Below are 144,179 nucleotides of genomic sequence, written 5' to 3'. Positions count from 1 at the left end.
TTACTGTCCTTATACTGGGGACAACACCAGCATGCATAGGACTGCCCTTACAGCAGGAACACCACCACCAGTATATACGTGTGACTGTGCTTACAAGAGGAACAACAACACTGGATGCACAGGACTGTCCTTACAACAGGAACAGTACCACCAGCAAGCACAGAACCCTTCTTACAACAGGAACACTACCAACAGAATGGACAAAACTCACCATACATCTAAAATGATACTAGCGTCATGTACAGAACTGTTATTATGGTGATTTTGTTAACCTTATGCATAGGCCACAGATTTTTTTCCTGAGTAAATTTCAGTCTTCATTCGTGACTATTGTGCTCCAGATTGATAATTTATCATGAAGAATTGTTGGTGATTTCAGCTTCAGTGGAAGAATGTTGCAGACAAGGGTTCAAGTCCTGAACAATTTTCAAGAATGACTTTTATCATAAGTCCCTTTTAATTCCTTGCTGGAACTTTACATTGCTAGAATAGATTGGAACTTTCAAGAACACAGCTCAGGACTGTGTAACACTGCAATTTCCTCATGGACCAAGACCTTGGTATCTCAGTGTCAACAAAAGCAGCTTCAGGGGAAGGTCAGTTATGCAACCCTTTGTGATGACATAGCAAGGCTCCAGGCCATGAATGGAACTCTTTGGGTGAATCAAGTTTTCCTGCAGAAAGCATAGATCATTCAGCAGCACTTCCCCAGGAACTTATTAAATACTTGGTTTATTTGACTGATGTAGAGAACATCCAAAAAACAATACCTTGGAAACCTTCATGGACTTTTCTCATTATGTAGATGGGTGCAGTGAATCAAGGATGAGGCTTTCATTCTTTTGACAGTCATGTGGGTGCAAGCCCTTGAATGAAGGTAGTCCTTATGGTTTTTCATCTCTGAACATCTTGAGGCTATGGTGTAGAAATTTACTCTGGGTGTACAATACTGTGGCTGCCTGCTTCCTAATGAACAAATGTTTGTGCAGATCCCTTGCAAATCTTGTAGAGTTAGTGGAAAAGATGTTTTCCTTGGTAAAGTCCAAAAGTCGTTCTCTCCGAGGCTCTTATCTGTAAGGGTATGCAGTGTTTCGGAAGATGCCCTACAGAGATCACATTCAGTATCAACAGAAATGTATGTTGGGAAGGAGGCTTTCACATTGGATTTTTTCTTTAGGAATGACACCTTAGATAGGTCTCTCTGCTGCCAGAACCAGTACATTATTGCCAACACATTATCTTCAGTTTTAGACACAGGGCAGTTGGAACAGACACTGTATCCTCAGATTGAAATTATTAGCAGGAGATTTATCTTTGTGTTGGTACATCTTCTGGGAAAAGGTCTTTTCACACGAGTTGATTTTTGGGGTTTAGGAACTCAGAGTGGAACAAACAATCTTAGTGTGAAAGACTCCTCCACTTATGCCATATACCTTGGTTAATGCCAAGATTTTTCTAGATCACCTTGGCTTTTTGTGTTGGGCAATCTTTTCATGGATTTTTTCAAATGCTATTACAGGCAAAGGTTTGGAGAATTCCAAATAGATGACTTTTTACAAGATATTTGACCTGCTCAAAGACTACTATTTGGTCTTGAAACACTCTTTAGTCCCTTTGTAAGGATCTGTTGTCTCCAGTGTGATTGAAGCCTTGTCTGTGGAGTTCTTCGTTAGCTTTTTCATAACAAGGTTAAGGCTACTAATGCTATTGCTTAAAATTTTAGTGCTTTTCTAGGACCCACTTATCAGGTATTTGGTATTAACTTGACAGGACCTGTTTAGGATAAATATCCCAATATATATATATATATATATATATATATATATATATATATTTTTTTTTTTTTTTTTTTTTTTTTTTTTCTTTTTTTTTTTTTTGTCGCTGTCTCCCGCGTTTGCGAGGTAGCGCAAGGAAACAGACGAAAGAAATGGCCCAACCCACCCCCATACAACATGCATATACATACGTCCACACACGCAAATATACATACCTACACAGCTTGCCATGGTTTACCCCAGACGCTTCACATGCCCTGATTCAATCCACTGACAGCACGTCAACCCCGGTATACCACATCGATCCAATTCACTCTATTCCTTGCCCTCCTTTCACCCTCCTGCATATTCAGACCCCAATCACACAAAATCTTTTTCACTCCATCTTTCCACCTCCAATTTGGTCTCCCTCTTCTCCTCGTTCCCTCCACCTCCGACACATATATCCTCTTGGTCAATCTTTCCTCACTCATTCTCTCCATGTGCCCAAACCATTTCAAAACACCCTCTTCTGCTCTCTTAACCACGCTCTTTTTATTTCCACATATCTCTCTTACCCTGACGTTACTTACTCGATCAAACCACCTCACACCACACATTGTCCTTAAACATCTCATTTCCAGCACATCCATCCTCCTGCGCACAACTCTATCCATAGCCAACGCCTCGCAACCATACAACATTGTTGGAACCACTATTCCTTCAAACATACCCATTTTTGCTTTCCGAGATAATGTTCTCGACTTCCACACATTCTTCAAGGCTCCCAGGATTTTCGCCCCCTCCCCCACCCTATGATCCACTTCCGCTTCCATGGTTCCATCCGCTGCCAGATCCACTCCCAGATATCTAAAACACTTTACTTCCTCCAGTTTTTCTCCATTCAAACTTTCCTCCCAATTGACTTGACCCTCAACCCTACTGTACCTAGTAACCTTGCTCTTATTCACATTTACTCTTAACTTTCTTCTTTCACACACTTTACCAAACTCAGTCACCAGCTTCTGCAGTTTCTCACATGAATCAGCCACCAGTGCTGTATCATCAGCGAACAACAACTGACTCGCTTCCCAAGCTCTCTCATCCACAACAGACTTCATACTTGCCCCTCTTTCCAAAACTCTTGCATTCACCTCCCTAACAACCCCATCCATAAACAAATTAAACAACCATGGAGACATCACACACCCCTGCCACAAACCTACATTCACTGAGAACCAATCACTTTCCTCTCTTCCTACACGCACACATGCCTTACATCCTCGATAAAAACTTTTCACTGCTTCTAACAACTTGCCTCCCACACTATATATTCTTAATACCTTCCACAGAGCATCTCTATCCACTCTATCATATGCCTTCTCCAGATCCATAAATGCTACATACAAATCCATTTGCTTTTCTAAGTATTTCTCACATACATTCTTCAAAGCAAACACCTGATCCACACATCCTCTACCACTTCTGAAACCACACTGCTCTTCCCCAATCTGATGCTCTGTACATGCCTTCACCCTCTCAATCAATACCCTCCCATATAATTTACCAGGAATACTCAACAAACTTAAATTTGAGCACTCACTCTTATCCCCTTTGCCTTTGTACAATGGCACTATGCACGCATTCCACCAATCCTCAGGCACCTCACCATGAGTCATACATACATTAAATAACCTTACCAACCAGTCAATAATACAGTCACCCCCTTTTTTAATAAATTCCACTGCAATACCATCCAAACCTGCTGCCTTGCCGGCTTTCATCTTCCGCAAAGCTTTTACTACCTCTTCTCTATTTACCAAATCATTTTCCCTAACCCTCTCACTGTGCACACCACCTCGACCAAAACACCCTATATCTGCCACTCTATCATCAAACACATTCAACAAACCTTCAAAATACTCACTCCATCTCCTTCTCACATCACCACTACTTGTTATCACCTCCCCATTTGCGCCCTTCACTGAAGTTCCCATTTGCTCCCTTGTCTTACGCACTTTATTTACCTCCTTCCAGAACATCTTTTTATTCTCCCTAAAATTTAATGATACTCTCTCATTATATTTATATATTATATATATATTTTGCAGGAGACAGCGACAAAGCAAAAAAAAAAAAATGTATATATATATTTTGTTTTTTGCTCTGGCTTTTTGAAACTCCTGGATGGGTTTAGAAACTGTTTATTGGCTTAACATGAGAAACTGCTGTAGTGCACATTGATGTGAAAGAGGTGGGTTCTTCCTAAGCCTTCAATAGAAACCTTTTGTTGGAAGTAAGGGTGTTTGACACTCATCTCCCACCTTTGTCAGCACTGTGGCCTAGATCTGCCTAGTGTGACTTTGGGGATTCCTTCTTCAGGAAAGACAGATTCTAGTGGGCCTCCAGATCACCATTGGTGGTTTTCATTTTTAATTTTGATAAACTCTCCTCTTTTATGTAGATATGCTCACATGCTCAAAGGACAGACTTCAGATGACAGAGATGTTGGTTTTGAAGGTCAAAAACTTTTCTCTTCAAGGCAGTTGTCTGAGAGTTTGCTTTTTTTATGGTTTTCTTCCCCTGTCTTTTCAAAAACCATCTCTGTAACACTTTTTGGTTGATATAGTTCATCACTTTCTAAGCTTTTTGTGGCTAAAAGTGCATTAGTCAATAATATTATCTCTGTGGCACAATCTCAGATTGGCTGAAGGCAGGCCAACTTACTGCAACCATAGTTGGGTGGATGGCAAAGAGTGAGGAAGGCTGTTGCTTCCTAACCAGAAGCACTGTTATGTATAAGGTCTTGATTTTTTTATTATTTTTATTATTCCTAAGGATATTCAAGGAAATTTCTCATGCTTTGGAACACCACTGATAGATAAGAGGTTTTTAAGTTTGTGGAACTCTCTCTTTTTTCATTTTTCTTGTCCTTTTTTTCCCATGATTAGACTTTTTGGACCTGCAGTTACTTTTGTTGTTCTAAATGTAGCATATCTTTTAATATTATTTTCATTGATATTATATTTGTAAGTTTGAATTGCTTTGATCCTGAAGTGTAACTGACAAAAATAGCTGCCTGTGGGCATGACAATTATGGAAGTACAATATTACCATTGAAATCAAAAAGTGCTATAAATATTATTTGAGAAGTAAGTGTGAATATCTGGAGTCCAAAATTTTTTAAGATGTTAATTAGATTTATTAGAACAGAGGGTGCTTGTTGAAGAAATTTAAACAAGGCGTGGATACATATCTACAAAGTGTGTCTGGCCATCCAAGATATTTTGCATATTTAGGCATATTGTCCCTGGCCTGAAAACATTTGATTGAGCAAAGATGCATTTACAGCATGCTCCCAAACCAATTGGTAGGATTATAAGAGCCTGCAGAATTAGTGTAAGCCACTGTATATATGTATAAGCCGGATTCTACAGTTAATTTCTTTTTTCAGGTATTTAGTAATCTCTAGTTTAATTATTTCCTCTAACTTGTATTATTTGTTCATTTGTAGGCAAGATGTGTGGAGGCGGTGTGGTGAGCGCTCGAGGTCCCCGCCCCCCTCAGCAGCTGCTGCCGCGCCCGCTGTGCCTCCGTCGCCGCCGCCGCCGCCCCCAGTAACCCCCACCATCATGACCACTGCCTGAACCCACTTCTCCCATACCCTCACATCACTACCCTTAGCTTGCTTTCCCACTAATTCACTCCTCCTCACAGTAATACCTTGCTATCCCACAACTACTTTTGTATAAAATTTCTGTAGTTTATAACTTTCCTTTTAATAAAGAGGCTCAGGATTCACCCGTTTCCTTTCTTTGTCATTATTACTAAAAGGAATCTTACTGGAATCGAACTTTTATTTTCCTAGCTCTGTCTGCATTTCCTCATGATTCCTTCAGCTGGAATCTGTTGAGAAGGTCTTGCTACAAAGTTAATGTAGCAGTTCCGTGTATATCAGACCCATCTGTGGTTCTGTTATACAGTGGACTCCTTCTCCATCGCTGCCAAAAGGACACCTCTCGTCTAGAGCCTGTGTTGATGTGGCTCTAGATTGAGAAGTTTTCTTCGTCATTCACTATGCGCCAAGTATAAACATCAGTAACATTTTCTTTTTGCTTATTTGCATTTTAATTTTCATATTTCTGAGCCACTTGTATCTAAATTTCCTTTTCATTATCTCCTTCTCTATTTCTCTAATTTGTTAATTTGCTGTACTGCTAGTTACCCTTTTTCTACACAAACTAACATCTCGATAACGACATGAAAACGACTGATATTCTCCAATCAACTGAAGTGTTTAAGGTTAGTTAGTTTATGGATTTTGTGTACTTTGAAAATTCCTTTTTTATTCTTAGACTAATGTCTTTTTATTATACACAGTATTCTGTTTGCTCACTATTTGTCATACTAAGGACTTTGACATTGTTTTAAATAGCTAATAGGAAATTGAGTTTCTGTGAGTGGTATATACTCTCATAAGGGGATAGGGGATTAAGAATACTTCCTACGTATTCCCTGCGTGTCGTAGAAGGCGACTAAAAGGGGAGGGAGCGGGGGGCTGGAAATCCTCCCCTCTCGTTTTTTTTTAATTTTCCAAAAGAAAGAACAGAGGGGGCCAGGTGAGGATATTCCAAAAAAGGCCCAGTCCTCTGTTCCTAACGCTACCTCGCTAATGCGGGAAATGGCGAATAGTTTAAAAGAAAGAAAAGAAGTACTTTGATAAGCAATGAAAGGTTTTTATCAAGGATGTAAGGCATGTGTATGACTAGGAATAGAGGAAAGTGAGTGGTTCACAGTGAATGTCGGTTTGCAGCATGGTTGCATGATGTCTCCATGGTTGTTTGATATGTTTATGGATGGGGTTGTTAGGGAGGTGAATCCAAGAGTTTTGGAGAGAGGGGCAAGTATGCAGTCTGTTGTGAATGAGAGGGCTTGGGAAGTGAGTCAGTTGTTTGCTGGTGATACAGCGCTGGTGGCTGATTCATGTGAGAAACTGCAGAAGCTGGAGACTGAGTTTGGTAAAGTGTGTGAAAGAAGAAAGTTGGGAGTAAATTTGAATAAGAGCAAGGTTATTGGGTACAGTAGGGTTGAGGGACAAGTCAAATGGGAGGCAAGTTTGAATGGAGAAAAACTGGTGGAAGTGAAGTGTTTTAGATGTCTGGAAGTGGATTTAACAGTGGATGGAACCATGGAAGTGGAAGTGAGTCACAGGGTGGGGGAGGGGGCAAAGGTTCTGGGAGCGTTGAAGAATGTGTGGAAGGCGAGAACATTATCTCGGATAGCAAAAATGGGAATGATTGAAGAAATAGTGGTTCCAACAATGTTATATGGTTGCGAGGCGCGGGCTATAGATAGGGTTGTGCGGAGGAGAGTGGCTGTGTTGGAAATGAGATGTTTGAGGACAGTGTGTGGTTTGATCGAGTAAGTAATGAAAGGGTAAGAGAGATGTGTGGTAATGAAAAGTGTGGGTGAGAGAGCAGAAGAGGGTGTATTGAAATGGTTTGGTCACATGGAGAGAATGAATGAGGAAAGATTGACAAAGAGGATATATATATGTCAGAGGTGGAGGGAGTGAGGAGAAGTGGGAGACCAAATTGGAGGTGGAAGGATGGAGTGAAAAAGATCTTGAGCAATCAGGGCCTGAACATGCAGGAGGGTGAAAGGCGTGCAAGGAATAGAGTGAATTGGAACGATGCAGTATACCAAGATCGACGTGCTGTCAATGGATTGAACCAGGGCATGTGAAGTGTCTGGGGTAAACCATGGAAAGTTTTGTGGGGCCTGGATGTGGAGAGGGAGCTGTGGTTTTGGTGCATTACACATGACAGCTAGAGACTGAGTGTGAACGAATGTGTCCTTTGTTGTCTTTTCCTTGCGCTACCTCCTGTGCATGCCGAATGAGGGGGATCCCACTTCATGTGTGGTGGGGTGGCAACGGGAATGGCTGAAGGCAGCAAGTATGAATATGTACTTGTGTATATATGTATTTTGTCTGTGTATGTATATGTATGTATACATTGAAATGTATAGGTATGTATCTGTGCATATGTGGGCGTGTATGAATATATATGTGTATGTGGGTGGGTTGGGCCATTCTTTCGTCTGTCTCCTTGCGCTACCTCACTAATGCGGGAGACAGTGACAAAGTATGATGAAAAAAGAATTTTTTTTATTATTATTATAGTTTGTCGCTTTCTCCCGTGTTAACGAGGTAGCGCAAGGAAACAGACGAAAGAATGGCCCACCCCACGCACATATACATGCCTATACATTTCAACGTATACATATACATATATACACATGTACATAATTCATACTTGCTGCCTTTATTCATTCCCATCGCCACCCCACCACACATGAAAAGACAACCCCCTCCCCCTGCATGCGCGCGAGGTAGCGCTAGGAAAAGACAATAAAGGCCACATTTGTTCACACTCAGTCTCTAGCTGTCACGTATAATGCACCAAAACCACAGCTCCCTTTCCACATCCAGGCCCCACAAAACTTTCCGTGGTTTACCCCAGATGCTTCACATGCCCTGGTTCAATCCATTGACAGCACGTCGACCCCGGTATACTACATTGTTCCAATTCACTCTATTCCTTGCATGCCTTTCACCCTCCTGCATGTTCAGGCCCTGATCCCTCAAAATCTTTTTCACTCCATCCTTCCACCTCCAGTTTAATCTCCCACTTCTCCTCGTTCCCTCCACCTCTGACACATATATCCTCTTTATCAATCTTTCCTCATTTATTTTCTCCATATGACCAAACCATTTCAATGCCCCCTCTTCTGCTCTCTCAACCACACTCTTTTTATTACCTCACATCTACCTAACCCTTTCATTACTTACTCGATTACACCACATATTGTCCTCAAACATCTCATTTCCAATACATCCACCCTCCTCCACACAACCCTATTTATAGCCTACTTCTCGCATCCGTATAACATTGTTGGAACCACTATTCCTTTAAACATACCCATTTTTGCTGTCCGAGATAATGTTCTCGCCTTCCACACATTCTTCCACGCTCCCAGAACTTTCGCCCCCTCCCCCACCCTATGATTTACTTCTGCTTCCATTGTTCCATCCGCTGCCAAATCCACTCCCAGATATCTAAAACACTTTACTTCCTCCAGTTTTTCTCCATTCAAACCTACCTCCCAATTGACTGGTCCCTCAACCCTACTGTACCCAATAACCTTGCTCTTATTCACATTTACTCTTAGCTTTCCTCTTTCACACACTTTAACAGACTCAGTCACCAGCGCTGTATCATCAGCAAACAACAACTGACACTTCCCAAACCCTCTCATTCACAACAGACTGCATACTTGCCCCTCTCTCCAAAACTCTTGGATTCACCTCCCTAACAACCCCATCCATAGACAAATTAAACAACCATGGAGACATCATGCACCCCTGCTGCAAACCGACATTCACTGAGAACCAATCACTTTCCCATCTTCCTTCTCGTACACATGCCTTACATCCTCGATAAAAACTTTTCACTGCTTCTAGCAACTTGCCTCCCACACCATATACTCTTAATACCTTCCACAGAGCCTCTCTATCAACTCTATCATATGCCTTCTCCAGATCCATAAATGCTACATACAAATCCATTTGTTTTTCTAAGTATTTTTCACATACATTCTTCAAAGCAAACACCTGATCCACACATCCTCTACCACTTCTGTGTGTGTCTTGGTGGCTCATGAAAAGGAGCATGATAGGGCAGCACCACTCTTAAACCTTTAGCAAGAATCCTGTTTCTGAAACTTCAGGTAGTATATTAGTATTTCATCTAAAAATTAACGTACTTCTGGTAGTATCTATAACATTCTCAGGGTTCAGGTTAATTCAGGCTTTGGAATTTTTCTCCCATTTTGTGTCACTTGTATAGCATGGTAGACATAAGATCTCTTTGTCCTTCAGTATGATATGTGTATCACTGGAGGTCATAGTTCAACCATGAAAGTCTAAAGCAGATGCTTATTAACTTAAAACATATGTTACCCCCTTCCAAAAAAAGGAAAAAGATAATTGCTGGAGATCCTTACTCATGTTGGATTTTCCTTGGTCTAAAGGTATGACACAGAAGTTAACCTTTAAATTAACCTTTTTCATATATTGAAAAGCCTAAATCAGGTAATCAGTAAATTTCAAAGACTGAGAATTGATTCAGATAATGGATGTAGGGAGGTAGAAAAATTTAAAGAAAGGATTTAAGAAATATTGAAAGATTAGTATAGGGTTTGTAAAATCCATTTATTTAAAATTTTGATTTACCTGATAATTGATTAATTGTTGAAAATTTTCATTCATATATATTATCTGATGTGTCATCTTTTTTATTTTGCATCAACAACAATAACAGTTGTTATGAAGCTTGTACGGTGTGAGTGGCCGCCATCACTGGTGGTGGAGTGGTTGTGTGGGGAATTGGAGGAACGTGGAATCCCAGGCCCCACATATGCACACACCCTCCTGTCCCTACTCCACCACCACTACTGCCCCCACCCTGCTCCCACAACTCCCATCTCCGCTACCACCTGCTCTGGCAACGCTAGTGGCCGTTATCACCATCCACTCTCTCGTCGCCACCTGGATGACTTTGACTTGCGTGATTTGGACTTGGATGACCTACTAGGTCACACTACTCACCCAGACGCTGATCTTCCTGATCTGTCATCCTTCACCCCACAGCAGGTATAATGAAACTTTATATTTTTCTTTGTCCTATATGATCTGGAATTTCTCGTATAGATAGTGCATGCAACCTTAGTGTAAATGTCTTTTGTCACCTATATGATCATGAAGTATGAAATACTTTACACAAATGTATAGTATTATCTTGATGCTTGTAACTGGGGCATCAGTGGCCAAGAAATCTTGTAGACAGAACATATGTTAACATATTTATGTATGTGTATGTGAGTAGATGGGCCATTCTTATGTTTCCTGGCACCGATTAAGTGTAATGAATATAAATACTTATATGTGTGTACTTAGCAAAAGCCTGAACTGTCTGGCACATTAGATATTTGTAGTTGGCTGTTCCTATCATCAACAGCAGTCCCACCCGTGTAAGATCCTAGAAAATTCTTTAACCCTGTAAGTATGTCTCCATATGTTTTACGGGGAAAGGATGGAGCAGGTACACTTACATTGTGAATTTTCCTGCCAACATTATAATAGGCTGGTACTTTGTGTAGGCAATATAAATGCTATATGTCATTAACAATGCTGTTTGCCATGAAGGGAAAATTTTATGTGCATGCCTCAGACCCAGAACAATGTTTTTCTTATCAAACATAGCACCTGTCTCTCTTTTCTTTTCTTCCCGTTTCATTCAGAGCCAGAACATGTAGGTTGTTCTCATCTAATGTAGCACCTTAAATTTCCTATGGATGCTCAAACGCCCTAACCTGTGCCTTTGAGGACATATCCTTTCTTGGCTCTTTCTTCTGTTCCAGTTAATGGAATTTGAAATTATGAGAGGGAAGAGTTTGTGTCCTGCTCATTCCCTTGCCTATCACTGTATATGACTCATAGGAGACATAATTATTATGAAATTCATTCATGTTTAAAAAAGATTTGTTCTTAAGAGAAAAGGAACCCCATCCACAGTATGAGGAACCAGCATTACAGTAGTATAATTATCATCATCTCATTACTAGAGAGCACATCAGCCCAAATTGATATATGTTTCATGCCATGGTGTTTGAGTTTGCTGTGTCATTCATAGAATTTATTTTTTTATGATGACCCCAGGACCCCTTTCAAAAAGTGTTCGTGTTTCCTTGGAACCCTTTTTGTAGGGGTTTCTGCAGCTCTACAGCTGCACTACGCTTTTTAGCAGAGACAGCATAGACACACACACACACACAATCCCTCTCTCTCTCTCTCCTCTCCTCTCCTCTCCTCTCCTCTCCTCTCCTCTCTCTCTCTCTCTCTCTCTCTCTCTCTCTCTCTCTCTCTCTCTCTCTCTCTCTCTTGCAAAAGGTGACTTTTCACTCATCATGCATCCTCAAGCAGGCGGCAGAATTAAGCAGCACTGTATTCCTAGACGAAATCATCAAAGATGTATTTATAGATTAGAATGTGATATTGTGTGCTTTGGCAATCATTTTAAAAGGTTTTGGCATTGGATTGGACTAATTCATTTTCATGTTTGAGTGATATCACATATCTTTCATAGTTTTATCCCGTTGATATGTGTTATAAACCACTTGTTGTAAATGCTGTGAGTGAAGTATACCATTTTGATCTATTCTGTACATAATCACTCCTTTAGATTCTTCCTGACATCATCTTGCATCCTGACTGATTTGATACCAGTTGAAATGAGAAGTAGTGTTGTATATGTTGAATCTTCCAAGTGGATTCTTTACCGTGAAGGTAATTTTTTTGCAAATTCTTGACAAGATATTCCTGTGTTATTTTTCTTTCTTAATCTCAATGTATAGATAAGCTTTGTGTGAAAGGTAAATGTTTTAACTAGGTGTAATTAGCACTGGATGGTAGTTAGACTATCCTTATTAATGTATGTTATAAGTTTCATGTATCTTGTAGCGTGGAGGAAGTCGTCGTGCTCGTAAACGCCACAAGGTTCGCCAAAAACACCGTATACTGACCTCAGAGGAACTGCAGAAGGTGGCTGCTCTCCAGTGCCTCATGTCTGCTTCTGATGAGGTAAAGCTATTAGGATGTAAAGCTGATGACAGAGAATGTCTGTGCTGGGTTATTTTTCTGTGAAGTGATCGTAGACTTGGCATCTGATTCAGTTTCTGAAACTTTGCAGTACAGGGTTGTCAAGTGTGCAATCTCTGAAAGCATTTTTGAATTTGCCAAGAAGGTATGTCTTAAAAGAGCATTTAACTGATTATTTTGGTTATTTTCATTATTGGCAGCGCTATGACTTGGAGAGCCTGGTGGAAGAACTTTGTTCTCGTTTGAAAACTGCTGCTGAGAATGAGCACTGTAACATTACTAACAGTACTCCTGCTTGTGGCAACAAGGACAAGTCAGTTGCATTGAATGCTGTTTCCCAGGAGAGCAATATTGATACAGATGAGTATGCATCTTCATCTACACCAGAGGAACAGGCTGAAAAGTAAGACTAATGCTTTCATAATCACGATTTCTAGAGTTTATTAAGGTGTTTTGAGGTATTTTAGAAAGGTTTTTCATATATCCATAAACTATTGTAGATTGATTTGTGCATAGTCTCCCATGCCATATTAAGTACTCTATGCATTTAAGAGTTAGAAAACTTAGCTGGATTGTCGAGATATTTTCTTGAAGACCTTCATTTTGGAGTAATTGCCTCTTCAGTTTTGCAATCTGTTATTAGAGAAATAGGTATATGTGTGAACAGAATTAGGGTTGCATCTGCAAATGAAGTAAGTAATCTGTATAAGACAAAAAGGAGAAAGATGGGAAATGGCAAGCTTCGTTGATTAGCATGGAGTGTGAGAATATATATTTTCATGACACTCACTGTAGCTCTTGTGTGAATTTCACTTATGGTATGAATTAAGTTTAGATCATGTATTCTTTGCATACTGTATATTGTCATAATTATCGTGTCTTAATCCTTTACTTAATTCATGTGCTTTAAGCTCATTTCTTGTTGCTTATTATTTAGGCAGATTGCTTTTTCTTCAGATACTATGCAGCCTTTCCACCTCTAAGTGGGTCTTCCAAGGAAAACTGCTTTTGTGCAAAACCATGGAAGTCAGGAGATGCTCTCTGTTCATGTGTCTGGGAGGGCCAGAAGTCCTCAATTTTCGCACATAACGAAGCCATCCAAACCAATTCCACCAAGATGCCTCGAACCCACCGTAAGAAGTGCCGTGAAAAGGAGAAAAAGGAAATAGAAGCAAAATTTGATGGGATTGTTAGTCATGAAGGGTCCCGACGACATCATGTTTCATTTACATGGCATGCCGCCCTAAAACATAAAGAAGCAAAGCTGAATGAAAGCTATGACACTGACAGTGCCTCAGAGCCTGAAAGAGGTGTAGAGAGACGACGTAAAAAATTTATGGGTCCTCTGTTAGATGAGGATATTGGAGAAGGATACATAGGTGATACCAGCTCACGTGAAAGCTCTGAAGACCGGGATAAAAGTGATGATTTAGAGAAGTCCAGAGATGACAAGCTTGGTAAGACCTCAGGGTCTTTGGGTTTAGAAAAGGAAAAGATGAGCCAAGAGGAGTGGGAATGTATGGGAGATTTACTCCTAGGAGCTAGTGACAATGAGGGCAATAGTTTGCAGGGAGGAGGAGGTAGCCGACTTTTTGAACGTGGGAGCACCTCTGGTGGCACAAGTGGTTCCAGTAGCGATGTTGAGACCCAGGAGGCTGAAAGTGTGAGGCAGTTGGAGCGGAAAATCTCAGACACAGTGGCTCAGGTATGGGGTCAGGCAGGGGAACCTCTTTGCTATGGTCGAGGGGAACATGTATGGGATCCTCCAGCTGTTGAGGAAATGGCTCTGTATACCACTATTTGGGGCTTTAATATTCCAGAGCAGCATGAGAATCATGATTCTATCTCCATAGAGCATAGCCATGGCAACAAAGTCATCCAGGAGCCTGTGATACCCACTAATGATGGATGGCATCAAAATCACACATGGCGTGCTTTTAATCCCATAACAGAAGAGGCTGCTCTCTTGTGCAGCATTTCGAGTCGAAGTCCTCATGATAACTTGAAAGAAAACTCTCTTAAAGATGCAAATACCCTTCTTCATTTGCATAACAGCTTAGAGAAGTCCATATGGTCAGACTGCAATGCTAATGATATTTCTGCTAATGAGGGTACACTTCCTCTCTGCATGGATGACCAGATCGGTAATTCTTTGGAATCTTATAAAGAAGAGGAAGGAAAATGCCACACCACAGAAGAATTAGAGAACAAATTATGTGAGTCATTCTTGCAAATGGGAATTGAAAATTTATGGGAAAGTACACTAGGTCTTGAAAGTGTTTTTGCAGAACTTAGTATAAGTAATAGTAATTTAGATTATGTTTCAGAAAACAATAGTTTTGAAGAAGTAGTACATGATAGTCATACAGATTCAGAGCATGAGAAAATGATGGCCCTTGTAGAAGATGTTTGTAAGAGCTATGAGTCTCAAGAAGAGGCTGCTCCGGACACTTCAGCCGTAAAACAAATGCCATCTGGACCTCGTGGTCCCCAAGCTGACCTTCGCCATACAGAAAATAGTGGTTTTTCAATGGTCATTCCTCGTGGTAAAAGTGTAGAACCGATTCCATCCCTGGAGCAACTTCCTGAAAGTTTGCTCTTAAGTTCAGGAAGTAATAGTGCAAGTCATATTGGAGTTTTTGAGAATATTGATGCACTTCCTCCAGCCCAGGAGGAGGAGAATTTATTAACATCTCCACGTACACACTTTAGACCTATTCGCCAAGACAGTATAGGAAGCATGGCAGATGATCACTATGAGGATGGCACTATGTTCATTGTGAATTCTGAACGTCCCGATTTGCCATTCCAGCGTACAAGTAGTGGGGCATTGTTTCTTGAAAGTGACCTTTTAGAAGGGTCACCTAAAAAGTATATGGTGTACAAGGAACCAGCTCCCAAGGTGATACAAGTGGAAGAAGAAAAAGAGGTTGCTGCTCATGAAAGTTATACAGCCATTGCATTGATCCCAAAGTTCAAAGTTGTTAACAATGAAAAATTTTGTCAGACTGAAGAGGAAAGTTTGACAGGGGGGTTACAATCTTTACGTATTAATGTGGAGAAGTTGGCTCCATATGGAAAGCTATGTCTTACAGACCGTTTTGTATGTAAGGAAGAAGAACAAGAACCAGATGTTTTTGAATTTCAACAGCAAGATTTTCCAGACAGCAGTAATTTGGCAAGCATATGGAAGAGTGGACTTCAACCCTCAGAACCAACATACTCAAGAAACATTTGGCAGATTCAGGTGGAACAAGATAGGGAAGATGGTTGGCCTCACTTAGGTGAACTAGAGGGTGGAGGAATTCCAGGAGGTGCTTGGCTTGAAAGAGAAGGGGAAGGAGCCACAGGATGGAGCAGTGAAGGACACTTTGAACCTCCTCCTGATGAGTCAAATATTAGTCGGAAGTCAGAGGCTGTTGTTATCCCTACGTCTCTAGCGTCACTCTGGCATCAAAGCAGTTCCCCATCCTCTCCAACCATCCCTGCAACCATGCCTAGTCTTCATGCTCTCTGGACTGGCTTAACTGCATGTGCCACTGAAGAATCAGACCTTGACACAAGCAGGGCCAACATGTACATTATTACCAACCCAACAACTCATATACCTGGTAAATTCCATGATAATTGTCACTTGATGTCTGCATTAAACGAATTAGGCCCATGGAAGCACATAGATAGTGTGGAAAAATCAGGAAACAGTAGAAAAGAACAGATTTGGTCTGAAAATTCTCTGTTAAGCAATCAGCAGAACCTGCACTCTGATGACATTCAGAAAAGGTATGGAAATTATATGCTGTTACTAATTAACACATTACTCATAAGACCATATGTTTATGTTACATTCATGTTTATTTCCGAAATCTCTGTGTTTTGGTGTTTGAAATTTATTTATCACTTGTAAACTTTTTTATGTGGCTTATTGCACTAGTGCACTGCAGAAATGTATTTGTCAGATGTAATTTTTGAACTAACTTGTAATATGAAATATGCTCAAAAAGACAGAAAAAACATCATACAGTGATAATTCAGTAAATTTTTTTGCCTCTTTCATATAGGAATGTCACTCTCAGTGCAAATGTAGATGCTCCAGGAGTTTGCACTGAATTGCGGTTGGAGGTGGACCAAGAGGCTGATGAACTCCTGGGAGCTGTTCATGCTCAGACTACTAGTTCTCAGCCTCTGCATCCTGGTGTTCCAGCCTTAGTCTCAGATGGTCACTCACCCAGACCATTGCATGAGCGCCTCAAAAAGTGTTCTTCTGGGAATCCAGTGAGCAAGACTGCAGATTCAAGTATCCCCTTGTGTAAAGCAAAAATTATGGTACATGAAGATACAGAACGGGAGGACCTGGATGATTTAGCACCTGGATGGGAACTGAATGATGGGTTCGAGTGGGGACCTCAGGCTGCTGGTGCTCATGATATGGAGGTAGGAATTTAGTCTTTTATGGAAAAGTTTTTAGGATTTTTATTTCTGTGAATTGTAAGGAGGAATGATACTGATATTTGGTGTTACGACCCTTAACCTTAACCTACCATTAACAAATTGAGAATGTTGAGGTACTGGTGGTGTAGTTACAGTGAAGTCAGGAAAGACAAGACTTATGGATATGTTTCTTGCAAGGAAGAATATGATAGTGAATAAGATGTGAGGTCTTTGAGTGGGTTGAGTAGTGCTTGTTAGATATTGTAATAGTAGTGTGTAGATTATCTTTATGTTTTAAGTGGTTATAACCACGGTGTGTGAAAAGGGGGAGGACAGAAATAGAAAAGTTGAAAACCAAAAAGATAAAAAACCACTGAACTTCACTTCACAATCTTTTTACCATGTGTGTTTTCCTCAATTATATCTCTTTATGTGTTGTTTCACCTCTGACCTTTTAATGTCTGCATTTACCATACAGCCAAACTTGAGCATTATGTGATCACTTTTTTCAGTCTGACTTTACCATATCCTAACATGCCTGCTTTCTAAGAATGCAGGTGTGTTAGCTCCATCCTCAAGCATCATTTTTGTCTTCTGGCTGTATCTTTTTCTTTTCTCCTATTCTTCCTTTGGTTTATTATGTTTGACGATTATTTCGCTGAATTCCACTTTTCTTAAGTATTCTTAGCTTTCCCAAGTACTTCCTGTCTAGACGACTCCAAAGCAAATGAAACCATAACTGGTCACTCCCTTATGTCTTGATTATGTCCACCAGTTTTTCTTCTTTCTTTTATCCTAGAAATGTATCTGGCAGTTCTATAGCCTTGCATAATCTTTTGAATATTTCTTCTTTCTTTCCTAGTCTCTGACTTTAATGAAATTCTCTCTCTCTCTCTCTCTCTCTCTCTCTCTCTCTCTCTCTCTCTCTCTCTCTCTCTTTCTCTCTTAGTTGATAAGCATGGTCAGAAACCCATCATCAACTGATCTATAAACCTCCATGATTGCTCCATCTCAATTTTTTTTTTTTTTTTTTTTTTTTTTCATTTTGCCGCTGTCTCCCGTGTTTGCGAGGTAGCGCAAGGAAACAGACGAAAGAAATGGCCCAACCCACCCCCATACACATGTATATACATACGTCCACACACGCAAATATACATACCTACACAGCTTTCCATGGTTTACCCCAGACGCTTCACATGCCCTGATTCAATCCACTGACAGCACGTCAACCCCGGTATACCACATCGCTCCAATTCACTCTATTCCTTGCCCTCCTTTCACCCTCCTGCATGATCAGGCCCCGATCACACAAAATCTTTTTCACTCCATCTTTCCACCTCCAATTTGGTCTCCCTCTTCTCATTCCCTCCACCTCCGACACATATATCCTCTTGGTCAATCTTTCCTCACTCATTCTCTCCATGTGCCCAAACCATTTCAAAACACCCTCTTCTGCTCTCTCAACCACGCTCTTTTTATTTCCACACATCTCTCTTACCCTTACGTTACTTACTCGATCAAACCACCTCACACCACACATTGTCCTCAAACATCTCATTTCCAGCACATCCATCCTCCTGCGCACCACTCTATCCATAGCCCACGCCTCGCAACCATACAACATTGTTGGAACCACTATTCCTTCAAACATACCCATTTTTTGCTTTCCGAGATAATGTTCTCGACTTCCACACATTCTTCAAGGCTCCCAGAATTTTCGCCCCCTCCCCCATCCTATGATCCACTTCTGCTTCCATGGTTCCATCCGCTGCCAGATATACTCCCAGATATCTAAAACACTTTACTTCCTCCAGTTTTTCTCTATTCAAACTCACCTCCCAATTGACTTGACCCTCAACCCTACTGTACCTAATAACCTTGCTCTTATTCACATTTACTCTTAACTTTCTTCTTTCACACACTTTACCAAACTCAGTCACCAGCTTCTGCAGTTTCTCACATGAATCAGCCACCAGCGCTGTATCATCAGTGAACAACAACTGACTCACTTCCCAAGCTCTCTCATCCCCAACAGACTTCATACTTGCCCCTCTTTCCAAAACTCTTGCATTCACCTCCCTAACAACCCCATCCATAAACAAATTAAACAACCATGGAGACATCACACACCCCTGCCGCAAACCTACATTCACTGAGAACCAATCACTTTCCTCTCTTCCTACACGTACACATGCCTTACATCCTCGATAAAAACTTTTCACTTCTTCTAACAACGTGCCTCCCACACCATATATTCTTAATACCTTCCACAGAGCATCTCTATCAACTCTATCTTATGCCTTCTCCAGATCCATAAATGCTACATACAAATCCATTTGCTTTTCTAAGTATTTCTCACATACATTCTTCAAAGCAAACACCTGATCCACACATCCTCTACCACTTCTGAAACCACACTGCTCTTCCCCAATCTGATGCTCTGTACATGCCTTCACCCTCTCAATCAATACCCTCCCATATAATTTACCAGGAATACTCAACAAACTTATACCTCTAATTTGAGCACTCACTCTTATCCCCTTTGCCTTTGTACAATGGCACTATGCACGCATTCCGCCAATCCTCAGGCACCTCACCATGAGTCATACATACATTAAATAACCTTACCAACCAGTCAACAATACAGTCACCCCCTTTTTTAATAAATTCCACTGCAATACCATCCAAACCTGCTGCCTTGCCGGCTTTCATCTTCCGCAAAGCTTTTACTACCTCTTCTCTGTTTACCAACTCATTTTCCCTAACCCTCTCACTTTGCACACCACCTCGACCAAAACACCCTATATCTGCCACTCTATCATCAAACACATTCAACAAACCTTCAAAATACTCACTCCATCTCCTTCTCACATCACCACTACTTGTTATCACCTCCCCATTTGCGCCCTTCACTGAAGTTCCCATTTGCTCCCTTGTCTTACGCACTTTATTTACCTCCTTCCAGAACATCTTTTTATTCTCCCTAAAATTTAATGATACTCTCTCACCCCAACTCTCATTTGCCCTTTTAGAACATATTATTCTTTGTACAGTTTAACTTAATTTCCTGCATACCTCTGTTACTATGATCCCTGGTCTTTGTCCCTGTACATCAGTCCTCATGCTCATTTTGTGTTAATCAGCTGCTGAAATTGCTCATTCTGTGCCTCCTTGCCCACTTTTGTCTATAGATTCTGTATGTGTGTTAGTCCTTTCCTTTGATTCAGTGTTTACCAGATATTTTTGATTGCAACCCTGAATACAATCTTTTCCTGGCCTGGTGACCCAAAGGGCTGATTTATAATGCACTATGTATGCTACATTATACTATTCATGCATTGTTAACACACACAGGCACAGAGCACATAAGCTGGCACTAATTACAAAAACAAGAAAACAGGCCCTGTTTGTGGGAAATAAGTATGGTTATATGGCCTTGAATGGGGAAATGGTAGCATTTTCCAATTCAGGGTCATACGTATTCTTTTCAAGAACCACATCTTCCCTTTCAAGGCTATGCACTACAGTCTTTCATCCTCTGAACAGACAATGCTTCACATCATTATGTCATTCACAGCTTTACAGGTAAGATACAGGCAAAAACTTACTTTGCTTCTAACGAATGTGATCGCAACCTCCTTCAGTACACCACCGAATCGTCAGACTTGGCTACTTCGCTATGGAGGGACAAGCTTCATGTTCACACTAGGTGACTTGGTGTACCAGTATGAGTAATAAACGTGCCTGATTCAGACATGCGTCAAGTTTTTTTTTTTTTTTTTCTTCATGCATATTCGCCATTTCCCTCATTAGCAAGGTGACGTTAAGAACAGAGGACTAAGCCTTTAAGGGAATACCCTCACTTGGCCTCCTTCTCTGTACTTTCTTTTAGGGGAAAGATAGAAAGTGAGTCAAGGGGAGCAAAGCATCTGGGAGTGATGAAGAATGTATGTACCTCACTTCCCATTGTGTCTTCCATCTTTTCATTTTCAATTCATCCACCCTTGTATGCACATCCTCATCTATAGTCCATGCCTTGTATCCATGTAACATTGTTGGGACTACTATACCTTCAAATGGTATATTTATTAAATAGAGAATTTTTCATATCATTTAATGCAAATCCTTCACAGCAGGCTTAGTTAAGAGACCTCTATATCTTGAATAGGCTCATTTGTAGTTGTTGATGGATGCTTAGGCATAGTGGTGATTAACTGAAGTGGGTAGGATCATAGAAATATATGAGTGGCAAATGATGCGTCCATATTATTTAAATGCAACTAGGGAACTGATGCAGTGGGCAGCATGGCATGAACGGCATTGGTACCCCACAGCGTTTAGCCAGCTGGGCTCACTTTGCCTTGTGAGCAACTGTTTAGAAGAAAAAAACATTTACATCTAAACAAGATTCCAAGTTTCTTCGAGGAAAGCTTATCTATTTCTGTAATGTGGGGTATCCTAGGTAGAGTGGATGTTATTGTAATACCAAGTATGTTCATTGAGCTCATTGGTGTTGAAGGGCTTTGAATGGACCCCATTGAGGTAGGTGTACTGCCAGTGTATGATAACTGGTTCTTTTTACAGGTATGATTTCACCTGTACTAGCAGATTCGAGCTCCCATCTGCTAGGTCCTGTGGAGGGCATTGTTCACTGGTACATCTACTTACTCACCAGACCTGCTATTTTTTCCCCATCATACCTCCCATATTGCCGGCACAACCTTTCCACTCAGCACTAACATGTTTTCTTGAAAATGTATCACACCGACCAGCATTTTCAATTTTGCCAAGGAAATGGATGAATTATTGTAATGGCAACTTTGCATAGGGTTGTCATCATGCATCTTGCAGTTTCCTTGGCATGTTTGCTGACAGAAAACAGATAGGACTGGCTTTCTGTAGTATGTAATAGAGTATAATGGTTTCCAGAAAATATGTCATCCTATCTACCAGCATTTTCTATCCTGACAAGGGAATGGATGAAATTTTGACAGTTGTGTGTGAGGGTTAGGCATCATTCACGTGCAAACTTCCTTTGCGTGTCCACAAACAGAAGACAGGACTACCTTTTTATAGTATAGATATACACCTTAGCACAATGTGTACTTCATTGTTCCTTTGCAGGCATGATTTGGTACCCCTTTAATAAGCACGCTACACATTTGTTATTTACATACAGGAAAAACTTGATGTATATGAATGAATGAACGAATGATTTTTCTGTCACCAGAAATATAAGCAGTATTGTTATGTTAAGTGATTCAATATTCTAAACAAATTGAACTTTCATTATTTGGTATTTTATGTGGAGAGAGAAAATCAGAGCTTAAGTAATTATTTATTTGTATTGTTGTTGTTGTTGTTGTTGGGGGGGGGGTTACAATCAAGGGGCCCCATCTCTTGAACATTCTTTACTATCATTATACTGTTTTGGAGGTTGTTTTACATTCACAGAGCCCATCTCTTGAATATTCTTTACTGTCATACAACTTCTTAGATTTATGTATGGTGCTTCCATTAACAATGTCATCGCTTGCTGTGTTCCATTCAGCCACCACTGTTATACTCAATCAAGGGGCCCCATCTCTTGAATATTCTTTACTGTTATACAACTTCTTAGATTTATGTATGGTGCTTCCATTAATAATGTCGTCGCTTGTTCTGTTCCATTCAGCCACCACTGTTATACTCAATCAAGGGGCCCCATCTCTTGAACATTCTTTACTATCATTATACTGTTTTGGAGGTTGTTTTACATTCACAGAGCCCATCTCTTGAATATTCTTTACTGTCATACAACTTCTTAGATTTGTGTATGGTGCTTCCATTAACAATGTCATTGCTTGTTCTGTTCCATTCAGCCACCACTGTTATACTCAATCAAGGGACCCCATATCTTGAACATTCTTTACTATCATTATACTGTTTTGGAGGTTGTTTTACATTCACAGAGCCCATCTCTTGAATATTCTTTACTGTCATACAACTTTGATTTATGTATGGTGCTTCCATTAACATTGTCATCGCTTGTTCTGTTCCATTCAGCCACCACTGTTATACTCAATCAAGGGGCCCCATCTTTTGAACATTCTTTACTATCATTATACTGTTTTGGAGGTTGTTTTACATTCACACAGCCCATCTCTTGAATATTCTTTACTGTCATACAACTTCTTAGATTTATGTATGGTGCTTCCATTAACAATGTCATCGCTTGTTCTGTTCCATTCAGCCACTACTGCTATACTCTAAAAGGACTTCTTTACACCTTTTTTTGATGAGCTTCTTGCTTGATTTCTTACTATGTCCTCGAGTTTCTCTGTCACTGTATCTCTCAAAGAACTTTTCATTCGTTCCTGTCAATCAATCTGTTTTTAGATAATTAAAGGTTGTGATCAGGTCAGTCTTCTTTCTTCCAGGGTGGGCAGATTTAAAGCCTGTAACTTTTCTCTGTGATTATGCCATCTTAATTCTGGTACCGTCTTTGTTGTCATCCTCTAGACTTTCTCTATTAGCTCTGTGCTCTACTTTAGGTATGGTGACCAGACTTAAGAAGCATGTTCTAGTTTTGGCTTATGTAGGTTATGACAGCTTGCTATTTATTTCCTTTTCCATGCACTTGTAAGCTATTCTGAAATTTGCTAGAAGCCAGTTTGTCTCCTTTACTACTCTTCTATTGTGGGACTCTGGCAACAGTTTATGGACGATGCTGACTCCAAAATCCTTCTCTCGCACACATGTTAACATCACAAGATGTCAGACACATGATCCTTCGCGATTGTTTGAAAAATATGCAACATGTAACAATTACTTTTTGAATGAGTCCACGGTTTATATGATTATGTTGGAGGATCTGAAGGCCAGTACATGGTAACATGAATAGGTAAGTGATGTAGTCAAACATTAGTTGGGAATTAAGATGAAAGCAGGAACCAATACATCAGATCTAGAGCAATCCTTGATGATATCTCAAATTAAGTCTCATGGAGAGGAAAGGATAATGTTTATTTGATAGGTATAGTTTAGAAATTGATACTCAGTTTTGAAGTTTAACTTCAGTTGTTTCTTAATTAAATAGGATGGCCGAGATGGATTGGGTGATGACGAAGATTGTGAAGGTGGAGAGGTATTGATTTATGAGTCTGATGGAACCACTTACACCATTCCTGTGGAATACCTAGATGATTCTCTATATGACCAGATCTTTGGTGCCTCAGATCCCACCACTCAGCGTTTAGGGGGGTCCCTGCCTGACCTTCCCTCTGGCCACCCCACAGCAATAAGGTTTTCAAGTGAACTTGAAGAAGAATGGAAAAGGAGTGGCATTCCGTATAAGGTAGGATGTAAATGAAAACTTGTAAAAGGATGTTAAGTAATGTTTTGAAAGGAGTGGTGATTGGGAATGTATGATTTAAAAAAGATGCGTACATAGAGTATATGTAGGTGAATGGGGTTGAAGGTCAATTGACTTTAAATGAGGGTTTGTTGAGTGAAAGGTCTACAGGGGAGCTGGTTGTGAACATAATGATTGAAGATTTGTTTTGGGCTTAGAAGAGGAATTGGCACGTTTGTGAAAGAAGTAGTGGAAGTGAATGTGCTTTGAAAATGGTGAGTGCAGAAATAGAAGGAGAAATTGAATGAAGAATGGCATTGGATGAGAGTAAGTAAAACTAAGGGAATGGATGGTTAGATGTTGATGGATGGTGAAAGATGGATTAGGATGTGTTTGAGAAAGCACATGGAGTTCAAGAGAATGGTATTAGAGTTGAAAAAGAAGGCAAATAGCATATGGGTAGAGAAAGTATTGTTGAACTTCAGAGGAAATAAGAAAATCTTTGGAGGAGTTTGATAGTTTTAGGAAAACAAATGGATAAATGGGAATGACAGTGAAGAGGGCAGATGTTGAAGTGGTAACAGACAAAGACTCAAAAATAAGATGGAGTCAGTAATATAAAGGACTGCTGATTGTGTCAGATTATAGGGAAGCAAATATGTTATGCTTGGGACAAAGTTGCCTGTGGAGAGTCATGATTCATGGGCTAGTGAAGAGAGAGGAGTTTGGTGGTCTTGCTCATGATGAAGTGTGGTAAACTATCTGGAGAGGATGGGATTGCATTTCATATTTCATTTTTTGAAGAAAGAGGATAGTATTGTGGATTAGATGGTCAGACTGTTTATCGAACGTACTAGCCAAGGTAAGGGTTTTAGTACTGGCAGAGTGCTAAAGTGCTCTTGTATAGAGGTAAGTGGGAGAGAAATAAATGTTTGAAATATAGACATGGGAAATGGAATATTACTTGCCCTCAAACTAAACCCACATTTTACACCAGGTACATTCCCAAACCATTCTGTCCCCTTACCTCCTGAATTATGTCTTTTTCAGGGCAGAGCTCACAGGTACCTGTCATCAAACAGTTATGTTTTCCATACTCTCATCCAGGTTACATCTACACACATTAAAGCATCCCAACTTAAGTTTTTCAGTAGAAACTCTTATTTTTATTCTCCTCATGTTTTCAAAAGATAATAAAAGGATGCGAAGGTTTCAAGCCTCCCCACTGTCACCCCTTTTGACTACTACATTGAATAAGTGAGATTTTTTAGTTGAATTAAAGAACTCTTTGAGTTATGTTTGTTAACTTTGTTCAGGTGCTGCTAGGTGTATATGTGGACATACATTTATGATGTAATTCACTTAGAAAGTGATTTCAGGTTCAGTTGCCACGAAAGCCACGACCAGGACGATGGCTACCCCCATCGCGGCGTCCCTGCACATTCTTCATGGAGGGAAGTTGTCGTCGTAGTGACTGCAAATTCTCACATGACCTGGCATCCATCACCTGCAGGTTCTGGGAAGAGGGCTCTTGCCTCAAAGGCATCACCTGCCCCTTCCTGCACGGCTACCCCCTGTATGTGCCACTAATATCTCACATCCTGCATTGCCTTGCACCTGCTACTTACTTTTCTGTGTAAATCATTGTGTGGAACATTCTGTATCTCCACACCACAGACTACTGGTTCTCGTAATATTTCATGTGGGGCAGCATATTATCCTTTCAAGACACATGTGATCATGACAATGAGAGCTGATCATTTTTGTATATTTCATCTTTTCCTAGGTATATTTATATGCAGTCCTTTCAATTAACTTTGCACTGATTAACCTTTTCTCTCTCATGAACTCTTCATGACAGTGAAATAGTTGCCAGAAAGTTGTGATTTTGGTCTCAAACATGTTTCTATTCAGGGTTGTTAAGAATCGGTTAAAGGAGTTGGTCCTTCCCTTTATGGAGCATTTATTGATCCAATATGTTTGGAGGAGTTCACCTTTTTGAGAGAGTTTAGTCATAAGCAGTTATCTTTATCATCTCATTCCTTCACTTCTTAGCTTGATACCTATTATCTTTATTGCACTCTTGTTTCTTACCAAAGATGTTACTTTTTATTTATGCCCCCAGGGGTTAGCTCCTTGCATGCATCATTCTCTGGCTAGTTCTTGCAGCACCCAGCTGTCCACTTTATTCCACAGATATGTAAGGAATCAAGGATTGGCTGACCCAGTGTCAGTCCCTTTACTTCCTCAGTTTCTAGAACATTTAACCTTAAGTTCTCCTATAGCCTGTTATGCTTATGGGTCATATGTATCAGCACTCAAAGAATGAGTGACCCTCGTGTCAGACATATTTGTATGTGGCACCAGTACCCACATTCTTTCTTTTTTGACGGAGAAAAATTCATTATGCATTCGAACGCAACTTGTTGGCCAATTTGTGAAAACATAATGAAAAGTTGTGCATTCCTGCATACACCTGTGCATGTCCAGGTATTTTTAAAAGTGTACATTATAAGAAGGAAGATTTAAAGTTGAAACAAATTAGGCGATTGGTGTTAAATATATTAAGGCAAAATTAGAATGCCCTTGGAACAATTTTGCAGTAGCAGGTAGATTGTAGTTTCAAAATCAAGACTGTTTCTCCTCTAACTAACTCTACCTTGGATGACTTGAACATAGTCCTTCACTCCATGATGTTCCTCTTACTAATCCTGTGTCCCTCCCTGTAATTTCTTTTCGGACTCTCCAAAAAGCACTTCAGTCTCTGGACACAACCAAGGCTTATAGTCCTGATGGCATCCATTCCCTTGTACTGAAAGAGTGTGTCTCTAAACTTGCACCTGTGATTACTCATCTGTTTTGTTTCTGTTTAAAAGTCAAAACTTTTCCTTCTCCATGGGAGCATGAATTGATACGTCTCATCCCTAAGAAGGATGACCATTCTGACCCCTCTAACTAGTATCCTATTGCTTTGACATCTACCAGTTCCAAAGTCTTTGAATCCCTCCTCAACTCCCATATCCTTAGACACCTCGAATATCACAGTCTTCTTTCTGATCACCAGTATGGCTTCTGTAAGGTGAGATCCACTGGTGATACTCTTTCCTACCTTACTAATGTCTGGTCATTGTCCCTTAAAGGTTTTGGGGGTCATGTGTAGTTGCCCCTGATATATCCAAAGTTTTTGACAGGGTGTGGCATTGGGGTCTGATCTCTTAAACTCACCTCTGTTGGCTTCCCTCCCTCACTTTGCTCCTTCATATGTAGCTTGCTCTCCAATTGATCTATCTCTGTCATTAATGATGCATCAGCCTCCCCCTTTTTCTCCAAGTTTCTGTCATATTCCCTACACTTTTTCTCCTTTTTTTCAATGATTTCCTCTTGTCCAAGTATTCCGGTGCACTCTTATGCTGATGACTCAACATATCATTCATCCACATCCTTCAATTCTGTTCATTCTTCTCTCACTTGATCTACTTCTTCTCTTGACACAGCTTTCTCAGTAAACTCAAATTTGGACAGGATATCTCACCGGGGTCGATGAAATTTGGTTGATTTCAATGCCTCCAAGACCCAGTTTCTACTCATCTCTCTGTTGAAAACAACACAGTTGTAGTCTCTCCTTTGGCAGTTCTATATTTCCAGCTCTTTGACTCAATGAACATACTTGTTATTACTGTAACATCCACTCTTTCTTGGAAACCACACATTACAGGAACACCTAATTCTGCCTCTAAGAGACTTGATGTCCTGTTTAGATGTCAGAACTTCTCTTCTGAACAGTTGCTCTGTTTATACAAAGGATTGATTTGTCCTTGTTTGGAGTACTGCTCTCGCATCTTGGGGTGTGTGTGTGTCTAGGTCTGCTTCCTTTCTTGACAGAGTTGAATCGAAAGTGGTCCGACTTATAAACTGTCCCAGGCTAACTTCCAGACTTGACTCTTTTGCCCTACATTGCAGTGTTGGTTCACTTTCCCCCTTCTGTAGGTATTTCTTTCGTTTCTGCTCCTGAGAGCTGGCTGCTTGTATGCCCCCACCATTAGCTAGACCACCCAATACTTGGCAGGCTTTAGCATCACATGATTACTGTGTGGCCATCAGTAACTCAAGGATGGGCCGTTTTGATAACTGCATTTTTCCTTACATATCAAAGTTTTGAAAATTTCTACCTGCTCATGCATTTCCCAATAACTATGACTGAGCCATTTTGATAACTGCATTTTTCCCTACACATCAAAGCTTTGGAACTCTCTGCCTTCTCATGTTTTTCCCTATAACTATGACCTGGCACATTTTAAAAGATAGTTTTTTTCACTTCCTCCAAAATTTGTAAATACTTTCCATTGTCTTTTCTTTTTCCCCTTCATAATTCTCTTTGTGTTTCAATTAAGGCACGGCCATGATGTGGACTTTTGTCCACGACTAGAGCCTTCAATGTAGAAAAAATCACTGCAGACAAAGATAAGAGAGATTTGTTAATCCATGGTTTTGAAAAAGTCATGGAAGGAAGAAGAAAAAAGATAAGAAGCAATCATAAATTTAATGACCATGAAACTCTTTATATTATGTGAAGGTGGTTATAGAAGAGCAAGAGTTAACTAATAACTTACCTGAAAAAGCAGTAAGATCACTTTAGGTAAAATTATATTACCCTTTTTTTTTTTTAACCCTCTAATATATCCAAATATTTATTTATAGCATCCCATGGTTGTCAGAAAAGTTTTCCCTCTACTGCACCATTCAGGAACGTCCCCATGACCTTTGTTGCTAGATGTGTGCAATGTTTGGTTTCACTAAGCATGTGGCAGATGTTGCCTTCAAAACTCCTCGTTTTGAATTAACTTTATTGCTTTACAGGGGAATTAAACATGTGGGATACAGAATATATTTATAAAGAAATTTTTTTTTTTTTTTTTTTTCATACTATTCGCCATTTCCCGCATTAGCGAGGTAGCATTAAGAACAGAGGACTGGGCCTTTGAGGGAATACCCTCACCTGGCCCAATTCTCTGTTCCTTCTTTTGGAAAATAAAAAAAAATGAGAGGGGAGGATTTCCAGCCCCCCGCTCCCTCCCCTTTTAGTCGCCTTCTACGACACGCAGGGAATACGTGGGAAGTATTCTTAATCCCCTATCCCCAGGGATAATATTTATAAAGAAATACATACATAATTTAGGCTTCTAGTGTCTTCTATCTGCCTATATCTCTGTTGCTCATTCCTCTGGAAACTCTCTCAAGGGGTTGGCCACAGCAAAAGTCTCCATAACTGGTGAACTCCAGTGCCGCTTCTTTGCAGAGGCTCCTACCTAATGTTTTTACCAAGATCTCAACATTTTTCGTCATTTCTTAACTTTTTGAAGCATTATAATTTACTGATATTTTTTTTATGGATTATTGATTCTAGATATTGAATATCCAACTCATGTCAACGCTGGTAAAGGAGTACAAAAGGTCATTTCGATACATGTTTTTTTAGTAGGTAATTGAAACTACATTTTCTTATTTAGAAAATTAGTTGTCACTAATATGGTTTTTAAGGAACAGTAATGCTAGATTTAGAAAATACAGCTGCTTTCAGTATTGAAAAAGTGATACAACAAATTACAAGCCATGTAGACATTTAGATTTTTATGGTGGTTAAACCCTAAAGGACCAAGCCTGAAAATTTAGGGTGTCCCAAAGGACTTTGTATTATCAGAAAATTCAAGAGAATGTTTGTCTTTTCAGGTATTTGGAAATATTAGGTAAAGTTAAAGAAAACAGAAAATGTGCAAAATTTTGCATAATTGTTTCAGTCATTTGATTTTGGGGCATTGTGCAAGCTTTGTTTATCACATGTGATGACTTTTGCTGACTCCTGTATCATTCTCTCTTTTCCACCATCAATGGATGATTGATACATAATGAACTTTTTCTAGTTCTAACAGTCCAACAGCTGTTGAATCATTATTATCACTATGATTAGCCACTAATTGATGTGGGGCATACACCATGGCTGCACCTTCCCTAATCATGTTTTTTGGTTAACGGAGACAACAGGATTCTTCACTTGTGCTAATTCTAGTTGTGTGTGACCTAAGGTATCTCTACATACTGAGAAAATATGTCGTTCAGTTTAGATTACAGTGTAGTTGTTTGTGATGTATGGCATCTATTATATACTGAAATATGTCTTTCAGTTTGAATTACAATGGGAAAAGGCAATTCATTCAAGTACTGCTCAGATATCTAGAGTAAGACACTGTCGTATCTCAATAACTGTCTTGAGGATTTTTTCCCAGTGCTAATTATAGTTGCTTGTGACACGAGGCATCTCTCCAAACAGGGAAAAGTACACCTTCAAATTAGATGAAGCAAGGAAGAGGCAATATGTTCATATATGGTCATGGTCTTTATGCCATAAAACATCTTAGTATGGCTAGGATCCTTTAGGGACTAATCGACTCTAAAAACCAGCCAGAAAATGTATTGCATAGGGAAAGTGTTATGATAGTAACAGTAAGCCTGAAGGAAGAGGCTAGCAGCTGATTCCTTTAGAAGATGAGATAAGCTCCAGGTGTGAGAGGAGCAAGTGGTCCCACACAGTCATGGCAGTATGTAAAGAATGAGCAGAATGCTTTAGAGTACTTGGGAAAATCAGAAAAAGGAGACCTGTTGGTCCATGATTTGGTAATATACTGAAAAGTTCCAACCTTCAGTTAGAAAGTTTTTTGTTTTCTCTGTTTACCTTACTTGATTTTTTGAAGAAAAATTATCTCGGGAAAGTTGGAAATGTTTGCATTAAGTTACATTGTTGAGTACTTTATTTCAGTTTTCAGTTAATTTGTCAGCAAAATCAGATTTTCCTTGACATGTATTGAGTTTTTCCATAGGCAAATTTAAGGTGAGTTCAAAAAGGGAGGCATGCTCTCTCTCTCTCTCTCTCTCTCTCTCTCTCTCTCTCTCTCTCTCTCTCTCTCTCTCTCTCTCTCTCTCTCTCTCTATCTATCTATCTATCTATCTATATATCTATCTATCTTAGAAAGGTTCAGGACCTCATAAAATGTTCAGTCCCCACTACCATTTGAAATTTCCATTGTTTGTCATTTTGGGTCTCTCTTTTTGGCTTTAGTTTATGAGGTGTCTCTTATATTTATCATAATTATGAATGGCTACTCAGGACTGCATTGTTTGGATTGGTTGGCTGATACTAACCCTCATTTTATATTCCCTTAAAATGTATTTACTCTTTTTAGTCTATTAATCTGTTTGGATTCACTTATTCTGGTACCCTCATACAGGAAAGTAAATGGACCACAAGTTGTGGTACATATTCGTAACCTAATCCTATGATGCATGTTGTAATATTATTATGATGTTATGGTAACAGTTCTTGTAGACCTGTGTCAGTGTATGGGCACTCCCTTCATCAACTGCACACTCTCACAGGAAGGATTAAATCACCTCTGCATTCCTATAATTTCATTTTATTACTTATGATTGCATGGTGGTCTTGCTGAAACATATTTTTTTTTAATTTTTTCCTGTCACAGCCATCATGAGAGCATCATATCCAATCTGCTGTGTAAAGCTATTTTTTGATTTTTTGAAGAAAGATGACAGAAAATTCCTTATTTGGCTCCTTGCTCTGTTCATTCTTTTAGAAAGTGAAACAGGAAGGGAAGAATTCCAGACACCTGCTCCTACCTCTCTTGTTGCCTTCTGCAACTTACAAGGAATGTGTTTGCTGTGTCATCAGCAAACAAGAACTGACTCACTTCCAAGTCCCCCTAACCCCCTTCAAACTGCATACTTGCCTCTCTCTCCAAGACCCTTGCATTTGCTTCTCTCACTATCCCTCTCATTCATACTTTTTCTTTTTTTTTCATGCTATTCGCCATTTCCCGCATTAGTGAGGTAGTGTTAAGAATAGAGGACTGAACCTTATCAGGAACATCCTCACTTGGCCCCCTTCTCTACTCCTTCTTTTGGAAAATCAAAAACGAGAGGGGAGGATTTCCAGCCCCCCGCTCCCTCTCTTTTAGTCACCTTCTACAACACGCAGCGAATACGTGGGAAGTATTCTTTCTTCCCTATCCCCAGGGATACCAACAAGTTATTATTACTTTGTTGCTGTCTCCCGCATTAGCGAGGTAGCCCAAGGAAACAGGAAAGAATGGCCCAACCCACCTACATACACATGTATATACATACACGTCCACATGCACATATACATACCTATACATCTCAACGTATATATATATATATATATATATATATATATATATATATATATATATATATTGTTTATGGATGGGGTTGTTAGGGAGGTAAATGCAAGAGTCTTGGAAAGAGGGGCAAGTATGAAGTCTGTTGGGGATGAGAGAGCTTGGGAAGCGAGTCAGTTGTTGTTCGCTGATGATACAGCGCTGGTGGCGGATTCATGTGAGAAACTGCAGAAGCTGGTGACGGAGTTTGGTAAAGTGTGTGGAAGAAGAAAGTTAAGAGTAAATGTGAATAAGAGCAAGGTTATTAGATACAGTAGGGTTGAGGGTCAAGTCAATTGGGAGGTGAGTTTGAATGGAGAAAAACTGGAGGAAGTGAAGTGTTTTAGATATCTGGGAGTGGATCTGTCAGCGGATGGAACCATGGAAGCGGAAGTGGATCATAGGGTGGGGGAGGGGGCGAAAATTTTGGGAGCCTTGAAAAATGTGTGGAAGTCGAGAACATTATCTCGGAAAGCAAAAATGGGTATGTTTGAAGGAATAGTGGTTCCAACAATGTTGTATGGTTGCAAGGCGTGGGCTATGGATAGAGTTGTGCGCAGGAGGATGGAGGTGCTGGAAATGAGATGTTTGAGGACAATGTGTGGTGTGAGGTGGTTTGATCGAGTAAGTAACGTAAGGGTAAGAGAGATGTGTGGAAATAAAAAGAGCGTGGTTGAGAGAGCAGAAGAGGGTGTTTTGAAATGGTTTGGGCACATGGAGAGAATGAGTGAGGAAAGATTGACCAAGAGGATATATGTGTCGGAGGTGGAGGGAACGAGGAGAAGAGGGAGACCAAATTGGAGGTGGAAAGATGGAGTGAAAAGGATTTTGTGTGATCGGGGCCTGAACATGCAGGAGGGTGAAAGGAGGGCAAGGAATAGAGTGAATTGGAGCGATGTGGTATACAGGGGTTGACGTGCTGTCAGTGGATTGAATCAAGGCATGTGAAGCGTCCGGGGTAAACCATGGAAAGCTGTGTAGGTATGTATATTTGCGTGTGTGGACGTGTGTATGTACATGTGTATGGGGGGGTTGGGCCATTTCTTTCGTCTGTTTCCTTGCGCTACCTCGCAGCTGCGGGAGACAGCGACGAGGTATAAAAAAAAAAAATATATATATGTATGTATATATGTATATATATATATATATACACACACACACACAGAAATATATATATATACACATGTAAATAATTCATACTGTCTGCCCTTATTCATTCCTGTCGCCACCCCGCCACACATGAAATGAAAACCCCCTCCCCCCACATGTGCACGAGGTAGCACTAGGAAAAGACAACAAAGGCCACATTCGTTCACACTCAGTCTCTAGCTGTCATGTATAATACACCGAAACCACAGCTCCCTTTCCACATCCAGGCCCCACAAAACTTTCCATGGTTTACCCCAGACTCTTCACATGCCCTGGTTCAATCCATTGACAGCACATCGACCCCGGTATACCACATCGTTCCAATTCACTCTATTCCTTGCACACCTCTCACCCTCCTGCATGTTTAGGCCCCAATCACTCAAAATCTTTTTCACTCCATCTTTCCACCTCCAATTTGGTCTCCCACTTCTCCTTGTTCCCTCCACCTCTGACACATATATCCTCTCTGTCAATCTTTCCTCACTCATTCTCTCCATTTGACCAAACCATTTCAAAACACCCTCTTCTGGTCTCTCAACCACACTCTTTTTATTACCCCACATCTCTCTTACCCTTTCATTACGTACTCGATCAAACCACCTCACACCACATATTGTCCTGGAGATAGGGGAGAAAGAATACTTCCCACACATTCCTCACGTGTCGTAGAAGGAGACTAAAGGGGACGGAAGCGAGGGTTAGAAACCCTACCCTCCTTGTATTTAAAATTTCTAAATGGAGAAACAGATTATTATTATTATTTATTTATTTATTTATTTATTTATTTTGCTTTATCGCTGTCTCCCGCGTTAGCGAGGTAGCGCAAGGAAACAGACAAAAGAATGGCCCAACCCGCCCACATACACATGTATATACATACATGTCCACACACGCACAATATACATACCTATACATCTCAATGTACACTTATATATTACACACACAGACATATACATATATACACATGTACATAATTCATAGTGTCTGCCTTTATTTGTTCCCATCGCCACCTCGCCACACATGGAATAACAACCCCCTCCCCCCTCATGTGTGCGAGGTAGCGCTAGGAAAAACACCAAAGGCCCCATTCGTTCACACTCAGTCTCTAGCTGTCATGTAATAATGCACCGAAACCACAGCTCCCTTTCCACATCCAGGCCCCACACACTTTGCATGGTTTACCCCAGACGCTTCACATGCCCTGGTTCAATCCATTGACAGCACGTCAACCCCGGTATACCACATCATTCCAATTCACTCTATTCCTTGCATGCCTTCCACCCTCCTGCATGTTCAGGCCTTGATCACTCAAAATCTTTTTCACTCCATCTTTCCACCTCCAATTTGGTCTCCCACTTCTCCTCGTTCCCTCCACCTCTGACACATATATCCTCTTGGTCAATCTTTCCCCACTCATTCTCTCCATGTGACCAAACCATTTCAAAACACCCTCTTCTGCTCTCTCAACCACACTCTTTTTATTTCCACACATCTCTCTCACCCTTACATTACTTACTCGATCAAACCACCTCACACCACATATTGTCCTCAAACATCTCATTTCCAGCACATCCACCCTCCTGCGCACAACTCTGTCCATAGCCCACGCCTCGCAACCATACAACATTGTTGGAACCACTATTCCTTCAAACATACCCATTTTTGCTTTCCGAGATTATGTTCTCGACTTCCAAACATTCCTCAAGGCTCCCAGAATTTTCGCCCCCTCCCCCACCCTATGATTCACTTCCGCTTCCATGGTTCCATCCACTGCCAGATCCACTCCCAGATATCTAAAACACTTCACTTCCTCCAGCTTTTCTCCATTCAAACTTACCTCCCAGTTGACTTGACCCTCAACCCTACTGTACCTAATAACCTTGCTCTTATTCACATTTACTCTTAACTTTCTTCTTTCACACACTTTACCAAACTCAGTCACCAGCTTCTGCAGTTTCTTACATGAATCAGCCACCAGTGCTGTATCATCAGCGAATAACAACTGACTCACTTCCCAAGCTCTCTCATCCACAACAGACTGCATACTTGCCCCTCTTTCCAAAGCTCTTGCATTCACCTCCCTAACAACCCCATCCATAAACAAATTAAACAACCATGGAGACATCACACACCCCTGCCGCAAACCTACATTCACTGAGAACCAATCACTTTCCTCTCTTCCTACACGTACACATGCCTTACATCCTCGATAAAAACTTTTCACTGCTTCTAACAACTTGCCTCCCACACCATATATTCTTAATACCTTCCACAGAGCATCTCTATCAACTCTATCATATGCCCTCTCCAGATCCATGAATGCTACATACAAATCCATTTGTTTTTCTAAGTATTTCTCGCATACATTCTTCAAAGCAAACACCTGATCCACACATCCTCTACCACTTCTGAAACCACACTGCTCTTCCCCAATCTGATGCTCTGTACATGCCTTCACCCTCTCAATCAATACCCTCCCATATAATTTACCAGGAATACTCAACAAACTTATACCTCTGTAATTTGAGCACTCACTCTTATCCCCTTTGCCTTTGTACAATGGCACTATGCAAGCATTCCGCCAATCCTCAGGCACCTCACCATGAATCATACATACATTAAATAACCTTACCAACCAGTCAGCAATACAGTCACCCCCTTTTTTAATAAATTCCATAATAGATTATTATTATTATTATTATTATTATTATTATTGTTATTATTATTATTATTATTGTTGTTATTATTATTATACTTGATAGCTGTTTCCCATGTCAGTGTGAGGTAGTGCCAGGAAACAGATGAAGAGTGGCCCATCCACTCATATACACATTATACATAGATGCCCATACATGCACATATTCATATCATATCAACATATACATACACAGACATATACATATATACACATGTACATATTCATGCTTGCTTTCATCCATTCTGTTGCTACCCCACTACACAGGAAATAGCATTCTGTCTATCTCAAAAGATAGTGCCAGGAATAGACACATTCATTCACAGTCAGTCTCAAGCTGTCATGCATTGCACCAAAACCACAACTTCCTAAGCACAACCAGGCCCCACAGTCCTTTACATGGCTTACCCCAGATGCTTCACATGCCCTGGTTCAGTTCACTGACTGCACAGTGACCCCTGTATACCATAAGGGCAAGTGAAGGCTGATACCTCTTCTCTGAAATATGCGGGTAGACTGAGTTCTAACTCCTATACTGAGTTCTCAGGGAATTTATTTCATGTTGATGGGATACTTCCTTGGAGAGAGAGTTTTTTCTTTCTTTTTTTTTAACCTAAGATGTCTTTTAACAGACGACGCCGACGTAATAAGAGTGAAGGAGCAGCCTACAGTGAGGGAGAAAAGCTTGATCATCATAGTTCATCATTTGAGATTGATTCTGAGATGGATTTTCCAACTCTTGGCTCATCCTGTGAAAGCAAGGTTGTATTTTGTTTATCATTTACATTATTACATATGTTTCACTGTTTCATCTCTTTCTTTTGAAGGGATCATAAATTATAACTTAAGAGCGCATTAACAGTAATCAACAATACTGCATAGTCTGACGAACTTTTGAATGTTATTGTGGAAATGAGTTATTTGAGAGAAACTTGTGGTATAAATAAATGGAATGAAGAAAGAAATGGGGAGGTTGTATGACAGATTTGGTATGGCAGTGAATGCATAGGGAATGAATTATGGAGTGGTGGATTGGGTGAAATGTAATACTTTGAGATGGTTAAAGCTTGTGGAAAGAATGCAAAATGGGGAATTTAAAAGGAGAGTGTATGATAGCACAATTAAAGGGGATGGTTTGAGAGGAAAAGTACTGGAGGGAGAGAGATGGTAGAAGAATGCTTGAAATGATATATGCAAAGGAGGCGTGTAAGGACAGGAATACATTGAGGCTCTTGCTGTGGCCACCCCCTTGATAGGAATTCCTGAAGAGAACAGGCATCAGGGATATAGATAAATAATTTCCAGACATATGCAAGATAGATGCTTTTTCTTTTTTCAAACATTGTTCACCATCTTTTGCTTATTGTTCAGTCAGTATTAGTAACTTGGCAGGTTTTTATTTAGTCGCTTTCAGATGAGCACAGAATATGGTTTTGGCACACCCTCAGTTTCCATCTTGCTTTCATTTTTTCACTTCATCATTGTAGCTCTCATTGTTCACCATTGATTATGTATTATTCTTTTGAATGTAGTAATGTGACATTCTTTTATTGTTTTTCATCAGCTTCAGACAAATTTATATGAATGTTTATTTTTCTCATTAATTTTGTAAACTATGAACTACCATGTGTGTGCAAATCATAGTTTCATAAAGATTTATTTTTTAGCTAAATGTAAATGGGATAAGTGTCAACTCAGCTTTGATGAATGCCATTTAATTGGGGGGACCAGTAGTACAAGACATATGCCCCATTCATTGATAAATTTGCAAAGACCTATTTGAATTTTGCTAGAAACTATCATTACTAGTACCCTTAGGAGTAGAAAGAATATAACAGATAAATGTGTGTGTATTAGATAATTTAATATTACTTTTTATCTTTCCAGATGGGTTTTGTGGATGAAAGAAGTTGTATGATATCTAGCATTGGAAGTAACAGTGGTCATCCAACTGCAACTCGAAAGAAAAAACGTAAATTCATCACAATCACAAAAAATGTACTAGGAGAGGTTTGTTACAGAATCATTACAGTAACCTTGTGATTAGCCTTTTTTGGGATCTCTCACATATGCTAGCAGTATTTCTGAGTAAGTTTTTTCAAATATTTATAACTATTTCAAGACATTAACTTGGCACACTGCACATGTGTTTCTTTCTCCAAGACCCTTACTCTCATCTCTCTCAGCACCCCATTTATAAACACATTAAACAGCATTGGTGACATCATGCATTTCAAACATCCCTACTTCAGACCTACCTATACCTCTTGTTTTCTGTCTTGCAAACAGGCTTTACTCTCCATAAAAATTCTTCCACTTCTAGCAGCTTTCCTATCACTTCATCTGTATGTATCTTTTTTCATTCATGTTTGCCATGTCCCACTTCAGTGAGATAGTACCAGGAACAGAAAAGAAGTGGCATTATTTTTTTCACATCCACAGTTTAACTGTCATGTATAATGTATTGAAACCAGAGCCTCCTATCCACAACCAGATCCCATTTACCTTTATTTATATTTACCCCTGGGTCTCTTTCTAGGAGTCCTGGTTTTACCCAGGACTTCCTTCCAAAGGTGCCTACAGCTGAAGGCTGTTGTACTTTAGTAGCAAGGAAATGTAGACTCTTTTGTAGTGAGAATATCTTGTGAAGATATTGTACCCCATGATACATCCTTGCCAAAGGTGAGTTTTCACTCGCTATTTAACCATATGCAGATAGATTCTGGCATTATTGATTAGTTAAGAATTTTAATGTTTATGTTGATCATGGTGAGTTACCTTAGGATTTGTATCATGCCATTGTGTAAAGGCAATGGGGATAAAGGTTAATGTTCAAAGTATGGAAGTATAAGTTTGGTTGTATGGAGAGAACAAATCAGGAGAGGTTGATGAAGAGGTATATGTGCCAGAAGTGGAGGGGACAATTAGAAGACCAAATTGGAGATAAAAGGCTGGAGTGAAAAAGATTTTAAGAGGTCAGGGCTTGAACATAAAGGAGGGTGAAAGGTATGCCTATATAGATAAGAGTGAATTGGAGCGGTGTGGGATACAGGGGCAACGTACTACTAGTGGACCAAATCAAGGCATATAAAGCAGTCTGAGACCTCATAAATGTCTGTGGGGTCTTGTTTTGGATATAGGGCTGTGGTTTTGGTGCCTTACATATGACAATTAGAAAATAGTTGTGAGCAAATGAGGCCTTTTCATTGTGTTCCTGGTGCTACCTCATTAACATGGGAATGATAATCAAGTTTGGAAAAAAAAGGTAAAATATATATTTTTTTATTATATTATTATTTTGCTTTGTCACTGTCTCCTGCGTTTGCGAGGTAGCGCAAGGAAACAGACGAAAGAAATGGCCCAACCCACCCCCATACACATGTATATACATACACATCCACACACGCAAATATACATATATTATTTTTTTTTTTTCGCTGTCTCCCGCGTTTGCGAGGTAGCGCAAGGAAGCAGATGAAAGAAATGTCCCAACCCACCCCCATACACATGTATATACATACACGTCCACACACGCAAATATACATACCTACACAGCTTTCCATGGTTTACCCCAGACGTTTCACATGCCCTGATTCAGTCCACCGACAGCATGTCAACCCCGGTATACCACATCGATCCAATTCACTCTATTCCTTGCCCTCCTTTCACCCTCCTGCATGTTCAGGCCCCGATCACACAAAATCTTTTTCACTCTATCTTTCCACCTCCAATTTGGTCTCCCACTTCTCGTTCCCTCCACCTCCGACACATATATCCTCTTGGTCAATCTTTCCTCACTCATTCTCTCCATGTGCCCAAACCATTTCAAAACACCCTCTTCTGCTCTCTCAACCACGCTCTTTTTATTTCCACACATCTCTCTTACCCTTACGTTACTTACTCGATCAAACCACCTCACACCACACATTGTCCTCAAACATCTCATTTCCAGGACATCCATCCTCCTGCGCACAACTCTATCCATAGCCCATGCCTCGCAACCATACAACATTGTTGGAACCACTATTCCTTCAAATATATATATATATATATATATATATATATATATATATATATATATATATATTTTTTTTTTTTTTTTTTTTTTTTTTTTTTTTTTTTTTCTGTCTCCCGCGTTTGCGAGGTAGCGCAAGGAAACAGACGAAAGAAATGGCCCAACCCACCCCCATACACATGTATATACATACGTCCACACACGCAAATATACATACCTACACAGCTTTCCATGGTTTACCCCAGGAAGTGAAGTGTTTTAGATATCTGGGAGTGGATCTGTCAGCGGATGGAACCATGGAAGCGGAAGTGGATCATAGGGTGGGGGAGGGGGCGAAAATTTTGGGAGCCTTGAAAAATGTGTGGAAGTCGAGAACATTATCTCGGAAAGCAAAAATGGGTATGTTTGAGGGAATAGTGGTTCCAACAATGTTGTATGGTTGCGAGGCGTGGGCTATGGATAGAGTGGTGCGCAGGAGGATGGATGTGCTGGAAATGAGATGTTTGAGGACAATGTGTGGTGTGAGGTGGTTTGATCGAGTAAGTAACGTAAGGGTAAGAGAGATGTGTGGAAATAAAAAGAGCGTGGTTGAGAGAGCAGAAGAGGGTGTTTTGAAATGGTTTGGGCACATGGAGAGAATGAGTGAGGAGAGATTGACCAAGAGGATATATGTGTCGGAGGTGGAGGGAACGAGGAGAAGAGGGAGACCAAATTGGAGGTGGAAAGATGGAGTGAAAAAGATTTTGTGTGATCGGGGCCTGAACATGCAGGAGGGTGAAAGGAGGGCAAGAAATAGAGTGAATTGGAGTCATGTGGTATACAGGGGTTGACGTGCTGTCAGTGGATTGAAGCAAGGCATGTGAAGCGTCTGGGGTAAACCATGGAAAGCTGTGTAGGTATGTATATTTGCGTGTGTGGACGTGTGTATGTACATGTGTATGGGGGGGGGCCATTTCTTTCGTCTGTTTCCTTGCGCTACCTCGCAAACGCGGGAGACAGCGACAAAGTATAAAAAAAAAAAAAAAAAAAAAAAGCTTCATATATATATATATATATATATATATATATATATATATATATATATATTTTTTGTCGCTGTCTCAATCGCCGTCTCCTGCGTCAGTAAGGTAGCGCTAAGAAACAGATGAAAGAATGACCCAGCCCTCCCACATACACTATTATATACATAAACGCCCACCCATGCACATATACATACCTATACATTTCAACGTATACATACATATACATACATAGACATATACATATATACACATGTACATATTCATACTTGCTGCCTTCATCCATTCCTGTTGCCTCCCTGCCACACATGAAATAACACCCCAAAACCCACCCCCCTGCGAGGTAGCGTTAGGAAAAGACAAAAAAAGGTCATATTCGTTCACACTCAGTCTCTAGTTGTCATGTGTGATGCACCGAAACCACAGCTCCCTTTCCACATCCAGGCCCCACAAAACTTTCCATGGTTTATTCCAGACTTTTCACATCACCCTGGTTCAGTCCATTGACAGCACATTGACCCTATATCCCTCTTCATCATTTCCATTTACAACACTGAACACCCTAATGTACACCTGTTATACATTCAACTGCCACATTACTCACCTTTTCATTTAAATCACCCATTTTTGTTGTCATCAGCCTTTTTCTCAAGCTGCTCATTATGCCTCATCTTAGTATCAAACACTGCTGGTCACCAAAAAAGATTTGGGCCTACTCACGTGATATATACTTAGGATGAGCTTTCCACTTCAGATGTTTTGGGAAGACTTCATGTACTATCCTGCTGTGACTGTAGTAGAATACATATTGAATATGGGTGTATGTAAAAGGTGTTTAAGCAACAGTTTCTGCATGTGTACTGTTAAAATGGGGCTAGTCAGACAGTTTGAGTTTCTACCTGATTAATTAGCTAAATTAGTGATTATTGGGTTTTCATTTACTTTTTGGACTAGGCTTTTGTGACAAATTAGATGTGAGCTAGGATGAGTTTGCCACATCTGATGTTTGATGGACTTCATGTGCCACCCTGCCATGATAGTAGAAAAATGCACATTGTACCTGTTTATGCATAAGTAAAGGTTTTTTGTGAAATTATTCTTAAAGTCAAGATAAGATTGTTTGGTGAAATTAATGATCCAGAGAATCAAATGTTTAGGCAATGTTTTTTGTGGAAATGAGGTTTGAAGTGTCATGGTTAAAAGACTAATTTTCTTGGAACTTTGCTGAAAGTAATGAAAACATTTGTAAGTATAGATGTTTTGAGCTCTGCTGAGAGGTATTGTCCATCTGCATGGCAGTAAGTTGGAGGATGCAACCTCATAAGATGGATGTTGTCTGGGGAAGCATTGATTGAGTCAGTAAGAAGTAAATTAGATGTGCATAAGTCAATGTAGAAGTCATTACTGAGTAAATATGCAGTGGTGTGCCAATTATGGTAAAAAATGACTGAATTGTATTTGGAAGAGGTATAGAAAATTAGATGTAATGTAAGTTTTAATGGTTTATTTATTTAGTAATACACTAAGTTATGTGAAGGAGTTTTTTTGTGGATACCCTGTGATGTATGGCTGGAAGTAGATCTCATGCAGCATTTTATCTATTTCAATTTAATTATAAGCCCAATTTATAGCATCTTGTATTCTCAGAGTTTGGTTTTTGGAATATCTATAGTATGGGTACTTAACAAAGTGTGTTTATTTTATTAGGTGAAGAATGCAGAGGCAGATAGAGCTATACGCCGGATTACCAGGCGGGAACGACGGCGACGTCACACAGAAGCAACTGCTGATACCACTGACCATACTCCAACATCCACTTCCAATGAACCACCACCACCCCAACGCAATCTGAGGAAGACAAAACGTCATCGTGCCACTGCGTCAGGTCATGATGATGGCACAGTATCAGATTATTGACAGTTTGCCATCTAGTCTTCGATTGTGCATATTGTATCTACGTGCTGCATAGGAAGCAGGCTAAAGCAGATAATCACAGAAGCCTCATCTCAGCCTCAGGTTTAATACTGCAGCTGTATGAGACACCTGGGGCCAAACTGCTCAAGAACTTTTTAGGATATTAATTAGTTCAGAAATAATATAGCAGCTGTGTTATCTGCACAGAAAATTTGCAGCATTCAAGTCCAATCTTGACATTGTTGCAAATAATTTTTCAAGATGAAGCATGGCATGGAGTTCCTAATTTCAGAGCAGTAGCTGTTTTTCTGAGTGGATTTTTTTTAAGAAGCATAAAAATGCAGCACATTGCTATATTAAAAACAGTACAGTAATCATCGTTTTATAAAATGTGAAAAAAAGGGAAAATTGCAGGACTGGAAGCTTAATGATATTCATTATATGTATGAAAACTCTGTGCCTCTGATTCCAGAGTTATAAGTTACACTGTAATTTTGTGATGAAGCAGCTGAATTTAATGCAGAATGAATAAGAGCAGTCAGCAGTGAAGTGATTTTTTTTTTCCTTTATGATTATTATTGTTAATACTATTATTATTATTATTAGAGTTATTTTTGTATATGTGCTTGTGATCATAGACCAAATAACTTTTGCATTATATTGGATGGTCATTTATCTGAGGGAGCCATTATTTTGTGCTTTAGATAAACTTCTCATTAATTTTCTTTAATCACCCTTTACTTTTATTAAGAGGTATATTATTTTCTTGATTGATTTATGTGGTGCTCCTTATTTATTCAGGAAGATCCCCTTTTTTCCAAGGAGTACTGAGTATCAAGCATATGTTAAAACATTTAAAGTTTTCATTATAGCTGTAGAAATAATTGCTTTTTTCGAAAGCCATAAGTAATTTTTCTATAATCATTTGGTAAGATTTAAGTAAAGTGTAGAAAACTAGTTTTTCATACCTTTGTAATTCTCTACATTTTACTTTTCATTTACCTATAGGTATGTTAAATTTTGTATTCATGTGGTGTTAATATAGATATTGCATTTCACAAGTAAGGCTGCCTTGCAGTGAAGGATGACAAGTTACTTCATAAAACTTTCAATAGTTATTTTTAGGATTACCTTGAGATGTAAGAAGAGAAAATGCTGTTATGGCCATGTTGAAATTTTTTGTAGCATTTTATTGAGAGTTGCAGGAATTAATGGCTTTTTACCCAAACAAATATTTTTGTAGCTTGTTTTTCTTTATATTGCATGTGGCCTCGGTTGGGTGTGCAGTTTCAGAAATCCTTTTCAAACAAAAAAGGCAAAATACAGTCACTGCCTCACCACACTTTGGAAGTGTTGATCCAATATTTGTTGTGAACAGTAGATAGCAGTCCTAACTAATTTTGATTGGCCAATTTAGTAGAATTTGTACATACTTTCACCCAAAGCTTCCCTCACTGTGGCCAGTACAACCAGTCCTACAGTTAAATTATCTGACCCAAGCAATATTGGTAGAGCAGTCATTTCTTAGTCCTGTGTGATAGTGTAACCCAAGTTTTGCAGCAAGAACTATGATATGGAGCAAATGATTATTTTTATTTTTTTATTTTTTCTCCCTTTAATTATTATGTGGAACATGAATAAATGCTCCTTGAAAACAACTAGGCACATATATGTTTGTGTGTGCATGTACATTCAATTGTGTCCTAATGCTATAATTAAAGAAGTTACAGCATAAGGACCTGGAACTAAGATGTTCCAATCACTCAAAAAAAATAGCAGCCTTGTCACAGTGCTGCCATTGATACTAAGGGTATTCATACACCATTTCCTTTGGTTTGCCCTCTAGTGTTCACATAACCAGCTCAGCTGATAGGTTGTTTGCTGCAGCTGAATGTGTGGAAACTGAGTTGTGCTAGGGTATAAATATGGTGTATGATTCCCTTCTTGTTACCCAGAGCTGGGGGGCTTTCAACTCCAACCTGGGAACAGTTCTCTCAGCTCAACATGCTTTTATGCAGAGCTGCTGATGCAGAAGCGTGGGCTCAGGCGATCATGTCCCTTGCTTGTGTATACAATGGGCTCAAGTTGGATATGCATGTGAAATTTTTGTGGCACCAGTGTGTAAAAGGACAATATTGCCAATGATGGCAGAGAAAAATACAGTAATTAAGGTTTATCACCAAAGGTGGACAGTGTAAATAGACTAAACTTATTTCCTTATTACAGGATTTAAGATATGCAAATGTTGCCAGAGCTGGTACGGTGTATAATGAGTGTCACATTAAGACAACAACGGTGATGTGCCAATCCTGAGTAGTAGGTTAGGTTTCTTCTGAAGGTGCCCAGCCTTTCTCTGCTGCCCATGAGCCCCACAACATGATCCCTGTTCTCTCTTATTTTCATACTACAATAAGGATATCAATTCAGACCAAGAGTGACTGAATGTTAGGAGGTTGCTGCTGAAACTTTTTTAAGCAGAAATACTCCTTCTAGTCAAGCAACCCAAAGTTTATAGTTCTTTTTGAGTTACTCTCTTGAAAGTGTGTGGCTACAGAATTTTTGTATGATAAGGAAGGAAAAATAATTAATTGCAGTGGGTCTGCAAAAAGGGTAATTGATTTTATTAAGTTTCTTGAATCACATGTGTGAGGATAGTATTCTTTTGGGTCAACTTTTACGAGAAGCAATAATGTACTGATGTCTTGAAAATAAAGAGAGAACATGAAGAGAAAATGCTTGTGTTCTTTATGCTTTTCTCTTAATGATTAATTTCTCTAAAAACATGGTGTAGAAAGTTAAGGATGAAAGCAAGATTTGTTTCTTTGAGCAAGCCTGGATTTTGTATACAATATTTGTATTTATAGAAAATGTTTGCTCTTAAAATTTTGCCTTTACATTACCTCCTTTCAATAATTGTGATATAGTGAACACTACATTAATAACTCGAGACAAGGTTTCCTCCATAACTGAATGCCACTAAATTATGGAAAGCTAGTTTTTTTTTTTTTGACACATTTGCCATTTCCCACATTAGCGAGGTAGAGGGAATGTCCTCAGTTGGCCCCCCCTTCTCTGTTCCTTCTTTTGGAAAATTAAAAATTAGTATGTTACATAATTGTGTTGTCTTTTTGTTCTGATTATCTCTTCCTCATATCCCCCCATATCTTATCTTTCATAATAAAATCTACTCCAAATTCCATGGTATGGCTCAGGTACATACAGCCTGTGAAATAACTCAAACATATCATCAACATGTGCCTTTTATTTTCAAGTGAAACTTTGATTTTTATACTTAGAACAGAAGAGCTTCTTACTTTTTCATCTTGCTCATTGATTGTCAAGCGAGACAGCATCTCTTTTTACTTTAGATATTAATAAAATGCTTCCATATTACCTTAACCCATTAAAGGCAGTCGAGGTTTTTATACATCCATATAAGGCAGCACATTTTAGTAATAAAGTATCAAGGAATATGCCAATACATACATAAATAGATGAAATTGGGTGAAAAATGAAGGTAAGAGGTGTTACTCATGCAATACTCCAACATAGCTGGCTGTGGAAGGACCTGGGGTGGGCAGCTTACCAGGCGCGCCTGGGACGAGGCTAGGGGACTCTGCAGTCACTTGTTTTACATTAAATCTCTCATTTATGCATTTATTTACAACTGCTGTGTACATCTATTTACATGTCAGAGATACCACATAACCCAATTTCATCATACAATTTTTTTTTTTTTTTTTTTTTTTTTTTGCTTTGTCGCTGTCTCTCGCGTTTGCGAGGTAGCGCAAGGAAACAGACGAAAGAAATGGCCCAACCCACCCCCATACACATGTATATACATACGTCCACACACGCAAATATACATACCTACACAGCTTTCCATGGTTTACCCCAGACGCTTCACATGCCTTGATTCAATCCACTGACAGCACGTCAACCCCGGTATACCACATCGCTCCAATTCACTCTATTCCTTGCCCTCCTTTCACCCTCCTGCATGTTCAGGCCCCGATCACACAAAATCTTTTTCACTCCATCTTTCCACCTCCAATTTGGTCTCCCTCTTCTCCTCGTTCCCTCCACCTCCGACACATATATCCTCTTGGTCAATCTTTCCTCACTCATTCTCTCCATGTGACCAAACCATTTCAAAACACCCTCTTCTGCACTCTCAACCACGCTCTTTTTATTTCCACACATCTCTCTTACCCTTACGTTACTTACTCGATCAAACCACCTCACACCACACATTGTCCTCAAACATCTCATTTCCAGCACATCCATCCTCCTGCGCACAACTCTATCCATAGTCCACGCCTCGCAACCATACAACATTGTTGGAACCACTATTCCTTCAAACATAGCCATTTTTGCTTTCCGAGATAATGTTCTCGACTTCCACACATTCTTCAAGGCTCCCAGAATTTTCGCCCCCTCCCCCACCCTATGATCCACTTCCGCTTCCATGTTTCCATCCGCTGCCAGATCCACTCCCAGATATCTAAAACACTTCACCTCCTCCAGTTTTTCTCCATTCAAACTCACCTCCCAACTGACTTGACCCTCAACCCTACTGTACCTAATAACCGTGCTCTTATTCACATTTACTCTTAACTTTCTTCTTTCACACACTTTACCAAACTCAGTCACCAGCTTCTGCAGTTTCTCACATGAATCAGCCACCAGCGCTGTATCATCAGCGAACAACAACTGACTCACTTCCCAAGCTCTCTCATCCCCAACAGACTTCATACAATTATGACACAAAATAACTCAACATTATGTAACTTTACCCGCCTACTACTGTACAAACATCAGATAACAGCTAATATTGGTGGTGACTGCAGATGGGTGAGCAAGGTTAGATGTTTACAGGAATGGGTAAACAGATATTATGATGGTAGATGCGAAATAGCCCAAGGTTACGTAATGTTGCCCAGCTTCTACCATACAAAGGTTAGGTAATGTTGCCCACCTTTGATGGGTTAAAGGACTCATCCATTTACTTATGATTTCTTCATAATGCACATCCTTTTCACATTTTTGTTCTTTATCTATCTGCATTGTGCAAATTAGCCATTTCTGCCCCTCCAACTTGGGATGTGCACTCCATCGTACAAACTTCATGCATATAGCTCAAGGAAAACATTTCCTTTCATCGAAACTTTTTGTGCTCTTCCAACTAACTGTCCTCACGTGCAAGGCTACTCTCAACTTCAACTTTCCTACTGCCATCCATACTGAACTTTTCACCCGTCACAATGTGACATTCCATTTCTTTTGAAAATTAAAACTTTACTAACATTCACTTGCAGTTGTTTCCTCCAATCTTACATGATGATCAGAATGACACACTATTCTCTTTAACTTCTCTTGATTTGGCCAATATCAGTGTCGGTGCAAATCTACATGCAACTGATAGAGGCAAGGACCATGACCAACTTTCTAAAGATAGTTAACCTTTTGACTGTGGCAACTCCATATATCATGTATATCCCTACTGCAGGACTTGTAGGAAAAAATAATTTCCATGCCAAATGAAGAACTATTTTTCTAGTACAATATGGTACATCTGTACTCATTTGCGTGATGAGGTACACAGATCAATATATTTTTCATATTAGATAGGTTTATGCCATGGCAGACTCTACCAGCCACATAATGCATCCCTCATGATATGATATAATATGTACGCACTTGCTTTACTATACCTTTGTTATAGTTTCCTTAGATTCATACATATATACAATATTTCTTCACAATAATGCTATTTCTCTATTTGCAAATGATTTATGGTTTGATATTTACTGTATACAGATGCTCACTGACGGACGTCCAAGTTCCGTTCTGACTCCCGTCAGATCTCAAAATTGACATAAGCTGTACGTATGTAAGCATGGTATGTAGAATTCGTAAACCTGTACAGCATTCTTTTATCCTTCTCAATTTTTATCAAGATTATCTTGTTTTTTATGAATTGGCTTTATTATATGGTTCAGTAGTTTCTTTTTAACTTTTATTTAAGATTCATTAGTTCATGGCTTGATTCATCCAGACTTTCAATGAACTTTTTGGCAGCTCCTTCATCAGCACTTGCTGCTTCACCTGTGACTTGAACATTGTGCGAGACATATCTTCTTTTAAATCTATTGAGCCAACCATGACTTACTGTGAGTTCTCGATGTAATCCTCTCCAGCTTGCTCCTTCAAAGTCTCAAAAAGACTTCTATCCTTCGCCTGAATTGTTAGAAAGCTAAATGGTACACATTTTCGAATTTGATCTTCCATCCATAGCATCAACAACTTCCCCATTTTGTAGATGGGCTCTTGTCATTGCTTTGTTATTATCATAGACTTCATCCTTGCTGAACATTTCACTGCTTCACATATTTTTCTTTGTCCTTTGAAATTGTAGAGACCATCAAATGCGACAGCTGTAGATCAAGTCCAATCACATTAACATTCTTTCCTCCATCATATTCATTTTCAATTCCAAATCAAGCATCTTCCTTGGCTTCTTGCCAGATCTATCAACATGTGTTGGGTTTTTCCTCTTGCTCATTCATCTTCTGTGAGGTTTAATACAAAGATGGTTTAATCCAGCCTGAAAATTCATTATTCACTTGAATAGTGCACGCTTACTGAATGTCAACCAAGGAAGATGCTGTGATGTACACAGTGGCGGGATCGTCTGATCTTCACTATCATACACATGCAGCTGTTAGCACTGGCGGACGTATGACCTAACATAATTTTTATATTTACATATTTTTTCATTTATATTTTTTCTGGTCACATGAACGGATGGTCATAAGTTGCATAGGCCATAAGTTGGGGAGCATCTGTATTTACATTCACACAATATACTCTTTTCTATTTTCAGTAATTGTTTCTCAAATGATACACCTCAAAATGGGTGCACACTCTGAGGTAGATCATGTACACTACACATGTAGTGTATTGTCTACACTCTTCTCTGCCCCAGAGTAGTGATGGCACAAATGTGACATTTGCACTGTCTCTTTCCTTAGTTGTCATGGATGGGATAGGACGAAGAAAGTGTCTTCCCATCATGCTTACTTGACACTCACCAATATGATGACTTGGTGTCGTAATGATTGTGAAGAATCTTTCAACCAGTTGATGATGCAGTGCCTTTATGTATATAGTCCTTCAATTCTAGCTTTAAGCCAATTTTCCCTTAGTACATTTTGAAGGCATTCAGTACTGACATCATTAGCAAATGAAATTACAGTTTGATGTACCACCTTGGTCTCTTTCTCACATACTCAACACAGCTGATGAGAATATCACATTTATATACAATTCTCATTTTCTGATTTTATTTTTTCCCCCACCATGCTTTTCACTTGTCTACCATCTTGTCTTTATGGACTGGGGAAAGCATGTGCATAATGTAATTATCATGCCATTTCACACAAAGATTTTGTTACACTGACATGCAACTTCTTCACCACTTTCAACATGAGTAGTGATGTCATGCATTTTTGCTTTGCCTAAACGGTTCCACATGCAACAGTGTTCTGTTCATGTAAATACAGGAGCTGTGTTAGGTTAATATACCAATTGTCCTTATACAATATTGATATGACCTTTGCTCAAATGACCCAACATGAAAGCTTTTGTCTTGGATCCTTATTCCTTGTTACAATAAATTTTAGTCTTTTTCCAGTATTTATTATAGAATTATTTATGTATTCATTTTCTGCATCACAAACACTAAAATTTTCATTCCAAAGCAATGGCAATTTGAAGGAACGTACTGTTTTAATCCCATGTTCAATTTTCACAACATGAGGGACTTCAGTGCAGAAAACTTGAAATACCATAGATTTTTCAATGAATTACCTACAAAGATCATCAAGCATGGTCTAATTTTCTTCAGTTCGTTGTAACCTATGAGTTTGCTCGTCCATAATATGAAGGAGCTTAAGAAGTTGCAGAAAGTGGTCTCATCATATTTTTCCTGCCAAACCTGCTTAAAACATCTCTGCTGGTCCAGTATTTATTTTCATGTTTCTTACGGGCCATCATTACCAGATACAAAACTTTTACATTCTATTTCTTGATGCTGAGAAATATTGGCTGTACTTCCTTCACAGAACCAAAACTGCAGTTTATTTCAGCCACTATCATGCCCATCAAATTACTCAATGAAATAGTCTAACTCCTCAGAATTCTCTGACAGAACAGGCAAGCACCTGTTGAAGTTAGTACAACTTGCTGCTAAGAGACTGGCTGTGATTCCTTCAGAAAACCAAAACTGCAATGTTTCAATCACTATTGTGTCCATCAAATGTCAAAATATTCTGCAAAATAGTTTGGCTCCAGAGAAATCGAACAGAATAAGAACCTGTTTAACCGATATTGCATCTATTGGAAATAAATGTTCTGATGTGTAGTTGGCAACATTTTTCCATGCTTACAAGACAGTTTGCAAAAAGCCTTTCACCACTTCCTTCTGCCACCAACTCCCCCCTTCACACTAGGACTGGGGTCATCATCTTCCTCATTGCTGGCAATATTATACTCATCCTTCTGCCTTTGTTCTACCACATCTTCATGAAAACTACATCCACTTGATTCACTATCACTTTCTTTAAAATCTTTATGTCAAGCATATCTAATATGCCCGTGATAATTTGGGTTTCCTTGTTCGGCTCATGCAAGGCAAAGTTGTACTGTACAATTCAACACTGATGGTTATTGGCCACTGAATTAGAAAAAAATATGGACTAATGTACATAGATACCATCTGAGATGACATTAAGTGAATTCTGGCCAATTAATACCCCCTTTTGCCCCACACACTTTTTAAGAATGAGATCCATGTGGGATACTCATAGTCAAAACCCAGAGGTGAAATGTCCCACATGTGGGATATCAGCTGCCAGGGAGTTAAACTGTAACTCACTAAAAATGCTCCCAGCAGGAGCCACACTCCAAAGACAAACACAAGTCACACACTCCTTTATTGGGCATCACCCAACATTGCGAACATTATCCCAAAACCTTTCATGTCCATGATGGAGCTATCATAACAAAGTCAACATGCACTTACTAATCAATTGCCCTGCAAACTCTGCACAAGGGTGCTCACATATCACGATACTTTATGAACTATGCAGTTTCCTGACCGCTACAGAAGTCTCATAAGATAGATGGGATTCCCAGGGAAGGAAGGAAGTTCACTGAGAGATATACTTGATAAAGCAACAGGTCAAGATGAAAGTAAAGGGACTGAAAATAGGGCAAAAGAGAATTAAAGTGAGATAGTATCAGCAGACTTTCTGGAGGGTAAGAAAATGCTTGGAAGGAGTAAAATGAGAAAAACTGGGAACAGTGATGAAGGGGTATATGAGAAGGTTGTCAAAATAAACTGATAAGGTGGAGTAGATGGAGTAAGTATTTTGAAGGATTGTTGAATGTTAGATCATAGCTGATATGGGATGTTTTCCACATGGAGGGATGCAAAAGCCCGCATATAATGAAATGCGGCTGAAGTGGATGGGATTGCAGTTGCATTTCTGTACTGATGGCAGATTCAAGTGAGAAACCGCAAAAGCTGGTGTCTGAGTTTGTGAAAGGAGAAAGTTGAGAATGTGAAAAAGTAGTCCCTAGTTTAGCAGTGAAGAGACAGGTTATTTGGAAAAAGAGTTTGAACTGAGAGAAGTTGGAGGTTGTGAAGTGTTTTGGACACCTGGGAGTGGATATGGCAGCAATTAGAACCATGAGAACTGAAGTGAGGTGAGGAGGAAAAGTTCATGGGCATATTTGTGTAATGTGAATGCAGGGCTTAGACCTTTGATAAAAAAGTAGAGAAAATATTGGATGTTTTAATGAAAATTTTGAAGACAATATATGGGTGTGGGGAAGGTAGATAAAAAAAATGTGGAGTGAGGTGTGGTAGTATTGCATCTGGTTGATGTCAGCAGGGTTCAATGTTATAAGAAATAAAATGGAATGTACAACTTATTATTACTGGACCACAAAATTAAAAAACTGTGCCTATAAAAACTTAAAATTCCACCGACATACAGCAATGGCAGCAAACACCCATTCTTGGGGTGGGAGTTCAGTGGGTACAAAGCACCCAGATCTCCAATTAAAGAAACCTTTCTTGCATTTATTGAGATTTCATGTTAAAGTGAAAACTGACAAAGCTATTGTTTACAGCACTGAAGTCATATAACCGACATGAATTGACATGGTCATACTTATGATAATGGTGACAATATGAAGGGGACATATGCAGGTGCACACATTTGAAAATTTATGCTATCGGTGCAGCCCACAATCTTAATTCATTATTTGGGGATATGGCAAGCAGTTTTTATAATGAAAAAAAGATTGGAACTTTGCAAATATTGTATCTTTTTTTGTAGGACATTGGAACATCTGAAGCTGAGAAGTTGAATATGAAACCCTTGAGCAATCAATACAAGAAAGGAGGGAGGCACTGATTGGGTGAAAGTTATCAAGCTTCAGATTAAAGAGACCTATGATACCCAGATGAAATAAATGTCTTTTGATAACTTATCTAAAGCAAATGGTTTGCTTGAGAGCATTCGGTCTGTGCCTGTTATGGTTAATGTAATTATTTAGTGAGACATCAAGCATCATTTTTAAGATTGATAAACATTTGCAAAGTAGGAAAGCAACCTTGGAATCAGCACGATCTTTGAGGAATGCTGAGTGCACACTGAAAAAATTACAGGTTAGAATGGACTCTGCATTACATAAAGAGAAGACTTGCTGAGGAAATTAGTAGGAACTTCATAACAAGAAAACCAAAAAGAAACCCCTAGTAACTCGGAACAGCAATTCAAAATTATCCTCTTGTTGAAAATTATGTTGATGCAACTTCAAGAGCTATCCAGTATTCTTTTACAATAAGAAATAGCTTCAAAAAGTCATGCAATATTTGAGGGGAAAATGTTGCTCTGTTGCTAGCTACACTGACGAGTGTTGAATGTCCTTCCAGCAAATTAAAAGTGATGGGATCAAGTATGATCTCAACTGTGAGTTAAGCCCATCCCATTTACTTGGTTGACTTCATAACAAGAACGAAAAAAAAAGCAAGGCATGTTACGAAAACTTGATAGAAAAGTAGGCCAGTGGTAGAGCATGAAAATTCGCATCAACGAAATCTCGTAACTGTCCACTCATTTTCATCAATGCTACTTTTGTGTCTACTTACAAACGTCTTTTCAAGACTTAAAAACGGGTAAGTGATTATTATAACTTGGGACATCTTTCAGACGAAGAAATTTTACAACCTGATATGCCCCTAATGTTCATAGAAAATTTGATGATGAAACTTTGTTGTTAAGAGAACAAATCAAAAGTTCAGACAAGTCCCATACCAACAGGTAACAGACGATGAATGAATAAAATCTCCAGTGACATAACTAGAATTACGAGGAATGATAATGCCAGAGGAAAGTTCTCTCCCATCTGATCAGAGCGTTCACGTTTCTCCTGACATAAATATCCTTAACGGTGTAGAGCAATGATTCCCTAACGGGGTAACGTAACCATATAGTGGTCCCGCATGTTTTTGACTCTTTATCAAATGCTCACCCTTACAGAGGGCCGTTAGAATGACCAGCCGACATTGATCATTAGTATAATCACACATCCCCACCCATCTTCTTACTTTTCATATTTCAGGCAAACCTTGCCGCTGGGCAGTAATAAATATTTCTGAAAACATCACTTCAGCAGCCACCAATTTCTTATAAAGGAATTATTGAATTATTGGCTATGGGGGGGGGGGACATCGTGCATCTGGCAACTCGGCCTGTTTACAGACAGACAGGACAAACAGGATCAGCTTCCTCTAGTATATTACATTGTATAGTATTGTCCCGAAATTATATCACCCTAATACCCAGCAATTTCTGTCCTGCCCAGGAAATGAACGAATTATTGTATTGGCAATTGTGTATGAGTGTTGGTTGGCTGGTTTTTTTTTTTTTTATTGTTTGGGCATTAGACCTGTACACTTTCGGGATCATTAAGGCTATTAACGTCAAGCTAGATCCATCAAAAAAAATGAAATCAACATTTTTAGGCGTTTAGGATAATTCTGACACCATCTGCACTTTTGCCATGCATGTGGCTCATGAGGGTTAGTCATGCGTTTGGCACCTCCTACGGCGTGTCAGCAGGGAGATAGAACCCGCTTTATATAGTAATTTTTTTATGCTAGCTGGGACGCACGGTCAACTGAGACCCTAATCAAGGCCATCTCATTGACGTAATATATTCATATATACCCAAGCCTGAGTTAGGTACCCATTCAATCGACCAACCACAGTGGTTGGTAGATGAACAGCTGGGTTGTGTGTGGACCAACTGCTGGACCGAGGCGAGCAACAAGAACCGTTACACTATGGTTCAGATTGTACTCTTGGCGCTACCTCGCTGAAGCGGGAAACCTGCGATCAAGTATAACAATCTCTTTTTTTTCTTTTTTTACAAAGGATGATGGTCATGGACTCCTACTGTATATATATTTTTCTACGTTGGTGACCAGCCACGGACAAAAGTTCACATGAAGGTAGGCCATTAATTGAAATATAAAGAGGATTATGAAAGGGATAAAGAAATTACAAGGGAAAGTATTTACATATTTTAAAGGAAGTAAAAAGAAAAATCTGTCTTTTGAAATATGCCAGGTCATAGTTATCGGGAAAGACATGAGAAGGTAGGAAAAGAAGCAGTTATCAAAAAGGCCCACCCTTGCGTTGCCAACGGCTGCAGAGTAATTATGCGATACGGCAGCTTACAGGGTCAGGTAGTGATGGGGGGGACACAAGTAGCGACGTAGCTCTCGGGAGCAAAAATCGAAGTAATACCTACACTAGAGGGAAAGTGAACCAACATACCCCAGATATGAGAGTAGTATTCCATACATGAACGAATCAGTCCTTTGTAAGTATTATTAAGTAGTCTTGTAATAAGATATTTTAGTGATAGTGTCGTGAGGTGTGACACTACATGACTAGGTGCCCGGATGACACCGCCTTACCTAAAAGTTACATTTGACGTCACTTGCCCTCCTTCTAAACCCCTAGGAGACAGCGAGAATGAGCTTAGCAGCCTACCCTCCCAAGACATGCTAAACCTCACTTGGGTCATGCAGAATGTACGTATGAGATCACATCCAAAACGTTCGACCTCAATGACGGATGTCCCACCATCCAACAGTCAATGACGGCTTCTCTTCCAAGGAAGCACGCTCTTGACCTAAGCTTGTCAGGCATTCGGTTTGCCTCATACAAGTGCACACTGGTCTGTTGGGTGAAGTCCTCCTAGCTGTGTGACTTCGGACTTAAGCAGCTCCTAGGGCGCCTACTTCACGAGTAAGAGTCCACCACATAACTCCTGATATCTTACCATCTCGGCAGGTGTCTGTGCCACCTGATCTACAACGTCCATCTTCGCCAGGACTGACGTGGGACATTGCCACGACCCGTCTCGAAAAGCAGCCGGAGTTCCGGGACGACCTACAGCCACGCCCGCGGAACTCCAGCGAGGGTACCCTTACAAGCTAATGTGTGTGTGTGTACATTTCCCAATAAAGCACTGTGTTGTTCATGTTTCCGCGCCCTCTCTCTTAGTCCTTTGCGAAATACAAACGAAGTATAAAAAAAAAAAACACGTTAGATTGGTGATCCCTGGAGTGACAGAGAACTTCGGACACGTTCATATAGTGCTAAATGTTGACATTTCTTGACCCATGCGTTCATAATTCTGCTCCCACCATCTACTGCCTTCATCCTATTGTCTATTTGGTAGGTCCAGCCTTTTACTCCCCCTATCCCCCATCCCCGAGTGATTCTGACCCCCCACTGCTGATATTTCCTGTAGGACCTCAGCTAGGATTTACTCTCAAGTAATCGCCTCCCATCGGTCGCACCACTAGCAATCCCAAGATCAGTATTTCTTCTCTCTGATTTTGACACGCCAGTCCTACTGCAGCTGCATCACAAAGACTCAGATGACAACCACCTTTCATTTTCTACACGACTCCAACTCCACTAAGTTTTTAAGTTTTAATCTCGCAAAAACCGGGGAAGAAGAGCCATGGATTGTCACATGACACTCTACATCACTAACTGCGTGGATGACAACGCCTCACTTTGACAGGTGCGACGTGTGACGACCTCGCCTGATCTCTTAACCTCTGAGGCAGACAGCTGTAATGAGGAAGGCAGCCCACCTGTCATACTAGGTTAACAACCCCTGCAGGTCACGCATAGTAGATTTGAGATCACAGCCATTCATCTTCGACCTTGATGACGGCATCACAACTTCTGGTCTCCACCAATCAACTCTCACATAGCCAGGCAGCACCAGGGAAGAGTCACTGGAATTGCTTGAAGCAATATGTGCACTGGTCAGGTGCCTGAAGTCTTGGCAACGTAACTTCAGACTCAGAAACGCATCATGTGTCATGTTTCCCTCTCACAGAAGCTCCACGAGGAAATGGTAGTCACACAACTCTCCCTTGGACTACTTGCTTCACCTCCATCAGCATCGCAGGACATTTGCCAACTCAATGTTTTAGTAGTGTTGTTAATGGAGTCATGTTGTTTGCATGTAAACGTTTAGCTTTGGGCAGAGAGAGAGAGAGAGAGGGGGGCGGGGACACGGCGACACTGATGATAATAAGATCCTCTGGGTAATGTATGGAGTGATGTAATCACGATCAAGGAGTGCACTGTTCTGGTAAGAAACTGAGATGGGCTGAGTAAAGTAAGGAGTCCTTACTTAACCCACTCACACTCTTACCAGAACCTTACATCTCTAACACTTCTTGATCGTGATTACATCACTCCATACATACCCAAGTTGAGCATCGTGTTGTTATCAATCTCTCTCTCTCTCTCTCTCTCTCTCTCTCTCTCTCTCTCTCTCTCTCTCTCTCTCTCTCTCTCTCTCTCTCTCTCTCTCAATGCAGAACACATACAAACAACGACACCATTAACAACCCTATTGAAATACTTTCAATATTCTAAATGAAAGACAAATCAGTCATTTACATAACGAAATAAAGCCATTACTGAAACAGTATAAAAAAGTGTAAGTGACCCAGACTTTGTGTCAAGAAATATTCATGTAGTCATTGCGTAATAGATACATACCATCATCAGCAAGTGCAACTAAAGCTAGAGATGTGAGAATATTCGAAAGAAAGCTTGACCAATGTTTATCAAATTCATTCACTATCTAGTTAATACAGTGACTGATTGTACCGTGTTGAAAACAGGGTAATATATATTTGCCTAGAGGAAGGGAGGTCATTGGTGAACTCCAGAGATTTGTCGTGTCACTTGTGTATGTGTAGTCCAACAATATAGGTTTAAGAGTGAGAATTCAGAATTCATCCACACTTCCCAGCTGCTTAAAGTTGCCAAACTTTTGCCTTCACGTTTTGCCAAAATGCGGAAAACTTATCGCTAAAAAAAATAGCTGTCGCTTTAGCTAATCTTATACCGAAACCTAATGATTGCCCTGACAATCTTCATATTGATACATATATTTCATAGCGGTTAAAACATGAATACTTTAAATAAAGACAAATAACGCAATACATACAAATTTGTTAAAACTTGAATACTTTCGGTAAAGACAATATATACAAAAAATATTTACCAGAACCACCCTAGGTCTCATTAGGTAACAAATTTCTATGTATCCCATGCAGACTTGGGAGGGTTATCCCCCCTGGCATTTCAATTTCGAACTCTGCTGCTAAAAATATAAAGACGACGTAGAAGGGCTGTTTCTAAACGCTAATGTTGCGTTCTACCAGAACTCCACTGTGTAGCTATATGAGCAGCGAAATCGGGTTGGTAAAATGTTTATAGAGCATCAGTATCATTAGATTAGTTCATCTTACTTTTGAATACTGAAACTAAAAGTTTTCGACTGACGGACAAATGTATAATGATTTGCTCACTTGCTTTAAACTGTTTATAGACTGAAACTGTAAAAGTTCTAATTATTATGATACTAAACCAGGCTATATGCTCTTTAAACTTTGTACGGAGTCAAGATTTTGTGTGAACTTTAACTCTTTATGGTAATTAGATGTAAGAAAATACAAAACTGAGTTCGTCTTATTGCACTCAAAATTTAGGTGCCAGACAAATCTAACTTTGTGTCCGTAGTGATACGTCTCTATCTCTCTGATGATATTGATTACAGTATCAGCCTAATTTACATCGGGTCACTTGGAAATACGTTTCCTGTGTGTTATCATCATTATTCTCACATTTAATACGGCTCTGGAGCATGGTGTGTATTGCGAGTACAGCGTGGTGGAGTGCGTGTGGCGCCATCTATTGAGCGCGTGGCTCACCACCCAATGGCTCTTAGAGGGACGACCGCATTGAGACCGCTACCACCGTGCGACAGCCATATTGGACAATACCGGTACACACCTCTCCGTTCTCTCTCGTATTTAGCGAGGTTTCTGACTCAACAAGAGTGATTTATTAGTGAAAAGTAGTAAACAAGGCATTTAGGAAGACCTGTAAATCAAGATCGCGTTCAGGAATGTTATAGGTAGGTGAAAAAGTGGAGATACATTTGAGGTGAAATTGCTGTGTTCATCAGGAGAGGCTCAGTGGGCTAGACTTGTTCTTAAGTTGTTTACATCAAGTAAATGATTATTTCATTACCTCCGAATGTTTATGCTAAGACTGTGTTTTCCCTGATATGATTTTACTACCTGCATATTGATTTGATTAGAGTAATCAAGAACATGAAGGTCGTTTGTTGTCAATTGTTATTGTTTTTATTTTTCCGTAGGATAGTTATGTATCTGGGCCAGCTGCTCACCTTTACCTGCTTAGTGTCTTTAAGTATTATTTTCGGAACAGGTAGGAATAGATTATGCATCAGACGTATTAGTATTGTCCTCGTAATGGAAGGATCTCCCATGTGTTGGACCATGGCTTAGTGTTGTGCAACTCTGCTTTACAGCTTAAAGCAGATCTTTATTGTCCTTTGTTTTAGTAGTTGAAGTAGGTAATCTGAGACTTTTTGTGTAAGGATGATGTATGTGTAGAACCCTTAAGCACCTACAGTTTGTATGGTAATTCTCCAACATGTACACTATTCTGTTGTGTTCATTGCTGGTAGCTAAAGATTTTGCTCAAGGGTATGGTACTATAACAACACTATTCTGTTGTGTTCATTACTGATAGCTAAAGATTTTGCTCAGGGGTATGGTACTATAACAACCAGTCATGCTTTGTAGACAGTACAGGATTTCATTTTTAGTTAATTTAGTACTTGGAAGTAGCAATTCGTAGTGATTTTATGAAAAATGTCAAAATTTGTAGCACTAGAAAGAGTTTTGGTTGAGGTAGTGGATATATCAGGTGCGACTTTTGTTATGTGAAGTTCGATAAGCTATGAGTATCATTGATTACTTTCCTTACACCACTCTACTTGTGCATTGTTAAACTTTTACTTTAAAGGCACCACAAATCTAATGTATGAGTATCACTGACTTTTTTTTGCAATGGTATAACATTGTATGGAGACTTTAAAAGTAGTAGGAAAGCTTTTTTAAGATAATTTCTTTTCATTCTATGGATTTTAGATAAGTTGATAGTGGGGAGGGCTATGTTGCTCATGAAAGATATGGGATTTATTAATGTAAAACATATGGAAGTAAACAAAACTCATAAAGATTGCACCTAACTTCACCTGAGTCTGAGATTTACCGTATTTTATAATGTTGAAAAAATGTATTAAAATTTCTGCAACTTGCTAGATTAAGTATGTTCTCTGGGGCAGTTTTCTCCATGAAAACAGACCTTTGTATGTGAATTGATAGATTCTTACAAAAGTGGTACCCTTGGAATTCTTGAGCTCTTTAGGCTTGATATAGTAGGTTGGAATTTAGTTGTAGCACCTCCTATGATAAGTAAGTCTTGGCCCTAGCCTGAGGCTTGGTAAGATTTAATAACTTATGTTTATCACATTGTATCCCTCAGCCCCAGTCCTCTGTTCTTAACACTACTTCGCTAATGCGGGCAATGGTGAATATGTATGAAAAAAACAATAAAGGAATTGGGTTTCTACATAAGGGAGTTTCTGCCACTTAGTGTAAGATTCTAAAATTTCTACAGCCATCTGAACTGGGTTTACTTGAGCCAAAGAACACTCGTAAACCTGCCACTAACGAATTATTTTATATCGAAAGATAATATTTATGAGTGAGCATTGAAAATCACATCTTATTTACATTTTCGTGTACGCTTACTTGCTAATGTGAGAGACAGCAACAAAGTTTAATAAAAAGTGAAAAGAATAAAGATTTACATTTGCATGAATGATTCCATAAGCATAAAACAGATAAAAAATCTAGAACCTGCACGTCCCCTTTTATGTAGTGGTTAGCATTACTGATCTTATCACGGGCATGCCCATAGTTCAGCTAAAATTATTTCAGATCCAGAGCCAGTCATTGTTCATCCTTTCCCCAGATTGTTCTCTACATGGGTTTCAGGCTTAGGCTGGGGTTTGTATGTACAAACACCTGATTGTAGCAGCATGGTACTTTATTACAAGGTTGAGACAATTCGATATAAATATATACTCTCCTGCATCACAATTGAATACAGCTTAGATACCAAATTGCAAGCAGAGTTTAAGTTTTGGGGAAATACACTCATGTTTTCCACAGTCTACTACCAGAAATGGTAAAGTTAGCTTTTTTTTTTGTGTTTGTATTTTATGGGGAGATCATGCCAATTAAATGTCGTGATGCCATGTCAGATACATAGAAATTGCTTTTTTCAGTAATAGAATGGCTCTTCAGATGTTTTAGTGTATATAGGTATACTGAAATTTTTTTAATATAGATGCCATAAAAATAATGCTTAGCATTTTTTGTAGCTTGCAGTGTTGTTTATCACTGCTGCCACGCTTTGACTGCTCTAACACCTTTCTAGCATGTTCTTCATCATTTCAAGTGACTTACTCCTTGTATGAGAAAAATTCATTGCAACTTAGTACCTGGTGGACTAGCTGGAACCTCTTATCTCTTCACTTTTGACAAGTATCGTTGTAATGGTAGAGGAAGCTAATTAAAGGAACTGACCCATGTGCTTGATGCTTACCTGTATAAGCCATGTGTATCACTTGCATTTTTTAAGTCTACATTAATAACTTTTCATGGCCTTTTGGATGGGGTTTACCTATGCTTGCATGTTACAGGCCATTTTTCATACATGATGGGTTTGAAATGTTCTTTAATACATACATGAGATGGCTAAAAAGAAAGCGGCAAAAACTGAATTGAGAAGAATTATGGTGGGCTCTAAACAACTGACTTAGAAAATGCAAACAAAGATTGCAGCAGTTATATTCATTGGTTCTTTTTCATTTGCATTGGATGGATTTTTTTTTTTATGACATTTATACATTGTATTTATTAAGTGAACGATTTTTTTCATGTCTGTTAAATGAAAATCCATTGTAAAAGGCTATGTTGAAGTAGGTCTCGCCCTAGTTTGGCAGCAATTACCTGGTTGTCTCAGCTGTAGATATTGTATCATCATAATTCAGCAAATTCCTTATCAGAAACATAGTTATTTGGTATGCTAGACCAGTATTTCATCCCCACATATATACTGACGCTTTGGCCCTACTAGCCATTATTGGCCGCTTCTTTTGTTACTTTTGCAACGTGTCTTCCATGTCTCCATGGACCCTATTTATAGGGAGTGTTTTTGACAAATCAGTGAATAAGCTGTCCATCATCACTCGAGTTGTATGAATGACAAGGGTGGACTGAGATCCATACATTTAGATTGGCATTTTTCGGGATTGTTTAATACGCATAGCTTTCTTTTTCTGTGTGTGTGTGTATGTCTTTACATGTGCTGACTACTGAAGTTTCATAAATTATACACATTGTAGGGGGCAACCTCTTGGTAGGGGTTGAAATGTCTGGCTTCCTCAGCAATCTTCATATATTTTGGTGATCAGGGATACAGTACTGTTCTACTGATGACTTATGACCCATCATCCTGCTTATGTTTTCTCACATATGAATGCCCTTGTTTCATGTGTCTCGTTGTTTTTGAAGATGACTAGTTTCAGAGTGATGTATGTATGTTTGTCATCTCTGACGCCTGTTCCCAACTTCCTTAAGGGGTGGCCATGACAATAGTCTCTCTTACTAGTGAATTTTAGTGACAATTCTTAACCTTTTGTGCCTCACCCCTAACAGGCTACTGGCAGAGGGCAAGTCTAGAGCAGTGTTTGCAGAGGCTCATACCTAAAGTTCCTAATGACTAATACTACTTAATGTTCCTACCTTCTTCTACCTAATGTTTCTGCTTAATGCTTCTGCCTAAATGTTCCTGCCTTCTACTTCTACTATCTGTTGCTCCTGCCATTTTGCCAAAAGGCAGGGCTAGCAGAATGACGATAGTCCACGTGTAGGTAAGATAGAAAGAAAAGTGAGCTACTTTGGTCAGAGGAGTGTAACTGGACATCCACTGAAGTGCTGCCTCACTACGCAGTCATCACAAACCTTCTTAGTACTCAGGCGGGTAATCAGTACTCAGGTGGGTAGTACTAGTAGTATACCTCCCTGGTCTTTTGCTGCCTATCAACTACTACTAACAGACTTCATCGTTAGTCCTTCTCTTAATTGTTTCAGCTCGTGTTCAAACTTTTCGTAGCTTAACTAGTCCTTTAGTTCTGTGGTCTTCTTCCATTTTCTAAATTGTTGCATTTTCACTATCATATTGTCATTCTCTTGTGCTGCACTTGTTAGTTTTATGAGTTACTTTGACTTCTTTAGTATATTGTATACATATTTAAGATACATTTCCAGTATCTTACTGTCCTGTATTTGTTACTTCATATACTTTCTTATTTTGGTTGTAAACCTTTGTGGATATTTTTCGTTTTTCAAATTTTTTCTTAAATCTCCTTTTTTCTTCCTGTTTTACTTTAGCCAGCACCAATATGTGAACTTTTTTATGTTGAAGGCTCTAGTTATGGACAAAAGTCCACTGAAGTGCTAGCTTACTGTGCAGCCATCTCTCACCAGGAGAGGGTTTTGACAGTAAGTGCAGTCTAGTTGAGAAGACTGACCAGATTGTGGTGAAATGGTTCAGGCACATAGAGAGGATGAGTGAAGAGTCACCGAGAAGACCTTTGTGTCAGAAGTGGAAGAAGCAGTGGGAAGTACCTGTAGTGAGATGGTGCATAAAGTGGGGCTTTCATGTAATGCCCACAGGATTTTGCTTGGGGAGGTCGGTTCCCCCCCAAAAAATAATAAATACCTGGTGAGTCTTCAGGGTCTTCTGCCCCAGCTCAGGCTAGGCTCAGTCCATTAGTTTGGGTTGCTAGTCAACCAAGCTGTTTGGTGCTGCAGCTCTCAGGCCTACATAACCCCTTCTGCCTGGCTGGCCTGGTGTGCTTTGTATATTCTTGTCCAATGCTCCTTCAAACTTTTCTGCTATGCATTGCATCATGCTTCTAATGGTAACTAGCAAGGTCAGTGTGAAGTCTTGGGCTCTAGATGTTAAAGATGTTCTCTCTTTTTATGCATACTGCACTTCTTTCATCTTTTTTTGGTTGCTGTGGTACTTAACCATTTGTCTGATTTTATTGTGAAGGTTTTTATTTTTGATCTTGGTGTATTCCTTATTTTATAGGGTAAACCATTCAATAGACTCACCATCTTTCTTTCAAGGCATTTATGAATTTTTATTTGGTGTGTTTTTATTATGTTCTTAGGAATGCTTGAAGATTTCATCACTGTTTCTTCCTATATGTGACACTTTTGATTTTGGTGCATTTGCTATTTGTTCTCTTTACTGCCATGCATAGAATATCAAATGTCTTTCTGTAAGTCATTCATGGTTGTATTGTAGCAGCTCTTGTCATTCATGATTATTCAGGTTTTTCATCCCCCATTTTATTTGTTTTTGTTTAGCAGTGCATTCTAGCTTGTTTATCTTCTTTACTTTGAAACCATGTAATTCAGTAGTATTTAGTTCTGAATCTTTTGATATGTTGAACATTTTCATGAACATCTTTCATACTGAAAGTTATCGTCATTCATTTCATTATTTGGCTTGACTGTCTTACTAATGTCTTTCTGTAAGTCATTCATGGTTGTATTGTAGCAGCTCTTGTCATTCATGATTATTCAGGTTTTTCATCCCCCATTTTATTTGTTTTTGTTTTGCAGTGCATTCTAGCTTGTTTATCTTCTTTACTTTGAAACCATGTAATTCAGTAGTATTTAGTTCTGAATCTTTTGATATGTTGAACATTTTCATGAACATCTTTCATACTGAAAGTTATCGTCATTCATTTCATTATTTGGCTTGACTGTCTTACTAATGTCTTTCTGTAAGTCATTCATGGTTGTATTGTAGCAGCTCTTGTCATTCATGATTATTCAGGTTTTTCATCCCCCATTTTATTTGTTTTTGTTTTGCAGTGCATTCTAGCTTGTTTATCTTCTTTACTTTGAAACCATGTAATTCAGTAGTATTTAGTTCTGAATCTTTTGATATGTTGAACATTTTCATGAACATCTTTCATACTGAAAGTTATCGTCATTCATTTCATTATTTGGCTTGACTGTCTTACTAATATGCCAGGATCCCTCATTATAAGTTTTTCACTTTTGATTTCTCGATCTTTGATGATTTCCTTACTTTATATTTCTTTCCTTTTTGGTTCACTGATATATTTTGTCATTACCTAATGTACTTAAGAAAATTGAAGGAAATTTTGGGGTATTGGGACTTAAACATTAAGAAAGGTAAGCCATGCTTGGGACAGAATTAACTAGATTAATGTGGTATATAAGGGTCATACTGTCAGAAGGATGAAGCAGGGTATATGCAGCAGTCATGGGAGCTGGAATGTGGATGGCATATGTTACATGACTGCAGGAGAGTAGATGTGTGTTAAAATGACCATTGTTCATTTGTTTCAAAGCTTATTTGCTTGGGCAGGAGAGGATATTTGGTATAATAGAACATATTTTGAAACAAATGTAGTTTTAGATTTAGATAACAGCTTTGAGATTGTTAGATTTATTTAACCTTTTAGTTGTTTATTTCATTTTTTCATTGAATCATAGGAACTAAATTGAATTGTATCAAGTTGTAAGAACAAGTGAAAATTGTTGGTAAAGTTGTCTTTTCTTTCTTCCTCACCCTGCATATGTACTACTGGCATTCTGTCCACAAACATACAGTCTCTCCTTGTTATACATAACACTTGACAACACTTAAATGACACAGCTCATTCTTTGTAACTCGTAGATTTTCCTGCAATAAACGTGTGCTATCCCTGCCTTCTGTTGAAATGATTGGAGAAGTAGATAGAAGTAGTAGGTACGAGAATTAAGGGAGAACAGTTAGGTAGAAATATTTGGTAGGTACTTTAAGCAGGAGCATTAAGTAGAAGAAATCAATAAGAACATTAGACAGGAGCCTCTGGAAACACTGGGCTAGAGATACCCTCTGCCAGAGGCCTGTTAAGGGTGAGACACTAAAGGCCAAGAAGTGGTACTGGAATTCACAAGTTATGGAGATTACTTCTGTGGCGAGCACCTTGAGGAAGTTACAGTTAGTAACAGGCATCAGAGATATAGATAGATTGATAGCATTTTTTTCAGATTTCTCAGCAGGGCTCAGATTAGAGGTGTGAATAGGTTGTTTCCTGAAGACTTCATTTAGTATTTCCTTAAGACTTCTTAGATTATGTATGATCACAAAGTAATTTGTGTGGCATTTCTTTATCTCTTGATCATATAATTGATAGGGTAACCACTTATCTTATCATGTACACAGAAACTTTCCTTGAAAATTTAGATAACATTGATTGGGAATGTGGTTGGCTCAGATTGTAACAGAATAGTTTGTAGTGAAGTGCTTAGCAAAATATGGGAGTTCTGTAATTTCTTCATATCTACTTTCTTGGTGATTTGGTTCAGGACAACTTAAAAGTGAAGTAGCATAGCAATGGACCATAGAAAAGGTGCTTATCCTTACTGTTCATTACTTAAAGGTATTTATAAATCCAAAAGAGTGAGAAGAGATCTTGGCTAGACACTGAAGAAAACATACCAGTAGTGTCTGCCATGTGAGAGTATTTTGAAACTATGTATGATGAGTATATTACCTTAAAAGATTACATAGCATTTATTAGTTTCAAATGAGGATTTATTTTTGTCTTGAAGTGAATGTAGGATTTTGTAATGGATATTGTGTTAATTCTTAAAGATATGTTTTTCTAGTTTTGGAGTGCACCTTTCAAATTGACTGGAAAGTCTGATGAATTTGAAGTGTACTTGAAAATTTATCTTAGTCATTGAACATAAACATATTAAAGTACATGGGGATCATAAGATAGCTTTCACCCTTTCCTGAGTTGTCTCTCTCTCAAATCATCCCTGCTTGTCGAGGTCTGGCTGCTGAGTCCCAGAACTTCTGAGTAAAGGTTACCCACTTGAGAATTGAGCATTAGGCATTGTCACCTCTCCAGATCTGGCTGCTGTTTCCCATTGCTTCTCTATGGAGGTCTCAAGAATTGTCTGTTTTGACACCTTTCTGTGTACAGTGTACCAGTAGAATTCTCATTGTTTTATGAATTTTCACTCTATAACCTTTCCACTTTTAGTCCTTCGATGAAGCAGTAGCAGGATTATTTTCATATTCAGTTGAGACAAAGGTTCGAGTATTTAAAGAAATAGTATGTTGTTATGATTCAGTGGAACATTATTTTTGACATAAAATTACTTATATACAACTTGACCTGACAAGGCATTGTTTATGGTTGCTTTGTACCCTTTTACTTGTGTTGCACCACTGCTGGGTGTATTAGGTAATCCAGCAGTACTCTTGGGCTTACTGAGATGTATATGATTTTGACATTGTTTCTCACAAACATATTTTGGTGGGGAGAAAGAATACTTCCCATGTATTCTGTGTGTCGTAGAAGGAAACTGAAAGAGGAGGGAGCAGGGGGCTGGAAATCCTTCCCTCTCATTTTTGATTTTCCAAAAGAAGGAACAGAGAAAGGGGCCAAGTGAGGATATTCCCTCTAAGACTCAGTCCTCTGTTCTTAACGCTACCTCGCTAGCATGAGTCATACATACATTAAATAACTTTACCAACCAGTCACCAATGCAGTCACCCCCTTTTTTGATAAATTCCACTGCAATACCATCCAAACCCGCTGCCTTGCCGGCTTTCATCTTCCGCAGAGCTTTTACTACCTCTTCTCTGTTTACCAAATCATTTTCCCCAACCCTTTCACTTTGCACACCACCTCTACCAAAACACCCTATATCTGCCACTCTATCATCAAACACATTCAACAAACCTTCAAAATACTCACTCCATCTCCTTCTCACATCACCACTACTTGTTATCACCTCCCCATTAGCCCCCTTCACTGAAGTTCCCATTTGTTCCCTTGTCTTAAGCACTTTATTTACCTCCTTCCAAACCATCTTTATTCTCCCTAAAATTTAATGATGCTCTCTCACCCCAACTCTCATTTGCCCTCTTTTTCACCTCTTGCACCTTTCTCTTGACCTCCTGCCTCTTGCTTTTATACATCTCCCAGTCATTTGCATTATTTCCCTGCAAAAAACGTCCAAATGCCTCTCTCTTCTCTTTCACTAATAATCTAACTTCATCCCACCACTCACTACCCTTTCTAATCTGCCCACCTCCCACGCTTCTCATGCCACAAGCATCTTTTGTGCAAGCCATCACTGCTTCCCTAAATACATCCCATTCCTCCCCCACTCTCCTTACGTCCTTTGTTCTCACCTTTTTCCATTCTGTACTCAGTCTCTCCTAATACTTCCTCGCACAAGTCTCCTTCCCAAGCTCACTTACTCTTACCACTCTTTTCACCCCAACATTCTCTCTTCTTTTCTAAAATCCTCTACAAATCTTCACCTTCACCTCCACAAGATAATGGAAGAGCAGTGTGGTTTCAGAAGTGGTAGAGGATGTGTGGATCAGGTGTTTGCTGTGAAGAATGTATGTGAGAAATACTTAGAAAAGCAAATGGATTTGTATGTAGCATTTATGGATCTGGAGAAGGCATATGATAGAGTTCATAGAGATGCTCTGTGGAAGGTTTTAAGAATATATGGTGTGGGAGGCAAGTTGTTAGAAGCAGTGAAAAGTTTTTATCGAGGATGTAAGGCATGTGTACGTTTAGGAAGAGAGGAAAGTGATTGGTTCTCAGTGAATGTAGGTTTGTGGCAAGGGTGTGTGATGTCTCCATGGTTGTTTAATTTGTTTATGGATGGGGTTGTTAGGGAGGTGAATGCAAGAGTTTTGGAAAGGGGCAAGTATGCAGTCTGTTGGGGATGAGAGAGCTTGGGAAGTGAGTCAGTTGTTGTTCGCTGATGATACAGTGCTGATGGCTGATTCATGTGAGAAACTGCAGAAGCTGGTGACTGAGTTTGGTAAAGTGCGTGAAAGAAGAAAGTTATGAGTAAGTGTGAATAAGAGCAAGGTTATTAGGTACAGTAGGGCTGAGGGTCAAGTCAATTGGGAGGTAAGTTTGAATGGAGAAAAACTGGAGGAAGTGAAGTGTTTTAGATATCTGGGAGTGGATCTGGCAGCGGATGGAACCATGGAAGCGGAAGTGAATCATAGGGTGGGGGAGGGGGCGAAAATCCTGGGAGCCTTGAAGAATGTTTGGAAGTCGAGAACATTATCTCGGAAAGCAAAAATGGGTATGTTTGAAGGAATAGTGGTTCCAACAATGTTGTATGGTTGCGAGGCATGGGCTATGGATAGAGTGGTGCGCAGGAGGATGGATGTGCTGGAAATGAGATGTTTGAGGACAATGTGTGGTGTGAGGTGGTTTGATCGAGTAAGTATATATATATATATATATATATATATATATATATATATATATATATATATATATATATATATTTTTTGTCTTTGGAAAGGGGCAAGTATGCAGTCTGTTGGGGATGAGAGAGCTTGGGAAGTGAGTCAGTTGTTGTTTGCTGATGATACAGCGCTGGTGGCTGATTCATGTGAGAAACTGCAGAAGCTGGTGACTGAGTTTGGTAAAGTGTGTGAAAGAAGAAAATTAAGAGTAAATGTGAATAAGAGCAAGGTTATTAGGTACAGTAGGGTTGAGGGTCAATTCAATTGGGAGGTGAGTTTGAATGGAGAAAAACTGGAGGAAGTGAAGTGTTTTAGATATCTGGGAGTGGATCTGGCAGCGGATGGAACCATGGAAGCGGAAGTGGATCATAGGGTGGGGGAGGGGGCGAAAATTCTGGGAGCCTTGAAGAATGTGTGGAAGTCGAGAACATTATCTCGGAAAGCAAAAATGGGGATGTTTGAAGGAATAGTGGTTCCAAAAATGTTGTATGGTTGCGAGGCGTGGACTATGGATAGAGTTGTGCGCAGGAGGATGGATGTGCTGGAAATGAGATGTTTGAGGACAATGTGTGGTGTGAGGTGGTTTGATCGAGTAAGTAACGTAAGGGTAAGAGAGATGTGTGGAAATAAAAAGAGCGTGGTTGAGAGAGCAGAAGAGGGTGTTTTGAAATGGTTTGGTCACATGGAGAGAATGAGTGAGGAAAGATTGACCAAGAGGATATATGTGTCGGAGGTGGAGGGAACGAGGAGAAGAGGGAGACCAAATTGGAGGTGGAAAGATGGAGTGAAAAAGATTTTGTGTGATCGGGGCCTGAACATGCAGGAGGGTGAAAGGAGGGCAAAGAATAGAGTGAATTGGAGCGATGTGGTATACCGGGGTTGACGTGCTGTCAGTGGATTGAATCAAGGCATGTGTATGGGGGTGGGTTGGGCCATTTCTTTCGTCTGTTTCCTTGCGCTACCTCGCAAACGCGGGAGACAGCGACAAAGCAAAATATATATATATATATATATATATATATATATATATATATATATATATATTTCTTTCTTTCATACTATTCGCCATTTCCCGCATCAGCGAGGTAGCGTTAAGAACAGAGGACTGGGCCTTAGAGGGAATATCCTCACCTGGCCCCCTTCTCTGTTCCTTCTTTTGGGGGGGAAAAAATATATATATATATATATATATATATATATATATATATATATATATATATATATATATATATATTTTTTTTTTTTGCTTTGTCGCTGTCTCCCGCGTTTGCCAGGTAGCGCAAGGAAACAGACGAAAGAAATGGCCCAACCCACCCCCATACACATGTATATACATACGTCCACACACGCAAATATACATACCTACACGGCTTTCCATGATTTACCCCAGACGCTTCACATGCCCTGATTCAATCCACTGACAGCACGTCAACCCCGGTATACCACATCGATCCAATTCACTCTATTCCTTGCCCTCCTTTCACCCTCCTGCATGTTCAGGCCCCGATCACACAAAATCTTTTTCACTCCATCATTCCACCTCCAATTTGGTCTCCCACTTCTCCTCGTTCCCTCCACCTCCGACACATATATCCTCTTGGTCAATCTTTCCTCACTCATTCTCTCCATGTGCCCAAACCATTTCAAAACACCCTCTTCTGCTCTCTCAACCACGCTCTTTTTATTTCCACACATCTCTCTTACCCTTACGTTACTTACTCGATCAAACCACCTCACACCACACATTGTCCTCAAACATCTCATTTCCAGGACATCCATCCTCCTGCGCACAACTCTATCCATAGCCCACGCCTCGCAACCATACAACATTGTTGGAACCACTATTCCTTCAAACATACCCATTTTTGCTTCCCGAGATAATGTTCTTGACTTCCACACATTCTTCAAGGCTCCCAGAATTTTCGCCCCCTCCCCCATCCTATGATCCACTTCCGCTTCCATGGTTCCATCCGCTGCCAGATCCACTCCCAGATATCTAAAACACTTTACTTCCTCCAGTTTTTCTCCATTCAAACTTGCCTCCCAATTGACTTGACCCTCAACCCTACTGTACCTAATAACCTTGCTCTTATTCACATTTACTCTTAACTTTCTTCTTTCACACACTTTACCAAACTCAGTCACCAGCTTCTGCAGTTTCTCACATGAATCAGCCACCAGCGCTGTATCATCAGCGAACAACAACTGATGATATATATATATATATATATATATATATATATATATATATATATATATATATATATATATATATATATTTTATTTACACAATTACTGATTCCTGCATCAGCGAGGTAGCACTAAGGAAAACAGACAAAAAGGACACATTCATTCACACTCAGTCTCTAGATGTCATGTGTAATGCACTGAAACCACAGCTTCCTCTCCACATCCAGGCCCCACAGACCTTTCCATGGTTTACCCCAGACGCTTTACATGCCCTGGTTCAGTCCATTGACAGCATTTCAACCCCGGGATACCACACCACTCCAGTTCACTCTGTTCCTTGCATGCCTCTCACCCTCCTGTATGTTCAGGCCCGATTGTTCAAAATCTTTTTCTCTCCATCCTTCCATCTCCAATTTGGTCTCCCGCTTTTCCTTGTTCCCTGCACTTCTGACACATATATCCTCTTTGTCAATCTTTCTTCACTCGTTATCTTCATATCCAAACCATTTCAACAACCCTCTTCAGCTCTCTTTTTAATTCCACACATCTCGCTTACCTTTTCATTGCTTAATCTTTTTTGGTGTGAAATGGCTTCTAAACTGATTGCATGAGGCCACAGATTTCAAGCAGGCATCCTTAATCTCATCATATATTGAACAGTATATTTAAAAAGTTTTGTCCTGTAGCATTTGGAAACTATGTGTGGGATGCTAATCCAAGTCAGTATTAAAGGCTGAGGTGGCCATTTCAAGAATTAGGTCTTATATGAGGTTCAGTGCTCTATGTGCACAAGTCTCACAAGAGGTTAGCCACTTTGAGGGTTAATAGGTCTAAAATCAAAATACCTGAGGATTTTTAGTGAATCTTTCACACATTTGTTCTTCTTGTATATTATCTTACCTTTTATGTGAGATAGTCATGATTGGAGCATGAATTTGTTGGTACCATTTTGGTGCCTCAACCCTCCCTGTACATCATTAGGTGTGACCCTTTGCGCACACACACACACACACACACACACACCCATATATTTTTATTAGCTTATAATGTAAATGAAGAAAAAAAATCACATGCCTAATGTTTCGCAGGAATAAAGATATTAGCTGTACTGACCTTCAGCTAGCAGGGACATGCATAGAGATGCAAGAGATCCCCCAGTGAATGCTGAAAATATATATTTCCCTTGCATTTATGAGGAACATGTGTATATTCTCCATGTCATATATGGTTGGTGTTAGTCATGCCTTGTCAAACCCCAGTACCAAATTTTCATCAGTGAAATAGAGGTATGACTTAAGTGAAAATATTTACTGTAGACCTCCTTGTATATACAGATATATGTATGTCATCAGCAGTATTTATCATGTCATCAGTAAACAATAACCAACTCATCTTTAAAGCATCCCCATCTCTTAACAGATTGCAGACCAATGTATCTTTCTCCCCAAAGCCCTCACATTCACTACCCTCATCACCACCATCCATAAACAGAGTGAACATCCATAAACAGATTGGACAGCCATGATGACATCACACACTCGTGCCACAGACCCACCTTCACCTGGAACCACTCGCCCTTCTATCTACATACTTGCACACATCTTACTTTCTTGATAAAGTTATTCACTGTTTCTAATAGCTTTCCTTTTACCCCATTTATTCAGAACACCCTCCACAAACACCTCTGTCAATTCCCATCTTATGCTTTCTTCAGATCCATGAATGGTATATGCAGGTCCTTCTGTATGTCTGAATATTTCTCACACATCCTTCAACAAAGCAAAGATATACTTTATCACTCCTGAAGTCATATTGTTCCTTCCCAGTCTAATGTCACCACTCTCCTATAATCTTAAGAAATTCAACTCAATTCATCCATTCAAGCCACCTTGCCACATATCATCTTACGCAAATTTCTTACTACCTATTTTCACAAAACCACTTACCATGACTCTCCCGTAGCATACGTACCTGACTCAGACACCCCATATATATCAGCGTATGATCAAACACATTTGATAATCTTTGAAGTATTCCTTTGATCTCTTCTTGGGATAATTATAATTATTTTTTTCTTGTACATATTCACCATTTCCCATGATAGTGAGGTAACATTAAAAGCTGGTGACCAAACCTTAGAGGAAAAAGTCCTTGTTTGCCACCCCCTCTTTGTTCCTTCTTTTGGAAATGTAAAGCAGGAGAGGTCATTGTGTACCTACAGATTTCAATGGCTATGCACCTATGATTGTGGCTGTTGAGGTACTGGGATAAAGAGTATTTTTCTCCCATCCCATCAAGCAGTAGGAGAGACTCAAGTTTGTTTCTGTTGGTATGATAACTGGACAGTAGGATACAGTATGAGCCATTCTCGAGAGGATTGTCACATAATGATGGGTGCTATTTAAGGGCTGTAAGAGGTAAAGTGGTGGTAAACCCTCCATGATCAAGGTTCACTCTGGTATTAATAGGGCTATACCTTCAGCACAGAAATGGGTTTACATACTCCAGTACCAACACTTATACTTATCCAGTTTTAGATTATTGATATGATTGTTTACAAGCTGACTGGATTAGCCAGTGATCCTGATAATTGATATCTGAGTTAGAAGGGCATTTTTATTTGATTAGGAAAATGAAATGTTCAGCATCTGGAACTATTGAACTGTTCATCAAACAATGTGAGACCCAGCATGAACTGCAGAATTATGTATATTGTACATGCATTTAAAGAATGCATTTCCCTTGTCTCATTTTAAGCTTGCATGATAAAGTCAGCAAAGCTAACTCATCTTTTGAATTCTGCATTTGTCTTACTGTCCAGTTGTAATAATTACTTGTTAGTGTGAAAAGTAGAAATTTTTTTGAGCAATATTTTTCCTTGTTTTAACACATTTAGTAAGTGTAATACACATGGTAACATCAACTTTCCAAGAATGAGTGCCTTTGTTTATGGGATAACTTGATCAGACTTAATCAGAATTGAACTTCTATAGTTAATCCAACTTTATGCTTGGACATAGAGGGGTATTGTTTCTTTCATGTTAAGTGCAAGAATGTTTCATATCATATAAAGGTCAGCTTTATTGTTCAGCTCTCATTTAATAGAATGCCATAGATTTCCTATCATTAGACATAGTTTTATCTTCATATATGTCATATGTTATCCCTATTAGTGTATCAGTACAGTACAGATTATTTTTGCTGTATTGATATTAGAATAATGATGACATGCCAATTAATTTTTTTTTTATACAGGTATCCAAAGGAGAAACTATTGTATTTGAATATGTTGGGAAGGAAATCTGGTAGGTTGTCTGATCATATGTTGGTGGAGGATTGTGTGATAGTGTTTAGCTATTTTGAGAAAAGGGGAATTGACTTGGATGGGAAGAAGGTTGTGAAAATTAATGGCTTGGAAAAGATGTTTGTTGCAGAAATTCAAACAGATTTATTATTCAATGACTAAAGTTGAGAGTGAGTATAATAAGGAGAGCTGAACACATTTAGGAAAGTAGACTGTTGTCATGACCACCTGCTTGAGCGAGTTCCAGGTGGGAACAGGTGTCAGAGATTTAGATAGAGAAATAATAGCACTTATGTGTGTGGTGAAGAGAGTGGTACCCCAAAAAGGGCAGTGAGTAGTAGGATGAGGAAATTAAGTTGCTAATGAAAGACAAAAGAGAGGGTTTATTGGAGGTACTTGCTATTTATTTATTTATTTTGCTTTGTTGCTGTCTCCCGTGTTTGCGAGGTAGCGCAAGGATACAGACGAAAGAAATGGCCCAACCCACCCCCATACACATGTATATACATACACGTCCCCACACGCAAATATACATACCCATACATCTCAATGTACACATATATATACACACACAGACATATACATATATACACATGCACACAATTCACACTGTCTGCCTTTATTCATTCCCGTCGCCACCTCGCCACACATGGAATAACATCCCCCTCCCCCCTTATGTGTGCGAGGTAGTGCTAGGAAAAGACAACAAAGGCCCCGTTCGTTCACACTCAGTCTCTAGCTGTCATGCAATAATGCCCGAAACCACAGCTCCCTTTCCACATCCAGGCCCCACAGAACTTTCCATGGTTTACCCCAGACATTTCACATGCCCTGATTCAATCCATTGACAGCACGTCGACCCCGGTATACCACATCGATCCAATTCACTCTATTCCTTGCCCGCCTTTCACCCTCCTGCATGTTCAGGCCCCGATCACTCAGAATCTTTTTCACTTCATCTTTCCACCTCCAATTTGGTCTCCCACTTCTCCTCGTTCCCTCCACCTCCAACACATATATCCTCTTGGTCAATCTTTCCTCACTCATTCTCTCCATGTGCCCAAACCATTTCAAAACACCCTCTTCTGCTCTCTCAACCATGCTCTTTTTATTTCCACACATCTCTCTTACCCTTACATTACTTACTTGATCAAACCACCTCACACCACATATTGTCCTCAAACATCTCATTTCCAGCACATCCACCCTCCTGCGCACAACTCTATCCATAGCCCACGCCTCGCAACCATGCAACATTGTTGGAACCACTATTCCTTCAAACATAGCCATTTTTGCTTTCGGAGTTAATGTTCTCGACTTCCGCACATTCTTCAAGGCTCCCAGGATTTTTGCCCCCTCTCCCACCCTATGATTCACTTCTGCTTCCATGGTTCCATCCGCTGCCAGATCCACTCCCAGATATCTAAAACACTTTACTTCCTCCAGTTTTTCTCCATTCAAACTTGCCTCCCAATTGACTTGACCCTCAACCCTACTGTACCTAATAACCTTTCTCTTATTCACATTTACTCTTAACTTGTCTTCTTTCACACACTTTACCAAACTCAGTCACCAGCTTCTGCAGTTTCTCACATGAATCAGCCACCAGCGCTGTATCATCAGCGAACAACAACTGACTCACTTCCCAAGCTCTCTCATCCCCAACAGACTGCATACTTGCCCCTCTTTCCAAAACTCTTGCATTCACCTCCCTAACAACCCCATCCATAAACAAATTAAACAACCATGGAGACATCACACACCCCTGCCGCAAACCTACATTCACTTGCTATGACCAGGAAAACAGGAATTGACCCAAGTCCTACACAGTTGATGATCTGATCTCATAGTACTTGCACAAATTCTTTACAGAAGTTCCTTTAACTAATTTTTTCAGTACCTCCACTTTTCAAGCACAGGTAATGATTTATGCTTATTAGTACAAGCACTATCTTCTACACCTCTTGGTCTCTTGGATAACATCCTGAAAGACTAAAATACAGCTGAAAATAAGAGATTAATAGGACTGTTAATTAGCTCTGCTGCGGTGTAAACAGATTTTAGCACCTTAGCGCTGAAAACAGTACAGCAATGGTGGCAGATCCACAAACTAATAACTAATGGCGGCAGATTCAAAACATGTCCGACCAAGGAGTTGTGTTGGATTAGAGAGTAAAAACCTGTAGTAGTGATCCTTGAAGGGAGGCAGAGCTCTGTTTGTGGTTGCTTCTATCTTTACGGTTGGCTTCTTTCATTGGTTATAATTGTGTGGATCCCCTCTCTCCTTTCATTTTATGTTCAATATTTGCACATTACATCTCATTCTGTTTTATTATTTTTCACCTCAAATGTGGTTGACTGATATTGATAAGAGGCAAGAGGATCTCTAACAAACTATGAAATGCTCTTGTCACCTATTGAGTGGGAGACAGGAGGTCAAGAGAAAGGTGCAAGAGGTGAAAAAAAGGGCAAATGAGAGTTGGGGTGAGAGAGTATCATTAAATTTTAGGGAGAATAAAAAGATGTTCTGGAAGGAGGTAAATAAAGTGCGTAAGACAAGGGAGCAAATGGGAACTTCAGTGAAGGGCGCAAATGGGGAGGTGATAACAAGTAGTGGTGATGTGAGAAGGAGATGGAGTGAGTATTTTGAAGGTTTGTTGAATGTGTTTGATGATAGAGTGGCAGATATAGGGTGTTTTGGTCGAGGTGGTGTGCAAAGTTCGAGGGTTAGGGAAAATGAGTTGGTAAACAGAGAAGAGGTAGTAAAAGCTTTGCGGAAGATGAAAGCCGGCAAGGCAGCAGGTTTGGATGGTATTGCAATGGAATTTATTAAAAAAGGGGGTGACTGTATTGTTGACTGGTTGGTAGGTTATTTAATGTATGTATGACTCATGGTGAGGTGCCTGAGGATTGGCGGAATGCGTGCATAGTGCCATTGTACAAAGGCAAAGGGGATAAGAGTGAGTGCTCAAATTACAGAGGTATAAGTTTGTTGAGTATTCCTGGCAAATTATATGGGAGGGTATTGATTGAGAGGGTGAAGGCATGTACAGAGCATCAGATTGGGGAAGAGCAGTGTGGTTTCAGAAGTGGTAGAGGATGTGTGGATCAGGTGTTTGCTTTGAAGAATGTGTGTGAAAAATACTTAGAAAAGCAAATGGATTTGTATGTAGCATTTATGGATCTGGAGAAGGCATATGATAGAGTTGATAGAGATGCTCTGTGGAAGGTATTAAGAATATATGGTGTGGGAGGCAAGTTGTTAGAAGCAGTGAAAAGTTTTTATCGAGGATGTAAGGCATGTGTACGTGTAGGAAGAGAGGAAAGTGATTGGTTCTCAGTGAATGTAGGTTTGCGGCAGGGGTGTGTGATGTCTCCATGGTTGTTTAATTTGTTTATGGATGGGGTTGTTAGGGAGGTGAATGCAAGAGTTTTGGAAAGAGGGGCAAGTATGAAGTCTGTTGGGGATGAGAGAGCTTGGGAAGTGAGTCAGTTGTTGTTCGCTGATGATACAGCGCTGGTGGCTGATTCATGTGAGAAACTGCAGAAGCTGGTGACTGAGTTTGGTAAAGTGTGTGAAAGAAGAAAGTTAAGAGTAAATGTGAATAAGAGCAAGGTTATTAGGTACAGTAGGGTTGAGGGTCAATTCAATTGGGAGGTGAGTTTGAATGGAGAAAAACTGGAGGAAGTGAAGTGTTTTAGATATCTGGGAGTGGATCTGGCAGCGGATGGAACCATGGAAGCGGAAGTGGATCATAGGGTGGGGGAGGGGGCGAAAATTCTGGGAGCCTTGAAGAATGTGTGGAAGTCGAGAACATTATCTCGGAAAGCAAAAATGGGTATGTTTGAAGGAATAATGGTTCCAACAATGTTGTATGGTTGCGAGGCGTGGACTATGGATAGAGTTGTGCGCAGGAGGATGGATGTGCTGGAAATGAGATGTTTGAGGACAATGTGTGGTGTGAGGTGGTTTGATCGAGTAAGTAACGTAAGGGTAAGAGAGATGTGTGGAAATAAAAAGAGCGTGGTTGAGAGAGCAGAAAAGGGTGTTTTGAAATGGTTTGGTCACATGGAGAGAATGAGTGAGGAAAGATTGACCAAGAGGATATATGTGTCGGAGGTGGAGGGAACGAGGAGAAGAGGGAGACCAAATTGGAGGTGGAAAGATGGAGTGAAAAAGATTTTGTGTGATCGGGGCCTGAACATGCAGGAGGGTGAAAGGAGGGCAAAGAATAGAGTGAATTGGAGCGATGTGGTATACCGGGGTTGACGTGCTGTCAGTGGATTGAATCAAGGCATGTGTATGGGGGTGGGTTGGGCCATTTCTTTCGTCTGTTTCCTTGCGCTACCTCGCAAACGCGGGAGACAGCGACAAAGCAAAAAAAAAAAAAAAGAATTTATGTCCACACTGAAAACTGTTTGTTTATGTAGTTAGGAGGTGTATTACATATGAATTTGCTTCTCTCTTCATAAAATGAGTGATAATAGGTCTACGAGTGGCTGAGAACATATCCCTGTCTCTTTTGAAGTTATAGCGTTAGTTGTAGTGTTGTGTAAAGGGTATGATGTGTAGTCAGTCCTAGGACAGGTGAAACCTGGGAATGGTCTGTGGGGCTTGGTTGTGTGTAAGAACTCTGCTTTCATTGTATACCGCATGACAGAAAGAAAGTGGATTTGAGAAAATTTGGCTTCTTTGTTCTTTGTGCTATCTCACAAGCGTGGGAAACTGCAAACAAGCATGAAAAAGGAATTTGCAGATATGGTAATGTTGGTAAGGGAAAGTGTTAATCAAGTTAGTTACATGTACAAAATGTAGTTATCTTATTTCTCTGAAAATAGCCTTTTTTTTTCTCTCATTTTGCAGACCTTGGAAGATCCCATTTGGCCTTTTGTGGTGCTCAAGGATGACAAGTAAGACATGACCATCATATGATTAGTTATTTTCATTTTCCATTTTGAATAGTGGAATGACTTTTCTTACAAATCAGAAGTATTAATACCACTTATTTTTTCCCCAGACCTGGCCGGGTTTGGTCGGACGGTGTACCGGGGGCTGCACAAGATGCCGTTGGCAAGCCGTGCTCGGGTTTATGCAGATGTTAATGCCCATAGACCACATGAATACTGGGACTATGAATCTCATGTTATAGAATGGGGGTATGTATGGTTTATTTTGACAGTTCTGCTTCATTCTTTTTCAAACACTGGAGGGAAAGTTATACACATTTTGCCGTATGTATTAAACCTTGCTGTTTGGGGGATTTTGAAATAGTTTCTTGAAAAATATTAGTATATGTATTACTATATATAATGTTTTTTAATGAAATATGGATGCAGTAATAATACTTAAAAAAAAAAATGATTTTGATCCATTTACCACTGGCATGATGTATCAGCTTTGGGATGATGTATTTGGGAAGTGTTTGATACGTGTCTTTGGTGATAACACATTAACGCTCCTTCTGTGTGATGATGCTCATTGTATCGTAAAGGATCTGGCATATATATGATTCTAACAGTCCATTTTGCTTCTCACATGCTCAGATCCCATTTACACCAGGCAAATTAGATTTTTTTTCTTGTTTGCTATATCCCACTTTTGTGAGGCAGATCCCAGAACAGATGAAGTAATGGCATTATTCCCTTGCATCTTTGCTGTAGCTGTCAAGAGTGATGCACTGAAACTATAGTCCTCTATCGACAACCAGACTCCACAGACCTTTTATTGGTTTCTCCTAGGTGCTTTTTATGTACCCTGGTTCTGTCTGTGGACAGCATATTGCTCCCTGTATACCCCATTGCTCAATTCACTATCCCATGCATGCCTTTCACCCCTCTTCATGTTCAGGCTCTGATCGTTCTTGATCTTTTTCGCTCCATTTTTCCATCTCTAGTATGTTTCCAAACTTACCCTTGTCCTCACCACATCAAACATACATCTTATTTGTCAACCTTGTGTCATTCATTCTGTCCATATGTTAACCATTTCAGCTTACCGTCTTCAGCTCTCACAACCATATTCTTCTTTTCTCAACATTGTCTTACCCTATAATTACTTGTGTGATCAACCCTCCTTACACCACACATTGTCCCTAGACATTACACTTCCAACACTTACATCTTCCTCTGTATATTCTCATCTGTATCCCATGTCTTGCATCCATACAACATTGTTGGGATTCCCATACCTTCAAACATGCCCATATTTGCACTCTCTCATAGTGATCTATCTATACATTCATCAGTGCTCCTGGAAGCTTGACCTCTTCACCCACCCTATGACTCACATTCGTTACCCTGGTTGCATTCGCTGCCATGTCACCCCAAATTATCTGTTAACCCAACTTCTTACAAGGTTTCCCCACTCAAACTCGCTCCCTAGTTAACCTGTCCCCCTGCTCTGTTAAACCCAACAACCTTGATTTTATCATTTACTCTGTTTTCACACACTTCCCCAAACTAACACACTAATTTATTCCCTGTGTGTTGTAGAATGTGCGAAAGAGGGGTTGGACTGGGGTGCTAGAAACCCTTCCCTATTTTTATTTCAATTTCTAAAAGTTGGAACATATGGAGGAGCCAAATGAGTAATGCTCACCCACCTCAAAGGCTCAGGCTGGTATCTCTGAATGTGTTTGGATATAACCAGGATGAGAAGATATGAGGTAGGTTATATGGCTGAGGAAAGGAACCTGGATGTTCTGGCTTTGAGTAAAACAAAGCTCAAGGGTAAAAGTTAAGAATGTTTAGGAATATCTTTGGTGAAGTTGGGCACTTCTGCTGAAGGATAACTTGTGGGAATATGTAAAAGAGAATAAGGAAGTGAGTCTTAGACTGATGCAGTTTAAAATGAAAGTGGATGGAAATAGGTGGGTCATTGTAAGTGCTTATACCCTGGGCCACAAGAAGAATGATGAAGAGAGCAGAGTATTTTGGGAGCAGCTGTATGTTATTCCTTGATGCAAGAGATTGGGTGTTTTGAATGCAAAAGTGGGTAATGGGACATTTTAAGGTACAGTTGGTGGCATTGGGTTATTTAGTAAAGAGAGAGGATTTGGTGAACAGCTTAAGGATTGGTTTTCAGGAAAATCTGGTTTAAATAGAGGGACATACATAAGCGTGCATGGGTGAGTAGGCCCTATTGGAATGCTTACTAATTGATAGGTGTGCAAAAGGGAGAGACTTCAATGTGAATGTGCTGAGATGGGATCCTTGTGAGATGTCTGATCATTACCTGATAGAGACATGGGTGAACTTTTGTTGAGGTTTTCTGGAAGTGAGGAAATAATATAGGTGAGGAGAAGAGGGAAGTGGAAGTAAGTGAGCTTGGAAAAGAGACTGGTGTGAAGAAGTACCACGAGAGGTTGAATGCAGAATGGCAAGAGGTGAGAGTAAACAAAAGTAGGTAGTGGGTGAGGAATGGTGGGTATGTAGGGAAGCAGTGATAGTATGTGCAAGAGAAGTATGGGGAAGGTGGGAGATGAGCAAGTGAGAATGGGTGGTGAATGGTGGGATTACTAAGCACAATCACCAGTGAAAGAGAAAAGAAGTGCGTGGGGCAGTAAAGGGGGAGGAGTGCAAGTGATTGGAAGCTGTACAAGAGAAAGTAGTAAAAGGCCAAGAAGAACATGCAAGGACTGAAAAAGAGGAAATGAGAGTTGTGTGAGTGGGTATCAGTAAAATTCAGGGAATATGAAATGTTTTGGAAGGATGTTAATGGTTTGAGAAAGAAAAGAGAACATCAGTGAAAGGGGCAGATTGGGATTTGGTGATATGCATTGATGAGGTGAGGAGGAGATGGATTGAGCATTTTGAGGTAGTAATGAATGAGTTTGATGATAGGGTGGCAAATGTAGTGTATTTAGGCCAAGAAAACCTGCAAAGTGAGAGTGTCATGGCCAGTGGTTTGGTGAAGAGAGAAGTTGAAATGTGGCAAGGTAGCTTGAATGGTTGGTATAGCAATTGCATTTGAAGAAAGGGGTTGGCTGTGTTGTTGACTGAGTTAGTGAGGATTTTCATTGTATGTATGGATCATGATGAGCTGCCTAAGGATTAGTGGAATCCATGTATAGTGCCTTTATATAAAAGCAAGGGGGTCAGAATTGTGTTCAAACTACCGTGGTACGAGCTTTTTGAGTGAATCTGGTAAGTTGTATGGGATAGTGGTGATTAAGATGGTGAAGGCTTGTATAAAGCATCACAGATTTTGGAGGAACAATATGGTTTCAGAGTGCTAGAGGATGTGTTCATTAGGTGATTGCTTTAAAGGATGTGTGTGTGTGTGTGTGTGTGTGGGAAATGCTAAGAGGAACAGAGGTATTTGAATGTGGCATTTATGGATCTGGAGAAAGCGCTTGATAAGATGGTTAGTCATGCCTTGTTGGAATTAGGTGAATAAAGGTGCCTTATGGAGGGTCATATGGACATGTGGTGTGGAGGGAAAGCTACTAGAAGCAGTAAGAAGTTTTTATCAAGGGTGTAAGTCATGTGTGTGAGCAGGTAGAGAGGAGGGTGAGTGGTTCCAGGTTAAAGTAAGTCTACAGCAGGGGTATGTAATGATATAGCTCTTTCATTTGTTTATGGACAGTGTGATGAGGGAGGTAAATGTAAGGCTGTTGGAGAGAGGGTTGAGCATGCAGTATGTAGAGAGTGAGATCTGCATAGGAAGAGAGTTAGATGTTGTTTACAGGTTATACAGCAGTGGTGGCTTACAGTCACACATGCACGCACACACACACACACCATGTGGCAATCCTTGGCAGGTTTAAATCCCAGTGCAGCCTTCTTTTCATGGGAAATGGATGTTCTTGAAGGTGTTCTCTTCCAAAATAATTTGCTCTTGTCCACATTGATGATCAGCCTAGGACAATAACCACCTTCAAAATGGTTTTGTGAGTTCCCAGGAAATTTTCGGCAGTCATCCTGTTGTTCTAATTGTAGTTTCCTGAAATTTGCAAGCCCGTCAGAACTTAACTGAAATATCTTTGGTGCACCATCTGCCAAATCATCATGAGTACTCCGGGCAGTTCATTCCCCCCTCATAACATTTTAGCACATTCATCTTAACCTTAGTTTGATGCCCTTACATCTCGTAGAACCACTGGTACCAGGTGAACTTAAAAGATGCTTTGATGGCATGATTTAAGGGGCAAAACATGTGCAAGATACAGTATATTGCAGCACCAAATGCTTTACCACTCCTTGACTATAGACTGTATTCATGCACTGAGGACTTCTCGGCAGGAAGCTGCATGCCCATACCAAAATATTTAACTTATAATCAATGAAATAAAAGTGAAATGCATTTTTTTTTTTTTTCAGTTTTCTTCTAAAGGTTCTTACTTATGCAAAAATCAGTGGATATCTGTATTTTCTTATCAGAAATTTAGAAAAGATTGGAAATGGAATTATCTCCTTGGAGTCATGCTTATTTCAAGACATTGAAAAATATAAGAAAATGGTTCTCTTCTAATGCCTGAATTGAATGATTATCTGCTCATTTAGAAAATTTAAGGGAAATGGCTAAAGGAGGTGAAATTCCTGCAGATCGATACATTATTTTGTTGGCTTCTTTTTTTTAAACATTTGAATTAAGTTGATAGAATAAAATAGGAAGTTGTGATTTTTCCCTAATCTCTGCAGTAGGTTTTTACCTTTTGCACGAATTATTAATCATCTACATAAATAGAAAAAGAGTGGTTGAGAGAGCAGAAGAGCATGTGTTGAAATAGTTTGGTCACATGGAGAGAGAGAGAGAGAGAGAGGAAATTGACAAAGAGGATATATGTGTCAGAGGTAGAGGTAATGAGAAGAAGCTGGAGACCAAATTGGAGGTGGAAGGATGGAGTGAAAAAGATATTGAGCAATCGGGAACATACAGGAGGGTGTAAGGTGTGCAAGGAATAGAGTGAATTGGAAAGATGTGGTATACCGGGGTCGACATGCTGTCACTGGATTGAACCAGGGCATGTGAAGCATCTTGGGTAAACCATGGAAAATTTTGTGGGGCCTGGATGTGGAAAGGGAGTTGTGTTTTGGGTGCATTACACATGACAGCTAGAGACTGAGTGTGAACGAATGTGGCCTTTTTAGTCTTCCTAGCGCTACCTCATCGGTGGGGTGCTCTTTCTTGTGTGACGGGGTGGCGACAGGAATGGATGAAGGCAGCGGCAGCAAGTATGAATATGTACATGAGTATATATATGTATATGTCTGTGTATGTATACTTTGAAATGTATGTATGCCTTTATGTATATAAATATATATGTGGGTGGGTTGGGCCATTCTTTCGTCTGTTTCCTTGCACTCCCTTGCTAACATGGGAGACGGCAATTAAGTATGATGGTAAGAAAAGAAAATAGAAAAATGTAATAGAAGATATTTAAAGGAAATGGTCTAACAATACCCTAAAATGTGCCAAAATTAGCAGAAACAGATGAGAATGACATGGTGTATGCCATCCGTGTGAGCTTGGGAACAGTGTTTGATGTACATTAAGAATAGATTTGTAAACAGTAAAAGAAAATAATTGAATTATTCCACCCTAGGCTCTCTCCAGATATAAGAAAAATAATCTAGAAACAAATGATACTCTTCTCAACTTAACCTAGGAGAAATAAAGAACTTGTGTTGACAATGTACTTTCACCACAAGTTTTTCTGTTTCATCCATGGTAAGCAGATGTATTTATAACTTGTTGCTTGATTATATAATTATTCTTATTGTGTAACATAAATTTAATCATTAAACTTGTTAAAGGATTATAAGATTGGTGGTTTAGTGGATTAGACTGATTAGGGAATATTAAGTGCAGACAGCTAACAAAAGTTTAAAAAGTTTTGTGATGGGAGAAGGTTCATGTGATGGGGCCCTCAAAGTTGTGAAACTTCATGTAAAAAAAGGTAATTGTATGCAAGCATACCTGTTACTAATAAATGTTTTATTTGTTTTTTTTATTGTATCATTTCAGACAGCAAGATGATTATCAGCTTGTAAGAAAACTTGGCCGAGGGAAATATTCCGAAGTTTTTGAGGCTGTAAACATCAACAACAATGAAAAATGTGTCGTCAAAATTCTTAAGGTATGTTATTGTGGGAGTACGATTAAGGAGATTCATTATCAGCACTATGCTATAGGGGGCAAACATGAAGTTTTGTATTTAACGTTGGTTTTAAAAGGTTTACAATTGAAGTGATCTTTTCATCAATTTTATTTTAAATATGGGTTACTGTATGTTGATTAGCATCATGAACACAGGGTTAGTATGAGATATGATAGATTGTGAAATTCTGAGGGGTGGGAAGGGAAAGGAAGTTAAAGTGAATGAAAATCATGTAGATTTTTTTTTTTTTTTTTCTCTTCTTTTGATCAAGTTATTTTTGTAGGGTAGCTGGCATTTTGCAAACATAATTTTCACTGTTATGATATTATATGTAGAATATGTAAAGGAATAGGTAGTAGTTGGTAGGGAGCAAACAACTAGGGTAGGTGTGTTACCAGTACTACACTACCTACCTACACTTCTCTGACCTAAGTAACTGTCTTTTCTTTCTGCCTCTTTCACATGTGGACTACTGGCATTCTGTCTACAAACATGCATTCTATCCTTGTCATACATAACATGACAACACTCAGCTCACACAGCTCATTCTTCAAACTCTAAAATTTCCTGCGATGAACAGTGTGCGCAAGCCCTGCCTTAGAATGGTAGGAGCAATGGATAGAAGTAGTTGGTAGGAATACTAGTTGGTAGGATAATTAAGCAGGAGCATTAGGTAGAAGAAGTCAGTAGAAGCATTTGGGAGGAACCTCAGTAAACACTGCACTATTAGTTGCCCTCTGCCATTGGCTTGTTGAGGTTGAGGTACTAAAGGCTAAGAAGAGGTACTGGAGTTCACTAGTTATAGATCCTCTATTGCCGTGGCCACCCCCTTGAGGGAGTTCCTGTTGGGAACAGGTATCAGAGATATGGATAAACATAGATTGTAAAGAAACATCTGTAACAGTTCTGTTTACTCAAAACTACATTGCTTTAATTTGGTTGTTAAATGTTACTTAATATATCTATTACTTACGATCTAGAAACAGCCAAAATTGCACTCTCCATTCCAATTATCCCCACACTGTGGTTTGTGCTTAACATACTGTTGGGTTACTAGATATAAGTTAGTTAACCACTGTAACAGGTAATACAGATTTTTTTATTTTGGAAAATGGGGGTTTTAAGTAAAGGGGAGAACTTTCTAACAGAAAGAAAGATTGTGTAAGAACAAGAAATAGAATAGCAACAAATGAAATGGGCCTCAGCTTTTCCCTGGAAGAATGAGACTAAAGGTGGGAATGTATTGCTAAGTGATCACTGTGCATAACGCAGACTGGTCGATAACATTTATCGAATGTCATCACCTGTTTTACATAGCATTTTGAGCCACTTAGTTCTTATCATCATCATCATCATCAAATATATATTTAGTATCAGTATAATCAAATGGATAGTTCACAAGAATCCTCGTCACTAGAGAGCATATTCTGCTGAATGTCATCTTTATTGAACAAAGAATAAAAGTCTACCATGGCTGAATGGTATCTAATGAATTTGTGTTATTACTGTACGAAGAGGCCTTACGCATCTTACACCTCCACTAAAGAGTTTGACTGTTAGTGGAAAAGCATGTATCATATATCTAAGTGAGATATTTTTACCAGGCAACGTATATCTACATGAGGTCTGGTTAAGGGGTAAAGTTTTCATCTGTGCAGAGTTGTGGTAATGGTTCACATTAATAAAGTGTAGACTCAGAATCAGATCAGCAAACACATTTCAAAGGATAACAAAGGAATTCAAACAGACTTTTGGGTATGTTTGTGCTGGGGGAAGATATCAGAAACTTGGGTATTAGGGTTGTGGTAAGAATCGAAATGTAGATGAGTGACAATTAGCTTCCCTTATTACTGAGGAGGTTCAAGTAATTGTTTAAAGGGGGCAATTGCATGTTTGCGTGAAAGTTTTTCCACACAACTGTTTACAGTTTCTGAAAAATCCAGTGATTACAGATTGAAATAAGGCCTCATGCATCTGGTTTTATATGCAAAAGAAATCCTGTTGCTTGCATATGTTATGTATATCATATGAGTGGCAGCATGATACAGTCTTCGAAGTCAGATAACATGATTTACCACTTTGGATACTTCACGATAAGAGTGGAGGTATGCAACTTTTGTTTGCTGTCACATCTTTTCTGATGTTTTTGGTATTTCTGTTCAAGGTGATGATTTACCTCTTCTGGTTACTAAACATGGTTCCCAAAAGGTTGTCTAAAGAAGAAAATGCCAGAATTCTTTCTTGGAATTAAGGAAGTGTGTATACGAGTAAGATTGCAAAGCTGCTGCTGCTTTCAAGTGTCATCTCCAAAATGCTGGGTCTGGTCATCCTAGGAAAAACATTAAAGTGGCTACTAACCCAAAAGGATGCATTTTTATACAGATGCTTCATCAGGTTATTGTTTACCCTGTTGGTCTTCTAGATTTACCAGACCCCAGCTTTTCGGGGAGGGATGATTGGGAAGAAAAAGAGGCCAGATGTTAAACTTTGCTCTGCCATTACATTTTGAAATTTTGCTTGTAGACACAGTTTCTTCCTTTCAAGCAAGAATATAGGCCTTCTGTTCCTGGGACAGCTTCTTAGGACCCATGGTTATTTACTAATAGAGGAAACATCTCTCCCAGAACTTGAATGATGAATATATCACTAAACCAAGGATAGTGTGCAAAAGTTGCATCCCTCCACTGTCAGTGCTTTACCTCATGGGGTAAATGAGGTGGCAAATCATGTCATCTGACTTTGAAGACTGCACATTGCTGCCAAACACACTTATGTCCCCACCGTAAGTGAGTAACAGGATTCATTCTGTGAATAAAACTTGACATTTGAAAGCCACATTTTAGTTGGTAATCATCAGATAATTTTTTTTAGAAAGACTGTACTTGTGATTTGAGTGTTATGTGAATATTAGGCAGGAGCAGTCAGTAGAAGTATTCAGTAGGAACTTTAGGTAGGAGCCTCTGCAAACACTTTGCTTGATTTGCCATTTACCAGTGGTCTGTTATGGGTGAGGCACTAAAGGCTACGAAGTGGCATTGTAGTTCTCTAATTATGGAGGTGTTATTGCCATGGCCACTCCCTTAAGGGATTTCCATTTGGGAACAGCTTCAGAGGTATAGATAGATATTGATTGATATTGGTTGAATTTAGCCTCTCCTCTAGGGAAGGTATGATTTAATTGTTTTGATCATGACATTCCCCGATTTTTTTTTATGTGTACACATACAGGGTAGCATACTGAAGGTGTTTGCTCCCGATTTGTGTTGAAATATCGAAATGAATCACTGAAATGTTTTAGTTTTATGTGATTATTTTATGTTTATGTGGATGACCCTGTTTTCATTGCATTGTAATGAATTGTGGTTTTGTAAATGAATGCAATTATCAGGATGTGGGTAATATACGAGAACCATGTATACTTTATGTAGGCAGTGAATGACATTAGTTTTTGAATTAAAGTCTGCTTTGTTTAGTCTCACTACAAATTATATCAATCTCTTGAGTATTGTATTGACATTGTTTTATTTTGACACATTATTTTGTACATACAGCCTGTAAAGAAGAAGAAAATAAAGCGAGAAATAAAGATCTTGGAAAATCTGCGAGGTGGGACCAACATCATCACACTCCAAGCTGTAGTGAAAGATCCAGTTTCTCGCACACCAGCATTGGTATTTGAACATGTTAACAACACAGATTTCAAACAGCTTTATCAAACACTTAATGACTATGATATTAGATACTACTTGTATGAGCTCATAAAGGTAAGAAGCTCTGATACTGTCCTCTTTTCTTTGGTGTTTCTCTTTTCACTTTAGTACTTAAGTATTCCCACCTTGCTTGAGTGCAACTTCTCAGTGTGTGAATAGTAAGCATAAGTTTAGATTGAAAGTTTGATGTTCTACTAAACTTTATACTATTTCTTTTTTTTAAAGATAATGTAGGATTATGTTTATTAACCCTTTCATTGTACATTCTTTTTAAACCATAAGTGGCCCCTGCAGAAAAATAGATATCAAAATATCCCTTTTTCTTAAGTTAAATGAAAAAGGTGCACCAAAAAAGTAGTATGTTTTCCTCTATATCAATGTGGAAGTATGTATTTTTCCCTTGAATGGCACCATGGATCATCTTTATTTCTTAAATGTTTGCCATTTCTGTTGTTAATGAAGTAGTGCCAGATGAAGTGGCTTTATTCCTTCGCATCTACCGTCTATCTGTCATGGAGAATGCATTGAAACCAGAGCCCCCTATCCACAATCAAGCAATACATTTCAGCCCATTGACAGTACATCCTCCCCTGTAAACCACATTGCTCCAGTTCACTCTGTTCCTTACATGCCTCTTACCTTCTTTCGTGTTTGGGCCCCGAGCCTTTTAAGGCTTCTTTCAGTCCATTCTTCCACCTCTGTGGTTTGCCATTTTTCCTCTTCCACTTTTGACATGCATACCCTTTCAGTCATCCTTTCCCAACTTATCCTCTCCATATGTCCCAACCATTCAGCATGCTCTCTTCAGCTTTATCATGCATACTCCTCTTACCCTATCATTTCCTATTTGAGCAACCCATGCACATCATGCAATGTACTCATTCATTTAATTTCCAACACTATCTCTGTCTGTAATGTTTTTGTCAAAGGCTCAGTTCTCACATCACTGCATATCAGCAGGACTATTTTGTCAACTAACATAACCATCTTTTCCTTTAAAAAGACAGACTTCTTTTTCCATACATTTCTCATTGTTCCTAAGTCCTTTGTAACCTTACCCACCCTCTTGCTAACTTCAAACTCACACTCCAAATTACGTGTCTCTTTTCACTTCTAAACCTAATAACCTTGCTTTAATTCACATTTACTTTCAACCTTCTCTTTTTTTACACTCCTGAACTCAGAAACCAATTACTATGGTTTTTGATTAGATCTGCCACCAGCACCTTATCATCAGCAAACGACCGCTGACAACTCCTCTCCCTCAAGTACGCTACATACATGCTCTTCTTTCCAAGACCCTTGTATTCACCTGCCTCACCACCCAATCCATAAACAAGTTAAACAAGCATGGTGACAACACACATCTTGCCACAGGCCCACCATCACCTTAAACCACTCAACCTCCTTCCATCCTACTCACCCATATGCCTTATTATCTAGGAAACTCTTTTCTGTTTCATCAGATTTCCTCCCACACACACTGTTTGCATCACTTTCCACATAGCACATGTCAACCCAATCATGTGAATTTCATGCATCCCACATCTTTCTTTCTTCATACTTGTTTGCCTTTCCCCAAATTAGTGAGGTAGCACCAGGAACAAAGAAAATACTTCATTTTTGCAGCCATTGTCTAGTTGTTATTTATAATGTATCGAAACCACTGCCACTATCCACAACCAGGCCCCACAGATTTTTCTGTAGTTTCCCCTGGCTGCTTCACATACTATGATTCAGTCCATTAACAGCAAGTCACCCCTATTTATACCACATCCCTTCGTTTCACTATATCCCTCGCATGCTTTTCATCCTCTTCATGTTTAGGCCCCATGCCCTCAAAATTTTATTTAGTTCATCCTTCCATCTCTAATTTAGTGTTCCCCTTCTTGTCCACTCCATTTCCAACTAAGTTTGAATGTATGAGAGAATGAGTGAGGAGAGTTTGACAGGATATATGTGTCATCAGTGAAGGGGACAAGAAGATGGGAAAGACCAAATTGGAGCAAGAAGGATGGAGGTAATTAAGATTTTGATTGCCAGAGGCGTGAACTTGAAGAATGGTTAAAGGTTGTACAGGATAAAGTGAATTGGAGTGATGTGGTACACAGGGAGTGACATGCTTTTCATGGACTGACCCAGAGCATGTAAAGCAGCTGGAGAAACCATAGAAATGTCCATGGGGCCTAGTTGTGAATAGGGGACTGTGGTTTCGGTTCCTTGCACATGACAGTTAGAGAATGCCTATGAGTGAATGAAGCCTTTTCCTCAAGTGTTCTTGGTGTGACTTTGCTTATGTGGGAAACAGTGTAAAACTGCTCACTGCACTGAATACCCTATGCCACACAATTATACTCTTAACTGCCATATTACCCACTTTCTCATTCATATTACCCATCACTGATATCTGATCTCTCTCGTTAAAACTACTGATGTGTACACTTGCCCAGCTGCTCCCAAAACACTTGCATCTCTTCCTCATCTTAATCATGGCAGGAGCATTTTTCCATACACGTTCACTCTTCTGTTCTTTCAAGGTAGTGCCAGGAACAAAGGAAAGGTTTCATTCGCTGTCATGTGTTGTGCACTGAGCCCGTAGCCCCGTATCTGCAACCAGGCCCCACAGACCTTTTGTGGATTTCCCCTAGCTGCATTGCATGCCCTGGTTCAGTCTTTTGAGAGCACACCACCCCTGTACACCACATTGCTCCAGTTCACACTATCTCTTGCACTCATTTCATCCCTTTGCACTTTTAAGTATCAGGCTCTCAAAATGTTATTCACTCCGTCCTTCCAACTCCAGTTCAGTCGTCCTCTTCTCTTTGTCCCAGCTTCTTGTAATCTTTGATTTTTACCCACATCAGTGTGGGGCTCATTTTCTTGCACTCTTTATCATATTCCCACAGCTGCTTTTGTCTGAAGCTCTTTCCCTCTCTCTAATCCCTGACTTGGACCCCAAAGATGTTCCTTAACTATTCTTCCTCCTCTCCCTTCAGCTTTGTTTCACTCAAAAGTAGAATACCAAATTTTTTCTCATACATAATACTTATGTCTCCATTCTTCTTGTCTTGCGTACATCGAAACACATTTAAACTTCCCAACCTGAGCCTTTGAGGAGGAGGAGCACTCCTCATCTGGCTCTTTCTTCTGTTTCAGCTTTTACAGGAAGGGAAGGGTTTCCAACCCCCACTTCTGCCCATTTATTTACCTTTTATGGCATGCAGAGGATTTGTGGGAAGTATTCCTTTTTCCCAATCTCATCATTTTTTTTCCTTACTTTTTTCTTTTACATTCTGTACTTATTGTTTACATATAAATTTATTTAAACACAAATGACATTATTAACATGAATTAGTGGAAATATATTTTTCTTGTAATATACCAATAACTATACAAGGAAATTTGATTCTTTTCTGTAAAAATGACTGTTATAGTTGCTGTATAAATCAAACTTCTTACAATGATGATGTGCTTACACTTTTCATAACCTCGTAGGGTTGATTATGTTGCATGATGATTATTCCAGTTATGTAGTTAAGTTGCTGGTAATGTATATGGATAAGATTTGGATAAGTATATGGATAAGATTTTAAGTAAGGGCATGGAGGTGTAAAACCCAGTATGCTATTTAGTACTACAATAGTGGTACAGGGCAGAGTTAAGTGATATGGGAAGGGAAAGCAATATTTATGAAAGTAAAGAATGTTACTATGATGCTAAATTTTTAAGCATATATTGGAAATTGAGAAAAGCAGTTATATTTGTTTATTTTTTTTTTTTTTTTTTTTTTTTTTTTTATACTTTGTCGCTGTCTCCCGCGTCTGCGAGGTAGCGCAAGGAAACAGACGAAAGAAATGGCCCCCCCCCCCCCCCATACACATGTACATACACATGTCCACACACGTGTATACATACCTACACAGCTTTCCATGGTCCACCCCAGACGCCTCACATGCCTTGATTCACTCCACTGACAGCACGTCAACCCCTGTATACCACATCGCTCCAATTCACTCTATTCCTTGCCCTCCTTACACCCTCCTGCATGTTCAGGCCCCGATCACACAAAATCTTTTTCACTCCATCTTTCCACCTCCAATTTGGTCTCCCTCTTCTCCTCGTTCCCTCCACCTCCGACACATATATCCTCTTGGTCAATCTTTCCTCACTCATTCTCTCCATGTGCCCAAACCATTTCAAAACACCCTCTTCTGCTCTCTCAACCACGCTCTTTTTATTTCCACACATCTCTCTTACCCTTACGTTACTTACTCGATCAAACCACCTGACACCACACATTGTCCTCAAACATCTCATTTCCAGCACATCCATCCTCCTGCGCACAACTCTATCCATAGCCCACGCCTCGCAACCATACAACATTGTTGGAACCACTATTCCTTCAAACATACCCATTTTTGCTTTCCGAGATAATGTTCTCGACTTCCACACATTTTTCAAGGCTCCCAAAATTTTCGCCCCCTCCCCCACCCTATGATCCACTTCCGCTTCCATGGTTCCATCCGCTGACAGATCCACTCCCAGATATCTAAAACACTTCACTTCCTCCAGTTTTTCTCCATTCAAACTTACCTCCCAATTGACTTGACCCTCAACCCTACTGTACCTAATAACCTTGCTCTTATTCACATTTACTCTTAACTTTCTTCTTCCACACACTTTACCAAACTCAGTCACCAGCTTCTGCAGTTTCTCACATGAATCAGCCACCAGCGCTGTATCATCAGCGAACAACAACTGACTCACTTCCCAGGCTCTCTCATCCCCAACAGACTTCATACTTGCCCCTCTTTCCAGGACTCTTGCATTCACCTCCCTAACAACCCCATCCATAAACAAATTAAACAACCATGGAGACATCACACACCCCTGCCGCAAACCTACATTCACTGAGAACCAATCACTTTCCTCTCTTCCTACACGTACACATGCCTTACATCCTCGATAAAAACTTTTCACTGCTTCTAACAACTTGCCTCCCACACCATATATTCTTAATACCTTCCACAGAGCATCTCTATCAACTCTATCATATGCCTTCTCCAGATCCATAAATGCTACATACAAATCCATTTGCTTTTCTAAGTATTTCTCACATACATTCTTCAAAGCAAACACCTGATCCACACATCCTCTACCACTTCTGAAACCGCACTGCTCTTCCCCAATCTGATGCTCTGTACATGCCTTCACCCTCTCAATCAATACCCTCCCATATAATTTACCAGGAATACTCAACAAACTTATACCTCTGTAATTTGAGCACTCACTCTTATCCCCTTTGCCTTTGTACAATGGCACTATGCACGCATTCCGCCAATCCTCAGGCACCTCACCATGAGTCATACATACATTAAATAACCTTACCAACCAGTCAACAATACAGTCACCCCCTTTTTTAATAAATTCCACTGCAATACCATCCAAACCTGCTGCCTTGCCGGCTTTCATCTTCCGCAAAGCTTTTACTACCTCTTCTCTGTTTACCAAATCATTTTCCCTAACCCTCTCACTTTGCACACCACCTCGACCAAAACACCCTATATCTGCCACTCTGTCATCAGACACATTCAACAAACCTTCAAAATACTCATTCCATCTCCTTCTCACATCACCACTACTTGTTATCACCTCCCCATTTACGCCCTTCACTGAAGTTCCCATTTGCTCCCTTGTCTTACGCACCCTATTTACCTCCTTCCAGAACATCTTTTTATTCTCCCTAAAATTTACTGATAGTCTCTCACCCCAACTCTCATTTGCCCTTTTTTTCACCTCTTGCACCTTTCTCTTGACCTCCTGTCTCTTTCTTTTATACTTCTCCCACTCAATTGCATTTTTTCCCTGCAAAAATCGTCCAAATGCCTCTCTCTTCTCTTTCACTAATACTCTTACTTCTTCATCCCACCACTCACTACCCTTTCTAAACAGCCCACCTCCCACTCTTCTCATGCCACAAGCATCTTTTGCGCAATCCATCACTGATTCCCTAAATACATCCCATTCCTCCCCCACTCCCCTTACTTCCATTGTTCTCACCTTTTTCCATTCTGTACACAGTCTCTCCTGGTACTTCCCCACACAGGTCTCCTTCCCAAGCTCACTTATTCTCACCACCTTCTTCACCCCAACATTCACTCCTCTTTTCTGAAAACCCATACTAATCTTCACCTTAGCCTCCACAAGATAATGATCAGACAACCCTCCAGTTGCACCTCTCAGCACATTAACATCCAAAAGTCTCTCTTTCGCACGCCTGTCAATTAACACGTAATCCAATAACGCTCTCTGGCCATCTCTCCTACTTACATAAGTATACTTATGTATATCTCGCTTTTTAAACCAGGTATTCCCAATCATCAGTCCTTTTTCAGCACATAAATCTACAAGCTCTTCACCATTTCCATTTACAACACTGAACACCCCATGCATACCAATTATTCCCTCAACTGCCACATTACTCACCTTTGCATTCAAATCACCCATCACTATAACCCGGTCTCGTGCATCAAAACCGCTAACACACTCATTCAGCTGCTCCCAAAACACTTGCCTCTCATGATCTTTCTTCTCATGCCCAGGTGCATATGCACCAATAATCACCCACCTCTCTCCATCAACTTTCAATTTTACCCATATTAATCGAGAATTTACTTTCTTACATTCTATCACATACTCCCACAACTCCTGTTTAAGGAGTATTGCTACTCCTTCCCTTGCTCTTGTCCTCTCACTAACCCCTGACTTCACTCCCCAGACATTTCCAAACCACTCTTCCCCTTTACCCTTGAGCTTCGTTTCACTCAGAGCCAAAACATCCAGGTTCCTTTCCTCAAACATACTACCTATCTCTCCTTTTTTCACATCTTGGTTACATCCACACACATTTAGGCACCCCACTCTGGGCTGTTTTATTTTAATTACATGAGTTTTTTCATAGCACTGGTATATTACACATATAACTTACTGTTTTCTTATCAAGTTAACACATTAACATATCAAATCCTTGCCTATGAGTAAATTATGTACCTCCCCTGTCTTATAGGGTTTTTAGCAAAATCTGAATTCCACAGCTATTTGAAAGTATGTTTCTCAAAAGTTGAACGTTCAAAGATTGTACGTAGTGAAAAGGTGTGAAAGTATTTACTAGCTTGTAACAATCTGTAAAGATAAGGTCAGTGAATATATGGCTGTCCCTCAAACCCCTAGGTATGACTTGTGGGGGGAAATGACTGTGTCATCATATCATACATTCCATCTCCAGCTTTCCCTTCTGTTGTGCTCTTGGAGCAGTCAGGAACCTGACCATGTCCATTAAGTGGGTCTGCAGGTCATGAAGTGTGTTGTTTTGTGTGTTTCTGGGGTAAGGCAAGGAGCCTTGTTCCTCAGATACTGGTGTGAGAATCAAGGAGCATTGTTCCTCAGGGAATGGAGGTGGAGGCTAGGAGGCTTGTTCTTCTGATACTGTTTGGTGAAATGAGTATCCATGTTCTGCAGTTACTGGTGGTTGAGGCTGTTTATGTGGTCATCCTCTGCAGCATAGATTACTTGACACAACCCTCTAGAACAATGGCAGAAACAGACAGCTAATTTCATAGATGGCCACTATTCCAGACACTCGCAATGGTTCACAGATCACTCATTACTAATCACTGGTCTCATGCATCAAGATTGCTTACATACTCATTCAGCTGCTCCCATAACACTTGCTACTCATGATGATCTTTCTTCGTATGGCCAGGTCCATAAGCTCTAATATTCACTCATCTCTCACCGTCCACTTTAATTTTTACCCACATCAGTCTAGAATTCACTTCCCTACACTATTTCACTCTCCCAAATGCTTCAGGAGTAGTGCTGCTACTCTCTCCTTAGATTTTCCCCTCTCAATATCCCCTGACTTTTGCTCCAAAGATATTTCTAAACCATTCTTCCTCTTTACCCCTTGAGCTTTGATTCACTCAGAGCCAGAACATCCAGGTTACTTTCCATAAATACCTGTCTCTCCTCTCATCTCCTGTTGATTACATCCATGGATAATTAGACACACCAATCTGAGCCTTCAAAGAGGATGAGCTCTCCTTGTTTGGATCCTTCTTTTGTTCCATCTTTTAGACATTGAAATATAAGGAAGGGAGGGTGTCCAGGCCCCTGCTCCCACCCCCTTTAGTCACCTATGAAATGTAGGAAATACGTAGGTAAAAATCTTTCTCACCTACCTCGGATAAAGAACCCCCCATTCTTGATCACTGTCTCCCATGTAAGCAAGGTAGCATCAGGAAACAGAAGAGGAAACATCCACTCATATACACATATACATTCATGCATACATACATATATACCCATGTACATATTCATACTTGCTTGCTTCCATCCATTCATGGCATCACCCTACCCCACAGGAAACAGTATCACCACCCCGTGTCATCGAGATAGCTTCAGGAAATAGACAAAAAAGGCCACATCTGCTCACTTGCACACTCAAGCTGTTACGTGTAATGCATTGATTTTACAAGGTTACTGCTTCCCCCCTCAGAAGTGCTGCTCATGTCCAAATTTGAAATGAAATATGATCAGTACGAGAAAAAGAATGAGTGATAATAGGCATAGGGGAGGAAAAGAGAGTTGAAGTATGCATAAGAATATATAAGCTTAGAAGTAGAAGAAAGAAGATCTTAGACTAATATTAGTACAGAACCTTGAGCAACACCACTATTGATGAGATAGGAGGGGGAAGTCGCTCCATTGACAACTACTGTGACGGAACGGTAAGAGAGAAAACTGCATTTAAGAACAGAGAAGCAGTGATGCCATTTCCCATGCCAGCAAGGTAGCACTAGGTACAAACAAAGAAAAGGGACTTAATTGCTCACATGCATTCTCTGCTTATCATGTGTAAAGGACCAGAACCATTTTCATATATCCGTAACATAGCCTTACAGACCTTTTCATATGTATTTTGCTCCCTGAATACTATATTGCTCCAGATTATGTTGTCATGTTTATGCTTTTCACCCTTATGCATGTTCAGGCCCAAAGCACTCAAAATCTTATTTACTCCATTTGCCCATTTCCTATATAGTCTACCCCAGGTTGCTGTGATGTTTGATGGGTGAGATATATGGATGATATGCTGGCCATAGACCCAAGGAGACTTAACGTACAAAGGATTGTATGGGAGACTTAACTCAAGGTGAAAACATACAGTTCATAGCAGAGGAGGAGAACAACAAAATGCCATTCTTGCATGCACTCATATGGAGAGGGATAACAGACTGAAATTGTTAGTATACAAGAAGCTGACAAGCATAGATAACTACATACTCTTCTTTTCAGCAGACAGCAACAGTATCAAGTCAGACATAGTGTTGGGTTTCTTTCTAAGGACACTGAGGTCATGTAGTCTGGAATTTTTGTAGGAAGAGTTCAAGCGGATAACAGACGCATTCACAGAACATCAACATCATATAGGGGAAACGTCGAAGGCAACGAGAATCATGGAGAGGAGCAGAGGCAACAAGAGGAGTGGAGAGGAGAAAAGTAATTATGCAGTGGTTCAGAGCATCAGGCAAGGAATTTCCACTGAGAGATTTTTCAGCTGTGCTTCCACAGACAGAGCAGTAGGATCACTTACCATGAAAAGAGACATGTAAAAGACAGAATACTACAGCATACTCAAGTGAGAAGTTCTATAGAATTCTATGGAGAGGATGCAACAGGGCGTGTGGGAGAGACAAGTGGAGGCATGAAAACGAGGACAAGAGAAGGCAGAAATTACAAGAAAAACCATGAAATGACCAGTGCAGGAGCAGCACAGTTAGAACAGGTGGGGCATTTTCCTAGATGGGAAGGGGCACTAGTAATCTGCAAAGGCTTGGACAGACAGATGAAAGGCAATGACAATAACCTACATTTTACTAGAGGACAGCTCCCAAATGGTAGCAGGAAGCTGTAGATGGAAGGCAACGTTGGCCAGACTTGTGGGCGGAGGATGGTTGAATGAGAACAGAAAGGATAGAGGAATTGACCAAACAAGAAGCAGCACACCACAGCAACTGGGAACTTGATCCTTGAGCATTGTAATAAACCCCCATGTCATATTCTCTTGAGGAATACAACTGCCATAATGTTGAGGGTTGAATTCTGATTTGCTGCCCATGTATATGTGTTACTTACATTGTATTACCTTGTTGGTAAAGACAAAATAATGATTGGCTAACAAAGATTTTATGTGAACATAACCTGAATAATGAAGGTTCAAGAGAAATGTAGGTAATTAGTAAACTTGGGGATAAATGCCTTGGCAGTAAAAACAAGGGGATTTAATTGTTTCATAGTAAAGACAGGAAGGAAGTTAGTGCTTGGTTATTGTGTGCATTGGATGTTTAATGCCAGATCTCCAAATATTTGGCTTAGATTGTATTTCAGAGAAACGGTTCTAGGAATTTCATTTGATAACTGAAAATGATTATTCTTTTCACAGGCTTTAGACTATTGTCACAGTATGGGAATAATGCACAGAGATGTAAAGCCTCACAATGTTATGATTGACCATGAACATCGGAAGTTGCGACTCATAGATTGGGGGTTAGCAGAATTCTATCACCCAGGTCAAGAGTACAACGTTCGAGTGGCATCCAGATACTTTAAGGGTCCAGAACTTCTTGTAGATTATCAGGTCAGTATTAAGTGTTGCAAAACATATGTTACTACTTTAGATTGCAGTCAGTAGTAATTGAAGGATTTTTTTTGTGCTACATGGATACATTTGTTTTGCAAATGATGGCATTCAAACTGTAAATCAAGACAAATGCTTGTTGATAATTTGTAATGAATCATTTTGTACATGTGGGTGAAGGCTCAAATGAAGACTGTCTTCCAGCCTTTCGTGTCAATTTAGCATTTTGTGTAAGAAATAAGGAAAAGTTTATTTCAGCACAAAAGCCCTTATTTCACTTAGGCCATCAAATAAGGGTTGAAGGTGTTTTAGTGAACATATAGACTTTATTTACTAAATCCATCCACCTTTAGCTAGACCATGTCATACTTGACAGGCTGCTGTGTCACATGAATGCTATGGGGCCGGGCCGTTGGCAACTCAGGGTTTGTTCATTTAGATAACCGTTTCTTTCCTTATACCTCGAAGCTTTGGAACACTCTACCTTCTTATGTCTTCTCCATTAATTAGTCGTGGCACATTTTAAATGACAGGTTTTTCACTTCCTTCAAATTTTAGAAGGTGTTTGATTTCCTCCAGAATTCATAAATACTTCCCCTTGTCTCTTCTTTATCCCTTTCATAATCCTCTGTATGTTTCGATAAAGGCCCAGCCTTGATGTGGACTTTTGTCCATGATTGGAGCCTCCAATGTATAAAAAAAAAATGGTGATGGAGTTCAAGATTATATTTTGATATTAACTATTAATCATTTTAGTCATTTCATCTTGAGCTTGGTCCATAATTTCCATTATGCAGTGAGAAGAAACAATGTAAATGATAAGTTAGCATTTTGATGGAACATCACATTCATAGAAAGTTGCATTATAATCTTTATGTTGGCTTGGTCCAGTGCTAGGTGAGTACCTTGGTGGGAGCATGAATGATGTTTTTGAAAGCACTTGGCTCTTTCTTTCTTTTTTTCATTTGATATCAAGCATAGGCACAGAGTTCTTGGATATTAACATGAACATATGATTTTTTTTTTACATGCTTGCCATTTCACACTTGAGGAAAGTAGCATGAAAAACAAATGACTAAGCCCTTGAGGGGAAAGTCCTCACTTGGTTCCTTGATTTGTTCCTTCTTTTGGAAAGTAATACAGAAAGGGAGGATTCCATCCACTTGCTTTAGCCCAGCCCCTTTTAGTCACCTTCTATAACATGCATGGAATACATGGAAAGTCTCCTTTCTTCCCTATCCCCAGAGATAGAAGTTATGAAAAAAATCCCCATACTTGACTGCTGTTTCCTGCTTTAGCCACATCCTCTCACACCCATTCTCTAGGTGTAGTGTAATGCACCAAAACCACAGCTCCCTATGCTTAAGCAGGCCCCACAGACCTTTCCATGGTTTACCGTGGGTGTTTCACATGCCCTGGTTCAGTCCATTGACAGCACATCAACCCAGTATGCCACATCATTCCAATTTACTCTATCCCCCTATGCTTTTCATCTTCCTGCATGTTTATGCCATGGTTGCTCAAAGAATTTTTCTCTTTATCCTTCCAGCTCCAATTAAGTCAACTTTTTCCCTCCACTTCTGATACATATCATCTTTGTTAACCTTTCCTCACTCATCCTTTATATTTCCAAACCTAATAACCTTGCTTGTATATATGTACAACTTTCTCCTTTCACACACTTCCAAACTCAGTCACCAACCTCTGCACTTTCTCACTTGAATCAGTCACCAATAGTGTATCATCAGGAAACAACTGACTCAGTTTTCAAGCCCTTTCATCCCCCACAGACTGTAAACTCGCCCCTCTCCCCAAGTCTTGCATTTATCTCCTCCACCTCCATATCCATATACAAATTTAACTTCCATGGTCAAAAAAAGATTGAAAAAAGTTCTTTTTATAGTATGAGTGGTGAACGAATGGAATGGATTGACTGAGGACATTGTTAATTCAGATAGCATACATGAATGAAAGAAGTTGTTTAATGGTATAGAATGTTAGAGATGGAGCACCATGTTAATTCAGTATGCATACATAATGAAAGAAGCTGTATGATGGTATAGAATGTTAGAGATGTCTAGCCAAGCTAGACAGAAATCAATTCAGGCAAGGGGAAAGTGTCATGAGCAATTAGTTTTGACTAGATCCATAAGGAGGCAAGAGGAAGAAATAAAGAATGAATCATCTCGGACCATGATTCTGTTTAGTCTTTCTGAATGGGATGGTGAAGGAATATAATGGTCTTGGTGAGAGGTTTAGGCCTGCAGTCTGTTGGTTATTGGGAACAGCCACAGAGTTGAATCTTTTACTGGTTGTTGATGACATGGCTGTGGTAGCAAACTTGAGTGAGAAACTGTTGTCTGAGTTTGGGAGCGTGTAAAAAAGAGTTGGGAATGATGGGATTATTGATAAGGTCATTATGTTTTGGGGAAAAAAAACATTGTTTGGAGTGTGAATTTGAATAAAGAGAATGTATAGGAAGTGGAATGTAATAGATACCTGAGAGTGGACTTAGTAAGGGATTGTACCATGGGAGCTGAAGTGATCCATATAGTGAGTAAGGAGGCTAAGGTCAAGGGTGCATTTAGGAATGGTTGGCTAAGTTTCATATGTTTGTTGGTACAGAAGTCCCGATGGTGTGAGCAAAGGCCATGGATATAAAAGTACTGAATATAGTAGAAGTGTTGGAAATGAAATGCTTGACGACAGTGTGTAGTGTAAGGAGATGGTTAAGTACCAACCTACAAGTACCTACGACTTGAATTTACCATTACAGCTGGGCTGCCATGTATAGCTCGCTACTTGTATGGTGAAAAACAGTGTTTCTCTCGACCACCTCCTCATCCCATCATATGTTGTGGTTGTTATATATATTTTTTCCAGGAGCTACTTATCTATGTTAGTCATGTATTCTAGGTTCATCATTATCCTCAACCTTAAGTGTAATCTTTTGAATGTTTCTGTAGTGACTCATGTAAATATAGCAGATCGCCAGGTATTGCAGTAATAATAACAGAGTGGTGTTGTAGTAAGAAGAATGTGATGGAGAGAGTTAGAGAGGTCACGATGAACTGGTTTTGTCACGATGATGGTGAGGAGAGGCTTACTAGAGGGTATTTATGTCTGAAATGGAGAAGACAGGGAGAAGGAAAAGATGGAATTGGAGGTGGATAGATGAAGTGAAAGATGCTTTTTAGTGATTAGGGCATGAACATGCAGGAGGGGATGAGGCAGTAAGGTCTGTTGGGCAAATTAGTGGATGGAGGTTTCTGGTTGGTTGCATTTTGGTGCATGATGCATGTCAGCTAGAGTGGATGTGAGGAAACGAGGCTGTTTCATCATCTGTTCCTGGTAAACCCTCTCTCATCCAGTCATGAACAAAGGTCCACATCAAGCACGGGCCTTAAATGAAATGTAGAGAGAATTATGGAATGGATAAAGAAAAGACAGGAAAGTATTTACAAATTTTGGATAAAGTGAAAAACATGTCTTGAAATGTGCCAGGTCATAGTTACTGGGAAATACATTAGAAGGTAGAGAGTTCCAAAGCTTTGACATGTAGGGGGAAAAAAGCAGTTGTCAAAATGACCCACTCTAGAGTTCCTGATGGTCACACAATAATTGTGATGCAGCAGTTTGCCAAGTATTGTATGGTCTAGCTAGTGGTGTGGTCACACAAGCAGCCAGCTCTTGGGAGCAAAAACCAAAGTAATTCTATAGAAGGAAGAAAGTGAACCTACATTGCGGCCCAAGGGGTCAAGTTTGGAAGGTAGCTTGGAGCAATTTATAAGGCGGATCACTTTTGACTCTGTCAAGTACGGATGTGAGAGCAGTACTCCATACAAGGGCGAATAAGTCCCTTGCATGAGTAGAGCAACTCTTTAGAAGAGAATAACTTTCAACATCTAAACAGGACACCCAGTTTCTTAGAGGTAGACTTTGCTATTCCAGTAATGTGGGGTTTCCAGGAAAGAGAGGATGTTAAAGTAATACCAAGTATGTTCATTTAGTCAAGAGGTGGGATTAAAGAACCATCAAAGGAGAGATGAGAGTTGTGAGGATTTTTTTTTTTTGATAGAGATGGGTAGAAATTGGGTCTTGGAGGCATTAGACTTCAGATTTTTGAACCCCACTGAGATATCCTGTCTCAGTCTGAGTTTATTGAGGAAGCTGAGTTAAGATGAGATGTAGATCAAGTGAGAAAGGGAACAGAACTGAAGGATGTGGATGAATGCAATGTTGATTTGTCAGCATTTGAGCGCATTGGATTATTTGTAGAGGAGGGAAAATCATTGTAAAAAGGAAGAAACAGTGTATTGGTCAGGACAGAACTTTGAGGGACACTGCTGCAGATGGAGAAAAAGGTTGAATGTGATCCATCAACAACCATAGATAGATTGTCCATAGAGAAAGCTAACTATGAAGGAGCAAAGTGAGGGAGAGAAGCCAAAAGAGGGAAGCTTAGAGATGAGACCTCGATGCCACACTATCAAAAGCCTAAGATAAATCAAGGGCAACTATACATGACTCCCCAAAAGTTGGATAGGAAGGGTCCAGTGCTGTTACAAAGAATTGAATTCTGAAAGCAGTGAGGTAGGAATATATCAGGAGCTTTGTTTCTTTTTGTAGAAGTTGAGTGTTTGTGGTAGCTGGACAGCCAGTTATTGTCTAAGGTGTTCTATTTTGTGTAGTATGCAGCTTTGTTATGTATGCTTTTGACCTGGAGAAATAAGAAACATATTTAAAGAATTTGCAGGACGGTGAAAGTGTGCGTGGAACAGAGTGAATTGGAATGATTAGGTATACTGGGGTCAACGTGTCACAGGACTGAACCAGGGCATATGAAATATCAGGGATAAACCTTGGAAAGGTCTGTGGGGCCTGGATGTGGATAGGGAGCTGTGGTTTCATTGCATTACACATGTCAGCTAGAGAATGAGTGTGAATGTATGTGGCCTTTTTTCATCTTTCCTGGCACTACCTTGCTCATGGGGGGGTGGCAATGCTGTTTCTTGTAGGGCAGGATGGTGCTGGGAATGGATGAAGGCGAGCAAGTATGAATATGAGTCTTGTGTGTGTGCATTGGTGAATGGGTCTTTGTTTCCTGGCGCTACCTCCCTAATGCAGGAAGTGGCAATCAAGTACAATAAATAGATATAGATATTGAAAGAAACCTTGATTTCCAGTTGATGTCAGTCCCAGATGAACACATGATAATTACTTATTGTGTTTGGTGGTAGAGAAAGCAAATATTATTCATTAGGCAAGACATGCTGTGAGGAGTTTGTGTTAGCCTTTCATTTTTGGTAAGTTCATGTTTTAGATATTCATAGGTATTCTTTGTTTATTGTCAGCATTAATTTTAGTGTGTACTTGTCCAGAAGGTTGATACTTTTATATTGTATGTGCTTAAAACAAGGCATCCTTATTTTACCATTGACTTTTATGCATATCAAAATATTTTTTTTTTTCCAGATGTATGATTACTCACTTGATATGTGGTCATTAGGGTGCATGCTGGCGAGTATGATATTTCGCAAGGAGCCTTTCTTCCATGGTCATGACAATTATGATCAGTTAGTCCGCATTGCTAAGGTGTTGGGAACCGAAGAACTATATGAGTATGTTGAGAAATATCAAATTGAACTAGATCCTAGGTTCAATGATATTCTTGGAAGGTAAGATAACTAGAGTGTTGATTGATAGTTGAGTGTTGCAGTTGTTTGCATGGTAGTTTATTGATGTCTGTGATTGATTTTCAAACCTGAATTGCATATGCTCTCATTCCATACTCTCTCTTTGCTTAACCCTGCAATATTCTTTATAGAAATTAATTATTATTATTATTATTATTATTATTATTATTATTTTGCTTTGTCACTGTCTCCCACGTTAGTGAGGTAGCGCAAGGGAACAGACGAAAGAATGGCCCAACCCACCTACATACACATTTGTATACATACACGTCCACACACGCAAATATACATACCTATACATCTCAACGTATACATATATATATATATATATATACACACACACACAGACATATACATATATACACATGTACATAGTTCATACTGTCTGCCTTTATTCATTCCCATCGCCACACCGCCACACATGAAATAACAACCCCCTCCCCCCTCATGTGTGCAAGGTAGCTCTAGGAAAAGACAACAAAGGCCACATTCGTTCACACAGTCTCTAGCTGTCATGTAATAATGCACCGAAACCACAGCTCCCTTTCCACATCCAGGCCACAGAACTTTCCATGGTTTACCCCAGATGCTTCACATGCCCTGGTTCAATCCATTGACAGCACATCAACCCTGGTATACCACATTGTTCCAATTCACTCTATTCCTTGCACGCCTTTCACCTTCCTGCATGTTTAGGCCCTAATCACTCAAAATCTTTTTCGCTCGATCTTTCCACCTCCAATTTGGTCTCCCACTTTTCATTCCCTCCACCTCTGACATATATCCTTTTGGTCAATCTCCTTACTCATTCTCTCCATGTGACCAAACCATTTCAAAACACTCTCTTCTGCTCTCTCAACCACACTCTTTTTATTACCACACATCTCTTTTACCCTATTATTACTTACTTGATCAAACCACCTCACACCACATATTGTCCTCAAACATCTCATTTCCAGCACATCCACCCTCCTGCGCACAACTCTATCCATAACCCATGCCTTGTAACCATATAACATTGTTGGAACCACTATTCCTTCAAACATACCCATTTTTGCTTTCGGAGTTAATGTTCTCGACTTCCACACATTCTTCAATGCTCCCAGAATTTTCGCTCCCTCCCCCACCCTATGATTCACTTCCGCTTCCATGGTTCCATCCACTGCCAAATCCACTCCCAGGTATCTAAAACACTTTACTTCCTCCAGTTTTTCTCCATTCAAACTTACCTCCTAATTGACTTGTCCCTCAACCCTACTGTACCTAATAACCTTGCTCTTATTCACATTTACTCTCGGCTTTCTTCTTACACACACTTTACCAAACTCAGTCACCAGCTTCTGCAGTTTCTCACATGAATCAGCCACCAGTGCTGTATCATCAGCGAACAACAACTGACTCACTTCCCAAGCTCTTTCATCCGCCACAGACTGCATACTTGCCCCTCTTTCCAAAACTCTTTCATTCACCTCCCTAACAACCCCATCCATAAACAAATTAAACATCCATGGAGACATCACACACCCCTGCCGCAAACCTACATTCTCTGAGAACCAATCACTTTCCTCTCTTCCTACACGTACACATGCCTTACATCCTCGATAAAAACTTTTCACTGCTTCTAACAACTTGCTTCCCGCACCATATATTCTTAATACCTTCCACAGAGCATCTCTATCAACTCTATCATATGCCTTCTCCAGATCCATAAATAAATATTTAATGTTATGTAATTTTTTTTTTTATTATACTTGGCCCAACCCACCCGCATACACATGTATATACTTAAATGCCCACACATGCACATACACATACCTATACATTTCAATGTATACATACATATACACAGACATAAACATATATACACATGTATCTGTTCATACATGATGCCTTCATCCATTCCCGTCACCACCCCACCACACATGAAAAACAGCACTCCCCTCCCTCCCCTTGCACATGAGGTAGCACTAGGAAAAGACAACAAAGGCCACATTTGTTCACACTCAGTCTATAGCTGTCATGTATAATGCACCGAAACGAAAGCTCCCTTTCCACATTCAGGCCCCACAAAACTCTGTGGTTTACCCCAGATGCTTCACATGCCTTGGTTCAATCCATTGACAGCACATCCACCTCGGTATACCACATCGTTTCAGTTCACTCAATTTCTTGCACCCCTTTAACTCTCCTATATGTTCAGGCCCCGATCACTCAAAATCTTTTTCACTCCAGCCTTCCACCTCCAATTTGGTCTCCCACTTCTCATTCCCTCCACCTCTGACACATATATCCTCTTTGTCAGTCTTTCCTCACTCATTCTGTCCATGTGACCTAACCATTTCAATACACCTTCTTCTCTCTCAGCCGCACTCTTTTTATTACCATGCTTCTCTCTTACCCTTTCATTACTTACCTCACCACATACTGTCCTCAAACATTTCATTTTCAACACATCCACCCTCCTCCACACAACCCTTTTCATAGCCCATGCCTCGCAACCATATAACTTTGTTGGAACCTCTATTCCTTCAAACATACCCATTTTTGCTCCTAGATAACATTCTCGCCCTCCACATATTCTTCAATGCTCCCAGAACCTTCGCCTCCTCCCCCACCTTGTGACTCACTTCTGCTTCCATGGTTCCACCCGTTGCCAAATCCACTCCCAGATATCTAAAACGCTTCACTTCCTCCTGTTTTTCTCCATTCAGACTTACCTACCAATTAACTTGTCCCTCAACAATACAGAACCTATTTACCTAGCTCTTATTCACATTTACTCTCAGCTTTCTTCTTTCACACTTTACCAAACTCAGTCACCAACAGCCACCAGTGCTGTATCATCAGTGAACAACAACTGACTCACTTCCCAAGCCCTCTCATCCTCAACATACTGCATACGTGCCCCTCTCTCCAAAACTCTTGCATTCACTTCCCTAACAACCCCATCCATAAACAAATTATACAACCATGGAAACATCAAGCACCCCTGCCACAAACCGAAATTCACTGGGAGCCAATCACTTTCCTCTCCTCCTACTCGTACACATGCCTTACATCCTTTATGATAACTTCAATGCTTCTAGCAACTCACCTCCCACACCATATACTCTTAATACCTTCCACAAAGCTTCTCTATCAGCTCTTATCATATGCCTTCTCGCGATCCATAAATGCTACATACAAATCCATTTGTTTTTCTAAGTATTTCTCACAACCATTCTTCAAAGCATACACCGATCCACACATCCTCTACCACTTCTGAAACCACACTGCTCTTCCTCAATCTTAAGCTCTGTACATGCCTTTACTCTCAATTAATACCCTCCCATATGATTTCTCAGGAATACTCAACAAGCTTATACCACTGTAATTTGAGCACTCACCTTTATCCCCTTTGCCTTTGCACAGTGGCACTGTGTATGCATTCTGCCAATCCTCAGGGACTTCTCCATGAACCATACATACTTTGAATATCCTTACCAACCAGTCAACAACACAGTCACCCCCTTTTTTAATAAATTCCACTGCAGTACTATCCAGACCTGCTGCCTTGCTGGCTTTCATCTTCCGCAAAGCTTTCACTACTTCTTCTCTGTTTACCAAACAATTTTCCCTTACCCTCTCACTTCGCCCTCCACCTCAACCAAAGCACCCTCTATCTGCCACTCTTATCATCAAACATTCAACAAACCTTCAAAATACTCACTCTGTCTCCTACTCACTTCACCACTACTTGTTATTATCTACACCATTTTCCCCCTTCACTAACGTTCCCATTTGTTCTCTTGTCTTACGCACTTTATTTACTTCCTTCCAAAACATCTTTTTTTTTTTCTCCCTAGAATTTAATGATCCTCTCTCACCCCAACTCTCATTTGCCCTCTTTTTCACCTCCTGCACCTTTCTCGACTTCCAGCTTCTTTCTTTTATACATCTCCTAGTCATTTGTCCGAATGTCACTCTCTTCTCATTTACTAGTCTGCTCACCTCCCACGCTTCTCATGCCACAAGCATCTTTTGCACACGCCATCACTGCTTCCTTGAATACATCCCATTCCTCTCCCACTCCCCTTAGTCATTTGCTCTCACCTTCTTCCATTCTGCACTCAGTCTCTCTTGTTTCTTCCTCACACAAATCTCCTTTCCAAGCTCACTTACTTTCACCACTCTCTTCACCCCAACATTCTTCTTTTCTGAAAACCTCTACAAAACTTAACCTTCACCTCCACAAGATAATGATTGGACATCCCTCCAGTTGCCCCTCTCAGCACATTAACATCCAAGTCTCTTTTTCACATGCCTATCAATTAACACGTAATCCAATAATGCTCTCTGGCCATCTCTCCTACTTGCATATGTATACTTATGTATATCTCTTTTTGAAAGGGAGCTGTGATTTCGGGCATTATTGTATGACAGCTAGAGACTGAGTGTGAACGAATGGGGCCTTTGTTGTCTTTTCCTAGCGCTACCTCGCACACATGAGGGGGGAGGGGGATGGTATTCCATGTGTGGCGAGGTGGCGATGGGAATGAATAAAGGTAGACAGTGTGAATTGTGTGCATGGGTATATATGTATGTGTCTGTGTGTGTATATATATGTGTACATTGAGATGTATAGGTATGTATATTTGCGTGTGTGGACGTGTATGTATATACATGTGTATGGGGGTGGGTTGGGCCATTTCTTTTGTCTGTTTCCTTGCGCTACCTCGCAAACGCGGGAGACAGCGACAAAGCAAAAAAAAAAAAAAAAAATCTTTTTGAACCAGGTATTCCCAATCACCAGTTCTTTTCCAGCACACAAATCTACAAGCTCTTCACCAGTTCCATTTACAACACTGAATACCCCATATACACCAATTATACCCTCAACTGCCACATTACTCACCTTTGCATTCAAATCACTCACTATAACCCGCTCCCTTGCATCAAAGCTGCTAACACTCACTCAGCTGCTCCCAAAACACTTGCCTCCCATGGTCTTTCTTCTCATGCCCAGGTGCATAGGCATCAATAATCACCCCTCTCTCTTCATCCACTTTCAGTTTTACCCATATCAGTCTAGAGTGTACTTTCTGACACTCTATCACATACTCCCACAACTCTTGCTTCAGGAGTAGTGCTACTTCTACCTTTGCTCTGGTCCTCTCACCAACCCCTGACTTTACTCCAAAGACATTCCCAAACCACTCTTCCCCGTTACCCTTAAGTTTTGTCTCACTCAGAGCCAAAACATCCAGGTTCCTTTCCTCAAAAACGCACTTCCTATCTCCTTTTTTTTCTCATCTTGGTTACATCCTTACACAATTAAACACCCCAATCTGAGCCTTCAAGGAGGGTGAGCACTCCCCGCATGTTTCCTGTTTCCCCTTTTAGAAAGTTTAGATACAATGAGGGGAGGGTTTCTGGCCCCCGCCCGCTCCCATCCCCTTTAGTCGCCTTCTATGACACGCGGGGATTGTGTCGAAAGTATTCTTTCTCCCCTATCCCCAGTTTGGTGTGTATCTTATCAGACACCTAATTTGTTTAGCCTTTATTGTATATTAATAGAATTTATATTTTTCTTCATAGGCATTCACGAAAGCGTTGGGAAAGGTTTGTCCATAGTGAAAATCAACACTTAGTATCTCCTGAGGCCCTTGACTTCTTGGACAAATTGCTACGTTATGACCACCAAGAGCGCTTGACAGCCCATGAGGCAATGGAACACCCATATTTCTACCCAATCGTAAAGGAACAGGGTCGTCACATGAGTTCACCTACGCCTGCTCCTCCTGCTCTGACTGGTGTTTCTGAGTAGAATTGGTGTGTACCATATTTTTTGATATTGTATTATTCTTATGATTTATACATTTTAACACTTCATTAATGCAAACAGGACAGCTTCTGCAGAATCGTCATGGAGGACATTTATTTGCTGTGATCCTCTCCCTTTTCCCCCTTTTTTTTCATCATATCTTGCACATGACATTTGAGCAATTTGCTTTCCTTTTACATTTCATATATTTTTGCTTGTCTTCTTTTTCATCTGTTGTTTATTATGGAAACCTTTTCTCAGATACCCAGACTTATGATTTGCTTTGTACCGTTTCTGTGTAAGTTTTGTGTTTTCCATTATTATGCATGTACATACATTATTTCCTTACTGTGGATTCATGCTTGTAATTGTCTGAGTTGTAACAACAAGTCTTTATACATACTTTTGGTATGCATAACTTCAAATATTTGTTTTGATTTTGAACGAGCCATGCCTGAAAACTGTGCCACTTATTGGAAGTGCTGCAGATTATTTAAAGTGTTACCAAGTGTTCTTCACTAGAAACCACATATTCTTTGGAAATTACAACAGGATTGTTGTAAACATTGGCCATAAAATGCTGTTTGCTTTCATATCAAATGAGGTGATGGTACCTTATTGTGAAAAGAAAAAAATATGTGCCTCATGTTTAACAGAAATTTGTTGAAGTACGTAAGGTTTAGAATTTGCAGTAGTAAAATTACAGATGAGAAAAGACTTCTTCATTATTGCTTTCTTGGGTGATTGCTGTATCTGTGTCTTGTGTCTCATGTTTCTATAATCTTAATGTAGCAGCATTTGGCACTTGTAAGATTTTTTCATACATGTTCGCTCTTATCTGCATCGTGACATCATGTCAGAAACAATAAAGAATGGCCTCATTCGCTCACATCCACCCTCTAGTTTTCATGCACAGTGCATTAAACTAGAGCCCTCTTTCTTGTAAGATATTTCCCAAAAGTTTTGATTGCTGACCGTCACCACACATTCCAGACCACTTTCAATGCATTAGATATTACTGAAAAATCTTAGTATTTAAGAGTAACTGTCACATAAATAAAGCAGGGCTTGCTTGAAGTATAAACTATTATATCGTATTCTGTGTATAAGTACCCTAGTACTCGTTTTCTAGGGAAAATTCATGGTTGTACCATTAAACACTTTTGAGGAGCTCCTGCAGCTCCATAACTATGCTACTTTCATTTACATAGAAATGATGGACCCCTTTGGAGAGAAATTTTATGAAGATACTGTATTCCCAATGATACAGCCATGCATAAGGTGACTTTTTACTCTTTGTGTAACCCCTAGCAGGCAGAGTCCAGTAACACCTTTCATAAGATCATTCAGCTTAGTTCTTTATATCCATTTCACATGCACACAGTTATCTGAAAAAAAAGTTATTTTATGACTGTCCAATTTCTTTTATGCATTCTATACCGTTGCTGGGAACTCGTTACACATGAGAGTTTTGTTTGTTATCGTCTGCGTTCATTTCATAAAAGCTTTTCTTGATTCATAATTCTTTGGTTTACAGATTTAGCCACCATATCGACAGCTAAAAGAATTTTTGTATGAATTTTCTTCCCCTTAACTTTTAACAAAAGCAGCATTACCTCTCTTCAGCTCCCTTCTTTTATTCTCCCAAACAGAGATACCAGCTTCCGCACTTTCTCACTCAAATCTGCCACCAGTGCTATTACATCTCTGAACAGCAAGTCACTTGTTTCCCCAGATGCTTTATCCTCTAAAAATTGCTTATATTTCCATCTCTCCAAGACCTTTGCATTTACCTCACCACCCTATCCATAAAGTCATGGTGATATCACATACCCCAGATACAGACCAACCTTTTCATGGAACCTCTCATTCTCCTCTATCTACTTGCACACATGCTTTTGTTCTCTTGTATTTCTCACGTTATTAACTTCCTTCCAAAAATCGTATTTTCCTTGAAGTTCACCGATGTTCACTCAGTCCAACTCATTTTCCCTCCTTTTCAACCCTTGTACCTTCCACTTGACCTCCTGCTTTCTCTTGCACACTTCCCAGTCATTTGCTTTCCTTCCTTATAAGTACCAACTGTATACCTCTCTTTTCTCTTTCTCTAGCAACATTATTTCATCTATCTGTCTATCTATCTATCTATCTATCTATCTATCTATCTATCTATCTATCTATAACTCTGATGCCAGTTCCTTCTGGGAACTCCCATCAAGGGGTGGCAACAGCAAGAGTCTCCACTTGTTCCTGCCCTTACATACCTCCCTCTTGTACACCATTCCATGCATTCCTCCTGTTTCTCTCCCTCTAGTATTCCTCCACCCTATTTGCCCATGTCACAGGTGGTCTTCCACTTGCATCAACCTCTTTGATAGTACTTTCATACTCTCACCTTGTAACCCCCAATCTTGCATACTTTCCACATGCCCAAACCCCCTCAAAGTACTATATTTCACCTATTCTACCACTCCACAATTCACTCCCTTTGCATTCCTTGCCATACCACATCTCTCATACACCCTTTCATTTCTCTTTTCATTCCTTCTAGTCACACCACTTAATCTTCTCAAATAGCTCATTTCCACAGCCTGGATCTTGACCTGTGCCTCATTCCACGTCCATGTTTCAGCTGCATAGGTTAGGAGGCCTGTGCTCTCCCTTAATCCTCTCTTCCCTTCCAAACTTACACTCTACCCTTCATTTATTCTATTAAGGGACCCAATGACTCTTCTACCCCCTACTGCTGTCTCCCTTATCTCCTTCCATATCACCACAGTTATCCAAGATAGCTCCCACATACTTAATTTACCTCACATCTTCCAGTATTTTTTCCCCATATCCACAGCACAATTTGCTTCACATCATCCAGTATTTTCCCCCACAGTTTAGTACCCTTTCTTTTTAACTGTATATTATTTTACAAAATCTATGCTTTCCCTCCATTGCCTTTCAAACACCGTTACTTTTATTTGCATTTACCTTTAATCTCTTATGCTTACACACATTTATAAAACACACTTACAACCTTCTGCAACTCCTTTTCACTCTCAGGAAACAACATATCATGCACAAACACTCTTGCCACTAGCCACCACATCTCGCCTTTTCCCTAGTTTTGCTTTCATCTCTCTTATCACTCCATCCATGTATTGTTTATTTATTTATTATACTTAGTCGCTGTCTCCCGCGTTAGCGAGGTGGTGCAAGGAAACAGACGAAAGAATGGCCCAACCCACCCACATACACATGCATATACATACACATCCACACACGCACGTATACATACCTATACATTTTAACGTATACATATATATACATACACAGACATATACATATATACACACATACATAATTCATACTTGCTGCTCTTATTCACTCCCGTCGCCTCCCCGCGACACATGAAATAACAACCCCCTCCCTCCACATGTGCACGAGGTAGCGCTAGGAAAAGACAACAAAGGCCACATTCGTTCACACTCAGAATCTAGCTGTTATGTATAATGCACTGAAACCACAGCTCCCTTTCCACATCCAGGCCCCCACAAAACTTTCCATGGTTTACCCTAGATGCTTCACATGCCATGGTACAATCCATTGACAGCATGTCAACCCGGTATACCACATCGTTCCAATCCATTTTTTTTTTTTTCCAAACTATTCGCCATTTCCCGCATTAGCGAGGTAGCGTTAAGAACAGAGGACTGGGCCTTTGAGGGAATATCCTCACCTGGCCCCCTTCTCTGTTCCTTCTTTTGGAAATATCAAAAAAAAAACTGAGAGGGGAGGATTTCCAGCCCCCCCGCTCCCTCCCCTTTTAGTCGCCTTCTATGACACGCAGGGAATACGTGGGAAGTATTCTTTCCCCTCATCCCCAGGGATATAATTGCTAAAATTATCCTTAGCCCCTTTTCCTTTTAATAAAGGAACTATAATAGCATTTACTCAGTCCTCAGGCACAACCTTCTATTTCCATGCTGAATTACATATAAAATGCATCTTCTCTAATATATGTATATATTAAAAACCCATGGTGACATCACGCAGCCCTGCCTCACACTTGTGTGTATCCCAGAACTTTTGCTCAGCTCTTCATCCACTCTTACACATGCATTTGACCATCTAAGAAAGGCTTTCACACCATCCAACAGTTGTCCCCTTATGGTATATATCCGTAACACATTCCACAAAGCATTCCACTCATCTCTGTCTTAAGCTTTCTCCATAAAAGCTGCATACAGCATCTTATCTTTCACTAAATACTTTTCCATGGTCATCTTTACTACAAAAATCCGATCCATACATCCCCAACCTTTCCTAAAAGCCCCTTTCTCTTCACTTATTCTGCATTCAGTCACTTCCATCACTCTGTCAATTAGTATTCTTGCATACACTTTTCCTGGTATACTCGAAAGACTTATTCCTCTATAATTGCTAAAATTATCCTTAGCCCCTTTTCCTTTTGATAAAGAAACTATAATAGCATTTACTCAGTCCTCAGGCACAACCTTCTATTTCCATGCTGAATTACATATAAAATGCATCTTCTCTATCACACTTTCTCCTCCATACTTAGCATTTCAGCCATAATCTCATCCACTCTTGTGACTATCCTACCTTCAGCTTCATTATTGCCCTTCGTACCTCCCTTTTTTCTATAGGACTGTGCACATGTATCCTCTTCCTTTCCTTCTCCATACCTATGCATATAACGACTGCCCCCCCCCCCTTCTCCCACATTCATTAGTTCTTCAAAATACTCTTTCCATCTTCCTTTCACTTCCTCCTTTTGATTCGGCAATTCCCCTTCCTTCTCACATCACCATTTCCACTCTTATATCCACCTCTTTCTTTTTTTTACCTTGTATAGTTTGTTATTATCCCAAAACTTTTTACTCTACTTTCTTCCAAAATCTTTATTTACTTTCTTTGTTTTTCTTTATTAGCTTCTTAACATTCTGCTTACAAATATATATTTTGTATTCTTCCATCCTGCTCTGCTGAACTTCCACTGGTACATTCCTATTGAGCAATCTACCTTATGCCTTTTTCTTCTCCACAGCATTCTAATCTCCTCCGTTCTCCATGCATTGTCCTTTTTATTCCTGTATCTCACTACCTTGTATCCAACTACTGATTCTACAACATTTGCTAGTATTTTGCTAAACATATTAAACACCTCATACACACATGACTGCATTCCTACATTCACAGCACTTTCATCGAAGCTTTCAGTTACCTTCCCTTCATTCTCCAACCTGTATTTTCCCTGGTTCATCTTCTTGGTTTGCCAACACTTTTACCTCTCCATTCTTCCATACTCCATACCTCCCCTTCTACCCAATCCTCATCCCTACTAGAACTGCAGAATAGTCAGTCTCCAATCTTTCATCCACTACCTTATAGTCAATCAGTGCCTTTTTCTTTTCTTTTCCATTATTTCTCATCCGTGTATACTTTATCATCCCACCACTCGTTACACTTTCTCACATGCCATCAGCTTCTCTGGCACAAGTAACCAAGTTGATATTAGAATATTGGTGGAGGATTCAGTCCAAGTCTATAAATGTTAGCACTCATATGACAATTCATAAAACATCACATAGTTATCCCTGGAATTAAGGTTGAAATTGAACGGGGGGAAATAAATTTAATGAAGAGTTAGATATATACTTTCCAGAGTATTGCCAATTGCAGTTTTGAATGTATGTGCTTAGAATTATGTATACCATGTTACCAATGTGATATCAAGCTTTGAGAATTCCAAGTTTTTAGTTTTCATTGTATATCATCAGGAAGTATTCTTGTCTTACAGGAAGAGAACAACAACTGATGTTGGCAGTAAGGGAGGTATCCCCCCTTCCTGCTAGTGGTGATGACAATATATGGAACAAATCGATATTTTATTTCAGTAAAAAAAAAATACACCCAAACCTCCCTCTACAGAGATTCAGGGTACTTGGTATCCTGTACAGTATTTCTAAACATAGTTATTGAGTTTACCACTAGCACTGTGCCTCTGTGTGAAATAGGAGTACAGTTTAGTGGTAAAATAGTGTCAATAGAAAGAAAATTTTAACGTGACATTCACTGCTCAGTCTTTCTTATCAGGAAAGCTGGCAAACATATCATTCCACTTCCTCCTCCACTCTCGAGGAACTTTCTCTGCATTTCCTGTTACATTTAGATGTTGATGGGTAGTGGTGGTGGAAGTGGCGTAGTGTTAGAGGAATGACAGTGGTGGTGTAAGATTAGTGTTGGTTATGTAATGAAAGTGTAATGGTGGTGTTGGTGGGTAAAGATGAAAGGAGGTGGTGGTATTAGTTGGTAATGATGGTGTTGGTATTGGTAGCAAAGGCAGGTGGAGTTACCACTGCTTCCTCATTCCTCAACTTCCTTCCTGCATATGATGTAGATACATCCCTCATCCTGAATTCTGCAGTATTTCCTATATTGATATATCATACAAATTAAGATTTAATTGACTACTGACATAAGAAATGAAATGTGATATTTAAAGTGGTGGTGTTAGGGAGCAGATATTTCACTGTGATAGATTATTGATATACAGTATGAACACTTTTCCCAGGGGATAGGGAAGAAAGAATACTACCAACTCCATCTGCATGACATTGAAATAACGTAAGAGGGGCAAGTGTCGGGGACTGGTAATCCTCCTCTCCTTTATTACTCTCCAGAAGAAGGATTTGAGGAAAGAGCAAAATTTGGATCTTTTCCCTCTAAGGCTCGTTCATCTGTTCTGGATGCTACCTCGCTCATGCGGGTAGTAGCGAACATGTATGAAAGAAAAAAGTATTAATACTGTATGGAGGTTTATTAGTGTGTTAAGATACTAAGAAGTACAGGAGACCAGGTGTATTTCTTTGTACTTTTATGGAATAAACATCTTGTTTTCAAAGTATGCTTATTAGTAACCTTGAATTGTTCATTATAGGACTTTAGGTTTCTTTCAAGGGTGACTCTCCCAACTTCCCCATTTCCTGTAGGCATAATACCTTATTGACTGCAGTTTGGCAAACGTAGGGTCGTCCATGAAAGTAACTTCCATTGTTGACAAGGGACTAATATACAGAGGATAGAAATAACATTATAGTACTGTTGGATTTAAGCTGGTTATTGCCTCTCCATTCCAGGATATTGCACAGGTCCAGATTAGGAGATATGTTTTCAGTACAAGAAAGAGAATGAGTGTTAGAATGAGGAGAGAAGGAAAAGCAAATTGAAATGGCTAGGATCATCAGCATGAGTGTGAACAGGGTAAGATGTTCTAGAGAGAAGAAAGAGGGCATGCAATTATAGGACCCTGTTTGACCCCATTGCTGGTGGAATAAGGGGAAAGTTTCTTCGTCATTGACCACTGCCATATATCTATTAGATTGGAAGCTGTGCATTGGACAAGAGAGAGATGAAAAAGCCAAAGAAAGGAAGTTTTAGAAAATGAAGACTTATTCTCTATTCCACACTGTGAAATGCTCTAGCAACATTGTGGCATGGGAAAAGCTCACCAGAAGACTTTGCACCTTTAATTGAGTATGGAATTCATAAGTTTTTGAGAAAGTTTGAGTTCAGGAGAGTTTCAGAGACTGGAGATTGTAAAAGTGAGAGCAGTATGATGATAGAAGGCCTACAGCAGTCTCCTTTCTTAAGGACCTCCAAGAGGAAGGAAAAGCTTGGGATTTTAGGCAAAATAGACAAGCAAGAATTAGAGGTAGTTCAGAGGCACATGTCTTTAGGAAGTATGCCATATGGAACATAAGCCATGCCCACATGAAGTTGGAAAAGTATTTGGAAGCCCCTATATGAGAAGACCTAGGCTCATGGGTAGGAAATGTAGAAGTGGAATCACCCAGAGTAGAATAAGGTAACAAGAAATGCTACTTTTTCAGATGGATAGTCAGAAATAGATTGATCAAGTCAGATGAGACGAGGAAAATTTGAGTTGCTAAAGATTGGAACTGTTATTGGGGAAGGACCTGAAAGATGTATTAGTCAAAATAGTACTCTTTTTGAAGCAAAAGTAGCTTTGCAGTGCTTTTTAGCAGAAATGAAAGAGAGTTTAGATTTTAGGGAAGGGAGGAGTTTCATCATTTGACATGCTCTGTCCCAGCTGTGACAGACGTAAAAGCAGGAGTGGCCAAACGGTTATTTGTTGGAGACCGATCTTATAGAAGAAGGAACTAGGACTTCATCTATGCTAATCTCTACCTTAAGGTCCAAGGTCATCATTTCCCTTCTTTGTAATTATTTGCTCAAGTTTCTTTACTTCCCTTTGGAAAATTATGTATTTTCTGTTCTTTTCTCATCACTTTTTTGTTGAAAAATTCATTTTCGGTGTTGCCAGTCCTTTAATCTTCATTTGCCCAAGCTTTTCCTTACTTTAATTAATTTATTCTGACAATACAGTTGCCCCCTTTTTTAATAAGTTCCTCTGCAATTCCATCCAAACTCGCTGCCTTGCCGGCTTTCATCTTCTGCAAAACTTTTACTACCTCTTCTCTGATTACCAAATCACTTTCCCTAACCCTCTCACTTTGCACACCACCTCGACCAAAACACCCTATATCTGCCACTCTGTCATCAAATGCATTCAACAAACCTTCAAAATACTCACTCCATCTCCTTCTCACATCACCACTACTTATTATCACCTCTCCATTATCCCCCTTCACTGAAGTTCCTATTTGCTCCCTTGTCTTACGCACTTTATTTACCTCCTTCCAAAACATCTTTTTATTCTCCCTAAAGTTTAATGATACTCTCTCCCCCCAACTCTCATTTGCCCTCTTTTTAACCTCTTGCACCTTTCTCTTGACTTCCTGCCTCTTTCTTTTATACATCTCCCACTCATTTGCATTATTTCCCTGCAAAAATCGTCCAAATGCCTCTCTCTTCTCTTTCACTAATGGTCTTACTTCTTCATCCCACCACTCACTACCCTTTCTAATCTGCCCACCTCCCATGGTCCTCATGCCACAAGCATCTTTTGTGTAAGCCATCACTGCTTCCCTTAATACATCCCATTCCTCCCCTGCTCCCCTTACCTCCTTTGTTCTCACCTTTTTCCATTCTGCACTCAGCCTTCTTCCCCAACATTCTCTCTTCTTTTCTAAAAACCTCTACAAATTTTCACCTTCGCCTCCACAAGATAATGATCAGACATCCCTCCAGTTGCACCTCTCAACACATTAACATCCAAAAGTCTCTCTTTCGTGTGCCTATCAATTAACACATAATCCAATAATGCTCTCTGGCCATCTCTCCTACTTATATACGTATACTTATGTATATCTCTCTTTTCAGGAGTCGTGCTACTCCTTCCCTTGCTCTTGTCCTCTCACTAACCCCTGACTTTACTCCCAAGACATTCCCAAACCACTCTTCCCCTTTACCCTTGAGCTTCATTTCACTTAGAGCCAAAACATCCAGGTTCCTTTCCTCAAACATACTACCTATCTCTCCTTTTTTCTCATCTTGGTTACATCCACACACATTTAGACATCCCAATCTGAGCCTTCGAGGAGGATGAGCACTCCCCGCGTGACTCCTTCTTCTGTCTCCCCTTTTAGAAAGTTAAAATACAAGGAGGGGAGGGTTTCTAGCCCCCTCTCCCGTCCCCTTTAGTCACCTTCTACAACACGTGAGGAATGCATGGGAAGTATTCTTTCTCCCCCATCCCCAGGCATAATTCAACAAGCCTGCTCTGAGCACTCTAATTTCTTCAAATTAGAGGTACATCCACTTGTATACACATATATATACATAAATGCACATATGCATACATGTACATATCAATATATACACACACACAGACATATATACACATGTACACTTTCATACTTGCTTGCCTCCACCCATTCCTGTCGCTACCCTGCCCCACAGAAAACAGCATCACTACCTCCCACTTCAGCAAGGTAGTGCCAGGAAAACTGACAAAAAAGGCCACATTCATTCACACTCGCTCTCAAACTGTCATATTAATGCGCCAAAACCACAGCTCCCAATCCACATCCAGGCCCCACAGACCTTTCCATGCTTTACCCTAGACACTTCACATGCACAGGTTCAGTCCATTTACAGCACATCGACCCTGATATACCACATTGTTCCAATTCACTCTATTCCTTGCATGCCTCTCACCCTCCAATATGTTCAGGCCATATTAATTTTCTCGTGGAACCTCTTATGTACATATCATTCCCATGTTTCCATCCAATTATTTCACCCTGCATAATGAGCTTTTCTCTTGTGTTAACTTTCACAATTACAACTTTAAGTTCTATCCAGAAGGTATGCTTAATATGTTTTTCTACCATTGCATGGCATGTGTGCAACTATTACATCCCCTGTATATCTCCATTTAGTCAGTCTTTTATTATTTTTTTGATATTTTTTAGATGTGCACAGAAAAAACTGCAAAACAAATTTGATATTGAGTTCTAAATCACATTAAGATTTAGTTGAAAGTTAACTGCATTGTGTTTGTTGAAAACTATCCAAATGATATCAGTGTAGTGTAAAGATAATGTGACAATCTGTACTTTTTTGAGGATGATGATAAAAGGCCGATTTGAGAACCCAGGAAGTATTGGCTGAGTTCCCCACGGGTTGAACTCGCCATCTTTTTGACCACAGGTTCTTTGATTTTTATCTTGAAGCTTTGATCTTATCTGACTCATACACAGAATAATTTTGATTTTGTTCAATATTAATACAGTAAGCTGGAAATAATTTTCTTTTGGATTTAACAATAAACACAATGTATAAAGGTTATTGAGTTACACATCACTCACACACTGTAGGGAAGTGTTTGGATATTGCACTGCAGACTTCCTTAGTTTTTATGCACAACTTGGTAGTGTCATTCATACCCCATAGATTCATAATCTTCCCATGAGTACTTCATTGAGTAGGATTAGGGAGGGTGCAGACTACATGTAGACATGAGCTCATTCCTAACTGCAGACTCAGACATTTAATGATTCCAATTGTTTGGCCATTACTTTTAATGTATGGTAGATTCTCTTTTTTTATTAAGAACCAGTGTGTTTTGAGAATATACCACTCCTTCCACAAGTTCTTTATTTCTCTCTGGCTAAATTGATGCGTTTATCACTTGTTTTTGGGTGCTTGTTATTCTCATAGAATATTCGTTAGATTTATATGAGCTCAATTTGCTTATTGTAGAGTCATCAGCCAAATTCTTTACTTTCCTTTATTTCGCTGTTGATGTCTGATATTTTAATGGAGGATTTTTTTTTGGAGGAAAAAAAAAAAGGTTACAAGGAGGGTTATAGGATTAGCTAGAGGTGCGTCTGCTGTATAATTAAGAAATTTGCAGTTATTTTGGGTTGAGATAAAAGCTGAATGTGAATCTGAGGAAGGAGAGTTTTTCCAGATCCAGTGTGCCAAGTCCCTTGCCTGAATGATCACTGAACAGGAAGGGTTGAACCATGGACTGGAAGAAGATATAATCTTAAAGAAAGAGGGATATATGCCTCGATTCCCACTGCAGTAACCTCTTCTATATGCTCAGCAGAGATAGAAGCATCACCTGAGGAGATGATGTAATCTTCCCTTGAAAAGGTAAAAAAGAAGTTTTGTCCAGTCATCAGTATTGATGTTTAGAAGGGACTGCCAGAGGAAGAGGTGCAGTTCTTAAAGAGACATTTAATGGAATATATTGGGAATAACAGTCAAGGGCGAGATAGTATAGCAGTAGCACAAGTGATTGGAGTTGAAAAACAATTCTTTTGTTGAGAGAGTAATTGTGACACTCCAGAATACAGGTATGGTAGTATATAATTTGCCTTGGGCCACGAACCCTTAAACACCAAAATAGAATGACAGAATATCATTCAGAAATTGCAAAAATACTATCAAAAAGTTACTAAAAATACTCTAGCTATATTTGCACCTTGGTGTTGATCTGATCTTATGGGTACAGGATGATGGAGGAGGTGTTGGACACATATGACAGCCACTAAAGAGACAGAAGAATGCAGTGCTGTTTCTTTGTTGATTTTACGCTCTACACTTATTTCATACACAGACACAGCAATATTGGTGGGTATATATATATTTAGAAATATTATACTGCAATGTGATTAGAGTTGCTGGAAAGTGTGGGAAAGAAATTGAAGTTTTGATTACATTGTTTGTACAGTAAATCCTCAATTTACAGATTTTGGATTTAATGGCCCGGGCAAATGATAATACGTGAATTGATAATAGTTTAAAAGATATAAAAAAAGAATATCAAATACCGCACCGTGTGCATTTCATATTGCACTTGTTTTTGGTAGCATGGGGTATGCTTGCTTTGTTTTGGTCTCAGTCTGCCTCAAGCTATAATGTGGTCAGGTTGTATACAGAGAATTGTGACTATTAAGTAATTTTGTAATCCTTACAATTCAAAATGGCATCTAGTGATAGAGAAGTTAAAAGAAAGCGTGTGTACTGTATATTGTATTACTCTGTTATATTAAGAGAATGGCCCATAGGTTACATTCAATTTAACGGACTTTCAGCATTAACAGGTACCCCTTCCCCCCGATTAGTCCATTAAATCGAAGGTTTACTGTATTTTATCTTATTTTCACTTTTTTTTTTATTTCATACACAGGCACAGTTGGAGGTAAATAACTTGAATCTTTTTTCATACTTGTTCACTATTTCCTGCATAGTGTGGAAGCACCAGTGACAGATGAAGAAAGGCCTCATTTGCTCACATCCTCTCTCTGTCATGCATAATGCACCAAAGCCGGAGCCCCCAATCCATGGCCAAGCCCCACAGACCTATCCATGGTTTTACCCTGGCCATTTCATAATTCCTAGGTCTGCCCATCACTCCCTTTATACCACACTGTTCCAGTTTGCTCCCCACTGTACACCTCACTTTCTTCAGCATGCTAAGGCCTTGTTAAAAGCATGTTTCACTGCATCCTTCCATTTCATCCTCAGTCTCCCACATCTTTTTCCCTCCACTTCTGATACAGATATCCTCTAAGTCAGTTTCCCCTTATTCTTCCTTCCATGTGTTCAAACAAATGTAGCATACCCTCTTCAGTTTCCTCAACAATAGACTTCTTACTACCATACATTTCTCGTACGGTATCCTTTCTTATTTGATTAACCCTCCTCAAAAATTTAGTGCCAAACACATCAACCTTCTTCCATGCTATTTATGGTAGAAGCTTAGCATCTGTACATCATCTTGACCACTATAACATTAGACATACCTGTCTTTCCCTCACAGACATTGACTTCTTTTTCCACATTTTCCTTAATGAACTTGGGACCTTAACCTCCTCAAACACATTCTGGCATACTTAACTCCTTTGGTTCCATCTTGTTCCATGTCCACTCCACTTACCTGAAACATCCATTTCCTTCAGGTTATCCTTGCTGTAGTCTACAAAACTTAATGAATTTAGCTTTATACTCATTATCTCTGAACTTTCGCATACTCACCCCCATTATCTCTGAACTTTCTCATACTCACCCCCAAACTCGGACAACAGCATTGGTAATTTCTTTTCAAGACTGCCACCAGAGCCTTGTATTTAGCTAATAGCAACTGCTGTATATCCCAGGCCCCTCCACACCCAGTAGAATGGAGACCTATCCCTTCCAAAACCCTTACCTTTACATCCCTCATCGCTCCAGCCATAAACAGGTTAAATAGGCATGGTGACAAGTGACTTTCTTGCTGCAGACTAACTTTCTCTTGGAAGGACTTGTCATATCTCTCTCTCCTTGCATACAATTTACTTTCTTGATGGAAATAAGTCATTGTTTTTCGTAGCTTTCCATTTATGCCATAAATTTGCAGCATCTTCCCCAAAGCATCTCTTGTCATCCCTATCAGATGCTTTCTTCAGATCAATAAATGCTACATGAAATTGCCTCACACACATCTTCAAAGCAAACATTCTGCCAGTCTTCAGGAAACTTGCCTTGAGCCTTACATATATTGAAAATCCTAAGCATACAATCAACTACCTTATCATACCATTTCTTGGAGAAATTAAGTTGTAATCTCATTCACCTAAGCCTTTTTACTCCATTTCATCTATTCATCATACATGAGAACTCCACAACTTCTTGTCTTTCATTTTACATGAATCTCTCGCTTCCCATACTTCTATGTCCCAAACAACTAGCTTCTGGCACCCTCCTTCTCGTTCAGCAATGTTTCAGAACACTTACTCCATCTCCCCTTCGCTTCCTTTTTTCCTGTTCCTACTTCCCCATCCGCTCTTCACTTGGGGACCCTGTTGTTCTATTCTCCTCGTACAGTTCACCCTATTCTTACTGAAGTTTGCTTACCTCAACTCCCATTTGCCATTACTTTTAGCTTCTACTCCCTCCTCTTAGCCTTTTCCCATTTTCTATTGTATATCTCCAAATAACTCCCACTATTTTCTGTAGTCAAAGCCCATACACTTCTTTAACTTTTTTCTCTATTTTTCATGAACAAGTTAACTTCCTTATCTCACTTGTCCACATGCCACACAATTCTCACGTACATGAAAGCATTCTTAGCCCCCTCCCTTAGTTTCTTTTACTCACCTTTTGCCATTCCTCACCCAATCCTCTGTAGTATCCCCTCACACAAGCTTCTTTTTGAGACTTTCCCCATTTCTGGGTTATTACAGAGAGTGGGATTATCCTCATTACTCTTTATGATAATGGTATATGTTGACTGAGTTAAAGGAAAGCATATCAAGGAGCCTTACTGTTGACAGTTGAGTTTGCAAAGTTATTGGATTAGAAATTGACCAAGAGGAGATGCAAAATGAGTTAGACAATTTGAAAATGAGGTGAAGTGAACCTTATAGTATTTAATGAAGAAAAATTAAAGCAAATAAGTTATAGAACTAGGAAGAATATATTAGTGATAAGTAGAAGTCCAACTGGGAAAGAGGTAGAAAGTGGAACGAGCGTAAAAGATTTGTGTGTTATCATACGTGAGAAACAAGGTTTCAGAAAGCATATTGAGAAGATAAGTGATGAGTAGTATAATTTTGTGAAATTTCAGTAAATTGAGATTAGAAACCAATTGATGAGAATATTTAATGTTTACATAAGCAAAATTGGAAACGAATGACTTCAGTATATTGCCAAGGTAAATAAGAAACACCTGGAACAAGTACATAATCATTTGAAAAAATACTTGAAATGGTTGAAGTCAGTCCCAAATAAATTAAGAAAAGGCAGTTGTGTAATGCATATGGCAGCTGAGAAGAATAGTCATATTAATCAAGCAAGATATGCAATTACCTGTTTGTACAGTTCAGTAAGAGAGTTCTACACTTAGGCTCCATGTCATCTGCATTGTATGTGTTATTGAGTAGTCTTTTTAAACTTCTGTAGACTGTCAGCTTTCACTGCCTCTTTAGTTAGTTTATTCTAACCATTCACCATCCTAACCCAAAACCAGTACTTCTGAACATCTTTTTTTACAAGCTTTTTGCTCAGCTTTTGGTTGTAATCTCTGGTTACTCTTATGCCGCATCTCTTGAAGAAACTTTCTTAGTCAGTATCATCCAGCTGATTTATAAACTTGAAGGATGTTATCATCCACCCACCTCTCTCATCGTGAAGCAGGGGGTAGCGATGCTGTTTCCTGTGGGCCAGGGTAGCAACAGGAATGGATGAAGACAAGCAAGTATGAATATGTACATGTGTATGTATATATGTATATGTATAAGTTGATATGTATATGTGTGTGTGTGTATACATGTGTGTATACATGGGCCATTCTTCGTCTGTTTCCGAGCGCTACCTCGTTGATGGAGGAAACAGTGATTATTTGTAATAATGTATTTGTAATAACCATGGAAGGTTTTGTAGGGCCTGGATGTGGAAAGGGAGCTAAGGTTTTGGTACATTACACTTGACAGCTAGAGACTGAGTGTGAATAATTGTGGCCTTTGTTGTCTTTTCCTAGAGCTACCTTGCACGAGCGCAGGGGGAGAGGGTGCCATTTCATGTGTGGTGGGGTGACGACAGGAATGGATGAAGGCAGCAAGTATGAGTATGTACATGTGTATATATGTATATGTCTGTATGTATATGTTGAAATGTATAGGTATGTATATGTGCATGTGTGGGTGTTTATGTATATACATGTGTATATGGATGGCTTGGGGCATTCTTTCGTCTGTTTCCTTGCACTACCCCGCTTACGCGGGAGACAGCAACTAAGTATGATAAATATGAATAAATATATATATTTTATTTTTTATTTTTTTTTTTATACTTTGTCGCTGTCTCCCGCATTAGTGAGGTAGTGCAAGGAAACAGATGAAAGAATGGCCCAACCCACCCCATACACATGTATGTACATACACATCCACAAATGCTCATATATATATATATATATATATATATATATATATATATTTTTTTTTTTTTTCATACTATTCGCCATTTCCCGCATTAGCGAGGTAGCGTTGAGAACAGAGGACTGGGCCCTTGAGGGAATATCCTCACCTGGGTGGATGTGCTGGAAATGAGATGTTTGAGGACAATGTGTGGTGTGAGGTGGTTTGATTGAGTAAGTAATGTAAGGGTAAGAGAGATGTGTAGAAATAAAAAGAGCGTGGTTGAGATAGCAGAAGAGCGTGTTTTGAAATGGTTTGAGCACATGGAGAGAATGAGTGAGGAAGGATTGACCAAGAGGATATATGTGTCGGAGGTGGAGGGAATGAGGAGAAGTGGGAGACCAAATTGGAGGTGGAAAGATGGAGTGAAAAAGATTTTGAGTGATCGGGGCCTGAACACGCAGGAGGGTGAAAGGCGGGCAAGGAATAGAGTGAATTGGATCGATGTGGTACACCGGGGTTGACTTGCTGTCAGTGGATTGAATCAGGGCATGTGAAGCGTCTGGGGTAAACATGGAAAGTTGTGTGGGGCCTGGATGTGGAAAGGGAGCTGTGGTTTCGGGCATTATTGCATGACAGCTAGATACTAAGTGTGAACGAATGTGGCCTTTGTTGTCTATTCCTAGCGCTACCTTGCACACGTGAGGGGGGGAGGGGGATGGTATTCCATGTGTGGCGAGGTGGCGATGGGAATGAATAAAGGCAGACAGTGTGAATTGTGTACATGGGTATATATGTATGTGTCTGTGTGTGTATATATATGTGTACATTGAGATGTATAGGTATGTATGTATGCGTGTGTGGACGTGTATGTATATACAATGTGTATGGGGGTGGGTTGGGCCATTTCTTTCGTCTGTTTCCTTGCGCTACCTCGCAAACGCGGGAGACAGCGACAAAGCAAAATATATATATATATATATATATATATATATATATATATATATATATATATATATATATATATATATAGGATAGGGGAGAAAGAATACTTCCCACGTATTCCCTGCGTGTCGTAGAAGGCGACTAAAAGGGGAGGGAGCGGGGGGCTGGAAATCCTCCCCTCTCAATTTTTTTAATTTTCCAAAAGAAGGAACAGAGAAGGGGGCCAGGTGAGGATATTCCCTCAGTGGCCCAGTTCTCTGTTCTTAACGCTACCTCGCTAACGTGGGAAATGGCGAATAGTTTGAAAAAAAAAAAATATATATATATATATATATATATATATATATATATATATATATATATATATATTTTGCTTTGTCGCTGTATCCTGCGTTAGTGAGTTGGCGCAAGGAAAGAAACGAAAGAATGGCCCAACCCACCCACATACACATGCATATACATATATGTCCACACATGCAAATATATATACCTATACATCTCAATATATACATCATATATATACATCATATATATACATATATATATATATATATATATATATATATATATATATATATATATATATATATATATATATATATACACATACATCTCAACGTATACGTACATATATACACACAGACATATACGTATACATACATATATTCTTTCTTTCATACTATTCGCCATTTCCCGCTTTAGCAAGGTGGCGTTAAGAACAGAGGCCTGGGCCATTGAGGGAATATCCTCACCTGGCCCCCTTCTCTGTTCCTTCTTTTGGAAAATTGAAAAAAAAAAAAAAGAGAGAGGGAGGATTTCCAGCCACCTGCTCTCTCCCCTTTTAGTCGTCTTCTACGACACACAGGAATACGTGGGATATATTCTTTCTCCCCTAACCCCAGGGATTATATATATTTATTTATTTATTTTGCTTTGTCGCTGTATCCTGCATTAGTGAGTTGGCGTAAGGAAAGAAACGAAAGAATGGCCCAACCCACCCACATACACATGCATATACATATATGTCCACACATGCAAATATATATACCTATACATCTCAACGTTTACGTATATATATACACACACAGACAAATACATATATACGTATATACATAATTTGTACTGTCTGCCTTTATTCATTCCCATCGCCACCTCGCCACACATGAAATAACAACCCCTTCCCTCCTCATGTGTGCGAGGTAGCGCTAGGAAAAGACAACAAAGGCCACATTCGTTCACACTAAGTCTCTAGCTGTCATGTAGTAATGCACCGAAACCACAGCTCCCTTTCCACAACCAGGCCCCACAGAACTTTCCATGGTTTACCCCAGACACTTCACATGCCCTGGTTCAATCCATTGACAGCACATCGACCCCGGTATACTACATCGTTCCAATTCACTCTATTCCTTGCATGCCTTTCACCCTCCTGCATGTTTAGGCCCCAGTCACTCAAAATCTTTTTCACTCCATCTTTCCACCTCCAATTTGGTCTCCCACTTCTCCTCGTTCCCTCCATCTCCAACAAATATATCCTTTGTCAATCTTTCCTCACTCATTCTCTCCTTGTGACCAAACCATTTCAAAACACCCTCTTCTGGTCTCTCAACCACACTCTTTTTATTACCACACATCTCTCTTACTCTATTATTACTTACTCGATCAAACCACCTCACACCACATATTGTCCTCAAACATCTCATTTCCAGCACATCCACCCTCCTGCACACAAGTCTATCCATAGCCGACGCTTCGCATCCATATAACATTGTTGGAACCACTATTCCTTCAAACATGCCCATTTTTGCTTTCCGAGATAATGTTCTTGACTTCCACACATTCTTCAAGGCTCCCAGAACTTTCGCCCCCTCCCCCACCCTATGATTCACTTCCGCTTCCATGGTTCCATCCGCTGCCAAATCCACTCCCAGATATCTAAAATGGATTTGTATGTAGCATTTATGAATCTGGAGAAGGCATATGATAGAGTTGATAGAGATGCTCTGTGGAAGATATTATGAATATATGGTGTGGGAGGCAAGTTGTTAGAGACAGTGAAAAGTTTTTTCGAGGATGTAAGGCATGTGTGGGTGTAGGAAGAGAGGAAAATGATTGGTTCTCAGTGAATGTAGGTTTGTGGCAGGGGTGTGTGATGTCTCCATGGTTGTTTAATCTGTTTATGGATGGGGTTGTTAGGGAGTTGAATGCAAGAGTTTTGGAAAGAGGGGCAAGTATGCAGTCTGTTGTGGATGAGAGAGCTTGGGAAGTGAGTCAGTTGTTGTTCGCTGATGATACAGCGCTGGTGGCTGATTCATGTGAGAAACTGCAGAAGCTAGTGACTGAGTTTGGTAAAGTGTGTGAAAGAAGAAAGTTGAGAGTAAATGTGAATAAGAGTAAGGTTATTAGGTACAGTAGGGTTGAGGGTCAAGTCAACTGGAAGGTAAGTTTGAATGGAGAAAAACTGGAGGAAGTAAAGTGTTTTAGATATCTGGGAGTGGATTTGGCAGCGGATGGAACCATGGAAGCCAGTGACTGAGTTTGGTAAAGTGTGTGAAAGAAGAAAGTTGAGAGTAAATGTGAATAAGAGTAAGGTCATTAGGTACAGTAGGGTTGAGGGTCAAGTCAATTGGGAGGTAAGTTTGAATGGAGAAAAACTGGAGGAAGTAAAGTGTTTTAGATATCTGGGAGTGGATTTGGCAGCGGATGGAACCATGGAAGCAGAAGTGAATCATAGGGTGGGGGAGGGGGCGAAAATTCTGGGAGCTTTAAAGAATGTGTGGAAGACGAGAACATTATCTCGGAATGCAAAAATGGGTATGTTTGAAGGAATAGTGGTTCCAACAATGTTGTATGGTTGCAAGGCGTGGGCTATGGATAGAGTTGTGCGCAGGAGGGTGGATGTGCTGGAAATGAGATGTTTGAGGACAGTATGTGGTGTGAGGTGGTTTGATCGAGTAAGTAATAATAGAGTAAGAGAGATGTGTGGTAATAAAAAGAGTGTGGGTGAGAGAGCAGAAGAGGGTGTATTGAAATGGTTTGGTCACATGGAGAGAATGAGTGAGGAAAGATTGACCAAGAGGATATATGTGTCGGAGGTGGAGGGAACGAGAAGTGGGAGACCAAATTGGAGGTGGAAAGATGGAGTGAAAAAGATTTTGAGTGATTGGGGCCTGAACATGCAGGAGGGTGAAAGGCGTGCAAGGAATAAAGTGAATTGGAACGATGTGGTATACCAGGGTCGACGTGCTGTCAATGGATTAAACCAGGGCATGTGAAACATCTGGAGTAAACCATGGAAAGTTCTGTGGGGCCTGGATGTGGAAAGGGAGCTGTGGTTTCGGTGCATTATTACATGACAGCTAGAGACTGAGTGTAAACGAATGTGGCCTTTGTTGTCTTTTCCTAGCGCTACCTCGCACATATGAAGGGGGAGGGGGTTATTATTCCATTTGTGGCGAGGTGGCGAAGGGAATGAATAAAGTCAGTATGAATTATGTACATGGGTATGTATGTAAATATCTCTGTGTGTATATATATGTATACATATGTATGCACGTTAGCGAGGTAGTGTAAGGAAACAGACGAAAGAATGGCCCAACCCACCCACATACACATGTATATACATATACGTCCACACACGCAAACATACATACTTATATCTCAACGTATACATATATATACCAACACAGACATATACATATATACACGTGAACATAATTCATACTGTCTGCTTTTATTCATTCCCATCGCCACCTCGCCACACGTGCAATAACAACCTCCTCCCCCTCATGTGTGGAAGTCGAGAACATTATCTCGGAAAGCAAAAATGGGTATGTTTGAAGGAATAGTGGTTCCAACAATGTTGTATGGTTGCGAGGCATGGGCTATGGATAGAGTTGTGCGCAGGAGGGTGGATGTGCTGGAAATGAGATGTTTGAGGACAATATGTGGTGTGAGGTAGTTTGATCGAGTAAGTAATGTAAGGGTAAGAGAGACGTGTGGAAGTAAAAAGAGTGTGGTTGAGAGAGCAGAAGAGGGTGTTTTGAAATGGTTTGGTCACATGGAGAGAATGAGTGGGGAAAGATTGACAAAGAGGATATATTTGTTGGAGGTGGAGGGAACGAGGAGAAGTGGGAGACCAAATTGGAGGTGGAAAGATGGAGTGAAAAAGATTTTGTGTGATCGGGGTCTGAACATGCAGGAGGGTGAAAGGCGTACAAGGAACAGAGTGAATTGGAACAGTGTGGTATACCTGGGTCGATATGCTGTCAATGGATTGAATCAGGGCATGTGAAGCGTCTGGGGTAAACCATGGAAAGTTGTGTGGGGCCTGGATGTGGAAAGGGAGCTGTGGTTTCGGTGCATTATTACGTGACAGCTAGAGACTGAGTGTGAACGAATGGGGCCATTGTTGTCTTTTCCTTGCGCTACCTCGCACACATGAGCGGGGAGGGGGTTGTTATTCCATGTGTGGCGAGGTGGCGATGGGAATAAATAAAGGCAGACTATGAATTATGTACACATGTATGTATGTATTTGTGTGTGTGTATATACATGTGTACATTGAGATGTATAGGTATTGTATAATTGCGTGTGTGGACGTGTATGTATATGCATGTGTATGTGGGTGGGTTGGGCCATTCTTTCGTCTGTTTCCTTGCGCTACCTTGCTAACGCGGGAGACAGCGACAAAACAAAATAAGTAAATGAAAAATATATATATATATATATATATATATATATATTTTTTTTTTTTTTTTTTTTTTTTTTTTTGCCGGTCTCTCGCGTTTGCGAGGTAGCGCAAGGAAACAGACGAAAGAAATGGCCCAACCCACCCCCATACACATGTATATACATACGTCCACACACGCAAATATACATACCTACACAGCTTTCCATGGTTTACCCCAGACGCTTCACATGCCTTGATTCAATCCACTGACAGCACGTCAACCCCGGTATACCACATCGATCCAATTCACTCTATTCCTTGCCCTCCTTTCACCCTCCTGCATGTTCAGGCCCCGATCACACAAAATCTTTTTCACTCCATCTTTCCACCTCCAATTTGGTCTCCCTCTTCTCCTCGTTCCCTCCACCTCCGACACATATATCCTCTTGGTCAATCTTTCCTCACTCATTCTCTCCATGTGCCCAAACCATTTCAAAACACCCTCTTCTGCTCTCTCAACCACGCTCTTTTTATTTCCACACATCTCTCTTACCCTTACGTTACTTACTCGATCAAACCACCTCACACCACACATTGTCCTCAAACATCTCATTTCCAGCACATCCATCCTCCTGCGCACAACTCTATCCATATATATATATATGGATTGAATCGGGGCATGTGAAGCGTCTGGGGTAAACCATGGAAAGCTATGTAGGTATGTATGTTTGCGTGTGTGGACGTATGTATATACATGTGTATGGGGGTGGGTTGGGCCATTTCTTTCGTCTGTTTCCTTGCGCTACCTCGCAAACGCGGGAGACAGCAACAAAGCAAAAATATATATATATATATATATATATATATATATATATATATATATATATATATATATATATATATATATATATATATATATTTTTTTGTCGCTGTCTCCCGCATTTGCGAGGTAGCGCAAGGAAACAGACGAAAGAAATGGCCCAACCCACCCCCATACACATGTATATACATACGTCCACACACGCAAATATACATACCTACACATACCTATATATATATATATATATATATATATATATATATATATATATATATATATATATATATATATTATCCCTGGGGATAGGGGAGAAAGAATACTTCCCACGTATTCCCTGCGTGTCGTGGAAGGCGACTAAAAGGGGAAGGAGCGGGGTCTGGAAATCCTCCCCTCTCGTTTTTTTTTAATTTTCCAAAAGAAGGAACAGAGAAGGGGGCCAGGTGAGGGTATTCCCTCAAAGGCCCAGTCCTCTGTTCTTAACGCTACCTCGCTAATGCCGGAAATGGTGAATAGTTTGAAAAAAAGAAAGATATATATTTATTTTTTTATATTTATTTATTTTGCTTTGTCGCTGTCTCCCGCGTTTGCGAGGTAGCGCAAGGAAACAGACGAAAGAAATGGCCCAACCCACCACCATACACATGTATATACACACACGTCCACACACGCAAATATACATACCTATACATCTCAATGTACACATATATATACACACACAGACACATGCATATATACCCATGCACACAATTCACACTGTCTGCCTTTATTCATTCCCATCGCCACCTCGCCACACATGGAATACCATCCCCTCCCCCCTCATGTGTACGGGGTAGCGCTAGGAAAAGACAACAAAGGCCTCATTCGTTCACACTCAGTCTCCAGCTGTCATGCAATAATGCCCGAAACCACAGCTCCCCTTCCACATCCAGGCCCCACACAGCTTACCATGGTTTACCCCAGACACTTCACATGCCCTGATTCAATCCACTGACAGCACATCAACCCCGGTATACCACATCGATCCAATTCACTCTATTCCTTGCCTGCCTTTCACCCTCTTGCATGTTCAGGCCCCGATCACTCAAAATCTTTTTCACTCCATCTTTCCACCTCCAATTTGGTCTCCCACTTCTCCTCGTTCCCTCCACCTCTGACACATATATCCTCTTGGTCAATCTTTCCTCACTCATTCTCTCCATGTGCCCAAACCATTTCAAAACACCCTCTTCTGCTCTCTTAACCACGCTCTTTTTATTTCCACACATCTCTCTTACCCTTACATTACTTACTCGATCAAACCACCTCACACCACACATTGTCCTCAAACATCTCATTTCCAGCACATCCACCCTCCTGCGCACAACTCTGTCCATAGCCCACGCCTCACAACCATACAACATATATATGTGTGTGTGTGTGTGTGTGTGTGTCACGCGGGGAGTGCTCATCCTCCTCGAAGGCTCAGACTGGGGTGTCTAAATGTGTGTGGATGTAACCAAGATGTGAAAAAAGGAGAGATAGGTAGTATGTTTGAGGAAAGGAACCTGGATGTTTTGGCTCTGAGTGAAACGAAGCTCAAGGGTAAAGGGGAAGAGTGGTATGGGAATGTCTTGGGAGTAAAGTCAGGGGTTATTGAAAGGACAAGAGCAAGGGAAGGAGTAGCAGTACTCCTGAAACAGGAGTTGTGGGAGTATGTGATAGAATGTAAGAAAGTAAATTCTCGATTAATATGGGTAAAACTGAAAGTTGATGGAGAGAGATGGGTGATTATTGGTGCATATGCACCTGGGCATGAGAAGAAAGATCATGAGAGGCAAGTGTTTTGGGAGCAGCTGAATGATTGTGTTAGTGGTTTTGATGCATGAGACCGGGTTATAATGATGGGTGATTGGAATGCAAAGGTGAGTAATGTGGCAGTTGAGGGAATCATTGGTATACATGGGGTGTTCAGTGTTGTAAATGGAAATGGTGAAGAGCTTGTAGATTTATGTGCTGAAAAAGGACTGGTGATTGGGAATACCTGGTTTAAAAAGCGAGATATAAATAAGTATACATATGTAAGTAGGAGAGATGGCCAGAGAGCGTTATTGGATTACGTGTTAATTGACAGGCGCACGAGAGAGACTTTTGGATGTTAATGTGCTGAGAGGTGCAATTGGAGGGATGTCTGATCATTATCTTGTGGAGGCTAAGGTGAAGATTTGTATGGGTTTTCAGAAAAGAAGAGTGAATGTTGGGGTGAAGAGGGTGGTGAGAGTAAGTGAGCTTGGGAAGGAGACTTGTGTGAGGAAGTACCAGGAGAGACTGAGTACAGAATGGAAAAAGGTGAGAACAATGGAAGTAAGGGTAGTGGGGGAGGAATGGGATGTATTTAGGAAATCAGTGATGGATTGTGCAGAAGATGCTTGTGGCATGAGAAGAGTGGGAGGTGGGTTGATTAGAAAGGGTAGTGAGTGGTGGGATGAAGAAGTAAGATTATTAGTGAAAGAGAAGAGAGAGGCATTTGGACGATTTTTGCAGGGAAAAAATGCAATTGAGTGGGAGATGTATAAAAGAAAGAGACAGGAGGGCAAGAAAAAGGTGCAAGAGGTGAAAAAGAGGGCAAATGAGAGTTGGGGTGAGAGAGTATCATTAAATTTTAGGGAGAATAAAAAGATGTTCTGGAAGGAGGTAAATAAAGTGTGTAAGACAAGGGAGCAAATGGGAACTTCAGTGAAGGGCGCAAATGGGGAGGTGATAACAAGTAGTGGTGATGTGAGGAGATGGAGTGAGTATTTTGAAGGTTTGTTGAATGTGTTTGATGATAGAGTGGCAGATATAGGGTGTTTTGGTCGAGGTGGTGTGCAAAGTGAGAGGGTTAGGGAAAATGATTTGGCAAACAGAGAAGAGGTAGTAAAAGCTTTTGCGGAAGATGAAAGCCGGCAAGGCAGCAGGTTTGGATGGTATTGCAGTGGAATTTATTAAAAAAGGGGGTGACTGTATTATTGACTGGTTGGTAAGGTTATTTAATGTATGTATGACTCATGGTGAGGTGCCTGAGGATTGGCGGAATGCGTGCATAGTGCCATTGTACAAAGGCAAAGGGGATAAGAGTGAGTGCTCAAATTACAGAGGTATAAGTTTGTTGAGTACTCCTGGTAAATTGTATGGGAGGGTATTGATTGAGAGGGTGAAGGCATGTACAGAGCATCAGATTGGGGAAGAGCAGTGTGGTTTCAGAAGTGGTAGAGGATGTGTGGATCAGGTGTTTGCTTTAAAGAATGTATGTGAGAAATACTTAGAAAGGCAAATGGATTTGTATGTAGCATTTATGGATCTGGAGAAGGCATATGATAGAGTTGATAGAGATGCTCTGTGGAAGGTATTAAGAATATATGGTGTGGGAGGCAAGTTGTTAGAAGCAGTGAAAAGTTTTTATCGAGGATGTAAGGCATGTGTACGTGTAGGAAGAGAGGAAAGTGATTGGTTCTCAGTGAATGTAGGTTTGCGGCAGGGGTGTGTGATGTCTCCATGGTTGTTTGATTTGTTTATGGATGGGGTTGTTAGGGAGGTGAATGCAAGAGTTTTGGAAAGAGGGGCAAGTATGAAGTCTGTTAGGGATGAGAGAGCTTGGGAAGTGAGTCAGTTGTTGTTCGCTGATGATACAGCGCTGCTGGCTGATTCATGTGAGAAACTGCAGAAGCTGGTGACTGAGTTTGGTAAAGTGTGTGAAAGAAGAAAGTTAAGAGTAAATGTGAATAAGAGCAAGGTAAATGGGTACAGTATGGTTGAGGGTCAAGTCAATTGGGAGGTAAGTTTGAATGGAGAAAAACTGGAGGAAGTAAAGTGTTTTAGATATCTGGGAGTGGATCTGGCAGCGGATGGAACCATGGAAGCGGAAGTGGATCATAGGGTGGGGGAGGGGGCGAAAATCCTGGGAGCCTTGAAGAATGTGTGGAAGTCAAGAACATTATCTCGGAAAGCAAAAATGGGTATGTTTGAAGGAATAGTGGTTCTAACAATGTTGTATGGTTGCGAGGCGTGGGCTATGGATAGAGTTGTGCGCAGGAGGATGGATGTGCTGGAAATGAGATGTTTGAGGACAATGTGTGGTATGAGGTGGTTTGATCAAGTAAGTAACGTAAGGGTAAGAGAGATGTGTGGAAATAAAAAGAGCGTGGTTGAGAGAGCAGAAGAGGGTGTTTTGAAATGGTTTGGGCACATGGAGAGAATGAGTGAGGAAAGATTGACCAAGAGGATATATGTGTCAGAGGTGGAGGGAACGAGGAGAAGTGGGAGACCAAATTGGAGGTGGAAAGATGGAGTGAAAAAGATTTTGTGTGATCGGGGCCTGAATATGCAGGAGGGTGAAAGGAGGGCAAGGAATAGAGTGAATTGGATCGATGTGGTATATCGGGGTTGACGTGCTGTCAGTGGATTGAATCAGGACATGTGAAGCGTCTGGGGTAAACCATGGAAAGCTGTGTAGGTATGTATATTTGTGTGTGTGGACGTATGTATATACATGTGTATGGGGGTGGGTTGGGCCATTTCTTTCGTCTGTTTCCTTGCGCTACCTCGCAAACGCGGGAGACAGCAAAAAATATATATATATATATATATATATATATATATATATATATATGTATATATATATATATATATATATATATATATATATATATATATATATATATATTTTTTTTTTTTTTTTTTTTTTTTTTTTTTTTTTTTTTTTACTTTGTCGCTGTCTCCCGCGTTTGCGAGGTAGCGCAAGGAAACAGACGAAAGAAATGGCCCAACCCACCCCCATACACATGTATATACACACGTATATATATATATATATATATATATATATATATATATATATATATATATATATATATATATATATATATATATATATATATACACACACACACACACACACATGTGGACCTTTCCCTTTACCTTCCTGCCCCAGAAGCCCCTAAGTCCACTAAGTCCACTAAGGAGGACTGAAGGAAAAATAAGAATGGTGAGGCTGTGTGTGTTTTTGTAAGTTGAGCACAGGACAGTTGCACTGTAAGTTTTCATTGTTAAAGTTGTATCCTAGAGGTGAGGGATTTTGTATTATGTTTGAATGGTGTTGCAGTTTAGAGAGATGAACAACAATATCCAACCCCAGTGAACAAAATAATGAGTTTTCACCTCCCATATGACCCTTGCCCCCACACAAGCACTTGTGACCACATGCAACAATATCGTATCTCTCAGGGGGTACGTATATGCTCAGCAATCAACCACAAAACAACTGCACCCCATTATAGGACAGTCGTAAAAACCTGCACACAATCCACTCTAATACAACTACACATTCACCTTTCATAGCCACTTACGATTTAATGAAAATCCCATAGAACTTCCCTTTAACATGACCTTACAGCATAACTGACGTACATGAGGCACTTAAAATTTTAGCTCACTAGGAGTCCAAGCACTAACAGATATCATCAACCACTTTAGGGTATGCAAGAATACCCCAGTCATCTGGAAAGTTGCCCACATACTGACCAGCCAGAAACCTTCTTACCCTCCATATCACAGCTGCCATCAGTATCCAAACTCTTTGAAAGATTGATCTGCAACAGAATTAACTCTTGCTCATACAGCATGGCTTTAGATCTAGTTGCTTCACTGATACACAGTTTATTAACCTTACACAACACATTCTAAATGGCTTCATCTAGCCACAACACAACTTCCCTCCCTCACAGGACTCATCCCAGTTGAGATCAGTGAAGTATTTGACGCCATTCATCATTCCCACACAAAAGATACTCTGTACCACCCTTTACCACAGTGGTAAAATATGGCTAACCAGATGGCCACAAAAACAGTTATTAACAAGGTCTTCATCTTCAAAATCCCCAAACTATGAAACCTCCAGACAGCAGTTTTTCATCCAACCTTGTGACACCTATTCCTTCTTGACCTTCCTCTGTCCCTTTACAAATTACACTGAAATTTTGTCTCAGGTGCAAATGATCTCAGTTATGTCACAACCCCCTAACACTACACTAGCAACAGAACACATGCAGCCAGAATATTGGCTTACTCTAAGCAATATCTGCATCGCATCAGAAGTTCACTTTCATCCTGTTAACTGCTAATAGACATGACCCTAAATGATGAAGCATTCCCACTCAACAAGATTCCAGCCATTCTAAGCATGTCCTAGGAAATTTATCCATGAATCACATACATTAACAGTTACAGGCTGTAAATAAGCTAAACATCTTTAGGATACTCTGTGGCACCCATTTGCATATGAAAAATAATTCCTCATCATTCTCTACAAACAGTTCGTCCACTCCACCCAAAATTTTCCTTCACATGGTCAGTCATCCACCCTCTTAAAGGTAAACATTGCAGAACTGTAAACCAGAGAAAAGAGAATACTGAGAACAATCATTGGTCACAGCAACCACCAACAGTCAGTACCTACTCAACAAAATGAATTTATTCTTGAATTATTCAAGTATAGTCCCTCCTTGACATACTTAGTTTAGTACTCATTTCTTTGCAACACTATAAACCTTATCACATCCAGAATTCCAGTGTCCATGAAAATCCTTGTTCATCTCACCATACATTTTCAAAGGCAATATCTCACTTGAATTTTAGTACTTTTTCATTTCTCCTTTGGCCTTGATTACCTCTGCCAATTTCTTGGCTTTGAATTCGCAAGGTTTCTGAAGTATTTTTGGTCCACTTTTGTGTCCATAGGGTCTTGATCTGTTTAAAGGGAGGCACTAATGAAATGTTGCAAGAAGCAGCCACCTGGTAGTGCATTCTTAACACCCAATGTGTTGAGAAATCTCGTGCACCCACATTTTCTTACTTCCCTAGTGAGATTGGGGTTTCTTATACTCAGATAGGTAAGCACAATTGGAAGAAATAGTGCCCAAAAGCAGATTTTCCAAAATGAAGTGGCTGCCTGGAAGAGTAAAGAAAGAGCATCCTTCCCACAGGATAGCCTGAGGTACTTTGAGGCAGGTTGCTGATACTCACATCATTAGGAACCTAGTCATAGTGACCTGATGTATGATGAATTAAACCTGTGTCATATGCTTGTACCCACAGTAAACCTAAGGCAAGGATTACCTTTGAAAATATGTCTTGTGCGGACAGTGTATTTGTGGACATTATACATGGCCATCCACCAACCACCATGCAGAAATATAAAACTTACCCCTGCCTCACATTTCAGCAGCTTATATATGCAGACCTGTCACCCCTTGTAAACTCTTTGACAGTATATATTCAAACTATAATCACACATCAAGCACAAAACCACAATTCCTGTCATCCTAAGCTTAAACTTCATCCTACCAAACACGAACACCAGTCATTCATACGTTAATCTGTCGCATTTTCTGTGGACTGCACCCATCATTCAAACTCTGTATACATTGATTCATGCATAAGATACAAATGACAGGACACTTCATCTCAAATATTTATTTTGAGCTTTAGCCGAGCAAGGGTTGGACTATTTGATATCTGCTTTTTCCCTACTTCAAGTAAACAGTAGAACTCTATTTATCTTCTAAGTTTTACTTGACCTGTACAGCTTTCTATCTTTGAGGCATCACTTAGAGAATAAGAGACTTTTCTGTTAGGTCCAACCTTAATGTAGGCACTTCTACCTATTATTGGTGCATGTGTTAGAGAAGGGGAGGGAAGCAGTAAATTCAAATGATACTCACTTAGATTTTCACGACAGCTATTATTTGCATTGTAAAACTTATTGACATGCATACCAAAAAGCACACCAAGTGAAGCAAATTTGGTGTGTGAGAGGAGAAAAGTGAGCTTTTAGCCGAACCAAGAGGCACACAGTGGGGCTTTTCTTTGTCATATTATTAGTCTATCTGATATACTCTCATCTCTTAAACAAATTATACAGGGTTTCTTGATTTTGTGAATATACAGTGACATTCTTTTCATGTTCCTTTGATCTCTTTCATAAGATCACTTGAGAGGAAGTATTACTTTTGTAATATATGTTGTTTATTTTGTTAAACTTTATGACATTTTCAGGTACTGATATGTCCGCCATCCCAGTGGATCATGAATTGCCAAGCCTTATAAGGAACTGACTTAAGAGTTGGGCCTTGCAGCTTAAGCTTTAAGAGTGCTGCGCAGATCACCAAGGGTCTTGTGACACTTGACCCAGCCTCAACTTGTTAAGATGTGGAACACAGATCCGGCACTGATTTTATATACATATATATATATATATATATATATATATATATGTGTGTGTGTGTGTGTGTGATTATATACACTTGTATAAATATATATATATATATATATATATATATATATATATATATATATATATATATATATATATACTGGTACACACACACATACACACACACACATTTTATATATATATATATATATATATATATATATATATATATATATATATATATATATATACTTTCAGATTTGTTTGCTATTTCTCACATTTTTGAGGTAGTGCCAGGAACAGATGAAGGAAAGGCCTCATTCACTCATATGTTCTCTGTCTTGGGTAATGTACCAAAACCACAGCCCTTTATACACAACCAGGCTCCACAGACCTTTCCATGGTTGTTCCCTGGTTCAG

The 144,179-nt window shown here is 39.8% G+C and overlaps 2 protein-coding genes across 17 annotated transcripts in view; both read left to right on the top strand.

The window, feature by feature from the left end:
* The window catches only part of LOC139762369 (uncharacterized), a 122,572-nt gene extending 76,416 nt beyond the window's left edge, over positions 1-46,156 (top strand). For 3 of the 5 annotated variants that reach the window (XM_071687154.1, XM_071687156.1, XM_071687155.1), the window contains exons 2-12: positions 5,269-6,056; positions 10,139-10,470; positions 12,337-12,456; positions 12,675-12,877; positions 13,432-16,254; positions 16,533-16,905; positions 23,981-24,238; positions 25,615-25,811; positions 36,958-37,087; positions 38,213-38,335; positions 43,067-46,156. In XM_071687154.1, coding sequence (XP_071543255.1) covers positions 10,144-10,470; positions 12,337-12,456; positions 12,675-12,877; positions 13,432-16,254; positions 16,533-16,905; positions 23,981-24,238; positions 25,615-25,811; positions 36,958-37,087; positions 38,213-38,335; positions 43,067-43,276 — 4,764 coding nt within the window. In that variant the 5' untranslated portion in view covers positions 5,269-6,056; positions 10,139-10,143 and the 3' untranslated portion in view covers positions 43,277-46,156. The remainder of the gene's footprint in view (positions 1-5,268; positions 6,057-10,138; positions 10,471-12,336; positions 12,457-12,674; positions 12,878-13,431; positions 16,255-16,532; positions 16,906-23,980; positions 24,239-25,614; positions 25,812-36,957; positions 37,088-38,212; positions 38,336-43,066) is intronic. The other 2 variants (XM_071687157.1, XM_071687158.1) reach the window with 2 other exon arrangements.
* A 13,489-nt stretch (positions 46,157-59,645) lies between these two features.
* Positions 59,646-143,791, top strand: CkIIalpha (casein kinase II subunit alpha). 12 transcript variants are annotated; one of them, XR_011715704.1, is made up of 10 exons: positions 59,664-59,746; positions 80,604-80,650; positions 80,758-80,896; positions 86,709-86,820; positions 90,393-90,605; positions 101,056-101,250; positions 106,726-106,928; positions 112,524-112,757; positions 124,166-124,353; positions 143,603-143,791. XR_011715704.1 is itself a non-coding variant. In XM_071687148.1 (10 exons), exons 3-9 carry the CDS (start codon positions 80,644-80,646, stop codon positions 112,750-112,752), a joined length of 1,098 nt encoding a protein of 365 aa, XP_071543249.1. In that variant the 5' UTR covers positions 59,691-59,878; positions 60,125-60,195; positions 80,604-80,643; the 3' UTR covers positions 112,753-112,757; positions 118,565-119,668. The 12 variants fall into 12 exon arrangements, 11 of the variants coding, with proteins under 11 accessions (XP_071543253.1, XP_071543254.1, XP_071543245.1 ...); XM_071687148.1 differs by lacking the exons at positions 124,166-124,353; positions 143,603-143,791 and adding exons at positions 60,125-60,195; positions 118,565-119,668 and having other exon boundaries at positions 59,691-59,878; XM_071687144.1 differs by lacking the exon at positions 124,166-124,353.
* Positions 143,792-144,179: the final 388 nt, after the last annotated feature.

The sequence above is a fragment of the Panulirus ornatus genome, chromosome 43, assembly GCF_036320965.1.
Source record: "Panulirus ornatus isolate Po-2019 chromosome 43, ASM3632096v1, whole genome shotgun sequence".
Classification (NCBI taxonomy): domain Eukaryota; kingdom Metazoa; phylum Arthropoda; class Malacostraca; order Decapoda; family Palinuridae; genus Panulirus; species Panulirus ornatus.
Note: the sequence above shows the minus strand (reverse complement) of the source record. Positions and strands in the feature narration are given on the sequence as shown.

Bases quoted from the DNA above. Each gene is read 5' to 3' on its own strand.
- CkIIalpha (XM_071687144.1), top strand. From the start codon at position 59,679: ATGGCTCTTAGAGGGACGACCGCATTGAGACCGCTACCACCGTGCGAC. The intron at 59,747-80,603 runs GTACACACCTCT...CTCATTTTGCAG, and splicing joins AGCCATATTGGACAATACCG to ACCTTGGAAGATCCCATTTG. The intron at 80,897-86,708 runs GTATGTATGGTT...GTATCATTTCAG, and splicing joins TCTCATGTTATAGAATGGGG to ACAGCAAGATGATTATCAGC.